The sequence below is a fragment of the Oncorhynchus clarkii genome, chromosome 4 (genome assembly GCF_045791955.1).
Source record: "Oncorhynchus clarkii lewisi isolate Uvic-CL-2024 chromosome 4, UVic_Ocla_1.0, whole genome shotgun sequence".
Taxonomy (NCBI): Eukaryota; Metazoa; Chordata; class Actinopteri; order Salmoniformes; family Salmonidae; genus Oncorhynchus; species Oncorhynchus clarkii.
In genome coordinates, this window is record NC_092150.1 from 36,267,110 (window position 1) to 36,389,005 (window position 121,896).

At 42.5% G+C, this 121,896-nt stretch overlaps 3 protein-coding genes across 16 annotated transcripts; 1 reads left to right on the forward strand and 2 right to left on the reverse strand.

Moving 5' to 3' along the window:
* The first annotated feature begins 6,039 nt into the window (after positions 1-6,039).
* Positions 6,040-91,343, forward strand: LOC139406763 (exocyst complex component 2-like). 11 transcript variants are annotated; one of them, XM_071149773.1, is made up of 30 exons: positions 6,043-6,091; positions 8,055-8,121; positions 22,422-22,597; positions 30,344-30,520; positions 30,823-30,949; positions 36,244-36,357; positions 38,610-38,734; positions 38,956-38,985; positions 51,584-51,664; positions 52,718-52,863; positions 53,605-53,686; positions 53,790-53,892; positions 55,592-55,710; positions 62,539-62,658; positions 62,863-62,987; positions 63,077-63,145; positions 63,319-63,476; positions 65,454-65,575; positions 66,152-66,213; positions 69,222-69,302; positions 69,861-69,914; positions 70,721-70,782; positions 70,868-70,934; positions 78,645-78,761; positions 79,261-79,402; positions 83,995-84,050; positions 84,625-84,747; positions 90,035-90,096; positions 90,519-90,578; positions 90,771-91,343. In XM_071149773.1, exons 3-30 carry the CDS (start codon positions 22,480-22,482, stop codon positions 90,862-90,864), a joined length of 2,796 nt encoding a protein of 931 aa, XP_071005874.1. In that variant the 5' UTR covers positions 6,043-6,091; positions 8,055-8,121; positions 22,422-22,479; the 3' UTR covers positions 90,865-91,343. The 11 variants fall into 11 exon arrangements, with proteins under 11 accessions (XP_071005871.1, XP_071005877.1, XP_071005874.1 ...); XM_071149772.1 differs by having other exon boundaries at positions 6,046-6,124; XM_071149770.1 differs by lacking the exon at positions 8,055-8,121 and having other exon boundaries at positions 6,040-6,124.
* Positions 91,344-93,124: 1,781 nt separating this feature from the next.
* LOC139406760 (interferon regulatory factor 4 like) lies at positions 93,125-98,605 on the reverse strand. Of its 4 annotated transcripts, none has more exons than XM_071149767.1 (9): positions 98,517-98,605; positions 97,995-98,197; positions 96,942-97,128; positions 96,341-96,423; positions 95,858-96,002; positions 95,484-95,585; positions 94,897-95,277; positions 94,292-94,401; positions 93,125-94,008 (listed from the first exon to the last, which is right to left on the reverse strand). In XM_071149767.1, exons 2-9 carry the CDS (start codon positions 98,193-98,195, stop codon positions 93,826-93,828), a joined length of 1,392 nt encoding a protein of 463 aa, XP_071005868.1. In that variant the 5' UTR covers positions 98,196-98,197; positions 98,517-98,605; the 3' UTR covers positions 93,125-93,825. The 4 variants fall into 4 exon arrangements, with proteins under 4 accessions (XP_071005868.1, XP_071005866.1, XP_071005867.1 ...); XM_071149765.1 differs by having other exon boundaries at positions 96,341-96,438; XM_071149766.1 differs by having other exon boundaries at positions 96,341-96,438; positions 98,445-98,569.
* A 343-nt stretch (positions 98,606-98,948) lies between these two features.
* LOC139406762 (dual specificity protein phosphatase 22-B-like) lies at positions 98,949-108,455 on the reverse strand. The gene is made up of 7 exons (XM_071149769.1): positions 108,018-108,455; positions 107,767-107,800; positions 105,968-106,050; positions 100,642-100,691; positions 100,386-100,460; positions 100,128-100,299; positions 98,949-99,861 (listed from the first exon to the last, which is right to left on the reverse strand). The coding sequence occupies exons 1-7, from the start codon at positions 108,036-108,038 to the stop codon at positions 99,709-99,711; spliced, it is 588 nt and encodes a 195-aa protein (XP_071005870.1). The 5' UTR covers positions 108,039-108,455; the 3' UTR covers positions 98,949-99,708.
* Positions 108,456-121,896: the final 13,441 nt, after the last annotated feature.

Sequence of the window (121,896 nt, forward strand, 5' to 3'; positions counted from 1 at the left end):
TAGTCTAAAGAAGGCCAGTTTTATTTTCTTAAATCATAAACAACAGTTTTCCGCTCTGCTAACAAAATTGCTAAATGATTTCTAATGACCAATTAGCCTTTTAAAATTATAAACTTGGATTAGCTAACACAACGTGCCATTGGAACACAGGAGTAATGGTTGCTGATAATGGGCCCCTGTACACCTATGTAGATATTCCATTTAAAAATCTGCCGTTTCCAGCTACAATAGTCATTTACAACATTAACAATGTTGTAACACTGTATTTCTGATCAATTTGATGTTATTTTAATTGTCAAAAAAACTTGCTTTTCTTTCAAAAACAAGGACATTTCTAAGTGACCCCAAACTTTTGAATGGTAGTGTATGTACATATATACAGTGCCTTGCGAAAGTATTCGGCCCCCTTGAACTTTGCGACCTTTTGCCACATTTCAGGCTTCAAACATAAAGATATAAAACTGTATTTTTTTGTGAAGAATCAACAACAAGTGGGACACAATCATGAAGTGGAACAACATTTATTGGATATTTCAAACTTTTTTAACAAATCAAAAACTGAAAAATTGGGCGTGCAAAATTATTCAGCCCCCTTAAGTTAATACTTTGTAGCGCCACCTTTTGCTGCGATTACAGCTGTAAGTCGCTTGGGGTATGTCTCTATCAGTTTTGCACATCGAGAGACTGACATTTTTTCCCATTCCTCCTTGCAAAACAGCTCGAGCTCAGTAAGGTTGGATGGAGAGCATTTGTGAACAGCAGTTTTCAGTTCTTTCCACAGATTCTCGATTGGATTCAGGTCTGGACTTTGACTTGGCCATTCTAACACCTGCATATGCTTATTTTTGAACCATTCCATTGTAGATTTTGCTTTATGTTTTGGATCATTGTCTTGTTGGAAGACAAATCTCCGTCCCAGTCTCAGGTCTTTTGCAGACTCCATCAGGTTTTCTTCCAGAATGGTCCTGTATTTGGCTCCATCCATCTTCCCATCAATTTTAACCATCTTCCCTGTCCCTGCTGAAGAAAAGCAGGCCCAAACCATGATGCTGCCACCACCATGTTTGACAGTGGGGATGGTGTGTTCAGCTGTGTTGCTTTTACGCCAAACATAACGTTTTGCATTGTTGCCAAAAAGTTCAATTTTGGTTTCATCTGACCAGAGCACCTTCTTCCACATGTTTGGTGTGTCTCCCAGGTGGCTTGTGGCAAACTTTAAACAACACTTTTTATGGATATCTTTAAGAAATGGCTTTCTTCTTGCCACTCTTCCATAAAGGCCAGATTTGTGCTATATACGACTGATTGTTGTCCTATGGACAGAGTCTCCCACCTCAGCTGTAGATCTCTGCAGTTCATCCAGAGTGATCATGGGCCTCTTGGCTGCATCTCTGATCAGTCTTCTCCTTGTATGAGCTGAAAGTTTAGAGGGACGGCCAGGTCTTGGTAGATTTACAGTGGTCTGATACTCCTTCCATTTCAATATTATCGCTTGCACAGTGCTCCTTGGGATGTTTAAAGCTTGGGAAATCTTTTTGTATCCAAATCTGGCTTTAAACTTCTTCACAACAGTATCTTGGACCTGCCTGGTGTGTTCCTTGTTCTTCATGATGCTCTCTGCGCTTTTAACGGACCTCTGAGACTATCACAGTGCAGGTGCATTAATACGGAGACTTGATTACACACAGGTGGATTGTATTTATCATCATTAGTCATTTAGGTCAACATTGGATCATTCAGAGATCCTCACTGAACTTCTGGAGAGAGTTTGCTGCACTGAAAGTAAAGGGGCTGAATAATTTTGCACGCCCAATTTTTCAGTTTTTGATTTGTTAAAAAAGTTTTAAATATCCAATAAATGTCGTTCCACTTCATGATTGTTTCCCACTTGTTGTTGATTCTTCACAAAAAAATACAGTTTTATATCTTTATGTTTGAAGCCTGAAATGTGGCAAAAGGTTGCAAAGTTCAAGGGGGCCGAATACTTTCGCAAGGCACTGTACACACACACATAGTACCAGTCAAACTTGGATTTGGACACACCTACTCATAGCAGTGTTTTCTTTATTTTTTACTATTTTCTACATTGTAGAATAATAGTGAAGGCATAATGAATATGAAATCATGTAATAACCAAAAAAGTGTTAAACAAATCAAAATATATTTTATATTTATGATTCTTCAAAGTAGCCACCATTTGCCTTGATGACACTCTTGGCATTCTCTCAACCAACTTCATGAGGAATGCTTTTCCAATAGTCTTGAAGGTGATTAAATCTAACCTTTAATTAAAGTAAAATAATTGAAAGAAAAAATAAATCATAAAACTAATATTCTTCTCAATATATGTGTGCCACAATTATTGCCACCCCTTCATTCAATACTTTGTGCAACCTCCCTTTGCCAAGAGTCTTCTCATATAATGTGTAATGAGTTTGGAGAACACATGGCAAGGAATCTGAGACCACTCCTCCATACAGAATCTCTCCAGATCCTTCAGATACCGAGCTCGGCTCATCCCACATGTTTTCTATGGGGTTTAGGTCAGGGGACTAGGTAAAACCTTCTGATTCTGTGGTCAGTGAACTATTTTTGTGTTGATTTTGAGGTGTGCTTGGATCATTGTCCTGCTGGAAGATCAAAACACGGCCCAGCTTAAGCTTCCTAGCAGAGGCAGTCAGGTTTTGATTTAATATCTGCTGATATTTGATGGAGTCCATGATACCATATATCCTAACAAGTTGTCCCGGGCCTTTTGAAGAAAAACGGCCCCACAACATCAAAGATCCACCTCCATACTTCACCGTGGGGATGAGTTACTTTTCTGCATGGCTATCTTTCTGTTTACGCCAAACCCAACTCTGGTGGGCACTTGAGTTTGTTATTTGATGACAACAAATACTTTTTTATGGCAACCCTGCAAAACAACTTGTGGTTATGTAGGTGGCGTCTGATTGTAGATTTGGAGACTTTCTGACACCAAGACCCAACTATCGTCTGCAATTCTCCAGCTGTGATCCTTTTCGGCCACTCTAACCATCCTCCTCACTGTGCATGGGGTCAATATAGACACACGTTAACAATCAGCCCGCAAGAGGACATCTCCAGTGGAAAATTTGCATTTTCAACGGTTGAGCTATTTTCTTATGGTCATTTCCTGATTTGTACAGCTCAACAACCTTTTGTCACACATCCTCACTGTAGTCTCAGGTCTTTCCCATAGTGATGGATGACTATGGAAACTTGGCCTGTGTGTCACCTCATATTTATACCCCAGTGAAACAGGAAGTCATGGCTTAACACTTAAGTGTTCCTAATCACTCAGGTGAACTTAAAGATGTGAAAAATGAATGGGAATTTACTTCAGTTAGATTTTATTCATAAGAATGCCAATAATTGGGTGCCAATAATTGTGGCACAGATTTTTCGGGGAAAAATATTTATTTAAAATGTATTTCTTTCAATCATTTTGCTTCATTTAAAAGGTCAGATTTTTGTGAATATTTTGAATGAAAGATGAAGAGGATAAATAGCAAATAAATTTTTTCACAACCTGTTTTGCTCATATTTACCAATGGTGCCAATATTAGCGAAGGACAATGTAGACAGGCGTGTGCCTTTCAAAATCATGTCCGAACAATTGAATGTACCACAGGTGGACTCCAATAAAATTGTAGAAACATCTCAATGATGATCAATGGAAACAGGATGCACCTGAGCTCAATTTTGAGTCTCATAGCAAAGGGTCTGAATAGTTATGTAAATAAGGTATTTCTGTTTTTAATACATTTGAAATAAATTCTAAAAACCTGTTTTGGCTTTGTCATTCTGGGGTATTGTGTGTAGATTGCTGAGGAAAATGTTTTATTTAATCAATTTTAGAATAAGGCTGTAACGTAACAAAATGTGGAAAAATTCAAGGGGTCTGAATACTTTTCCGAAAGCACTTTAGATATATTATTTATTTGAAAATGTATTAAATGTTTTTTTCCCCCTCATCAATCTACACACAATACCCCATAATGACAAAGCTAAAACAGTTTAGATGTTTATCCTAATAAAAAAAAAGAAATATCACATTTACAAAAGTATTCACACCCTTTACTCAGTACATTGTTGAAGGACCTTTGGCAGTGATTACAGACAAGTCTTTTTAGGTATGACGCTACAAGCTCGGCACATCTGTATTTGGGGAGTTTCTCCCATTCTTCTCTGCAGATCCTTCCAAGCTCTGTCAGGTTGGATGGGGAGCGTCGCTGCACAGATAACTTCAGGTCTCTCCAGAGATGTTCGATCGGGTTCAAGTCTGAGCTCTGGTTGGGCCACTCAAGGACATTCAGAGACTTGTCCTGAAGCCACTCCTGCGTTGTCTTGGTTGTGTGCTTAGGGTCGTTGTCCTGTTGGAAGGTGAACCTTCGCCCCCAGTCTGAGGTCCCAAGCGCTCTGGAGAATGTTTTCATCAAGGATCTCTCTGTACTTTGCCTCGATCCTGACCATTCTCCCAGTCTCTGTTGCTAACATCCCCACAGCATGATCCTGCCACCACCATGATTCACCATAGGGATGGTGCCAGGTTTCTTCCAGATGTGACGCTTGGCATTCAGGCCAAAGAGTTCAAACTTGGTTTCATCTGACCAGAGAATCTAATTTCTCATGTCTCAGAGTCTTTAGGTGCCTTTTGGCAAACTCCAAGCAGGCTGTCATGTGCCTTTTACTGAGGAGTGGCATCCGTCGGGATATTCTGCCATAAAGGTCTGATTGGTGGAGTGTTGCAGAGATGGTTGTCCTTCTGGAAGTTTCTCCCATCTCCACAGAGGAACTCTAGAGGTTTGTCAGAGTTACCATCGGGTTCTTGGTCACCTCCCTGACCTAGGCCCTTCTCCACGGATTGCTCAGTTCGGTGGTTCCAAACTTCTTCCATTTAATAATGATGAAGGCCACTGTGTTTTTGGAGGACCTTCAATGTTGCAGACATTTTTGAGTACCCTTCCCCAGATCTGTGCCTCGACACAATCCTGTCTCAGAGCTATATGGACAATTGCTTCGACCTCATGGCTTGGTTTTTCCTCTGACGTTCACTGTCAACTGTAGGACCTTATGTAGACAGGTGTGTGCCTTTCCAAATCATGTCCAATCAATTGAATTTACCACAGGTGGACTCAACATCTGAAGGATGATCGATGGAAACAGGATGCACCTGAACTCAATTTCAAATGGGGTGCATTGTGTGTAGATAGATTTAATCCAATTTAGAATAAGGCTTTAACATAACAAAATATGGAAAAAGTTAGGTCTGAACACTTTCCAAATGCACTAAATATTAGTACCAGTCAAAAGTTTGGACACACCTTCTCATTCAAGTGTTTTTCTTCATTTTATACATTGTAGAATAACAGTGAAGACATCAAAACTATAAAAAAAAACATATGGAATCATGTAGAAACCAAAACAAGTGTTAAAAAAATCTACTAATATTGATTTGCACCCCCTTTTTCCTGCAGAACAGCCTCAATTTGTCAGGGAATTGTTGTACAACGTGTCAAAAGATTTCCACAGGGATGCACAGTTGTGTTAAGTTCTTGATACACATGGGAAACTGTTGAGCGTGAAAAACCCAGCAGCGTTGCAGATCTTGACACACTCAAACCGGTGCGCCTGGCACCTTGTACCATCCATCCCCTGTTCAAAGACACAAATATTTTTGTCTTGCCCATTCACCCTCTGGATGGCACACATACACAATCCATGTATCAAGGCTTAAAAATCCTCTTTAACCTGTCTTCTCCCGTTCATCTACTCTGATTGAAGTTGAATTAACAGGTGACATCAATTAGGGATCATAGCATTCACCTGGTCAGTCTACATCATGGATAGAGCAGGTGTTTCTAATGTTTTGTACGCTCAGCAGTGCAATGCATTTTAGCTACAGTGTTTTGAATAACAATCCACACCATACCAAATTGTACTCAACTCAACCCAGCTCCTGCGCTGATGGCTCTGATGCTCCGAGGGGGATGAAGGTGAGTGCGTGATGACATCATCACCGACTGGGCGTTGCAGGAAGTGGCAAACAAAGTTGATATCTGAAAAGGTTAGCTGGAATATTTCATTCAACTGCTGCATTGTAAGTTACCCTATTATCTATTTTACAAAATATTGTGACACATATGAAAGCTTTATTTTACCATTGGATTGGATTCACGGTCTTAGTTCGTCTCATTTTGCAGAATTCTCCGATGATTGTTTACATTTCCGTTATCAAAGCTAGCCTGCTGGCTTGCATGCTACTAACGTTAGTCAGCTAACAGTTTCCAACTTCCAATTTACTGTTCATATCGTTACTATGTATGTTTGTCTGATGGTCTAAGTATGTGTATAAGTAATTATATTGGTCTGGCAGCGAACGCACTTGAGAAATGTTTTAACTATTAGTTGCGCTAGCTAACTACTGCTAGCGCTGTCTGTGTCAGCTGACATGTCCCCAAAAAACAACCTCGCTTGCTCACCTTTCTTGACATGCGCACAGGTATCGCATCAAGGGGTCATTGACCACACAGAATCTACATTCCTACCTGGGATGGTCTTGCCAAAGAGAATGACACATTTATGAACGATGTGGTCTTGCTTACTGCTTTCCTTGGTTTATTCGGTACTACTGTACTGTAGCGCAGGGCTAGGCCTGTGTAAGGCCAGTCTCATGAAATATATCCGGTGTTTATATGTGTAAATTTGACTACGCAGAGGCAGATGTAGAGGAGTTCTGTAGGATATAATGGAAACCATGGCCTGTCAAACTAATAGCCTTTGCCTCTTGTTTTGTTTGATTGATGGTAGCCGACTAAACTCAACTCCACAATGGGCAGTGGTGTAGTGCTATTTTTGTAGGTGAGGGATCGTAATAATAATTTAAAAAAAAGGTAATCAAAGTTTGTACCAACATATTTAGCCAATTGAATAGCCAGCCTATCCTTATAGAATATGCATAAAATGCATCCACCAATTGCGATGTCTGCCTATGCCATATTGTCTAAAGAAAAGGTTACTTTTCTAATACCCTCAACACCAATTTATTTCAAAATAGGCCATCATCACTGTCAGTTGTGAATGATAATTCTTCACGTTTTACCGGTGAAACGTTCAAACTGTATCTCCATGTCAATCACTTGATTTATCTCAATCAGTTTCATGGTAATATGCATTTAGATCTTTTTGAATAAGCGCAGATGCTGTTAACAAACTATTAGCATTAATTGTATATTGTTTTAATCAACGCATTAATCCTGCCTGGTTGTGCGCTCTGAGTTTTGGCGCATCATAATTTTTGGGGGAATATTCAGCTTCAGCTAGCCATCCTAAAATCTCATTTAGAAATGAGGTGTTTTTGGTGTCACAGTAAACTTATAGGCCTATTATGCTAATATTTGGTTATGTTTTGAGGAATGCAAATGAATGATGTGTTCTTCCGAGACGTTGATTCAGCGTTGATATAACTTTACTAAATTTGTTTTTGTAACATTTTCTGTGGAAATTGTTTAAATTTGTCCTTGTTCATACAGTTTTATGGTTTGTTAAACTTTTAAGTCAATGGTTTTTGTTTGGCTTACATTTTAAAGTGAACTGAGTCTAAGCATCATTTTGTTACCATGGAATTGCACTACAGCAGCATATTGCTGATATAAGGTCAGTGCCTTGAAACTATGCAGATGATTGTTACCTTAGTGCTTTAGTCCCCTTGGATACATTTTTTCCCATTGCTTTATCAAACTTTTGATCTAAATGAGACTTTGCAATAGCCTACATTTTGTGTAAGCTTCTTGTATGATTTGTAATCTTTGACATCACCAAAATGATGTAGGCCTAAGTGTTGCAGATAAGCAAGCGCTGTCTTTAATTTATATTTTTTTGTGTGTCAGGTCAGTGTTGAGGGGGTCATGTTATTGGTAGAGAAACATTACCCCCTACTGTGTTACCCTCAGAGGTGAAAGGTCAGAGCATAGATGTTGACGTGTGTGTGTGTGCATCCTCAAATACTGCACACTGATGTGCTGTTTCAGGTGGAGCAGTGGGCAAGGAGAGCGAGACTGAACAGGCAGCTTTGAACCTTCTTCTCTACGGCTTAAGGTATCACAGGCTTAATGAAACGTAAGCCCTCTGCTATTATCACACCTAGGAATAAAGTATGTTAAACAACAACTGGAAAATGAAGACTAACAGTAATATAGGTACTTCTCAGTGTTTCCCCCTCTCTGTGCTTTTATTAAAGGATCTGTTATTCTTGCATTTTGTGTATGCCCTTATGGATTGATCACATGATTGTCAACCAACGCAGAGTAAATAGCCTACTATGCGACACGACTCTGCGTGGCTGGCTATGTGAAACACGCAAAAGGAAATAAACGAATGTGTCCGAAAACAATAATTAGGCTAAGTTGTGGATTTCGACTCATCGTTACCACTTAGGCCTACATTAAATTCACAAGCATCATGCTCTCTCCCTCTGTGTAAAAAAAATAAAAAATACAAATAAAACAGCGACGAGAGATCTGTATATAATGACGAAATGCTAATGTCTCTGTCCTAACAAAGGGAGTCGTTGTCCCAAAGGCGGGAAGGCAGTTGACAGGTTTAAATCCAAAGTAAGCACATAGAAACGCATTAGGCTTATTTTGGATTTTTGCTGTTATTCGCTCACTGTCATCACTCACTTTGACTGACAGGTGCCTATTCCATCAATGGATCACTAGAAGATGCATATGATTCATTCTAGCAGGAGAAGGCTTGACGGACTAGCAATTTGAAACTTTTTAAAGGAAAAGTAGTAGAAAGTAGAAAATGTAGCTGACTTAAAATGAGTCAGTAACCTTCTGATTAGCCGACAGCCGGCCTTATTGGAAAACACTGACTATGACTGTAAATTGTTGTTTTTTTTACATGTTTTATCAACCTTGGTTGATTGCACTGACTAAGTTGCTAAGGACATGAGTGCCTACTAAATGACCAACATTTCTATGTAAATGTGAAAAATGAAAACTTGCAAAGAACACTGGGTAATATGCCGCAGCATGGGTAATTCCAGTAATGTACTATAAATTAGGTTACCGTAACATTTTTGGCACTGTAAAATGGATTACAATACATTTCAGTAACATTCTGGCCAATTGCTGCCAGTAAATTGCTGTACGTTTTACTGGAAATATTTTAGTGTGGGTGTGCAAGCCTATATCAATAAGGCCTACTGTATTATTTTGAGGGATTCTTTAAATTACTAAATATTTTTTTAAATTACATTTTCTGCAACTTTTTCCACCATGTGTGTATGTATGCTGTGTATTAATCAGACAATGATATCACAGGAAATGAGTGCTAAGCTGTCGCTGAGCCTCTCTCTGGTTGGAGCCTTGAAGACCCCTTTCCTCACCCCTGACTTCCACCCATCTCCCTGCAGGGGACACGGGGCTGTTTCCTGCCCTCTCTCTGGCTCTAATTGAAAATGTTGGGTGGCCCAGCCAGCCTCTGCTTGTTTGTTTTGGTGGAATGCAGTGGCGGGTTATATTTTTGTGGCACTTTCTCATCAGTGGTTTCTGCTTTAAGGAAGGGTTTCCCAAACTCTGTCCTTTTGTCCTAGCACTACACAGCTGATTACAATAACCAACTCATCATCAAGCTTGGATTATTTGAATCAGCTGTGTAGTGCTAGGGCAAAAACCAAAATGTGCACCCAGGGGGAGCCCCCAGGGCTGACATTGGGAGACCCTGCTATAGGGTTAGGCTAGGGTGGATTGAACCAGAGCGGTCACAGCAGGGGTGAAAGGTTGATGCGGCAGTGTTTTTGGAGTGGCACTTCTCTCTCACCCCTGTCGTCCCGCCTTTCCCACAGTGAGTACTTACTAAAGAGTCCTTAAGTAAACTGTAGAATACTATACTACACACTGCCCGAGGGGCGCAGTGGTCTAAGGCACTGTGACTACAGTTCCTGATTCGAATCCAGGCTGTGTCACACCCGGCCGTGATTGGGAGTCCCATAGGGCGGCGCACAATTGGCCCCGTGTCTTCCGGGTTTGGCCGGGGTAGGCAGTCATTGTAAATAAGAATTTGTTCTTAACTGACTTGCCTAGTTAAATAAGGTTAAATTAAACATGTGCATATACCCTGCCCATTTTCATAGATGCATAGATAATAAACAGTGAGTAGTAGCAGTGTGAAAACAAAAGGGTGGGGTGGTGTCAATGTAAATAGTCCGGATGGCCATTTGATCAGTTGTTCAACAGTCTTATGGCTTGGTGGTAGAAGCTGTTAAGGAGCCTTTTGGACCTAGACTTGGTGCTCTGGTACCGCTTGCCACTATGGTACCGCTTGCGCTAGCAGAGAGAACAGTCTATGACTTTGGTCACTGGAGTCTTTGACAATTTTTTGGGCCTTCCTCTGACACTGCCGGGTATAGAGGTCCTGGATGGCAGGAAGCTTGGCCCACGTGATATACTGGGCCGTACGCACTACCCTCTGTAGTGCCTTGCGGTCGGAGGCCGAGCAGTTGCCATACCAGGCAGTGATGCAACCAGTCAGGATGCTCTCGATGGTGCAGCTGTATAACTTTTTGAGGACCTGAATTGGAGTGGGTCTAGGGTTTCTGGGATGATGGTGTTGATGTGAGCCATGACCAGCTTTTCAAAGCATTTCATGGTGGCTACCGACGGTAGTCAGTTAGGCAGGTTACCTTCACTTTCTTGGACACAGGGACTATGGTGGTCTGATTGAAACATGTAGGTATTACAGACTCGGTTTGGGAGAAAATTAAAATGTAATTGAAGACACTTGCCAGTTGTTCCACGCATGCTCTGAGTAAACGTCCTGGTAATCGGTCCCTAGTCCATGTTCCCAGTTCTCACGCTCATCATGAGCCATGTTTTTGTATGTAAATATTAGTTACTGTACTTGTGACACGGCATTACCAAGGTTTAAACCCTGACTCCCCGTGGAATCTCATTCTATGGCTGTCTGTCTCCACATCCTAAGCCCTCTATAAACATCAGCCTGCATTCATGCGCCCACATTTCAAATTCGGTTTATTTAGCCAGGATTCTGAGAGGAGAAGTTCGATCTTAAAAGTCCAATTTGAGACCAACAAACAGAGAACTGGCCAAAGGACAAGAAACGGGAGAAGGGAGTGAGACAGAGGGGATAGAGAGAACTAAACCCGGATGCCGGACCCCTTATTGCTCCATTCTGGTCCTCTCCTAGATCTTTTCACTGTACTGCGTTGGGATTGGTTACTCTCTTACTGTCCTGTATTACAGTTGGCTGAGAAGTGCTGACTGGCCAACGAATTTGACAACGAATAATGTCTGTCTGCTCAAAAATATGAATACCACTGCTATTTTTTAAATTCTTATTTACAATGATGGCCTAGGAACAGTGGGTTAACTGCCTTGTTCAGGGGCAGAACAACTTTTTACCTTGTCAGCTCAGGGATTCGATCTGGGAATACATATATAGGTATCTGTTGGTGACCGATACTTTAAAAATGGGTAGGGGCGTGGATCAGAAAACCAGTCAGTATCTGGTGTGACCACCATTTGACTCTTGTAGCGCGACACTTCTCCTTCGCATACAGTTGATCATGCTGTTGTTTGTGGCCTATGGAATGTTGTCCCAATCCTCGTCAATGGCTGTGCGGCGGTACTGGATATTGGCGGGAACTGGAACACGCTGTCATACACGTCGATCCAGAGCATCCCAAACATGTTCAATAGGTGACAGCAGGCCATGGAAGAACTGGGACATTTTCAGCTTCCAGGAATTGTGTACAGATCCTTGTGACATGGGGCCATGCAATATCATGTTGAAAAATGAAGTGATGGCATGACAATGGGCTTCTGGATCTCTTCATGATATATCTGTGCATTGAAATGCAATCCATAAAATGCAATTGTGTTCATTATCTGTAGCTTATGCCTACCTTTTTTAGGGTTGCACATTTTGGGGAATATTCAGAGGTGGAACATTTCCATGGGAATATATGCAAATGAATATTAATACCATTTTAAATGTATATTTTTTTTTGCATTGGATATATATCTACCATAGCATATGGAGAGTGAAACATAAGGTAAAATATTTATCATAAATAGACATAATTTCAAATGATTAAATCCTTCCAATAGAAATAAAAAAAATATTTAGTTACATTGAACTTTTAATTAAATGATTTGACTCTTCACATGGGATGATTTCACTGAACAACAAAATAAAGGGAATATTAAATGATCCCCAATGATCCATCGTATCTCCCAAAAACATTTTCAGCAAACATCTGTAAAATGGTAGTCTGGAAGCTAAAGCTTTTGTTGTCTTCCTCTCAGGCTTCCATGTCTTCTCTGTGGACCTATTTAATGTCCACCTCAGACTGAGGCCTTATCTTCACTGTCACTTTCCAACCTTGTTGAGGATGGCTCGTTGTATGGCTCAAAAAGCCAAAAATTTTCCCGGATGGCCACCAATGTTTGTATTGATCAGCCTGTTGCATGCTTTGGTGTGTGTGTTCCCAAACAAGAACCAGTTACGCTCTGAGACGGCTGATGTTGGTGCGATTTGGAGGATGATGGAGGCAACAGGGGAAAGAGCCTCAGATCCACAAAGTCCCTTCTACCAGGTGGCTGATGAGATATATTGGTACGACTTTGCATCTCCGTCCCAAAGCCCTTGCTTGGAAGTGTACTTTGCCAGGCTGCCAAGAACCTTGCCCTCATCCAGGCCAAGGTGGCAAGACACGGTGGTGATGACAACATAGGCCTTGTTGATCCCTGCACCAGACAGGATGCTCTTGCCAGCATACTTGGGGTCCAACATGTACACTGCGGCGTGTATGAGCTTAAGGCAGAAGTCCTCACGCTTTTTGATGTATTTCAGAACTGCAGTCCTCTGATTGGAGCAATAGTGAAGTGGGCAGGGCAGTACAGATTTATTTTCTTACATCTGCAAGCAAAGTCTGAACATCAGACAGGATGACATTGTCTCCCTCAATCCGTGCAATGGCTACTGCTATAGGTTTCAGGAGTTTCAGGCTGCTTACCACTCTCTCCCAAAATACATCATCCAGAAGGATCCTCTTGATGGGGCTGTCCATATTGGCAGACTGTGACATGGCCATTTCTTGGAGAGACTCCTACCCCTCCAGGAGACTGTCAAACATGATGACACACCACCCCAACGGGTGTTGCTGGGCAGCTTCAATGTGGTGCTCTTCTTCTTCTCACTTTGCTTGGTGAGGTAGATTGCTGCTATAACTTGATGACCCTTCACATACCTAACCAATTCCTTGGCTTTCTTATAGAGTATATCCATTGTTTTCAGTGCCATGATGTCCTTGAGGAGCAGATTCAATGCATGAGCAGCACAGCCAATGGGTGTGATGTGAGGGTAGGACTCCTGAAATTGTGTTTTTTTACATTGGATAAAAGTAGAGACTCAGAGATAGAAAATGGTATATCATACACTACAGTTGAGGAACAATGGGAAAGTAATATCGGTATTGAAATTTGATTAACTTGTTAACGCTCTTTTTTTAAAAATGGCCCTTGAATGTTTTGGTATACCTACTGGAGAGCTCTTCTTTGTCTACATCCATTCAGCATCCTTCACCACCTCTTAAGCCTTAGCCCCACCCATCTCTTTAAGGGTTCACATGTGAGGCCAGGTGTTAAACAAAGTGAGTACGGTATTGTACTGAACAACCAAAGAGTTCAAGACTAAAGCCTGATGTATACTACGTCTATCGACATGTCTGTAGACAGTTTTCGCAGTCACATCATGAACATTCTTTATCCGACATCAAACTTGTCGTTGCGAAAATGTATAAACTCAAAAACGACAGGCTACATGACATCAGCAGCCTGGTGCCCCAGAATAGCATAACGGTGTATTTTAACACCCAATAAACCCACCCTTTTAAAAATGTATTTAGTATATGTCAATCCAGAAAACCAGGCAACTAAAAGTTACTTTTCTAAATAATGTTTTGGTTTGTTTCTAGCTTGTTAGATAGCTAGCTGACTACCCGTTTCAAATAATGACCATGTCATAAGCTGACACCTGTCTGAACTTTAGCTAATTTGCATTCATTATTACAGAAAAATAAACTTACAATATTATTATTTACAAGTTAATGGTGAGCTAATTACAGAAAATAGCTTATGGTTGTGTGTGATGAAAGCAGGGCACTCTACCGCAGAATTTTAGAAATTGGATACTGTCTCATAGGCCTAATGTTATATCCTAATATGACTTTGGCGCAGGTCATGTTGTTCTTCACATTACCGTCTCTGGTAAATACACACTATATCAAATCAAAGTTTGTCAAATGCACAGGATACAGAAGGTGTAAACGGTACAGTGAAATGGTTACTTGCATAGCGGAGTCTTTTGTTTAGACATGTAGCTAGCTAGCTAAACAATGAACCATAATCCCAACTCATAATGTTACTACCATGCATTAATCTGCTGGTAGCTAAAACTAACCAACTAGGTTCAATGTTGCTAGCTAGCACAGGATACAGCCAGCTAGCTAGCAAGCATTAGGCTATAACTAGCAATGCAAATAGCTCTGAGATATGAATAATATTCCTACACAGATCATACACGTAACTTTAGCTAGCTAGCTAACAGTACGCTTTAACTTGCAATAAAATTGACTTTCTGACAAAATTAGATATGTATAATATCTGAAAATGTAGCTAGCTAGAATCTCTTACCCGAATACATAGATTAACACTTCTTCCTCTCTGTCATGGATGCCATGGTTGACCTTAGTTTGAAGATGTAACCCAGATACAGCTGTTTTATGCAACAGCTTTTTGTGTGGTCTCTTTTCGACTCCCTCTGCATATTTGCAATCAAACGGCAGAATTTTCTCCTTAGCTGTCATACTCTACTTCCACCAGACATTCCACTGATTTCGAAACTCCAAAAAGTGGAGAGCATCTTTAAAAAAAAAACACGTTAGAAATTATTGCCTACAGAGACTGAGCAGCTTATGTTGTAGACAGAAGTGTGCTACATGGCAGACCAATCCAAACTCCTCTCTCAGCATGTCCAGCCCATCCATTATATCAGCCAATCATGGATAGCGGTTCCTTCTTATTTCCGTGGCTAAACTAACTAGGCTCGTAATTTAAAAATTTGTATTTACAGATGGCATACAAGTTTGTTTATTAAGGCACCTGAAAGTTCACATGTTCCAGATGGCATTTCTGCCCCCAAAAAACATTAAAATGCCTCTCCTGTGAAGTAGTGACGTGCGACATAGGCCTAGTTTCCTGAAACGAGTCACAAATGTGCCAATGTATTAGCCTAGTTCAGTCTTCTGAACTTTAATTGATCACATTCCTTTTCCTTTAATGCACAAATCCGACAGAGTGTAGCCTAACTGATGCTCTCTGTTAAACTATTGGCAGCATTCTCTCTGTCCCCTGCCAGTCTGCAACTGAGAGTCAGTTCAAAACAGTCTGTATGAGTTCTGGTGTGAGTTTGGAGTGAGGAATGGTTTCTTAAATTGCTGGTCTGTCAGATCAGAGATCAGGGCCAGTCATACCAGGGCCATGATGTTTGGCCAGCTCTGTGTATTCAGACTGAGGGTGCTCTTTGATGGAATCTGGTGTTTGTTTAATGTTGGGGGCTGACTGGAGTGTTAGCGTGGGGTACTGGGAGAGGCTTAGTGGTAGCAGCACTGATGGGGTGACAGTGTGGGGGGCAGGCGGATATGTCTGAAAGGGTCCCTTTGTGCCCCTAGCCCAGACCATAACACATAACACACACACACACTCAACCTAACCCCCTCTCACCTGTCAATCACTCCCACATGGGGAGCTGAGAAGAAGAGAACAAGCATAGAGCTCAGACCAGAGCAAAGGCGACCTCTACACTACCCAGTATTTGGCTCAGAATGAGCAGGACAGTTGTGTGTAACGTGAGCGAGTATCAGGATTTGTTTGTGAAGAGCCCAGTACTGTCTCCAGCAGGGATATCCCCCTGATAGCCAAGGGGATGCCTCTCTGACCCTCCTCCACCCTCTCTAACCGCCCTCTACGCCACAGGTCCTTCTCACAGTGACTCATTCCTTCTGTAGCAGGAGGGGGGACTCATGCTGGAAGTTGTAAGTCCGAAAGTTTAGGAACAGATGACCTAAATAAACAACTTTAGGGCTACATTTGGGAGCAGTAAGTACAGTCACCCCCTTTTCGTGTGAATACCCGCCCCCCTCTATCCAGTGCATTAGCCTAAACAGCAGGGGAAAATCAGCCAAACCCGTAAAACCCACACTGCACCCTGCAGGCTCTCAGAGGGTGCTAATATGACAGACTGATTATCAGTCACACTGCCTTGGAAGTTGTGGGAACATACGTTTTTGGTGTTCCTTTGGTTCTGGGAATGAAGCCATAAGTTTCCTGACCGGTAAAACTGAATGTTCTTTAAACGTTATGACAACGGAAATGAAAATTTGCCTGTTCTGGAAGCCTACATTTTTTTGGTTGTAGGGAGGTTCTGAGAACGTTTTACTGGGATTCCCTGAAAGTTTTCCAGGGAGGCATTATTAACATTTTGAGAACGGAATCAAGCAATCATTAAGATCAAGTGTGGCAAATTAGTGGGTGCGGCCAACACACCTGAACACACTTAAAGATGGAAGATAGATGGAGTTTTGTTGACGCTGAGAATGGAATGTATGTTTTTTTTAAATAACATTCTTAGAATGTCCTTTGAACATTACTCATTTTTTTCCTTGTGGTTTTTATGGAAAGTTTTCTTAATGTTCTAAAAACATGACTTTAAATAGATATTCCCACAGAAGAATGCTGTTTCTTAACGTTCTCAGAACAATTTGAGAACATTACTTTAAATAGAACCTTGAGGAAACCTGTAGGAAATGTTATGCTGAAATTCAAATAAAGAAACATATGGTTCTCAGAACATTGTGCTGTCTGTGTAGCTTCCATATGCCTCTTTCTGAAACAGAACAGTGTCCTGGCATTGTGAGTGTGGGGTATATATTGTTTAAAGTGTGCTGTAGTAAATGTCCTAGGGCCTAGGCTTATATGATTTTCATCTGTTATAGTATAAATATACAGTATACTTCCTATGAAGCAAGCCATTCCTCATATTCAGCCCATTCTACAGCTGTGTTTAAAATGGCACCCAACTCCCTATAGGCTAGTGCACAACTATAGGGCTCTGGTCAAAATATATTAGGAATAGGGTGCCATTTGGAACGCAAGGCTACAGTCTTGCCTAGCCAGAGAGCTCCTTTCTCCCTGAGCTTGTTAGCTCTGGTCCTATTGCTCAGTCCTAGGCTCTGGGGTGACAGAGTTACCAAATAGAGGAGGGGCAGTCACTTTGTTTATAAGTCCCTCTCCATGTAAAATAAACCTGCCATTTTAGCCCAATTAGAACGTAAGCAGGAAGGGAGGAAGCGAGGGAGAAAGGGAGGGAGAGAATGCTTAAGCACTAGTCATGTGGCCAATGAGTAGGCAGATGTTTGATAAACAACACAGGATTTAACAACAAGAATGATCAGAAGAAACTGACCGAGAGTGCCATTTACAGTACCAGGCAAAAGTTTGGACACACCTACTCATTTAAGGGTTTTTCTTTATTTTTACCATTGTCTACATTGTAGAATAATAGTGAAGACATCAACACTTTGAAATAACACATATAGAATCATGTAGTAACCCAAAAAATGTTAAACAAAGCCATGCTGGTTAAGTGTGCCTTGAATTCTAAATAAATCACAGACTGTGTCAACAGCTAAGCACCCCCACACCATCACAACACCACCTCCATGCTTCACGGTGGGAACCACACATGCGGAGATCATCCGTTCACCTACTCTGCGTCTCACAAAGACTCGGCGGTTGAAACCAAAAATCTCACATTTGGATTTATTAGACTGACTGACATATTTCCACTGGTCTAATGTCCATTGCTCGTGTGTCTAGGTCCAAGCAAGCCTCTTCTTCTTATCGGTGTCCTTTTAGTAGTAGTTTATTTGCAGCAATTCGACCATGAAGGCCTGATTTCATGCGGTCTCTTCTGAGCAGTTGATGTTGAGATGTGTCTGTTACTTGACGTTTTTGAAGCATTTATTTGGGCTGCAGTCTGAAGTGCAGTGAACTCTAATGAACGTATCCTCTGCAGCAGAGGTAACTCTGGGTCTTCCTTTCCTGTGGCGGTCCTCATGAGAGCCAGTTTCATCATAGCTCTTGATGGTTTTTGCGACTGCACTTGAAGAAACTTTCAATTTTCTTGAAATGTTCCGCGTTGACCTTCATGTCTTAAAGTAATGATGGACTGTCGTTTCTCTTTGCTTATTTGAGCTGTTCTTGCCAAAATATGGACTTGGTATCTTACTAAATAGGGCTATCTTCTGTATACCACCCCTACCTTGTCACAAAACAACTGATTGGCTCAAACGCGTTAAGAAGGAAAGAAATTCCACAAATTAACTTTTAACAAGGCACACCTGTTAATTTAAATGCATTCCAGGTGACTACCTCGTGAATCTGGTTGAGAGAATGCCAAGTGTGCAAAGCTGTTTATAAAGGCAAACTGTGGCTACTTTGAAGAATCTCAAATATAAAATATATTTTGATTTGTTTAACACTTTTGGTTACTATGTTATTCCATATGTGTTATTTCATAGTTTTGATGTCTTCACTATTATTTTGCAATGTAGAAAATAGTAAAAAAAATAAAGAAACTGTTGCATGAGTAGGTGTGTCCAAACATTTGACTGGTACTGTATATGACTTTAAGTGAACTGTTAAAACTGTGCTGTGTACTTGGGAAGCCTACCTTGGCTTCTAGGTGATTCTCATTGTAGGCTGCTGCCACAAGTCAAAATAGGGTCCTGTAATGCCCCCTAGAGCATTTTTGTCAAATAAATAAACAGTCATGTAAATTCTAATTATATATACAAAAGTATGTCACCCCTTCAAATTAGTGGATTCAGCTATTTCAGCCACACTCGTTGCTGACACGTGTATAAAATTGAGCACACAGCCATGCAATTTCATTAGACAAGCATTGGCAGTAGAAAGGCCTTACTGAAGAGCTCAGTGACTTTCAAGTTGGCGTCATCATAGGATGTCACCTTTCCAGCAAGTCAGTTCGTCAAATTTCTTCCCTGCTAGAGCTGCACCGGTCAACTGTAAGTGCTGCTATTGTGAAGTGGAAACGTCTAGGAGCAACAATGTCTCAGCTGCGAAATGGTATGCCATTCAAGCTCACAGAACGGGACTGCCCAGTGCTCAAGCCCGTAGCATGTAGAAGTCGTCTATTCTCGTTTGCAACACTCACTACCGAGTTCCGAACTGCCTCTGGAAGCAACGTCAGCACAAGAACTGTTTGTCTGTAGCTTCAGAAAATGGGTTTCCATGGCCGAGCTGCCGCACACAAGCCTAAAATCACCATGTGCAATGCCAAGCGTCTGCTGGAGTGGTGTAAATCTCGCCGCCATTGGATTCTGAAGCAGTGGAAACACGTTCTCTGGAGTGATGAATCGCGCTTCACCATCTGGCAGTCCGACGGACAAATCTGGATTTGGCAGATGCCAGGAGAACACTTCCTGCCCCAATACAAAGTGCCGTATGTAAAGTTTGGTGGAGGAATAATGGTCTGGGGACGTTTTTCATGGTTCGGACTCAGACCCCTTACTTCCAGTGACGGGTGTGTGTGTGTATTACAGAGCGGAGGGGTTTGGGCTGTGTTCCCATGTCCATGCATGGCCCCCAGAGTAAAGTAAACACAGCAGCTCTTTTCTCATCCCAGCCGTCAACAGGCTCTCCCCAGGCCCGAGCCAGAGACCACACACCCAGACCACACATATGTATATATATACACACACACACACACACACACTACCCAGACCTCTCCGCAGCACATATCCCTCCACATGCTCTCTCGCATACACACAGACCACACAGCGCCAGCTCGGCCCCTCGCACGCAACCGAGCAGAGCTGTCATTCTGCCCAGCCTCGTGTGTGTGTGTGTGTGTGTCTTCGCATGTATTCCCAAGACAGGGATAGAATCACTCCTGTTGAGGTAACACAACAGTCGTAGACATGTTATGCAGAAGAAGACACACATTCCCCCTCCACTCTGACTCCCACCCTAAACATATGGGCTAGATGAATGACAGATAAGGGGCTTGTTTAAGGCTTGTTAACCTCTTATCTTCTCCATGTCAGATGCCCTTGCTCCTAGATTTCCTCTGACAAGCACAAGACAGCAGGGGTTATGCTACTTAAGTTACATCCCCTTTGAGTCAAGGGTGTGTGCCTAGTCCCCTCCTGGACTCAGTGTTCACCCATGACTGCGTGGCCGCGCATGACTCCCAACACCCTCATCAAGTTTGCTGACGACACTGACGACCTACGGTGGTAGGTCTGATCACGGACTACGATGAGGCTGCCTATAGCAAGGTCAGAGACCTGGCAGTGTGGATCAGGGCAACAGCATCTCCTTCAATGTCAGCAAGACAAAGGAGATGATTGTGGACTACATTGATGGGGCCGTAGTTGACTGGGTTGACAGAGCTTGAATAAAAACATTTTTTTTACAATCCAGGTGTGCAAAGCTCTTAGACTTAACCAGAAAGACTAGCAGCTGCCAAAGGTGATTCTAGCGTGTATTGACTCAGGGGTGTGAGTACTTATGTACTGTACAATAAATTAGATATTTCTGTACTTCCTTTTCAATAAATTTGCTACAATTTCTAAAAATGTGTTTGCACTAAGTCGTTATGGCAGGGTTTCCAAACTCGGTCCTCTGGACCACAAGGGGTGCACATTTTTTAAAACGTTTTTTTTAATGCCCTATCACTACACCGATGATTCAAATAATCAACTAATCATCAGGGTTTGATCATTTGAATTATCTGTGTAGTGTTAGGGCAAAAACGTAAATGTGCACCTCTTGGGGCCCCGAAGATCGAGTTTGGGAAACAATGCATTATGGGGTAACGTGTGTAGATGGGTGAGAGAAAAAAATTCAGGCTTTAAAACAGCAACATGTGGAATAAGTCAAGGAAAGACGCTGCTTTTTAGAGTATTGCTCTGTCTTCGCTCCCTCCCTAACCTCAACCTCGTCGGTCAATAATCAATTAAATGCTCCGAAGGATTGGCTACTTAGATTTATGCTATTTTTTTGTACCCAAAAAGCTTTAACATGGGGACACGGATATGTGATCCACTACATTAACTTTCTGAAGGCACTTCAATTACCTCGTACCCCTGCACATTGACTTGGTACTGGTACTTCCTGTATACAGCCATGTTATTCTTACTCATTATTGTTATTCGTATTCACTGTGTATTTATTCCTTGTCACTATTTATATAAATGTTTTCCGTATTTGTTTTTCATCTTCAACTCTGCATTGTTGGAAAAGTACACGTAAGCATTTCACTATTTGTCTACACCTGTTTTTTACGAAGCATGTGACAAATATTCCTATTCTTTATTTGAGTTAACAGACCCCCATCTCTTTACGCAACAAGCTCTTAACTAAACGTGTATAAAGTGTATAGAAAGATTTGTTCAACAAGCCTACACGTATGCTCTGAGATGATGTTGCCTCGAATCTGCTGCGTCACCCCTGGTTGCTTGTCTGCTCTGTTCCGTGTCAATTCCTGCCTTGTTTGTGGGGAACGTGTTTTGGATTTAGTGTTTGCAAAGCAGTTAGGTTTTCAACCGGACCTGGCAGCAATTTATTGCCACACGTGTTAGCGAAAAATATAAAAAACCCTCATACTGGCTTTTTTTTTTTTAGATATTCTCACATCCATTCATAACACATCTATCCTGTTTTCCTCCTTTTTGATAGGCTTAGGCTAATAGTTGCACATTTCTTCCAGAATTTTAACTGGCCTGTGTCATTTCTCTTCCACATTGGCATATCATCTACGCAGGTGATTGGTGTTTTACTGTCTATGTTCTCCCCCATTATTACATACACATTACACGTACCTCCTCTAGGTATTAGGCTAGGCCTAGCTATACAGTCTCATACACACATTGAGTAGGTTATGTGGAATCGATGAGGGCGAGCACGTTTATTTATTCTTCTCTCCGAGGTTTACATTTTTCCTTTCCTCCCCCTTTTTTCTCCCTCTGTCTGGTCTCAGACTCGGAGCTCCTACCAGCACCTTCATGTCCTCCTGTGTGTGTAGAAGTTGTAGCCTTCCTACTTAAACTCTTAGACACCTTTTTTAAGATGTATTAAATGTCTTATAATAATACATTTTATAAAGACATGAAAAAGTAATAATGCATTGTAACTGTACATTACAACTGTCTCTCTCTCCTCATCTCCGTGTTAATAGCCATTATTGTCCTCTCCTTCCGCTGCCCCTTGGCATGTTCACAGGTTGCTGACTGATTCTTCCTGTGTTCCTGCACACGCGTGACGATCAGCGTGACCTGCCATGTCTCGTGTCCGCCAGCCCCCGCTGGTCACGGGCATCTCGCCCAACGAGGGCACCTCATGGACCAAGGTCACCATCCGAGGAGAGAACCTGGGCACGGGTCCCGCTGACCTCGTTGGTACGACACACACATGTATACATGAAAGCACAAACTTGCACAGGCACTTAGTGTGTCTATCAAGCTGTATATGTTTCCTCCTTTTTCCAAATATCTTTTGATGTGCCACAATCAGCAAATCCGCTATATGCGCAGGGGCTAGGTGCGGATAGGAGAAAATCTTTGAAGGTCATTTCATTGAAGAATGGAGGGGGTGGGGTGAGAAGTGAGGACCAGGTGGAACTATAGTTAGTATCTATATTCTATAGGGTGGGTGTGTCCACTGCACTTCACCTCTGGCCTTAATATTGCTCCAGTAGATTGGAGGAGTGAGGTGAAAATGTTTTGGCTCTCGTAGCAAAAACAAAAAGTAACATCCTATCTTTGGGTACATTTTGGTTTCAAATTTAACGACGATGGAGAACCAGATGACTTGGACTAACATGTTTGCAGACACCAATAAATGTCTCAAAATACAACACTGCCCCTTTAAGACAAAAATAAAAACCCTCTTTACCTGACTCGCTTTTCAAGGAAATGTGCATGTTTTGTGCTCTTGTAGGAAGCAATCAATCCCCTATTGCTGACTACAAATGATCTATAACTGGGCTAATAACTCACTAAATAGCAAAGAACATGAACAAAATGTGCCCACGTGGCTACATGCAGCTCTTGCTTTGATCTCAAAACAAGCGCATCTACTCACGACCACAGCTGTAAACACAGTCCAGTTCAAAGTAAATGGCACATATCCATATATGTCAATGATCTATTTGAATATAAGCCTACTGCAGCTCTGATTGGTTATGCCACACCAGTCTGTGTTGAGTCTTGTGCAATAGAATCCTACTCCGATGCGTTCTGCCTACAACAAAATCTCTTGCATAGTTTGTTTTTGTTTCTGTATGTTGCATTGAAAGTGGCTAATATTGCGTTGATTCAATCACAATTGCCACAATAAAGGGTAACATTGATAGTGTTAACTAACAGGTACGCTGCATGGCAGTCTCGGGCTACTGCGCGCAGCTTAGAGGGAACATTGGTCAAATTTTAGATATGAGTCTTTACATGTGCCTGACAGTGAAACCCGCTGATAAGAAACAACCTACATGCCGGAATCCCACACAGCCAACAACCTGGCCAAAGCCCTAAGTTCGGGATGGCTAGACTGGGCCCTTGATGAAAATAAACTGTTGTATCACCGCAGACAACGGGACAACATTGTGGCTGCAGTGAGGCAACTAAACTGTCTCTGGCTAAATTGCTTTGGCCACAATCTCCATCTCATCGTCACCAAAGGCGTGAACAGCAAAAGCGCACACACAGGCAGGGCTCGAGGCCTATGTGGAACCCTGGTGGGCACTTTTTTGCAGATCTGGCAAAAAAAAGAGGGCCCTACTGAAGGCTGAGACGGAGCTGAAACTCCCAAATCACAGCCTCATTCTGGTGAGAAATTAGCCTATTCGATGTTTGAAGAATAAGATATGCCAGGGATGGGCAACTGGCTGGTCCCACTTTTGAAGGCCCTAGGAAAACATACAAAATATATATTTATTATTATTGTTATTTTTATTTTTATTTTTTATTTTTTTATGTCTGAAGTTCACATACACCTTAGCCAATTACATTTAAACTCAGTTTTTCACAATTCCTGACATTTAATTATAGTAAAAATTCCCTGTCTTAGGTCAGTTAGGATCACCACTTTATTTTAAGAATGTGAAATGTCAGAATAATAGTAGAGAGTGATTTATTTAAGCTTTTATTTATTTTATCACATTCCCAGTGGGTCAGAAGTTTACATACACTCATTTGGTAGCATTGCCTTTAAATTGTTTAACTTGGGTCAAACGTTTCAGGTAGCCTTCCATAAGCTTCCCACAATAAGTTGGGTGAATTTTGGCCCATTCCTCCTGACAGAGCTGGTGTAACTGAGTCAGGTTTGTAGGCCTCCTTGCTCGCACACACTTTTTCATTTCTGCCCACATTTTCTATAGAATTGAGGTCAGGGCTTTGTGATGGCCACTCCAATACCTTGACGTTGTTGTCCTTAAGCCATTTTGTCACAACTTTTTTATGGCGGTTTTTGAGCAGTGGCTTCTTCCTTGCTGAGCGGCCTTTCAGGTTATTTTGATATAGGACTTGTTTTACTGTGGATATAGATACTTTTGTACCTGTTTCCTCCAGCATCTTCACAAGGTCCTTTGCTGCTGTTCTGGGATTGATTTGCACTTTTTGCTCCACAGTACGTTAACTTCTAGGAGACAGAACGCACGTTATCAACGCGCGATTCTGAGCGTTATGATGGCTGCGTGGTCCCATGGTGTTTAGACTTGCGTTCTATTGTTTGTACAGATGAACGTGGTACCTTAAGACATTTGGAAGTTGCTCCCAAGGATGAACCTGACTTGTGGAGGTCTACAAATGTTTTTCTGAGGTCTTGGCTGATTTCTTTTGATTTTCTCATGATGTCAAGCAAAGAGGCACCGAGTTTGAATGTAGGCCTTGAAATATATCCACAGGTACACCTCCAATAGGCTAATTGACATCATTTGAATCAATCAGAAGCTTCTAAAGCCATGACATTTTCTGGAATTTTCCAAGCTGCTTAAAGGCACATTCAAGTTAGCATATGTAAACTTCTGACCCACTGGAATTGTGATAAGTGAAATAATCTGTCTGTAAACAATTGTTGGAAAAAGGACTTGTGTCACGCACAAAGTAGATGTCCTAACCGACTTTCCAAAACTATAGTTTGTTAACAAGAAATGTGTGGACTGGTTGAAAAACTAGTTTTAATGACTCCAACCTAAGTGTATGTAAACTTCCGACTTAAATTTTGTGTGTATATATATCTATATATTATTTTTTCACCTTTATTTAGCCAGGTAGGCCAGTTGAGAACAATTTCTCATTTACAACTGCGACCTGGCCAAGATAAAGCAAAGCAGTGCGACACAAACAACATCACAGAGTTACACATTGAATAAACAAACGTACAGTCAATATCACAAAATAAAAATGTCTATGTACAGTGTGTGCAAATGGCGTGAGGAGGTAAGGCAATAAATAGGCCATAGTAGCGAAGTAATTCCAATTTAGCAAATTAAGACGAGTGATAGATGTGCAGATGATGATGTGCAAGTTTATTTGTTTTATTTTACCTTTATTTAACCAGGCGAATCAGTTAAGAACAAATTCTTATTTTCAATGACGGCCTAGGAACAGTGGGTTAACTGCGTGGACATACTGGTGTGCAAAAGAGCAAAAAAGTAAATAAAAACAATATGGAAATGAGGTAGGTAGATTGGATGGGCTATTTTCAGATGGGCTGTGTACAGCTGCAGCGATCGGTTAGTTGCTCAAATAGCTGATGTTTTAAGTTAGTGATGGAGATACAAGTCGATTTTTTGCAATTCATTCCAGTCATTGGCAGCAGAGAATGTATTGTATTTTTGAGTGACTTATATTTGAGTGACTTATCTATTTCAGTGATTTATATATATTTGAGTGACTTAATTGTTTATTCTTTTTTAAATGTTTTACTCAGTCTGGGTCTGAACTTACTGTTCCAAGTAAGAATATTAGAATACACAAGGTGCCATTTGGAAATATGGTCATGAATGAGCAATTTTTCTCTTACGTCAGTCACTGATTGAATTTTTTATATATAATTTTTAATTGAACCTTTATTTAACTAGGCAAGTCAGTTAAGAACACATTTTTATTTACAATGACGGCCTACACCGGCCAAACCCGGACAACCTGGGACAATTGTGCGACGCCCTATGGGACTCTCAATCACGGTCGGTTGTGATACAGCCTGGATTCGAACCAGGCACTGAGATGCAGTGCCTTAGACCGCTGCGCCACTCGGGAGCCACTGATAGCCACTCAATTAACCCAGCCTGGTGCCCCTGTTGATATTTTTAGTCAGTCTCACTCATATATTAAAATCTGCAACCAGCAAATTCTCCTCTCCTTTCAATGGCAAAACGAGTAGAATTGCATGAAATTAGATATAAAATTGCAAAATTTTCTCTCCGCCCCATGGCAAAATGTATAGAATTGCAGCAAACCTGCTTTAAACTGCTTTAAACTACATATTTTTTTAATTTCTCTGCGCTGTCAAGAAGGGGGCTGCTAAAATGTTTTGTTCGCAATGTGATGGGGGTTGCCATGTGAGTACGCAGACACACGAGCATGAATTCAGATTTTGTGTGGTAGAGCGTGGTAGAGCGGGTTTTGGAGGAAGTACCAGCCATTGAACGAGTCCTGGTCTCGGATCGTAAACATAATCACCTCATCCTAAAATGGCAGGATAAAGACCTCTTGCCATCTGTCCAAGCAGCACTGAAACCTGTGGCTGACTTCACTGATGTCCTCTCGGTTGAGAGTTACGTCCCGTCTCATCAGTGGAGCCTGTGTTCCAGTTACTGGGGGGAGATCTGCTCATGCCGACCTCTCCAACGACACCGGCCTGACACAAAGCCTCAATAGGGAGATGTCCAGAAGATGTTCTCGAGGACAAGTACAGCCTACCGGAAATAAAATGGCTTTTATCCTTGTCTTCCCTCCTCGACCCAAGATACAAAGGGGATGATTTGAAAGAGATGACAGATGCACTCTTCAAAGAGATTGTGGAAGCAGGGGCTGCCGGAGCCGGGGTGTCGGTGCAATTGCTGCTATTGCAACTGAGGGAGATGATGACTCGAATGATGGTGCGAGTGCGCCACCGTCTGCCAAGAAAAGGAATTTAGGGGATCTCCTCCAGAAGCGAAGGGTTCAAAACACTGCCCCTGTTCCCCTCCGAGTCCGTGCAGACACCGAACCTACTAACTACCTGCAGAACAGCCTGACCCAACAAATAATCCCCTGACCTGGTGGTGAGACAACCAGACTCGCTATCCATTGATGTCGAAGCTGGCACGCAGATGCATGTGTATTTGAGCCAAGGAACACCGCATCAGAGCGAATGTTCAGCACTGTGGGGATGCATTTGTTAACCCTGTCCGCTTGTGCCTCAAGCCGGACAAAGTCAATATGCATAGTTTGCATTTTACAAGCTGTCGCCGTTTGCTATAAAATAGCAAAACATTTTTTTCTATTTTTATTTAATTATTTTTGTTTTATTATGGCCCTATAGATATACTGTTAATATTTGCTCTTACCTATTTATGTTGCTGTTGTTAGTGGTAATTTATCGTATAAGCGCTAGCCTATGGCACTTTAGTAGACAAAGTTTGTGTAGACTTTCTATAATAAGTTTGTGTAGACTTTCTATTATTGATTTATGTTAAATAAATGTCTGTTAAAAAAGAAGGTTGGGTGTCTGTGTGTCTGACAATTAATGAATTATTCAACAGCAAGAGCAAGACAGTTAGGCCCATATCCGCTAGTGTTGTGCTAATAACTGTGCACATATGACACGCCGACCATGACACCTGAAATTCCATGACCATCACAGCACCAACACACACACACACACACACACACACTGTTATTTAGATTTGACTTCCAACAGTCCAATCACTTCCTAGAATGTTTTGTCTCCCACTTTCCTGTAATGGTAATCTCAAAATGAGCCAGTGTGTGAATTCATTGGTGCGGTTGTTTTTGATGCATTCAATTATTCTGTTTGTGATATGAATGTTTTCACTGGCACTGATGATATTTGTTTGTGTGTGTGTGTGTGAGAGAGAGAGAGTGTGTTAGACTGTGTACAGTAGAGTTCATGCCGTTATGACCCGTCCGCAGTTGGACTCCGTAACTAATTTACCCAGAGCCAGGCTAGAGCCTTACTAGCCTACAGTCTACCACAGAACTCTCTGGACCAGTCAGCGATGGTCAGGCTCTGCTTACATTACACGGACTGTTTGTTGCTGTTGATCAAATTGAATGGGTTTTCATGACTTTATGAAGTGGAAAACACATTTTTATGAATCTAGATTAGATGAAATAACTCTTGTTTCGTTTAACCGAATGCATTTAAAACACCCAAGATAACGAGTTTTAATCAACATTGGTTAAGTGAAAAAATAAATACTATAACATTTTAGAATGTCATTTAACTAACTGATTTTATATGCTGAAGAAAATTATTGGATATCTGAATCATATTGAATTGGATGCCTTTGGCAGAGATTTTTCTGCCATTGTAATCCTTGGGCAGGCCGCCTAAGCATGTAAAAAAATAGAATAATATTGTTTTAAATACATTTTCGGCATGGAAAAACTTCAACACCTGAAACCAGATATAAACTATGTATGAAAGATAATAGACCTATATATTTCTTTAGTCTTTGAGAACTAACAATCACCAAAATAAAAGCTAGGGAGTATTAAATTCCAAAAGCAATGAATTTAGCAGTATTGATTTTGTTATGTTTGTGCGTAAGAACACAGATTTAGCCATGGAAAAATGCATAGAGTTGCATAAAATGAGCCTTAAAACTGCAAAATGTTGTCTCAGCTCTATGGTAAAATGTGTAGAATTGCAGGAAATGAGCTTTAAAATGAAAAATGGATCTCAGCTCCATGGAGAACATGTTTGAATTGAAAGAAAAAATGCAAAAAGAAAAAGCTGTACACCACCAAGATGGGGGGGCCTTTCAGATGTTCTACAAAAAATTGGAATATAAGTGAACATGATTTGTTTAATAGATATTTTTAAGTAGAACAGATTGTTGGTTAAAATACTTATCATGTTAATAATTTTATCTAAATACTGCATGTTTTGTTTAAATGTAATCTGAATTGAATTGCCAAAAAGATGTAAGATATTTTATAGTTAGTGAATTTGTTTCACAGAATTTTTTTTATTGAATTTTTTAAACAGAACTTTAAAAACGGAACACATTTTTTAAAAAGCTAAGCATCTGTGGCCACAATGTTTTTACTTTGAAAAAGAGTAGCGCTAGTGAAACAAAAATAAACTCCACTACCCCTTTCTTTTTGCTGCATTTTATGAGCAACTTTTTTTATATTGTCAAAATGTCACCAATTAGAATATACCTAGAATTTCAGTGTGTTATTTTCAAGAATTAAAATCAAGACGCCCGCGAATGAAAGACATGGCCTCACACATACTGCTGTGGACTTGGGAGGCGGAGTCCTGGCCAATCATTTGGATCTATTTCTGACCACTAATGTCCCCAAAATTTAGCCTTTTTAATGTATATGTTAGATAGCAAAAAAATAGTGTTTTTGCATATGACCAGTACAGAGGCAGGAAATGTGCTTTAATTTAATGGCCATATTATTATTCACAGTTTGTTTCAAGGGTTATTTTTGTATCATCTCTCACAGGCTTCAATGGTGTTTGATTACACATGTCTGACACTGTCGAGTTCCATCTAGTCAGATAAATCAGAGGAAGGGGTTTTGCTCTCTCTTTATTCCAGTGTTCACACTGACAAGGAGAAGAAGGGTCAGAGTGTAAAAGTACAGTAAATAGATATTTATTGAGCCACTTAGCATTGAAGTGACAGCACTCTGTGTGGACAGAATGATGAAGCTGTGAGAGACTCGTGTCAGGGCCACCCACAGGACTGACTGGACCTGGCCTGAACTTTGACCCCTAATGACGAGTTTATTAAACTGCTGTTTGTGTCAATGTGTCATGCCTTTTCTCTCAGTGTTTCTCTCATGTTATTACTTGGTTGTTTATCCTGTTGCTGTTAGCTCGCCTATATATTTGATTAGCCTCACTTCTTTCTCTCTCTCCTCTCCTCTTGATCTCCTCTCCTCTCTCTCTCTCTCTCTCAGGTCTGTCCATATGTGGTCACAACTGCTTGCTGACGGCTGAGTGGATGTCAGCCAGTAAGATAGTGTGTCGTGTGGGCCCAGCCAAAGACGATAAGGGAGAGATCATCGTCAGCACCAAGTCAGGAGGCCACGGCACCTCCACCGTCTCCTTCAAACTGCTCAAGGCTGAGAAGATCGGTAAGATACTCCTTCTGCCCTCGGCGACCACGGCAGTTCTAATATAAATCTACAAACACATCTCTCTTTGTCAATCATCAGAGGAACTCTAGAATGACTACTCCGTTGCACAAGAACAGACAATCTTTCTCAGTTTTTCCAAGCTCAGGCAACTAGGAAATAGAGTATGGAAACACACCACAAACCCATACTCTATTGTCCTGTGTTGCTTTACAAACTGTATAGTAGCTCTGTCAGGTACTATAATTGAGTGTGTGTGATCTGGGCTGTCCTCTCAGCGATGATGTGTGTCTGTGCTGTAGGTATTCTGGACCAGTCTGCTGTGTGGGTGGATGAGATGAACTATTACGACATGAGAACCGACCGCTACAAAGGCATCTCCCCCCTCTCCCTACGGCCCAGCAATCCGCTAGGCATCGACTTTGACAAGTAGGGACACACACACACACACACACACACACACAGGCTTAAGTCATTGAGTCTAACAAACAAACAATCCCCATGTGGAGATGTTTGAAATGTTATGCCAACACAGCAATGGCTACAACTGGCTTTTTCTGCTGCAAAAAGGCACTGGAAACACCATAATTGTGTTTAAAGGAGAGGGAAAGAAAGAAGAGCGGATTGAGTTGGAAAGAAACATTGCAACCCACTACACATGGCCTGAAAGGAAGGAGAAAGAAGAGAGGAAAAAGTGGAATAGAAAGATTGCAAGCCACCACACATGGCCATAGCAAGCAGGTCGTATGGTGTGGCTTCTGCTTCCCACGCGACTGGCAGGGAATGTACAGTCTGTAATGTAATGTTTAGTTCTGGTATATCTGTGCTCTAGGCCTTCTGATGTTTGTTTGGTTTAGAGAGGCCAGGGGATCCAGGGGGCAAGTGATCGCTCGTGGACAGCAAACCCTCCATGTCCAGGGTCACTTTCCTGGGCCTACTGGTAGGCTACTACAACCCTTACATCACAGTCAGTTAGCTCTAACTAAGAAACCGTACGGCGCTTCTCTTCATGTTATAACCACATAGTACAGTCAACACACTCGAAAAGGGTCACACGCACACATACACAGTGCACAATACACAAACGCATCACATTAATGAATGTAGACAATTCTGTTCACTATAGAGACGATGGCTAGCTGTTCAAACTAGAAATAGCTGACCAGAAGAATTGAAGCGGATGAAGTCGGACAACCTTTTTAGTTATAGTAATTAAATACGTTTAAACCCATCATGATTATAATTATGTCTTGAACTGATTTAAACAGGTTTGTCTGGTGGTGATGTCACTGGTTGGTTATACTAACAGAGAGGTCAAACAAGAAGTCATCTTGTTGTGGTACACTTAAATGATTGCTGTAGAGCATTAGTTTTTTTTTTTTTAACTTTAGCCATTATTTCTGTTTTTTTTTCTCACTTTATTTTTATATCTTGAGTATTCTGAAAATATTTTTAACAAGGGGGGCATTGAGTTTTCAATGTTAGTCAGGTACAGTACCAGTACACCTACTCGTTCAAGTGTTTTTCTTTATTTTTTACTATTTTCTACATTGTAGAATAACAGTGAATACATACAACTATTAAATAATACATTTGGGATCATGTAGTAACCAAAAAACTGTTCAACATATATTGTTGTTCAACATATATTTTATATTTGAGATTCGTCAAAGTAGCCACCCTAGTTTCTCAAACTAGACACTCTAATGTACTTGTCCTCTTGCTCAGTTGTGAATCGGGGCCTCCCACTCCTCTTTCTATTCTGGTTAGAGCCAGTTTGCGCTGTTCTGTGAAGGGAGTAGGACACAGCGTTGTATGAGATCTTCAGTTTCTTGACAATTTCTTGCATGGAATGGCCTTCGTTTCTCAGAACAAGAAATAGAAATAATGTCTTCGTTTCTGGCCATTTTGAGCTTGTAATCAAACCCACAAATGCTGATTCTCCAGATACTCAAGGCATAAAACTCAAGGCATAGAAACTGTAAATGGCTTGGTAATCGGAAATACCATCATTTCTATTACAAAATAAAAAAGCCATTTTGGACTGACTAATTTTCAGATACATGCAAATTAAAAGTTTTATATCACAATGTTGATTTTAAATCTTAGACATCAGAGCAATGTTGAGGGAATCCTATTTGAGTCAGAAAAGGGTATAACTATGATAAGTAAGATATACAAAACCTTGCAGAGAGCCTATCCAACTGACAATTTCTAAGAAAAAAATATTAACTATTGGAACCAAAACTTAAAAATAACTAGCACATGGAGGGTGTGCTGGAACATAACTAAGAAAATTACAGTTAACTAAAATGTACGCTTAATCCATTATAAACAAATGTATGTATTTGTCTGTATTTATTATACAAGAGACAAAATTCACAAATTTTGAGTCGTGTTAAGTGTGATAGAGTCGTGTTAAGTGTGATTCAATTATTCATGCCTTCTGGGAGTGCTATAAAGTCAATGTTTATGGATGGACTTTTTACAATGTAAATGAACTTTTAGTCTGTCTATCTGCATACTTCAACACATGGCATATGAGGGTGTGTTGAGATACCAAATGGGTTGGACCATACTTTTCTTGTCAATCATTTTGAAAAATGTTTACTTAACTGGAAATCAAATTATCCTCCATCGTTAAGACGGTGGAAGAATCAAATGCATTATTATTTCAATATTGAAAAGGTGTGGGTGTCTGTTTTCTTTATCTATATGATTATATTGTTTGAAAAAGTCTATTTTTAAAGGAAGTCCTCTTGTTGGTCTGCGAAACACTTCCTGGTGATGTCATCATCAACGTGTTCCTTTTTATTTTGGTCCGCATGCTACAGAGTAACAAACCCCGTCCTAGCACCGTCCAAGCCGCGATGCTCGAGTGATCATTTCCGGAGTCAGGACTGTAACTGCTTATTTTGAGTTAGCCTACTGAACTTGGGCAGGGTTTCTCACAGCGTATACGTATGTGCTTCCTGTCCGTCTGTGTAGAGCAGAGCAGCAGAGCCGATACATATTAAAGCAGGCTTTGATACTTTGCCAGGTTTGGAGGTGAGGGAATAACTGAACAGACTGCGAAAGTTCTCTTTTACTCTCTCTCAATCTCCCTCTCTTTTTCTCTCTCGCTCTCTTTCGAGATACATATGTACAGTTGAAGTCGAAAGTTTATACACCTTAGCCAAAAAAATGTAACCTCAGTTTTTCACAATTCCTGACATTTAATCCTAGTAAAAATTCCCTGTCTTAGGTCAGTTAGGATCACCACTTTATTTTAAGAATGTGAAATGTCAGAATAATAGTAGTGATTTATTTCAGCTTTTATTTCTTTCATCACATCCCCAGTGGGTCAGAAGTTTATATACACTCAATTAGTATTTGGTAGCATTGCCTTAAACAATTTAAACTTGGGTCAAACGTTTCAGATAGCTTCCCACATAAGTTGGGTGAATTTGGCCCATTCCTCCTGCCAGAGCTGGTGTAACTGAGTCAGGTTTGTAGGCCTCCTTGCTCGCACATGCTTTTTCAGTTCTGCCCACAAATTTTCTATTGGATTGAGGCCAGGGCTTTGTGATGGCCACTCCAATACCTTGACTTTGTTGTCCTTAAGCCATTTTGCCCTAACTTTGGAAGTATGCTTGTGGTCATTGTCCATTTTGAAGACTCATTTGCAACTAAGCTTTAACTTCCTGACTGATGTCTTGAGATGTTGCTTCAATATATCCACATAATTTTCCACCCTCATTATGCCATCTATTTTGTGAAGTGCACTAGTCCCTCCTGCAGCAAAGCACCCCCACAACATGATGCTGCCACCCCTGTGCTTCACGGTTGGGATGGTGTTCTTCTTTGCAAGCCTCCCCCTTTTCCCTCCAAACATAACAATGGTCATTATGGCCAAATAGTTATATTTTTGTTTCATCAGAACAGAGGACATTTTCTACAAAAAAGTATGATCTTTGTCCCCATGTGCACTTGCTTTTTTAGTCTGTCTTTTTTATGGTGGTTTTGAAGCAGTGGCTTCTTCCTTGCTGAGCGGCCTTTCAGGTTATGTCAATATAGGACTTGTTTTACTGTGGATATAGATACTTTTGTACCTGTTTCCTCCAGCATCTTCACAAGGTCCTTTGCTGTTGTTCTGTGATTGATTTGCACTTTTCACACCACAGTACGTTCATCTTTAGGAGACACAACTCATCTCCTTCCTGAGCGTTATGATGGCTGCGTGGTCCCATGGTGTTTATACTTGCGTACTATTGTTTGTACAGATGAACGTTTGGAAATTGCTCCCAAGGATGAACCAGACTTGTGGAGGTCTACACATTTCTTTCTGAGGTCTTTGCTGATTTCTTTTGGTTTTACCATGATGTCAAGCAAAGAGGCACCGAGTTTGAAGGTAGGCCTTGAAATACATCCACAGGTGCACCTCCAATTCACCCAAATTATGTCAATTAGCCTATCAGAAGCTTCTAAAGCCATGACATAATTTTCTGGAATTTTCCAAGCTGTTTAAAGGCACAGTCAACTTAGTGTATGTTAACTTCTGACCCACTGGAATTGTGATACAGTGAATTATAAGTTAAATAATCTGTTTGTAAACAATTGTTGGAAAAATGACTTGTGTCATACACAAAGTAGATGTCCTAACCGACTTGCCAAAACTATAGTTTGTTAACAATATATTTGTGGAGTGGTTGAAAAACGAGTTTTAATGATTCCAACCTAAATGTATGTAAACTTCCGACTTCAACTGTATAAATGTAATATGCCACTTAGGCGCTTTACAAAGCGTCTACTAGCAGTGCGGTGAGTACATTTTTATTGTGTGTACATGGTCTAGGAATTCAGTCTGCAACCTGTACATTGCTAGCGAAACACTCGTACCAACTGAGCCACACCGTTACAAGAAGCAGCACTAGCACTTTGAGACGAAAGAGCTTTGAGAGGTTAATTGACGTTAAACTTTCATGGTGATCAAACTTGCAGTTTCACCCTCCCTCTCTTTCTCCCAATTCTTTCCCATGACTACCCATCTTTACCGATCGGTACTGAGATAATTCTGCTGTGTGTGTGTGTATTTATCCCCTCGGGGCTCAGTGTGTTCCAGTACAGTAGAGGCTGGGTGGGTGGTGGGTTTCATTTTAGAGTTTAGTTTGTGTAGCCCACGGGTCATTACCACAGATCAAACGTTCCTAACAACTTCTGGGTCCTCCAGTGGCGTCACACACTGCTCTTCCCATGCCCGGGCCTTCCTCTTTGGGCACGGCCTGGCCTCACGCTGACCCCGCTGGAGGACTTTATACCATCACGTCAACTTACCTTTCACATTATGGAATGAAGTTCTTGTTATTTTGTATATATGTAACTGGTAAATGTTCTTTCTTATTTGAGTAACTATGTACAGTTGTAAGCATTCCCTCTATTTCAGTGTTGGTGTAGATTTCATGCTCCAACTTTATTGTCAAAGAGGGAAATGGGTTTTGCAGCATAATAATATATGCCTTTTAGTACACACTTAACTGAAAGTGACTTGCAGTCATGCATGCATCCATTTTACATATTGGTGGCCCCAGGATTCAAACCCCACAATCCTGGCATTGCAAGCACCATGCTCTACCAACTGAACCATACAGGGACCACAGCATGATCATAACATAGGAGACATAAAACATACATATTTAATAGGGTTTCCTTGGTAATCTCTTGTATGTGTGTGTTTTCTCCCCCAGGGGTAAGGTCCCTCTGAAAGATCTGGAGGCATTGTTTCCAGGTGTGAGTGGAGAGTTCACCAGCGAGAACTTCTCAGCTACTTGGTACCTTATCGAGAACCACTCTGTCACCAGGTAGGTCAGACCAACCAATTTGTATTTTTATTTTTTACGGCCTCTGGGTCTGAGACGCAGCCAATCACAACCATCTTTCTCCTATACCAGCCAATCAGACAGCACTCCTTCCCAACTACAGTGCCTTCAGAAATTATTCACACCCCTTGACTTTTGTGTTACAAATTTGGTTAGAAGTGGATTGAATTGTCTTTTTTTTAATCGATCTACACTAAATACTCATGTCAAGTGTAAATTATAAGATTAACGACAACAAACTAATATCTTGATTAGATACATTAAGTTTTCAACACCCTGAATCAATAATCACCTTTGGGTAAATCTCTTAAGAGTTTTGCACACCTGGATTGTAATATATTTGCCCATTTATTATTTTTTAAACTCCTTGCTCTGTCAAGTTGGTTGTTGATCATTGCTAGACAGCCATTTTCAAGTCTTGCCATAGATTTCCAAACTGATTTAAGTCAAACTGCAAGTAGACCACTCCGTCGTCTTGGTTTACAACTGTGAGTTATTTGGCTGTGAGTTTTTTAGGTTATTGTCCTGCTGAAAGGTGAATTTGTCTCCCAGTGTCTGTTGGAAAGCAGATTGAACCAAGTCCAAGTTCTAGGATTTTGCCTGTGCTTAATTCTGTTCTGTTTCTTTTTACCCTAAAAAAAACCTCTCTAATCCTTGGCTGATGACGAGCATTTCCATAACATGAAGAGTGGTAGTCTGTGATGTGTCGTGTTGGATTTGCCCCAAACATAATGCTTTGTATTCAGGACAGGAAGTTAATTTATTTGGCATATTTTTTGGAGTATTACTTTAGTGCCTTATTGCAAAGTTATTGCATGTTTTGGAATTATTTTTATTCTGTACAGACTTCCATCTTTGGACTCTGTCATTTAGGTTAGTATTGTGGAGTAGCGACAATGTTTTTGATTCAGCCTCAGTTTTCTCCCATCACAGCCATTAAACTCTGGAACGGTTTTAAAATCACCATTGCTCGGAACGGTTTTACTCCTCTCTGGCAACTGAGTTAGGAAGGACGACTGGGTGTATTGATACACCAACTAAAGCGTAATTAATAACTTCACCATGCTCAAAGGGATATTCAGTGTCTGCTTTTTATTTTGTTTACCCATCAACCAATAGGTGCCCTTCTTTGCGAGGCATTGGAAAACCTCCCTTATCTTTGTGGTTGAATTTGTTCTTGAAATTCACTACTCGACTGAGGACCCTTACAATTATCTGTATGTGTGGGGTACAGAGATGATGTAGTCATTCAAAAATGTTAACCACTAATATTGCACATTAGGTCCATGCAACTTATTATGTGACTTGTTAAGCAAGTCTTTACTCCTGAATATATTCAGGCTTGCCATAAGAAAGGGGTTGAATAATTATTGACTCAAGACATTTCGGCTTTAAATGTTTTATCATTTGTAAACATTTCTAAAATCAAAATTCCACTTTGACTTTGTGGGGTATTCTGTGTCCACCAGGGACACATGTAAATGTAATTACAGCCTGTAACACAACACACTGTGAAAAAAGTCCAGGGGTGTGAATACTTTCTGAAGGCACTGTAACGTCTTCATGAACGTCAGCCCAAACAACCAAACTACTAGTCACAAACATACACATGAATCCTAGATGTTTTCTTTGTCGGAAGCGTAGTTCAACTTTTGAAACTATTGCTGTGACTTGAGACGAGAACCTTTTTAATGTTGTCTTTTACATGGTTCTCAGACCTTCCAATCTATCCACTAACCCAGAGACCGGTTTAGTCTGTAAACAAATACAATCTACCTCCATTCCTACTTGATTTTTGACCTAACAAGAAAACGTTGGACATGTGAAGGAAGTGTCCTTTCTCTTGTTGACCTCTAACCCCTGGTCTTTGTCATACTAGGACAGTGTTTGTCAGCCTGTCTGTCAGGTTATTATTAGTCTCCCCTGGTTTCCTTTCCGTCATCTGTCATGGTTCCCCTCCAACTAACCCCCCCAGTCTAACGGTTGGATCCTGCCGAGTGCTGACTAGTTACTGCAGAACTTCAGGGTCCATTGGGTCGGGTTGTTTTTGGTTGACAGGGCATGTGTTTCTTCCTCCAGAGGAAACCTCCATTCACTCCCAGGGGACACACACACACCCTCCTGCGGACACGCAAGCTCACACTCACTCAGGCATGGCGCACATGCACTCTGTTACACACACAAAAGAATACGCACACACAACTCCTCTGACTGATGGCACTCCCCTCTCTCAGTTTCGACCAGTTGCGTATGGCAGCCAGTAACCTGAAGAAGCAGGCCACTAAGAAGAATGAGGGCAGTCTGGCCTATGTGAAGGGAGGCCTCAGCACCTTCTTCGAGGCTCAGGATGCTCTCGCAGGTAAGATACAGTACACCAATACTACACAGAGAGTGTGTGGTACACAGTACGCCAATACTACACAGAGAGTGTGTGGTACACAGTACGCCACTACTACACAGAGAGTGTGTGGTACACAGTACGCCAATACCACACAGAGAGTGTGTGGTACACATTTTACGTGTGTTATTACACCGAGAGATGTTAACACTGTTAAGACATTGAATGTAAAATTGTTACAGGGTTGATGGAACTTGGCTCTCATGATGCAGGTAAGAGTTTGTCGGGCTCGGGGTGTGTGTAAGACTAAGCCAAGCATGATTTGGGATAAGGTTAAGTAGTCTTTTGCAGTGGACATCTAATCTAATGACTTTTGAGGTAACACCCGACAATTTCTCAGAACTCTGGTGTGTGTGTGTGTGTGTGTTTGTGTGTGTGTGTGTGTGTGTGTGTGTGTGTGTGTGCGGACATGCATGGGTCTGTGTGTGTGTATCATCACGCGGCTGTGCGGTGTGGTCTAACAGTGGTTGATTACAGTGGAGTGGTGCTCTGTGCTTTAGTGTACTGCAGTACGGCTAGCCAACCACAACACGCCTAATTCACTTTCATTAAAACCACGTCAGCTCTCAACTGTCAATCACACTACTTGCACGGTAGCAGGCACACGCAGGGCCATGAGGCAATCTGCACTGCTGCTCTGCTGCTCTGCTGTGTCCTTATAGACAGCAGGTAACCTAGTGGTTAGAGCGTTGGGCCAGTAAACCGAAGGCTGACGAGGTAAAATTCTGTCGTTCTGCCCCTGAACAAGGCAGTTAACCCACTGTTCCTAGGCTGTCATAGTAAATAAGAACTTGCTTGCCTAGTTAAATAAAGGTTAAAATAATACATGTAAAAAAATAACCTTAGAGTGGAGTGTGCTGATTTGCATTACACAAATTATAATTGTGATTATACATACACACTTACATTTGCCTCTCGCTATACACACAAACACACGTACGGAACATCCACATACTGGACAGACACGTTTGCTAATTCACACATATACTGACCCCCCCCCCCCCACACACACACACACACACAGCCTTTATGATCCACTCTCTAAAGCCTCTGAGGTAACATTGTGACTACTGTCGCTCTGCCAGTTAGTTCAGTGAAATCAATTGTTCAACTCTATCATTCATATTTTTGTCTGTTTACTCTTATTTCCCCTCATAACCACTCAGTTACTTCCCCTTACTATTTATATGCCTCTGTCATTATTATTATTGCTTTCCTAATGTAATGTTTGTGCCCTGTAGGAGCGGGGGGGGGAGGGGGGGGGGCAATGTTTTCATTGTTAGCAACTGAATCTAAATAAATGGAGCAGGGCCACACAATGCAGGCAAGAGTAACGGCCCTAACATGACCGAGGGGAACAATACAGGCCCTTTCTCACGTTCACTATACTAATCATGCCCAATATGAACCCAATGGGAGGCACAAGTCCTCAGTGACCCAGGAAGTAGTGCTCGTTGATGGACTCCAATGACCTGTGAGTCAGGAAGCAATGGACTGTAAGGTGAAAGTCCAATTGACCTTTGACATTAGGATGCACTTCACTTTACAGGTTTTGAGAGTATATTCTGACTCATTACAGTATTTAGTCCTCTGATTATGACCTGTTTTTAGAATGATGCTTCTCAGAGGCCCTGTTTTGGTTGGTTATAAAGAATGTCTGAGTGCTAGCCCAGCATATGGTAAGGGTAAGCTTTAGTAACGTGCCAGACGGCTCTAGGCGGCTCCAGCAGTCGCTCATTGCCATGCCCAGTTAGCACAGCCGTCTGTGAAACTGTGAATCCTTTCTTTGTCTCTCTCTGTCTCTCTGTCTCTCTCTGTGTTTGGCAGGTCGTCAGTTGGAGTCATTCCAAATTAGCTACACCTCAGGTGTTGCTGTACAAATTGAAAGGAAATGTAATAACGACGTGTGTGTGTGTTTGCATGCGTCCGAGTGTGCTTGTGCGATCGCGCACGTGCATGTCGGTGTGCTCTGTGGTCAGAATGTATTGCATTAAAAGTGGCACGGTACTAATTGATGTTTAGCCTGTGGTGCCTCCAGCTCACTCAATTACCGATTAATGCCTTTACTTTTTGTCTCCTCTTCAGTTTATTTTCTCTTCTGCATGTATGTGAGAATTTTATTGATGGCTATTGTAAAAGCCCAATGTTTTATTAATAAGAGCGAGTAGGGGACTGGGGATCGCAGTGTGTAAATAAGGAAGGAATGTCTCTGCGTAGGCCAAATCATCTGGAAAATTAAATGAGTTCTGTTCAACAACAAAATGCTTCAAACAAGTGGTGTGTTTTTGAGAATCCATGGGTTTCTTCTCTTTCTCCTGTTCTCTTTCTTGGCTTTTTCTCTTTTGTCCCGCCCTCTCCGATCCTCTCCGTACCCTTATTACACTGTTAGACTGACGCTTGTACTTGCAGGGTACATGTCTGCATTGAGGGATTACATGAGGTCGCAGAGGTCAAATTACCTTGATGTCTGGGGTCACCCATCCAGTGGGCCAGGAGCTGGGTAAAAAAAGAAAGTGAAGGAACCGTTCTCTAAACTTTTTGTGATCCAGACAGCTTGGTGAAAGGCATTGGGGTTCATATTCATGCTAGGGGGCTGTTTGGTTAGGCTGATCCCCTGACAAATTGAACCATGTTTCACAGGGATCTTCTGAGACCTGGCTGACTGACTACCTGGCTAACAGACTGATAGAGGCAGGGTTTTTTTTTGGGGGGGGCTCTGAAAAATGTACACATTTCAAGTTTTTTTATTGTTGTGTGAAAAGGAAGTGGCCCTGCAATACAGGAAACAGACCACCGCTACCGTGTTCCAAAATCCAAGATTTCCCAGGGCCGTATTCCCAAAGCTCCGAACCTCCGACTCCTCTACAGCAGTCGGGAGACAAAACATCTCCAGCTTTAGAATCAGTGGGTTCCAGGAAGCTGAGTGGGGCTGCCTGCGTCTCTTCCTCCGCTGCTCTGTGTGTGTGTGTGTGTGTGTGTGTGTGTTTGTTTTATCCGGAGCCTGACGGGGTGTTTAGGTTAGCCGTGACGTCATAGCCACGGCAGCGAGAGTGCGTGGCAGACTGCGAGGACACACAGCTGGCAAGGAGGCACAGGGTTCTCTGAGGAGACAAGAACCAGAACCCCTCAGACTGTGTGTGTGTGCAATGCATGTGCGTACTCACACACCAGTCCTGTCCCCCTATAGATATGTCTACAGAATCAGGCCAATGCTTTTATAACTGGGTTGTTTAGACAGTACAAAGACTTATTGTAGACTTCTCTCTTCTCTACCCTATCCTTTTCAGAGCAGAGGCAGATGGCGTTCTTCTTCCATAAAACCTCTGGTCTCCCTGTTTCTGCTTATAGGCTAAAGTCTATGGTTCCTGCCCTGGTTCTCTGAGTGTCCTCTACCAAACCATGGGGCTGGTGTTCTAGCCATTTATGCTTGCTGTGGTGGTCCAGTGATGGTTGTGCCGATTAGGCAGCCATGATATGATGGCGTGTTTTGGTATAGTGCATTCGGGAAGTATTCAGACCCCTTGACATTTTTTTGTTATTTTACAGCCTTATTCTAAAATGTATTAAATTGTATTTTTTTCCTTCATCAATCTATACACAATACCTCATAATAACAAAGCAAAAACAGTTTTTTAGGAATTTGTGCATATATATATATATATATATATTTATTTATTTATTTATTTATTTTAAATATTCAGACCCTTTACTCAGTATTTTGTTGAATCACCTTTGGGAGCGATTACAGCCTCGAGTCTTCTTGAGTATGACGCTACAAGCTTGGCACACCTGTATTTGGGGACTTTCTCCCATTCTTCAGGCCGTCGTCCTGTTGGAAGGTGAACTTTTGCCCCATTCTGAGGAGCAGGTTTTCATCAAGGATCTCTGTACGGCCGCTGAAAAACATTCCCACAGCGTGATTCTGCCACCACCATGCTTCACGGTAGGGATTGTGCCAGGTTTCCTCCAGAAATGACGTTTGGCATTCAGACCAAAGAGTTCGATCTTGGTTTCATCAAACCAGAGAATCTTGTTTCTCATGGTCATAGTCCTTTAACTTGTTATGGCTGGGGGCAGTATTGAGTAGCTTGGATGAATAAGGTGCCCCGCGTAAACTGTCTAATATATGCATATTATTAGTAGATTTGGATAGAAAACACTCTGAAGTTTCTAAAACTGTTTGAATGATGTCTGTGAGTATAACAGAACTCATGTGGCAGGCAAAAACCTGAGAAAAAATCCAACCAGGAAGTGGGAAATCTGAGGTTTGTAGTTTTTCAACTCATTCCCTATTGAATACACAGTGTCTATGGGGTCATGTTGCACTTCCTAAGGCTTCCACTAGATGTCAACAGTGTTTAGAACCCTGTTTGATGCTTCTACTGTGAAGTGGGGGCGAATGACTCAGAGGTCTGCCAGAGAGCCGCGAGCTGGCCACGCTCATTCACGTGATAGTTAGCTTGAGTTCCATTGCAATTCTACAGACAAATGAATTGTCCGGTTGAAACATTATTGAATATTTATGTTAACTTCATAAAGATTGATTCTATACATCGTTTGACATGTTTCTACGGACTGTAATGGAACTTTTTGACTTCGTCTGCACCTAGTGATCGTGTGTCATGAATTTGGATTACTGGGCTAAACACGCAAACAAAAAGGAGGTATTTGGACATAAATTATGGAAATTATCGAACAAAACAAACATTTATTGTGGAACTGGGATTCCTGGGAGTGCATTCTGATGAAGATCATCAAAGTGAATATTTATAATGCTATTTATTTTTATTTTATTTATTATTATTGAATTTTACCCCTTTTTCTCCCCAATGTTGTGGTATCCAATTGTTAGTAGCTACTATCTTGTCTCATCGCTACAGCTCCCGTACGGGCTCGGGAGAGACAAAGGTTGAAAGTCATGCGTTCCCTGATACACAACCCAACCAAGCTGCACTGCTTCTTAACACAGCGCGCATCCAACCCGGAAGCCAGCCGCACCAATGTGTTGGAAGAAACACCCGGCAACTTTTGTTAGCGCGCACTGCGCCCGGCCCGCCACAGGAGTCGCTGGTGCGCAATGAGACAAGGATATCCCTAACCCGGACGGCGCTAGGCCAATTGTGCGTCGCCCCACGGACCTCCCGGTCGCAGCCGGTTACGACAGAGCCTGGGCGCGAACCCAGAGTCTCTGGTGGTCTCTCGCTAGGCCCTATAATGCTATTTCTGACTTCTGTTGACTACACAACATGGCGGATATCTGTTTGGCTTGTTTTGGTCTCTGATCACTGTACTCAGATTATTGCATGGTGTGCTTTTTCGGTAAAGCTTTTTTGAAATCTGACACAGCGGTTGTATTAAGGAGAAGTTTATCTAAAGTTCCATGTATAATAGTTGTATCTTTTATCAATGTTTATTATGTGTATTTCTGTAAATTGATGTGGCTCTCTGCAAAATCACCGGATATTTTGGAACGACTGAACGTAACCCGCCAATGTAAACAGATTTTTTAAATATAAATATGAACTTTATCGAACAAAACATACATGAAGTCCTACGAGTGTCATTTGATGAAGATCATCAAAGGTTAGTGATTAATTTATCTCCATTTCTGCTTTTTGTGACTCCTCTCTTTGGCTGGAAAAAATGTTTTTTTCTGTGACTTGGCTCTGACCTAACATAATCGTTTGGATTGCTTTCATTGTAAAGCCTTTTTGAAATTGGACACTGGTGGGATTAACAAGAAGTGTATCTTTAAAATATGTGTAAAATACTTTTTATGTTTGAGGAATTTTAATTGTGGGATTTCTGTTTTGAATTTTGCGCCCTGCACATTCACTGACTGTCATATCGATCCCGTTAGCAGGATCTCAGCCCAAAGAGGTTAAGTGCATTTTGGCAAACTTCAAACGGGCTGTCATTTGCCATTTACTGAGGAGTGGCTTCCGTCCGGCCACTCTACCATAAAGGCCTGATTTGGTGGAGTGTTGCTGAGAGATGGTTGTTTTTCTGGAAGGTTCTCCCATGTCCTCAGAGTAACTCTAGAGCTCTGTCAGAGTGAACATCAGGTTCTTGGTCAACTCCCTGACCAAGGCCCTTCACCCGCCCCCATTTCTCATTTTGGCCGGGAGGCTAGCTTTAGGAAGAGTCTTTGTCACACCTGCTCCCACTCCCCCTCTCAGGCGTGTGGGCCCATAATTACGCACACCTGTCACCATTGTCACACACATCAGCGCTTCATTGGACTCACCTGGACTCTATTACCTTATTGATTGTCTCCCCTATATCTGTCACTTCCTCAGTTTCTTCCCCGTGTCTACATTAATGTTGTTTTGTTCCCATTGTTCCGACGCTGTCCTTGTTTTGTTTCATGTCCATTTATTTTAAATATTCACTCCCTGTACTTGCTTCTCTTCTCCCAGTGTCTGTCCTCACAGAATGCAAACTCCAATATTGGAAGCATCGGGGAGTTTTTTTTATTTTTTCTTTTTTTTTCGTTGGGGTTGGTGACGTCGGGTCCGGGTGCCGCTGCCGAAGGAACCGGGGGTGCCTCAGCTGGCTCGTCGGGCTTCCATGCCTTAGCTGGCTCGAGAGGTTTTCTTGCTTCGGTTGGCTCGGCAGGCTCCCATCCCACGGTCATGCCTCAGCCGGCTTCCCCGTGTCTGCGTTAATGTCGTTCTTTTCCCCTTGTCCAGACGCTGTCCTTGTTTTGTTTCATTTCCGTTATTTATTAAATATTCACTCCCTGTACCTGCTTCTCGTCTCCCAGCGTCTGTTCTCAGTCTTGGTGGTTCCATACTTCTTCCATTTAAGAATAATGGAGGCCACTATGTTCTTGGGGACCTTTGATGCTGCAGACATTTTTTGGTACCATTCCCCAGATCTGAGCCACGATACCAATCCTGTCTCAGAGCTTTTTTGCTCTGACATGCACTGTCAACTGTGGGACCTTATATAGACAGGTGTGTGTGTGTGCCTTTCCAAATCATTACCAGAGGTGGACTCCAATCAAATTTAGACGCATCTTAAGGATGATCAATAAAAACAGGATGCACCTGAGCTTAATTTTGAGTCTCATAACAAAGGGTCTGAATACTTATGTAAATCATGTATTTCTGTTTTTTATTTGTAATACATTTGCAAACCTGTTTTTGCTTTGTCATTATGGGGTATTGTATGTAGATTGATGATGGGCAAAAATGTATTTAATACATTTTAGAATAAGACTGTAATGTTACAAAATGTGGAAAAGGTAAAGGGGTCTGAATACTTTCCAAAGGCACTATAAGTGAAGTTCCTCCAGCCTCCCATCTGTCAGAAGGAACATACCCACATTTATTTACAGAACTGTCTCCCCTCCTTCTCTTTTTCCTTCCCTCTTTCCTTCCCCCCTCCTTCTCTTACCCTTGTCAATTTCTCTCATCTCGTCCGCTCGCCCTCCCCCTTTCGACCCTCTCTCCCCCTCTTCTGTCCTCTGTCCCTCCTCTCCCCCTCTGTTCTATCAATAAACCCACACTGCCCCTCTCAGCACCCAGCTGCCTAACTACAGCCACAATTTATTTGTTCATGTGAGCAGCCCTGACGCGCGCGCTCTCTCTCTCCCCCAAACTTATTTCTCTCCCCCTCACTTATTTCTCTCTCTGCCTACCCTACTCTCTCCCTCTCTGACATGAATCTCTTTCTGGTCCACATGTTCAGATCTATTCTGACCTCTCCTCTATTTCCGTTTCCTCTCGTCCTCTCACCTTTTTACATCCTCTGCCTTTCTTCCACTTCTCCTTGCCTTACCTCACCAGCACTATGTCCTACTCAGTGTTGATATTGGAATGTGCACCCTACAGATCTTTCTTTCTTCATTAGTCTTGTATAGTCAACCTGACACTAGCAGCATCCCTCTCGGCAGTAGAAATAGTGCTCTCCAGTCTTTCAGCTCTCCTCACCCAAATATTATTCCTCCAACTGATATAACATTAGAATTTGCACATTTCCTCCTGACTCTGTCTTTAGGTGCAGAGTGTGTACTGTCTATGCTCCATTTGGAACCCCTAGAATAGAGTAGTTTCCAGTTGGGGTCCCCAAAACAGCTTTGATAGTAGGGAAAATACTCATTTGGAGTGGATTTTGGGTGGTACTGCTGATTTGGTCAAGCCAGGTCAGGTGTATTGATGCGGTACGGTTCTTGTGGTGACCGGGTCAGGTCAGTGGTTGGCGTGGGAAAGCTTGAGAGGGAGGTGTGGTCAGAGTCTGACAGAAGTGTCTGTAGATGGAGGGTCATGCAGGTTACCTCTCATCTACCACTGGGGCAGAGAGGCTGTTTATTGTTTTACCTTTGGTTCCTTAAATTGAAAATGTTCCAGAATCTCAGAATTAAGCATGTTAGATTGAGCAGCAGAGGCACTCGGTCTGATTTGTCATTATAGAACACACAGAGATCTTAAAATAACTCTTTCTCTGTATTTCTGTCTTTTTCTTGTTGCTTATTTCTCTATCCCCGATTATGTGCCTCTTCTTAATTCAGCTATTTTTCAGTGTTCATTTTTTTTTAAATGTCTTTTTTAATTTAACCTTAGTTTCGAGTGGGAGTCATGCTGATACAAAGGTCTCTTTCTCAGATGAACCCTGCATACACATCAAAACCAGGCCTGTCAAAGTGAACATTTTTAAGCCGTTATTCGCACCCCTGTTTCTTCACCACACAGACCCTTTGAAGCGCAACCTACAACACGCTCTTTGCAGTGTGCACTCAGTCTTGGTGGCGCTGTCTGACTCTATTGTGGTGCTTAAACTTCCACTATGCACTCAGCTTTGACCAACAATTTTGAAGGAAAACTTACAGAAAGTTCAACCATAAACACATTCCTAGGCGTTTTCTATAGATAACAGAAAAAAACTGAATAGGCACAGCATTAGCTAGCTAGTTATGCTAATGTTAGCTAGCTAGCTAACCAAAATAATGTTTACAATGTCATGGCTGAATTAGTCTTCATTCAACTAACTTAATCAACAAACGACATCATACCTAAAAACACTTTCATTCTAAATGTAAAAATGTTAGCATGAACAATGTTAGCATGACTGTCACATGGAATGCAAGTCACGATTATCAGCCAAAGAGCCGATCCCAACGGACTTTCTTCAATTAGCTAACTAACCCTACTTTTAAGATGCCAAAAAGCTGTTGTATACCTTTTTGTTTCAACAATGGTATGAGAAAAGACCACCAAATTTAGTTTCATCAGCTGCCCAAGTACCAGGTTCGGCGGACCTCATTGTTTCATGCTTGATGACGATGTAAAGCGGTGGGCTCCGGTTACGCTATACATGTATGTGTGTTCAAACACTTAATCCGCGGTAAATCGCTTTGTATAAAGCTTGCTAGTTATCTTGTAGTAATGACGAGTGAGCTGTATCTGTCCAAATAACAGCTATAATATTCTTCTGCATTTGGATATTTATGCAAACCTGGAGATTCCACCAACTGGGTGTAGATCTCATCATAGGCTACTTTGCTTTGGTCCATTTGGTAGGGTTGTGTCCCCAGTTAGTCTCTGGAAAGTCGAAAGGACATATAGGCCAAATAACTCAAGACCGTTCAAGAGTAGGAAATGACAGGAAGTAGCTACGCGACACGACACGACATCTCAGACAAATTAATCTCAATCTAATTTGCTTATCTCGCTAACATCAGCTAACCGGCGAAAAAGCTATGGGGAAACAAACAGTGACGGCAGAATAAGTGTTAGCAGATCGGGTAATAAATGAATGGCAGAATAAGTATCATGCAAGTCATTTGTTGTTGTGACAGCCAAGTATTTTAATAACGACAAGTGATGCTGCTGAAAAAGTGTCAGTAGTTTGTTTAGGATGACGCCAAAGTTAGGCTAATTACATGGGAGTAACGGAAGTACCCTACTTGGGTGTGTGGTCACGTTAAGCCACGCCTCGCCGTATGTATCTTTTCTTAATTGACATTGTGTGAGTAGTGCATGTTGAAGAACATGGAGAAGTAGCCTAGGCTCGATCTAATAGCTGTATGATATTTACATGAACTCAGACCTGGCTAATCTGTGGAATTCATGACATTGTTGGACAGGTTTAAAAGCTGTTTGTTCTTTGTAGCCATAGAGACAGTTCTTTTTTTTCCCGTATAGTCGACCCTCCAATTAGAAAATGGGAGAACACTTAAGTGTGTGTGTGTGTGTGTGTGTGTTTTATGACTTTGTTGCAATGGTAAATTCTATCAGCATATCAATTGTGCTACCAGGGCTGGTAAAAACCGTGGATCATTGTTATTCTAACTTCCGCAACGCATATAAGGCCCTCCCCCGCTCTCCTTTCAGAAAAGCTGACCACACCTTCATTTTGTTGCTCCCTGCCTATAGGCCGAGACTAAAACAGGAAGCTCCCGTGCTCAGGTCTGTTCAACGCTGGTCCGAACAATCTGATTCCACGCTTCAAGATTGCTTCGATCACGTGGATTGGGATATGTTCCGCATTGCGTCAAACAACAACATTGACGAATACGGTGATTCGGTGAGCGAGTTTATTAGCAAGTGCATTGGCGATGTTATACCCACAGCAACTATTAAAACATTCCCAAACCAGAAACCGTGGATTGATGGCAGCATTCACGCGAAACTGAAAGAGCAAACCACTGCTTTTAACAAGGGCAAGGTGACCGGAAACATGACAGAAATACAAACAGTGTAGCTATTCCTTCCGCAAGGAAATCAAACAAGCTAGGCGTCAGTATAGAGACAAAGTAGAGTCGCAATTCAACGCCTCAAACACGAGGTATGTGACAGGATCTACAGTCAATCACGGATTACAAAAAGAAAACCAGCCCCGTCGCGGACCAGGATGTCCTGCTCCCAGACAGACTAAACAATGTCTTTACTCGCTTTGAGGACAATACAGTGCCACTGACACAGCCCGCTACCAAAACCTGCGGACTCCCTTTCACTGCAGCTGACGTGAGGGAAACATTTAAACATGTTAACCCTCGCAAGGCTGCAGGCCCAGGCGGCATCCCCAGCCGCATCCTCAGAGCATGCGCAGACCAGCTGGCTGGTGTGTTTACGGACACATTCAATCAATCCTTATCCCAGTCTGCTGTTCCCACATACTTCAAGAGGGCCACCATTGTTCCTGTTCTCAAGAAAGCTAAGGTAACTGAGCTAAATGACTACCGCCCCGTAGCACTCACTTCCGTCATCATGAAGTGCTTTGAGAGTCAAGGACCATATCACCTCCATCCTACCTGACACCCTAGACCCACTCCATTTTGCTTACTGCCCCAATAGGTCCACAGACGACGCAATCGCAACCACACTGCACACTGCCCTAACCCATCTGGACAAGAGGAATACCTATGTGAGAATGCTGTTCGACTACAGCTCTGCATTTAACACCATAGTACCCTCCAAACTCGTTCGTCATCACGCTCGAGATCCTGGGTCTCGACCCCGCCCTGTGCAACTGGGTACTGGACTTCCTGACGGGCCGCCCCCAGGTGGTGAGGGTAGGTAACAACATCTCCACCCCGCTGATTCTCAAGACTGGGGCCCCACAAGGGTGCGTTCTAAGCCCTCTCCTGTACTCCCTGTTCACCCGCGACTGCGTGGCCATGCACGCCTCCAACTCAGTCATAAAGTTTGCAGACGACACTGCAGTGGTAGGCTTGATTACCAACAACAACAAGACTGCCTACAGGGAGGAGGTGAGGGCCCTCGGAGTGTGGTGTCAGGAAAATAACCTCACACTCAATGTCAACAAAGCAAAGGAGATGATCGTGGACTTCAGGAAACAGCAGAGGGAGCACTCCCCTATCCACATCGACGGGACAGTATTGGAGAGGGTAGTAAGTTTTTTTTTTTTTATTTATTTTTTTTAATATATTTTTTTAAGTTCCTCAGTGTACACATCACGGACAAACTGAAATGGTCCACCCCCATAGACAGCGTGGTGAAGAAGGCGCAGCAGTGCCTCTTCAACCTCAGGAGGCTGAAGAAATTCAGCTTGTCACCAAAAGCACTCACAAACTTCTACAGATGCACAATCGAGAGCATCCTGTCGGGCTCTATCACCGCCTGGTACGGTAACTGCTCCGCCCACAACCGTAAGGCTCTCCAGAGGGTAGTGAGGTCTGCACAACGCATCACCGGGGGCAAACTACCTGCCCTGCCCTGAAAAACAGCTTCAAGCTCAAGGCCATCAGACTGTTAAACAGCCATCACTAACATTGAGTGGCTGCTGCCAACATACTGACTCAACTCCAGCCACTTTAATAATGGAAAAATGGATGTAAAAAATGTATCACAAACCACTTTAAACAATGCCACTTAATATAATGTTTACATACCCTACATTACTCATCCCTTATGTATATACTGTACTCGATACCATCTACTGCATCTTGCCTATGCCGTTCTGTAACCATCACTCATTCATATATTGTGTGTATAAGATAACATTTGATTTATATGTGTGTCTGGCCCAACGCTCTTATCCGCTAGGCTACCCTGCCACCCCTATTCCACATGTAATATGCAAAGAAATGAAAAGCAGATTTACCTTACTCAGAGATCTCCAGAGTTAGCCATCCCTGAGACCGGGTCTGGTATCTCCTATAAGTTAACAATGAAGTAAGGTACGTTGGAAGTTAATGCATGCAGGGCTTTATAAAAAAAAAAAGAAGAGTGCATTGTAACGATTTATGAGATTTCTAAGAGGGCCAGCCTACTTTGATTGAACTGAGCTGTTATCATCACAATCTTTCACATAATTGAATTAAACTGTATTGTTCTGTTGCAGCTATACACCAGAGGTTGGAGTCAGACGGGACAGAGAGGGTGGAAGGCTCCATGACACAACGCCTGGAGAATGTTCTCAACAGTAAGCATCTTTCATCCATCTATACAGCTATCTGTTCATCCATCCATCCATCCTTCTATCCATGTACGAATGATCATCTATCAACCCATCCATCTGCATTTCTCCATCTTTCTACTTCTTGCTATTATCATGTAGTGTGAGCTGAGCACAGTCATCCCAGGTGCCATTGGTTAATATCCTCTTTCCACTTCTGTCTTTATTGGAAGTTCAATTACTAGGACGTTTTTTTACAAGCTCTCACACACACTCTCATACACACACCACGCCGCGTGTGTTTGTTCTTCCCTGTCTGGAGAGTAGATCTTCCAGCCGGATCCTCTGTCTGCCCCTCTCATCTCCTACATGATAATGCATTTCCTATCATGGAGGGTCAGTAAACGAAAAGGTCCTTTCCTCAGGGTTGAAGGTTAATAAACCTCCCAGCTGGACGCTGCTTTCATCCCTTCAGCGCCTCGACCCAAGACCCCTGTCTTCTTCCCATACACCCCCTTAACCTCCACCCCACCCGCCCATCAAACCCTCAACCCATCAGCTAATCACAAACAGCCCCTCGAAATATCAAACACATGACATCTCGTCAGTCAGAGCATGGAGTCGGGAGCAAAGTGTTTTTAAATCTCAATCTTTTTCCTTTCGAGATTTGGGGTTGGCGGGAGCAGGTGAGTCTTTTTTTTTTCTGATTTAAATTCATTTTAGCGAGTCTTTGTTTTTTTTGTTTTTCGCCTCCACTTCCGAGGCCACCCAAGAAGCCGGAGAGAACTAATGGCCCAGAGAGAAAAAGAGGGACTAGAGTAAGAGAGAGCTGTCACACTCCTTGACTCCTTTTCCACCCCTCTAAGTTCAGATAATATAACACACATGCCATCACCACAGAGGAAAACCAGGTTCTTAATGTCTGAGAGAGATGTATTAATAGTGAAATAATAATAAAAATGTAACCTTTTAACTTTTTCTGTAGTACGCACCCTCACTCTTTCTATCTCTCTCTCTCTATCCTTTCCCCTCTTCTCTCTATCTTCTCCCCCTTTCCCCTCCCCACTCCCTCCACCCCAGGAGCCAGTGATACAGCAGACACTCTGTTCCAGGAGGTGTTGGGGCGGAAGGATAAAGCTGACTCGACGCGGAACGCCCTCAACGTCCTGCAGCGCTTCAAGTTCCTCTTCAACCTGCCGCTCAACATCGAACGCAACATACAGAAGGTATACACTGAGTTTCCAAAACATGAAGACCACTTTCCTAAGGTTGAGTTGCACCCTCCCTTTTGCCCTCAGAACAGTCTCAATTCATCAGGGCATGGACTCTACAATGTGTCGAAAGCGTTCCACAGGGATGCTGGCCCATGTTGACTCCGATGCTTCCCTCAGTTTTGTCAAGTTGGCTGGATGTCCTTTGGTGGTGGACCATTCTTGATACACAGGAAACTGTTGAGCGTGAAAAAAACCGCTGCAGCGTTGCAGTTCTTGACCCACTCAAACCAGTGCGCCTGGCACCTACTACCATACCCCGTTCAAAGGCACCCTCTGAATGGCGCACACACCCAATCCACGTCTCAATTGTCTCAAGGCTTAAAAATCTGTTTCCTGTTTCTTTAAAATCTTTAACCTGTTTCCTCCCCTTCATCTATACTGATGGAAGTGGATTTAACAAGTGAGATCAATAAGGGACCATGGCTTTCACCTGCATTCACCTGGTCAGTGTACGTCATGGAACACACGCACAGCATGCACACCTCAACCTGTTGCTCAAACTCCAGCCCGGCATCCAGAAGGTGGTGCTAGAGAAGCTAGAATGTCAAAGTGTCATGTTCATATCCAGTGCACTCTACACACAAGTGTCTCCATGTATGAAATAAACCCCTGTCAAATAAAATATCTATATATTTTTTTAAATGAAGCATTGTGATATTGCTGTCTTGAGGAATTGTATGTGTTCTCCTTCAGGGAGATTATGACGTGGTGATCAATGACTATGAGAAAGCCAAGTCTCTGTTCAGCAACACGGAGGTCTCGGTCTTTAAAAAAGGTAGGGTGAACTGAGCTTCTTGGAAGGGGGGGGGGGGATGTCCAGTTTACTGTGCTGGAAACAAGAGTAATGACGATGGTCTCTCCTGTCTGTCTGTGTGTAGTGTATGCCGAGGTGGAGACGAGGATCGGGGCTCTGAAGATTCTGCTCCTGGACAAGCTACTGGAGACACCTTCAACCCTGCATGACCAGAAGAGATACATAAGGTCTCACTATGCATACACATACTGCACTGTAGAGGGTTAGATGTCACGCAGTGCAAAATTTAGTCATGTCTTTATGGTTTTAGTGTATTACATTTCCCATATTCGTTCTGTTCGCTCTTCTTACTTTCTGGCTCGTTGTTTGCCTCATCTTTAGGGCTGGCACGTTCATTTTATAATCGTGTAACGGGACCGTGTTACCATGGATACGGACTCAACCTCGGCTGCAGCCATCTTCAGTGAGCTGTTTGTTCCACAAAACTCTAAAACTGCGTCCTCTCTAGACAGTTTTAGAATTCTGTGTTGTGGAGCAAACAGTGGACTGAAGACGGCTGCTGCCGACGTGCGGTTGAGTCCGTTTCCGTGGTAACATGGACTCTTTACAACGCAATGAAACATGGTTGCTTATTGGTTTGCAACAACCCCTTGCTGAAACAGTCTTCATTTTAGTTATGTTTTTTTTCTTTTTCGTTATGACGGTTATTTTATTTTCCTGACGGTCTTCCCCCCCGTAACTCTACGGTGACCGCGGTCATTTGGCTGAAAATGTACTTTTAAAATAAATCTTTCTTCATGTCTTGTTCTTTCTCCTCTCTCTCTCATTTTCTCTTTCTCGCTCACGTCCCTGTTTCTCTCTATCCTTGTTCCTCTTTTCCCCTCGTTTTCATTCTCTCCCTCTTTCGCCCCCTTTCCCGACATCCTGCATAGTTGTGGTCTTGGCTGGTTTATTATTGCTCAGACTGACTCGTCAGAACGAGAGAGCGCAGCCCTAGACCACAGCAGCCATCTTTCATCCTCCTACATTACATTACATGATAGCTAGCTAGCTTTACACGCCCACCATACCCCCAGTTTACCTTACACACATTAAGGGGACTTGCAGGCTGTGTTGGGGGTGAACTAGCTGGTTAGCTGGCTGGGGAGCTGTGGTGGGGGCTGTGGAGGGGGCTGTGGGGGGTTGGCTAAACCAGACCTGGGTTCTACATAACGTTTACATTTGAGTAATTTAGCTGTGGCGTTACCGGTGACGCGCTTCCAGTTTCTGACTCGTCCTCTCTGTCCCAACTGACACGGGAACTTCTACAGACGTGTCAAGCCTGGCGCATTGGTACAATGTCTACAGAGACGAACCACATGTCACAGTAAAATGGTTCAATGTATGTTCTTTTAAATACTGTGCTTGATTGAACTTGCCTGGTCAAATTTAACCAATAGAATATTCCCCAAAGTGCATACCAAAACCTGCCCGTCTGGTACTCTAGGCAATGAAATGTCCAAAGTATTTGGGAAATACTGCTTGAACCCAGGTCTTGTGGGGTCATACTGTAGAGGCTGGCTGGCTAGGGGTTCAGAGGGATCTCCTGTAATGAGGAACAAATTAGTCTGGTCTGCCTGCTATGTGATGAAGCCAGCCCAGAGCCACAGTCAGTGACTCAGACTCTTTTGTGATGATCCAACAGAGTACCGAGTGCAGCTGTACAGGGAATGTACTGGGGAAGAGGACTGTGGGTATGGGATGATGATTTTTGGGAGGAAGTTAGGTTAAGGCAAAGGCTGAGGGAGATCGAGGGCACAGGGTTTAGATTTTAACGGGTGTCTTATTGAAGTGCTGTTTACACCCATTTCTCACCTGAATGTGTCAGTATCACCTGTGAAGTGCTGCGCCCACATTTTCACCCTTACCTGTGTGTGTTCCTTCCAGGTACCTGTCTGACCTGCATGCATCAGGGGACCCTGCCTGGCAGTGTATCTCCGCCCAGCACAAGTGGATCCTCGGACTCATGCAGAACTGCAAGGAGGAGTTTATCAATTACCAGAGAGGTGAGTTAAACACACACACACGTTATATCTATGTATACATGCACACACACACACACACAGATTCACACACACACACGGAAGATATAAAGAAAAGTCCCCCGTTTTGCAATTTCAGTCAGACTGGTTAGGTTGCCATATGTCAACACGCTCCCTCCTGTCATCTCTCTCTTGGCGTTGGACTTGGGTTTCAGGGCCCGACATGTTACAGCACACACACACACACACACACACACACACACACACACACACACACACACACACACACACACACACACACACACACACACACACACACACACAGAGAGACACTAGGCTGCACAGATGGATTGGAACAATTAACCCCAATGAAGCTGTCTCTCTGTTAAATCAGTACCAGGAATAATGTGAAACCATCTGCTCAGGATGAACAGTACAGACCCATGCTCACACATATGCACAGACACGCACACACAAATGTACATATTGCTAGCCACCCCTGTTATTAAGAACACCTGCTCATTCCATGACAGACTGACCAGTTGAATCCAGGTGAAAGCTAGGATCCCTAAGTGATGTCACTTGTTAAATCCACTTCCAAATCCAATGTAGATGAAAGGGAGGAGACAGGTTAAAGAAGGACATGATTGTGTTTGTGTGCCATTCAGAGGGTGAATGGGCAAGACACAATATTTAAGTTCCTTTTGAATGGGGTATGGTAGCAGGTGCCAGACACACCGGTTTGTGTCAAGAACTGCAATGCTGCTGGGTTTTTCACCCTCAAAAGTTTTGTGTATCAAGAATGGTCCAGCACCCAAATGACATCCAGCCAACTTGGCACAACTGTGGGAAGCATTGGAGTCAACATGGGGCAGCAACTCAATATTAGGAAGGTGTTCTTAATGTTTTGTACACTCAGTGTCTATATACGGGTGTGCATAGACAATATGGACATTATTGTTCTAGTTATATAGGATGAGCCATGACTAGAATACAGTATATACAGTATATAAAGTGGGTAAAAGGGTGTGTAAACATTTTAAAAGTGACAAGTGTTCAATGACTGTATGTACATAGGGCAGCAGTCTCTAAGGTTCAGGACAGGGTCAGAGGCCGGCTAGTGATGACTGTTTTAACAGTTTGATGGAGGGATATGGAAGCTGTTTTTCAGTCTCTCGATCACAGCTATGATGTACAGCACCTTCAGAAAGTATTCACACCTCTTGACTTTTTCCACATTTTGTTGTGTTACAGCCTGAATTTAAAATTGATTTGAATTGAGATTTTGTGTCACTGATCTACAGACATGAAAAGCTGAAATGTCTTGAGTCAGTAAGTGTTCAACCATTTTGTTATGGCAAGCCTAAATAAGTTTAGAAGTAAACAGTTGCTTAACAAGTCACATAATAAGTTGCATGGACTCGCTCTGTGTGCAACAATAGTGTTGAACATGATTTTTAAATGACTGCCTCATCTCTGTACCCCACACGTACACTCAGCTTTAGTCCCTCAGTCGAGCAGTAAATTTCAAGCACAGATTCAACCACTAAGACCAGGGAGGTTTTCCAATGCCTTACAAATAAGGACACATATTGGTAGATATTTGTTTAATTTTTTTATAAAAGCTGACATTAAATATCCCTCTGAACATGGTGCAGTTATAAATTACACTTTGGATGGTGTATCAATACACCCAGTCACTACAGAGATACAGGCGCCCTTCTTAACTCAGTTGCCGGAGAGGAAGGAAAACGCTCAGGGATTTTACCATGAGACCAATGGTGATCTTAAAACAGTTAAAGTAATACTGCATCAAATATGGCAAAGAAATTAACTTTTGTCCTGAATACAACAAAACACTTCACTGAGTACCACATATTTTCAAGCATGGTGGTGGCTGCATCATGTTATGGGTATGCTTGTCATCGGCTAAGGACCACAAGAGTTTTTTTTAGGATAATAGGAAACAGAATAGAATTAAGCACAGGCAAAATCCTAGAGGAAAACCTGGTTCAGTCTGCTTTCCAACAGACACTGGGAGACGAATTCACCTTTCAGCAGGATAGTTGCCTAAAACACAAGGCCAAGTATACACTGGGTGGCCTAGTTACGGTTTTAACTTAAATCAGCTTGGAAATCTATGGCAAGACTTGCAAATGGCTGTCTAGCAATGATCAACAACCAACTTGACATAGCTTAAAGAATAAAAAAATGAATAATGGGCAAAGTTTGTACAAAGCTCTTTGAGACTTACCCAGAAAGACTCACAGCTGTAATCACTGCCACAGGTGATTCTAACATGTATTGACTCAAGGAGTTGAATACTTCTGAATATTAACATTACATGGGGCATTTTGTGTATAAAAGTATGCGGACACCTGCTCGTCAAACATCTCATAAAAAAATCATGGCCATTCATATGGAGTTGGTGCCCCTTTTGCTGCTATAACAGCCTCCACTCTTCTGGGAAGGCTTTCCACTAGATGTTGGTGGACCATTTCTGTAGGGACTTGCTTCCATTCAGCCACGAGCATTAGTGAGGTCGAGCACTGATGGGCGATTAGGCCTGGCTCGCAGTCAGTTCCAATTCATCCAAAGGTGTTTGGTGGGGTTGAGGTCAGGGCTCTGTGCAGGCCAGTTAAGTTCTTCCACACTGATCTCGACAAACCATTTCTGTATGGACCTCGCTTTGTGCACAGGGGCATTGTCATCCTGAAACTATTGCCACAAAGTTGGAAGCACAGAATTGTTTAGAATGTCATTGTATGGTGTAGCGTTAAGATTTCCCTTCACTGTAACTAAGGGGCCTAGCTCGAACCATGAAAAACAGCTGAAGACCTTTATTCCTCCTTAACCAAACTTTACAGTTAGCATTATGCATTGGGGCAGGTAACGTTCTCCCGGCATCCGCCAAACCCAGATTCGTCAGTCGGACTGCCAGATGGTGAAGTGTGAATCATCACTCCAGAGTCCAATGGCAGCGAGCTTTACATCACTCTGGCCGACGCTTGACATTGCTCATGGTGATCTTAGGCTTGCAGACAGAACACTGCGTGGGTGGTGGCTGTCGTATATAGTGGAGTCAGAGTATAAACAGGGCTAATGCTAAGGGTAACAGTGGTTTCCGGGGCTCCGTGAGTATGGGGTGGGGGGGTTATTGTGCGCTCTCTAATGCTCTTCACCTTGAGCTACAGAGCTGCATCACTCATCTCTGGGATCGAGTTAGTTACACATTGCTACAGACATGGACACTTGGACACAGCTGTCAGACAGCTGTTAGCCTATACGGAGACAGGAAGTCAAGTGTCTGTCTGTGAATTTAGTTTGGGCTCGTAGTGCATAGGCCTACTGTATGTAAGGTGAGTCTGTAATTCAGTACATGGATGTCACTCAGATACACTTGTAGCATTATTTAAAGGAATCATTGAATATCAAATGCACACACATGCACACACTCAGCAGCAGCTGTCTCCTGCCCCCTGTCTTGTGAGCTCAGCCACTCTACGCACCTGGCAGCCATTTACACTCCTAGACCACATCCCCGCTTCCCTCAGCCCCCCCCCACACACACCAAACCCAAAACCAGTGCTTACCAAAATCATCCCTCAACAGCAGCACCCACTGCCCCAACCCCACCAAGACCACATCCACCTAGCTACACCTGAGGCCAGTATCTCTCAAACCTTTCCTCCACCAGCCCCACTCTCTCTCCTCACATCAATCATCGTCATTAAATAAAGGTTCAATATTTTTATTTAACTTTTTTGTTTTTATCATCAAATGTGCGCACACACACTAATTATTATCCAGTGTTGTAGCTAGCAGAATGGACCTTGAGACCTATTGTCAGTAACGTGTGACAGGGCAAGCCTATAGCTCTTCGATTTATTGGTAGCTGTTGTAATTTTCCTCTCATGTCTGGAATGTTCCAGAACGTGAAGGTTCGGAAGCTCATTCTAGTGTTTTGTTTTGACTCTTAATAATTACCTGTGAAAATACCCTAAAATGTATTTTCCTTTTGTTTGAAACCCAATTAATCGCGAGCAGGGCAGCGCTAGCAGTCAGTTGCTTCTGTATGTCTAAAAGCTCCCATTTTATTTGTCTGTTATCTCAATCGATCTCTGCCCAATTCAATTACAAACTGTGTTGCTTTTAGTTCCTGAACAATACACACCCCGCCAAGGAGAAATACAATTAGCAGCAATTGTGTTTGTAGGAAAATAACGTTGTCAGTCGGGTGAATGATTAGAAGGCCAGGACACACTGACTGGTGCAGATCTTCACTGTGCAGTCTTAGGGTATTTATTAGGCAGTGTTAGGGTATTAAGAAAAACTTGAAGGGGCAATTTCAAACTCGGCTGAATCTCTGTATTCATATCAACAGCCTGGTAATTCTGTCATTTGAACAGCTCAATGTAAATAACAGATAGGAAAACATGGACAAGAATGAGAGGGAGAAAGCAGCTCCATATACTAAAAGTATGTGGACACCTGCTCGTCGAACATCTCATTCTAAAATCATGGGCATTAATATGGAGTTGGTCTCCCTTTGCTGCTATAACAGCCTCCACTCTTCTGGGATGGCTTTCCACTAGATGTTGGACCATTGCTGCTGGGACTTGCTTCCATTTAGCCACAAGCATTAGTGAGGTCGGGCACTGATGTTGGACGATTAGGCCTGGCTCGCAGTCATCGTTTCAATTCATCCCAAAGGTGTTCGATGGGGTTGAGGTCAGGGCTCTGTGCAGGCCAGTCAAGTTCTTCCACACCGATCTGAAGCGTGATTCATCACTCCAGAGAATGCATTTCCACTGCTCCAGAGACCAATGGCAGCAAGCTTTACACCATTCCAACGTCATTTGGCACTTGGCACTTGGAGTTTAGAACTCGGTAGTGAGTGGCAACCGAGGACAGATGATTTTTACGCGCCACATGCTTCAGCACTCGGCGGTCCCATTCAGTGAGCTTGTGTGGCATACCACTTCGCAGCCGAGCCGTTGTTGCTCCTCAACTTTTCCACCTCACAATAACAGCACTTACAGTTGACCGGGACAGCTCTAGCAGGGCAGAAATTTGACAAACTGACTTGTTGGAATGTGGCATCCTATGACGGTGCCACTTTGAAAGTCAATGAGCTCTTCAGTGAGGCCATTCTTCTTCCAATGTTTGTCTATGGAGATTGCATGGCTGTGTGCTCTATTTTATAAACCTGTCAGCAACGGGCTGAAATCCACTAATTTGAAGGGGTGTCCACATACTTTTGTGTGTACATATAGTGTATGTAGAATGTGTTTGTCCCTTACAGGATCACTGGATATGTATCTTCTGCACGTGTATGTGTGTGGGAGAGAGTGAGTGCAATAGAGACAGGGGGAGTGTGTGTATGGTGTTTAGACAGAAAGCAGTGTGTGTGTGTGTGGTCGGGGTTGCGACCCCGTGGGGAACAGGAAGTCGTGCGACCTGCAGGGTAGAGAAGGAAGTGAGCTGCACCGCGCTGACAGAAGACACACAGGGTCTTCAACACACACACACAGACATGCATATACACACTCACAGAAGGAATTAACTTTCTAATCTTACACACTAAACACACAAGAAACTTTGTAACACACTCTCAATCAGTGTATGGCCATACCCGATAAACACACATAATGGGCATACAGACACACACTGCACATATGGAGCTGCTTTCTCTCTCTCATTCTTGTCCATGTTTTCCTATCTTTCTTTTTATAGAGAGAGGGATGAGAGCTGCTGCTGTTGATCCAGGTGTCGGGTGAACCCTTTCCCATGGTGTCGTGTGTGTGTGTGTGTGTGTGTGTGCGCGGTTGTGTGTATGCCTAAATATGAACTTCCAAACATATGTGTTTCTACTTACTGTGCGTCTATATATTCATGTGTTTGAAAAACCGTTTCTGGTCTGTCTGACTCACCTTGTAGACTTTTCTCACATTTGGAGATGGACGGGTTTGATCTGCTGTACTGTAAGCCTGCTGCCCAAGCAGTCTGGGGTTTTCTCCAAAGCTCATAGACCGCAACATACACAAGAGAACGAGTTTGTGACTCACTGTGTTCTGGAAATAAGCCCTGTTATTTTTCTCAATGCGTTTACAATAAGGATCTGTGGGCGTGCTATTTAAGCTCTAGTAGTGTTGTTGTACTAGTGCTTTACCCTGAGTTTCTATCATAGTCTTTTATCAGTGCAGGTTTCACTTTCATGTCAAAGACCAAAGGTCACGGGGCTTACCTTTCACCCCGTCCAGGTTTTCTTTACCAAACCTCTCCCAGTGACCCACAGGAGTGCACTAAGCCAAGTGCACTGGAAGCAAGGGTGCAAAATAACCGTGCCATCAGCATAAGAGTGCCAGTCAGCCAGTCACCCCCTGGCTGCAGTACCACTGTAGCTCTCTATCACCATCTTGTGGAGAGCAGTGAGCGGCCTGATCAGGCCAGAGTAATCTGACCCAGATCCGCACAGACATCACTGTGCCCAGTGTGGCCCAGCTAAACCCAGTTCGCCTCTGCCCCGTACAAACAGTGGGGTTGCACTCTTTTCAGCTCCCCTTTGCTCGCTTCTCCTCTCCTCATCCTCCCCCTTTTACTTTTCTCTCTCACCCTGAAACAACAGGGCATTCTATCTGTTACTGGCCAGGGGAGAGGTGGACGAGAAGACAAATAAAGAACGGAGGAGAGGAGCGAGTGAGGGATTGTTTGGTGTGAAAGCCTGCTGAGATTATTGAGGAATGGGGAGTTATTATGAAAAAGGTTTATTTAATCTCTCAAGTATGTGTTCCTGTGGGTTTATTTCTCTCTTTTTCTCTCTCCCCCTCTCCTTCTATCTCTCCATCTCAGTGGGCTTGGGGGCCATAGCCCTGGATCTAGAGGGGGACCCTCGCCCATCGGCTTTCAGTAGGATCAGGGACACAGCTCCTCTGAATAAGGGGGGCATCTTGCATACCCCACGCCACAGCAGTGAGTAACCCTACTATATTATAGTACAGTATAACAATACACACACTCTACCAGACCTTTTCAACCTGGGAGTTTTGAAAGGGTTGTGGACATGTTTCCCCAAAAAACATCACCACTGTGTACATTTGTCAAGTTTAATTGTGAACTATTCTGTATTTTTATTTACACTATAACCGGTCTGTCTCCTGTCTTTGTGTGTTGCAGCCTGGCATTATGAGACACCCCAGCAGGTGCAGTTTGTGGAGAAGCTGTCGGACGTGGTGATTGGCCAGCTCCCCAACTTCTGGAAGCTCTGGATCTCCTACGTCAACGGCAGCCTCTTCAGCGAGGTATGCAAAACAGACAGTGATTGGGCGTCATGAATGTAATGATCCAACACAGCATATTTTCACTGTTGTCAAACGTGTGCTTTTATCAGACTGGAGAGAAATCTGGCCAGGTTGAAAAGTCAAAGAAGAATGCCAGGCAGAGACAGAACGACTTTAAGGTGAGTTGTGTTGGATATAGTTTTAGATACACTTTTTATAACCATAAGAATGCCCTCTCATCAGTGTCTACAGTTTTCAGAGCTAAAGCAAAATGGGCAGTGCCTTGTAATGGTCCAAAGTGGTATTGTTGTATTGTTATAGGACTCAAGTCTGTTTCTGTGTGTCTGTATAGAAAATGATAGAGGAGGTGACTCATCGCTTGGTGAAGCTGGTGAGAGGTGCTCTGCTCCCCTCCACCCTGACAGAGCTGGAGCTGAGATTGTACGGTGGCTGGGAGAATAAGACTGAGCTCACTGGACCCTGGCTCACTCAGGTCATACACATCGTTAGGTATGGACATGTCACTGTAGTGCAGAGTTCCCCAACTGGTGGCCCACGCACTGAATTTGGCTCGTGGGTGGTTTTATTTGGCCCCCTAAATTCGCTGACAATTATTATTATCTTTATTGTTGGACATAAGACTCTAAAAACACAAGGAAATGAGCTCCAAGTGATTTTAATTTTGGAAATCTGTTCCGAAGTATTCCCACGCATAATAGAGAAACACAGTTGAAGTCGGAAGTTTACATACACCTTAACCAAATACATTTAAACTCAGTTCTTCACAATTCCTGACATTTAATCCAGTTAGGATCACCACTTTATTTTAAGAATGTGAAATGTCAGAATAATAGTAGAGCAAATTATTTATTTCAGCTTTTGTTTCTTTCATCACATTCCCAGTGGGTCAGAAGTTTACATGCACTCAATTAGTATTTGGTAGCATTGCCTTTAAATTGTTTAACTTGGGTCAAATGTTTCGGGTAGCCTTCCACAAGCTTCCCACAATAAGTTGGGTGAATTTTGGCCCATTCCTCCTGCCAGAGCTGGTGTAACTGAGTCAGGTTTGTAGGCCTTCTTGCTCGCACATTCTTTTCCAGTTCTGCCCACAAATGTTCTATAGGATTGAGGTCAGGGCTTTGTGATGGCCACTCCAATACCTTGACTTTGTTGTCCTTAAGTCATTTTGCCACAACTTTGGAAGTATGCTTGGGGTCATTGTCCATTTGGAAGACCCATTTGCGACTAAGCTTTAACTTCCTGACTGATGTCTTGAGATGTTGCTTCAATATATCCACATAATTTTCTTTCCTCATGATGCCATCTATTTTGGTTTGTGCACCAGTCCCTCGTGCAGCAAAGCACCCCCACAACATGATGCTGCCACCCCTGTGCTTCACGGTTGGGATGGTGTTCTTCGGCTTGCAAGCCTCCCCCTTTTTCCTCCAAACATAGCGATGGTCATTATGGCCAAACAGTTCAATTTTTGTTTCATCCGACCAGAGGACATTTCTCCAAAAAGTACGATCTTTGTCCCCATGTGTAGGCATGCTTTTTTATGGCGGTTTTGGAGCAGTGGCTTCTTCCTTGCTGAGCAGCCTTTCAGGTTATGTCGATATAGAACTTGTTTTACTGTGGCTATAGATACTTTTGTACCTGTTTCCTCCAGCATCTTCACAAGCTCCTTTGCTGTTGTTCTGGGATTGATTTGCTCTTTTCGCACCAAAGTACGTTCATCTTTAGGAGGCAGAACGCGTCTCCTTCCAGAGCGGTATGACGGCTGCGTGGTTCCATGGTGTTTATACTTGCGTACTATTGTTTGTACAGATGAACGTGGTACCTTCAGGTGTTTGGAAATTGCTCCCAAGGATGAACCAGACTTGTGGAGGTCTACAATTTATTTTCTGAGGTCTTGGCTGATTTCTTTTGATTTTCCCATGATGTCAAGCAAAGAGTTGTTGGAAAAATTCCTTGTCATGCATGAAGTAGATGTCCTAACCAACTTGCCAAAACTATAGTTTGTTAACAAGAAATTTGTGGAGTGGTTGAAAAATGTGTTTTAATGACTCCAACCTACGTGTATGTAAACTTCCAACTTCAACTGTTTGTACAAATGTAAGCCAGGTTTGAATTGATTATGTTTTAGTCAAATATTATATCTGTTTTGCATTCTTGCGGTCAATTTGCAGTTTGTAGTCTACAAATGATTTGTAATTATGTTTCAGCCCCCCGACCATCCGCTCAAGATAAATCTGAATCTAATTGATGATCACTGATTGTGTGTGTGTGTGTGTGTGTGTGTGTGTGTGTGTGTGTGTGTGTGTGTGTGTGTGTGTGTGTGTGTGTGTGTGTGTGTGTGTGTGTGTGTGTGTGTGTGTGTGTGTGTACCCCATATTCCTGACCCCCAATCCCACCTCCACTGTCTCACCGTCTTTCCTGCCTTCTATTTCTCCCTCATTTCTATCTCTTTTTCTCCCACGTCTTCAGAATAATTTTTGAGGCTCTGGTAGCTCTCGAGATCCCCAATGATCTACTGCAGGTGATCCAGGATCTATTGTTAGAGCTGAGACACCACTGTCTACTGGTCACCCTGCACCACACCGCAGAGGGTGAGAAAAGGGAGGATGGAGATATGGGAGGGGGGGGGATCTACTGTTGGAGCTGAGACACCACTGTTGACTGGTCACCCTGCACCACACCACAGAGTGGAAGGGAGGGAGGGAGGGATCTACTGTAGGAGCTGAGACATCAACTGGTCATCCTGCCCTCTGCACCCTGGAGAGAGGGGGAGCTGGAAGGATAGCGAGGTTGGGGGATAGGGGAGAGGAGAAATGGAAGGGGTGAGTTATGAGGTTAGAGAAAGTGTTAGTTTTCAGTGAAAGGTGGTTTGTGGTTAACATGTTTTGTTATTCTGACAGTGGTCCTAGTTCTATAGAACATCTGGGTTGATAGTACCAACTAAAGGTGGTTTTGAAGGTAGTTATACACTAGTTTAGAGGGTCATTTCACTTTCTACTGCAGTCTTCCTCCAAACAACTCTCACAGTCCTATTTAAAATGTAATGTGAACTGGTCATGACCATTCAGTTGTTAGCCATCTTCTACCTAGTAGATCAAAAATCATGTAAAGAGTGCACACATTTGTAGCCTCTACAATCATTAATGTTTTTGTATGTGCTTTGTCAGATGTCAAAAGGGTTGCAGAGAAAGAGGACTGGGTCGTAGACAATGAAGGAATCACCAGCCTGGTAAAGCTATAGTTACTATAATATACACTCCACTTAGTGAAATATCATGATTTATTATGGTAAGATACAGTATGATATAAAATATGTCATGGTGTAATCACAGTGCATTCGGAAAGTATTCAGACCCCTTGACTTTTTCCACATTTTGTTACGTTACAACCTTATTCTAAAATATATACACTACCGTTCAAAAGTTTGGGTTCACTTAGAAATGTCCTTGTTTTTGAAAGAAAGGCAAATTTTTTGGTCCATTAAAAGAACAACAAATTGATCAGAAATACAATGTAGACATCGCTAATGTTGTAAATGACTATTGTAGCTCGAAATAGCTGAGATCTACATAGTCATACAGAGGCCCATTATCAGCAACCATCTCTCCTGTGTTCCAATGGCACGTTGTGTTAGCTAATCAAAGTTTATAATTTAAAAGGCAAATTGGTCATTAGAAAACCCTTTTACAATTAGGTTAGCACAGCTGAGAAATGTTGTTCTGATTAAAGAAGCAATAAAACTAGCCTTCTTTAGACTAGTTGAGTATCTGGAGCATCAGCATTTGTGGGTTCGATTACAGGCTCAAAATGACCAGAAACAAATAACTTTCTTCTGAAACTCATCAGTCTATTCTTGTTCTGAGAAATGAAGGCTATTCCATGTGAGAAATTGCCAAGAAACTGAAGATCTTGTACAACGCTGTGTACTACTCCCTTCACTGAACAGTGAAATGGACGCCTTACAAGTCCTCAACTGGCAGCTTCATTAAATGGTACCCGCAAAACACCGGTCTCAACGTCAACAGTAAAGAGGTGACTTCGGGATGCTGGCCTTCTAGGCAGAGTTGCGAAGAAAAAGCCAAGTCTCAGACTGGCCAATAAAAATAAAATATTAAGATGGGCAAAATAACACAGACACTGGACAGAGGAAGATTGGAAAAAAAGTGTTATGTACAGGCAAATCTAAAGTTTGAGGTGTTCAAATCACAAAGAAGTACATTCGTGAGATGCAGGAAAAAACTAAATATGCTGGAGGAGTGCTTGACGCCATCTGTCAAGCATGGTGGAGGCAATGCGATGGTCTGGGAGTGCTTTGGTGGTGTTAAAGTGAGAGATTTGTACAGGGTAGAAGGGATCTTGAAGAAGGAAGGCTGTCACTCCATTTTGCAATGCCATGCCATACCCTGTGGACAGTGCTTAATTGGAGCCAATTTCCTCTTACAACAGGACAATGACCCAAAGCACAACTCCAAACTATGCAAGAACTATTTAGGGAAGAGGCAGTCAGCTGGTATTCTGTCTATAATGGAGTGGCCAGCACAGTCACCAGATCTCAACCCTATTGAGCTGTTGTGGGAGCAGCTTGGCCGTATGGTACGTAAGAAGTGCCCATCAAGCCAATCCAACTTGTGGGAGGTGCTTCAGGAAGCATGCGGTGAAATCTCTTCAGATTACCTCAATAAATTGACAACTAGAATGCCAAAGGTCTGCAGGGCTGTAATTGCTGCAAATGGAGTATTCTTTGACGAAAGCTAAGTTTGAAGGACACAATTATTATTTCAATTAAGAATCATTATTTATAACCTTCATTCATTTTGCAACTCATTTCATGTATGTTTTCATGAAAAACATTTCTAAGTGAACCCAAACTTTTGAACGGTAGTGTAGGTGTGTGTATGTATATATATTTTTCTCATCAATCTGCACTCAAAACCCCATAATGACAAAGCATCTCATTTTTTCAAAATCTTTGCAAATGTTTTATAGATAATCTAAGTATTCAGACTCTTTACTCAGTACATTGTTGAAACACCTTTGGCAGCGATTACAGCCTTACAGCCTTTGCTCAGTTCATCATTCCCTTTATCCTGACTAGTCTCCCAGTCCTTGTCACTGAAAAACATCCCCACTGCGTGATGCTGTCACCACCATGCTTCACCGTAGGGATGGTGCTAGGTGTCTTCCAGACGTGACGCTTGGCATTCAGGTCTAAGAGTTCAATCTTGGTTTCATCAGATCACAGAATCTTGTTTCTCATGGTCTGATAGTCTTTAGGTGCGTTTTAGCAAACTCCAAGCGGACTGTTGTCTTTTACTGAGGAGTGGCTTCCGTCTGGCCACTCTACCATAAAGGTCTGATTGGTGGAGTGCTGCAGAGATGGTTGTCCTTCTGAAAGGTTCTCCCATCTCCACAGAGGAACTCTGGAGCTCTGTCAGAGTGACCATCGGGTTCTTGGTCACCTCCCTGACCAAGACCCTTCTCCCCCAGTTGCTCAGTTTGGCCAGGCAGCCTGCTCTTGGAAGAGTCTTGGTGGTTCCAAACTTATTCCATTTAAGAATGATGGAGGCCACTGTGTTCTTGGGGACCTTCAATGCTGCGAAAATGTTTTGGTACCCTTCCCCAGATCTGTGCCTCTACAGACAATTTATTTGACCTCATGGCTTGGTTTTTGCTCCGAAAGGGAAAGGGGTTACCTAATCAGTTGTACAACTGAATGCTTTCAACTGAAATGGGTCTTCCGCATTTAACCCAACCCCTCTGAACCAGAGAGGTGCTGGGGGCTGCCTTAATCGACATCCACGTCTTCGGTGCCCGGGGAACAGTGGGTTAACTGATATGCACTGTCCAGTGTGGGACCTTAGATAGACAGGTGTGTTCCTTTCCAAATTATGTCTAATCAATTGAATTTACCACAGCCTCCATTTACGTTGTAGCAACATCTCAAGGATCATCAATGGAAACAGGATGCACCTGAGTTCAATTTCGAGTCTCATAGCAAAGGGTCTGAATACTTATGTAAATAAGGTTTTTGTTCTTTATTTTTAATACGTTTGCAAACATTTCTAAAAAACAGTTTTGCTTTGTCATTATGGGGTATTGTGTGTAGATTGATGAGAAAAAAATATAATTGTATCAGTTTTAGAATAAGGCTGTAACGTAACAAAATGTGGAAAATGTGAAGTGGTCTGAATACTTTCTGAATACACTGTATGTATTCGATCTGTGCGTTGTGAGCAGCCGGCCCAGTTTGAGCAGTGCATGGTGCAGATGCTGCAGTCACTCAAAGAACCCATGGAGACCAAACCTGGGGAGGTCAATGTAAGAAACACACACATATTACACTATCACAGAATCTCATTCATCTATGTGAACTACAGGTAACTGCCAAAATTAGGGAAACACCAACATAAAGTGTCTCAATGGGGTGTTGGTCCAACGCGAGCCAACAGATCAGCTTCACTGCACCTTGGCATAGATTCTCAGGCTTCGGTCCATAATCTCCTTTAAGTGTTCAATTCGGGTTGAGATTTGGTGAATGAGACACACACACACCCTTTAAACCCCCTATGCTCCTTTGAGACCCCTCTTTCAGAGTCCCTGAGATTTCTTCTAGCCATGGTAGCCAAAATGATGGGCAACTGGACATTTGTATACATGACCCCTAAGCATGATGGGATATTAATTGCTTAATTGACAAACCACACCTGTGTGGATGCACCTGCTTTCAATATATGTTGTGTCCCTCATTTACTCAAGTGTTTCCTTTATTTTGGTAGTTACCTGGATATGTTGTTGTATTGGACCACGTTACAGTGTGATAGTTGTTTTATGCGGCTGAGTGTCCTGTCTCACCTTGCTCTCCTCTCCTGTCTTCAGATCCTCCAGTTGGATCAGGACCAGGCCTCAGAGCTCTGTGTGGACATCATAAAGGTACTGTACAGTCACTGCAGACTAGGTTTACAGTATATTTTACCACAATAATACGGAGTAGAGATTCATATTACAGTATAGTTCAACATAGGAATCCCTTCAATTTACTGGTAGTTTAGCAATGAAGGTATGGTGTGAATGTCACTAGAGAATAAGTTTACTCTATATTTCACTCTGTCTACACTGAAGGGACTCCTACAGGTCACAGGTTGTCTATAAGCTACAATGCAGAAGTCCGGTAGGCATTTAGGGACAGTTTCCAGGACACATTAAAACTAGTCCTGGACTTTCAATGGAGAATCTCCACTGAGATTAGTCTATCTATGTCCGTTGAACTGGCCCTTAGATTATTGTAGACTTTTTAACTTTGTAGCATGAAGGGGCCAGGAAGCTCTGTGGGAGGATCATGAAGGTACGGTACAAAGTAGAGTCAAGGATTACGTCATATTTCACCATAGGAATACTTACAGAAACCAGTCGTTTACTGTAGGTCTTCAGTGCACAAATTCAGTTCAAATTCAGTAGACATGTAGATGATGTTACTTTCCGAGCAGGTTCGAGAGCAAGTGGAAAAGCTCTGGAAGGACATCAATAAGGTATGGTACAGAGTAGATAAGAGACTAGGATTACACTCCTATTACACCAAAGGAATCACTACAGATTCTAGGTAGTTTTACTGTAGGTTTACAGTGCAATCCATTCACCCCATTCAGTAGACATTTAGAATATAGTACACTGTTACTGTTGTCTAGGTGTGTCTGAGTAACTGATCTGTATATGTGACTGACCTGTAACACCTATTCCAGGTGTTCATCAACTGCCTGGAGCAGCTGAGCACTAAAACAGACAGAGACATCGACACCTCACGGTGAGTACAGGCAGGGACTTTACTTCCAGTGTTCTTTTGTATGTCTGCATTAGTGTTTTTTAAACTCTTCGGTGTGTGTTCTCAGTATGTCCGTGGACCTGGCCTCTCCAAACTTGTTCAGTGGCATTCAGGAGGACTTCTGTCCAACACTGGTACGAAAATCTTATTTTTCTCATTCTGAGACTATTGGCCTCAATTTCACTCTACAGGATTACCGATGTCAGTAAGCGTTCTCAATGAGGGTTCTTTCTCGCGCTCTATCTCTCTTACAATCTCACCCCACTACACACACACACACACACCAAACAAACACACACATGTATCTCTTTCACTGGCAAACCAAACCACTCTGTGTTATGATGCTGTTTCCTGGTTGTGGACAGGAAGCAGGCACAACCTTATTTCCTGTAAATACTATATGTTGAGATGAGAGTGAATGGCATGGGTGTCATGTGGGGGGGTGGGGGGGTGGGGGGGGGGGTGACAGAGGAGTGTGTGTGTGTAGGGTTTTTCTGGTAAAGGGAAATAGAGCAGGGGGCAGACGGGGTTTCCCCTAGTCTCTAGCAGGGGTGAGATGGTGAGACTGACAGCCAGGCAATATTCAGAGCAGATGCCCAGAGTTTATTTATGAGCACCAACGCTTGATAAATAGTGCATAAACCATTGTAAAGCATTAATTGCATGAAGAAATATTCATAGTAAGATACTTTTTTATTTTCATTTTATTGAACCTTTATTTAACTAGGCAAGTCAGTTAAAAACAAATTCTTATTTACAATGACGGGTCATGGGGAACAGTAGGTTAACTGCCTTGTTCAGCTCGGGGATTCGATCCAGCAACCTTTCAATTACTGACCCAACGCTATAACCGCTAGGCTACCTGCCAAGCAAAACAAAACAAAAATCTAAACGCAAAATGCAACAATTTTACTGAGTTACAGTTCATATAAGTGAATCAGTCACTTGAAATTAATTTATTAGCCCCGATTCTATTGATTTCACATGACTAAGCAGGAGCACAGCCATTGGTGTGCCTAGGAGTGAATAGGCCCACCCACTGGGGAGCCAGGCCCAGCCAATCAGAATGGGTTTTTCCCCTCAAAAGGGCTTTATTACAGTCCAAAATACTCCTCAGAAACCGGATGTGGGGGTCTTGAGCCGGCCGTAGTTACACGTGGTTGTGAGGCCGGTTGGACGTACTGCCAAATTTTCTAAAATGATGTTGGAGGCAGCTTATGATAGAGAAATTAACCAACTCTGATGGGCATTCCTACAGTCAGCATGCCAATTCCACTCTGTGGCATTGTGTTGTGTGACAAACCTGCACATGTTAGAGTGGCCTTTTATATTCCACAGACACTGGACAGAGGAACCTAGAACGCTAGCATCTCGGAGTCGCCTCTTCACTTTTGCTTTGCTCACACAAAGACCCGGAAATAAATTGGTGGCACTGCACACAGTTTTCACGAGCCTTGTTTTATGAGCACCTGCCACAGGTGTTGCATAATCTCTGGGAAGAGGTTGCGTGGGATGGTCTCTCTGAAAAAGTCCACACCATACCTATCAGACCAAAATAACTCCACATCCATGCTCTTACCGCCGTATGCCCCACAGACATACAAGAGTGCCATAAATGCTTTGAGTTCATCCATAGACATGTCCCACATACTGTTTATTTTTCTGTGCGCATGAGCAACAGTACAATCTTTGATGTGCTACAACATCTGCATGCCACATAAACTCGTCACTCTTTTCTACCCAAACCGTGCCGTCCCTCCCAGACTCCTGTCTCATGGTGGCAGTTGGGCTCACCGCCTCAGTTGGCTCTGTTCTGGTTTTTCCGCGGCAAGACTCCGGCATCGGAGACGGAGGCTCGAAGTCAGCATCAGAATCAGATGAAGACTCTTCATCAGCAATGTCGATTTTCAAGCTCCATATTCGTTACTCCAATTCATCTAGTCTGTCTGTGCGTCCATTCGTTTGGTTCGGTTTGCCATTCTGAACTACACTCAGTGTCTGATTTGACTCTCCGATGGGAAATTATATACAATTTTCAGCCTTTCATAATACAATAATTAGACAGCCCACAATTCATCATCATTACACTATTGTTCTAAATTCAATCATCCTCTTCACCCCCATTATTCAGATAAATCTAGTTGAATCACCCTCCTCATCATTCAGCTCATTGAAGTCACATGCACCATTATCAGTTTCTATTTGGTTTCTATCGCCCATTCATCCATTGATAACAGAATAGCATATTTAAATGTTATTAGGTTACTAGTATTTGCTTAGTAGCCACCGCAATGCTGCCACTCGAGTGGTCATGTGCTGAATGCATGGACAGCACGGATATTCTTGGAAAAAGTGACATTGGTAAATAGAGATGCACCTCTTGAATTTGAGAGTTATTTGACAAAGGTACGTGTCATAGAAGCTGCAGAATATGCTCTTTCTGATACTATATAGAAATCAAAATGTTTTACCTGCATGTGACTCTGATGGAGGATTTGACAAATTGATACTCCTTTCCCTCTATCTGTCAATTGCAAGATGCGCCCATCTCATCATGTACAAACTGATAGGCCTAATATTGTCACTCGTCAGATTATTGTAAATGTTATCTTGTCTATAGGCTAACTCTTATGTGTGAAATGAATTTCGGTGTCGTTTCAATGGGCCGGCTGTGCAGGCATTGTTTGTTTCCCGCTCATCAACTTGGATAGAGTCAAGGAAATGTTTTGCGGTGGACTTCCGCTCGGGCGATGTACGAAGACGTTTTTGAGATAGGTCCCTAATTAAAACTTTAATTTTTACGTTTTTAGACACCGCTGTTAGTTTTTCTGTTGCTGTATAGGTTGGTTATATTCTTTTAATCACTTATTATGGTACCATGAGCTAGACCAAACCGAAGAGAACTGCTACAACCAACACATCGTCGAAGGCCGAACCAACTACTCGAACACTGAAAATGGCTGCCACGGCCAGCCCTGATGCAGAGTCGGAGGCCTTGTCTATGACCACGCTTGTAGCTGAGCTAGCTAAACAAATAAGTAGCCTAAAAGAGGATATGGCTTCTGTCATCAGCCCTTCGCTGGCACCTCTCCAAACTATCGTTGATGCCTTTTGGGAAATAGTCAACACTTTTGGGCAACGCCTCACTACACGAGAAGGTTTCTCCACTAACAACGCCAAGCATATTGCCGAGCTAGTAGAGGCAGCTGCCTCGCATATGGGTAGATTCGTTGGAGAATTAAACCAGAAGGGAAAATATCTGGATCGTTGAGACTAGTCAACCCTGTGAAATTTGTCTCTGACATGCTGGTAGTAGTGATGGGAAATGGTGTCTCGCCCGAACACACAGATCCCTCGCCCCCAATCCCAGCTCAGGGGAGCAGCCTAGGGCAATCATAGCCCACTTTCATCATTACCAAGATTAGGAACGTGCAACGTGCTGGGCGAGGGAGCAAAATTCCGTGGCCAAGATATATGATTCTACCTGGACCTGTGTGCCAACCTCGAAGCTGAATTCAAGGAAATCAAAACCTGTCTCTACAAGAAGGGGTCAAGTTTCAGCTCCTCAACTTTTCGTGTCTTTTACGAGGGAGAGGACCCTTATTTTTGACACACTTGCATTCAAAATGCAATGTTAAGTCAAGGGGAACAGCAATACTTACTCAAAGAAAGTACAATTTACCTCTCCTGACATAATCTCGGATCCACAGGGGCGTTTTGTTATGGTATCTGGTTCTCTCTTTCACACCTTTTTTTGTTTTGCTTGTAAATGTTTATGCTCCCAATTGGGATGATGTAGATTTTTTTTAACAAACTTATTTCTTTGCTGCCCAATCTCAACTCTCACACTATTTCATTTTTGGAGGTGACTTGAATTGTGATCCAATTCAAGGCGTTCAAACCCTCTCCCTCAAACCCTCTCCCTCAAAAATGTCCAGCGCTTTGTCTACATTCATGAGACTGGCAGGATGTGTAGATCCATGGAGATTCCTTTTTTCCAATAACAAGGAATTGTCTTTATTTTTTTGTAGATAAAGCCCTTCTCCCATCTGTAAAGAAAGTAGAATACTCTGCAGTTGTTGTTAGTGACCATGCTCCTCTGTCACTCGACCTCTCATTCTCATTGAACTATACCCCCCCCCCATGGAGACTCATCTCATCTTTACTTTCAAACAATTCCTTCTGCCCAATTCTATCGAATGCAATTGATGTCTTTATTGAGACAAATAAAACAGATTCGATCTCTGTCTACACTTTGGGAAACACTTAAAAGTGTTTATCCTCTCAGAACAAATGTCCTATTCCTCTCCTCAATAAACCACGGAAAATTAAACAACAGCAGCTGATCGACGCCATTCTGGAATTAGACCAACAATACTCCACATTTCCATCACCAGAACATCATAAAGAAAGGCTGAGTCTTCAAACTCAGTACAATTTACTATCCACTGATAAGGCTGAGTAGCAGCTACTTCACGCACGCAGGTTTTGTTTACCAGCATGGAGAAAGGGCTGGTCGACTTCTAGCTTCTCAACTCGAGTTCAAATCTGCCTCACAGCTGATCCCTCAAATTCCTCAGGTGTTTTATCAGTTAGTCCCACTGAAATCAATAATACTTTCAAAACCATTTTATTCAGACCTTTAAACATCAGAATCACCTGAAGACAATTCAATTATGAATGATTTTCTTGACCATTCGGAAACTCCTACCAGAGTAGTACAGAGAAGAGAGGGGAAATTGATCAACTTCTTTGCAATTCGAGGAGATTTTTCATTCAATTACAGCAATGCAAAGTGGGAAATCCCCTGGCCCAGATGGCTACCCAATCAAATTCTACAGGTTTTCTGCCAACCTGGCGCTTCTCCTGCTGGAAATGTTAGAAAACACCCAGGACCATGGTGTTTTACCCCAAACCCTGACAGAGGCGTCGATCACACTGTTGTTAAAACACGGCAAAGGTGCGTCTGAATGTGGTTCATACAGACCGATCCCACTTTTAAATGCAGATGTTAAAATATTTGCGAAATTGCTCGCCTCTCGAATAGAGTCCACTATGACAGACGACATATCAACGGATCAGACAGGGTTTATTAACGGTTGCCATCCCTTTTCTAACAGTCAACATCGGCTTAATGTGATACGTTCCTGCATCTTCGGATGTTCCTGAAGTAATTATGTCTTTAGATGCGGAGAAGGCATTTGACAGGGTAGAATGGCAATATTTATTCTCTGTACTGAGGAGAATTTGGCTTTGGTGCGAACCTCATTTCTTGGGTCCAACTGTTGTACTCATCATCCAAGGCATCAGTACCTACAAACAAACTTTGTTCACAGTATTTCCCATTATCAAGGGTCACACGCCAAGGATATCCATTGTCCCCTCTGTTACTAGAACCCCCTTCTATTATGCTAAAGGACACACCCTTAATACATGGTATCTACAGATGTGGACTGGAACACAAAGTTTCCTTGTATTCAGATGACTTGTTTTTATATCTCTCAGACCCCGAAGAGTGTGTCCCTGATACAGTGGACCTACTGTGTAGGTTTGTTGTATTTTCAGGTCAGAAATTGAATTTTTTTCAAAAAAATGTATGTTTTCCTATTAATGAATTAGCTTTACACATTCCACGAGACACTATTCCATTTCGTTTGTCCAAGTCTGGCTTTAAATATTTAGGCATCAATATCACCCGTACCTCGTCTTCCCTCCACGATGAGAACTTTATCCCCCTGATTAGCACACTTAAACTGGGCTTTCAGAGATGGAGTATTCTCCATTTTACTTTAGCTGGTAAAGTGAATTGTATTAAGAGGAATGTAATTGCCCAAATTTCAGTATTTGTTCCAACGTCTCCCTCTCTTCACAAGTCTTTTTTTTCATATTTTTTTTTTAAACGGGGCAGTCGGATTTCAAGAATACGTAAAGCATTCCTCCAGAGAGATATTACACATGGAGGACTAGCCCTTCCTAACTTCATGTATTATTACTAGGCCGTGAAATATACTAAAGATTGTTTACTTGGCTTCGCACCCCAGAAACTGACTGGTGTCAAACAGAAGCCAACTACTGTTTCTCTTCCTCTTTGTCAGCTTTCGTCACCTCCAATCTTCCTCTGTTAGCTTTGCGCTACACAGCCAATCCAATTGTCGTCAATACTCAAATCTTTTACTCAATTCCATAAATGTTTTACATTCTGTGATTTTTCTATTCATGGTCATATATGTAATAATCAACTCTTCTTTCCAGGCAAATTCAGCTTTTACGCTGTGGCAGAGGAATGGCTTTACTAAGTTTAATTACCTTTTATATTGATGGCACCTTTGCCAATTTCGATGACCTTTCTATCAAATTGAATCTACCCCATTCAAGTTTATTTGAGTATTTCCAAATCCGCCAGTTTATTTGCAATCAAAGCCCCCCCCCCCCCCCCCCCCGCCTTTCCAATTCTATCACCCGGATCGAGTTTGAATGCCCTTTTGAAAACACCTTTTCAACTAAAGGGACTCATCTCCCATATTTTTTAGATAATCGTTCATGTCCCTTGATAATCCGTCACTTAATCAAATCTGATCTGAGTGGGGTAAAGGACTTGGCGGAGAGATCTGACAAAGTCTGGAATAGTTCCTTACTTAGGGTAAATGGAAGCTCCTCTTAATCAGCCTTGTACAGTTTAAGGTACTTCACTGTATCCATATCAGTAAGGCCAGATTGTCCAAATTCTACCCAAACGTTGAAGGTACATTTGACCAATGTAAAAGCTCCTTGGTGGACTTGACTCACATGTTCTGGTCCTGTCCCCATCTGATAGGCTATTGGTCCACTATATTTAAAACCCTTTCTGAAGCATTTGGTATAGAGTTGCAGCCTAGTACAGAAATAGTTATTTTTGGAGCACCAAACAACAATCCTTCCCTGACCAATAGACAGCTAAGATGCCTTTGCCTCTCTGTTGACCCGCAGAAGGAGTTTATTGGATTGTAAAAATCTGTAAATCCACCCGTAGCTTCTCTTTGGCTCAAAGATTTGATGCTGTTCCTAAAATTAGAATAAATTTAAGTATACCATTCGAGGGTCAACCAACTCATTTTACTCCACCTGGGACCCGACGATATCCTATTTTGACTCCAAACACTTCCCCCAGATTAGTTCTCTTGGCCTCACCCTCACTCCTTGAGGTTATTGTCAAATTATTGGTTGCTGATTAAATAGGCATTACACAAACTCATCATTACACTATTGTCTTTCCTTATCATTCAGTTAGGCCTCATTTAAATTCAATTGTGAAGTAAGGTGCACAATTATCGCCCATTCACCTATTTGACATTCATTCAGTGAGGAGAGAGAGACTCATTAGCTTGGGACTGGGTACCAACATCCAACAGCACATTGTCTTGGCGGGTTAAGTTGGGAATAGGTGTGGAAACAAATGGTACAAAGGCTCAATACTTTTCTGTTTGTGATTTCAAAATTTTGACAAATGAGCAGTGTAAAATACAAACATTTAGGAAAAGTCAGGGAAGGAGCAGGACATTAAAAAATAATAATAATAATTTAATTGACAAAATCAAAGGTCAGTGGCTGTTGGCCTGTGACGGTTTTTGTGTTAAGAGTGAACCCTACCTGTTACACTAATCATGTCAGTGAGGTAGCTGTTCTCATTTAACTTGTATCAGAGGGAAACCCGGAGTGTGTGGTATGCAGTAAAACAGGGTTGGAGTCAAAGATGAGATTACTGGCAGATAATGTTCAGAGACCACTCAATATGACAAATCCAATGTTCTGACCTTTAAAATTCTGTGTGTTTGTGTGTGTACTTGCACGCACGCGCGTGTGTGTAGGAGCAGCGTCTGCTGATCATCCTCAGTAACTGTCAGTACCTGGAGAAACACACCTTCCTTAATCTGGCTGAACACTTTGAGCGACACGGATTCACCGGGACTGAGAAGATCACACGGGTGAGTAGAGAGGACACACACACACACGCACAACCTTGGGAAGCTGCAACTTTAGAAACAACAAACCGTTAACTGGCCCCTTAGATATTTTGGTGTTTAGTTTTTGCTGTTCTGTGAAGAAGAATGTTTGTCACCGAAGATATGATGAGAAAGAAGTTTGTTTCAGGGCAGAGCAATTACACTCACTTTCTCTTTAAACACTTAAATGTCAGATCTCTGAGTCAGTCTCGTTCTCTCTCTCACATATTGGTTGGACCTTCCCGTAAAGACAGCTGAGCGCCTGTAGCAGTTGGTTCAAAGCCACTCAGGGCAGTTTATTGGGTTTTTGCCTAGGGAACAATATTGTGACTATAAGACCACCAATAAAGTTACTGTAAAAGCACTTTGCGACAACTGCTGATGTTGGAAGGGATTTCTAAATAAAAGACATTGAAATCTGCTCCCAGGTTAGTGTTTGTGTAGTTGTGTTATTTAGGTTTGTCTCTACCTCTGTTTCCAGGTGACTGTACATGCTGTGAAGGAGCTAGATGAGAGTTTGTTTGATGCCTACATCGAGAGGAAGTCTGATCCCATCGTAGGATCCCTGGAACCAGGCATCTATGCTGGACACTTCGACTGGAGAGACTGCGGAACACCCACAGGTATACACACACACAGGTCTATGCTGTCTACTTCAATTGGAGGGACTGCACACCTTAATCGCAGGACATTATGCGCTATGGCCAGGATTCAAACAAACACAGATTAACGACCTCTGCACTGTTGATAGACTTTTAAAATGCAATTTCCCAAATGTTTTCAGAGATTGCCTTCGCAATGTTGAGTTTCTGAGCCAAGCCACATGTGTAACAGAGAGAGGGGGGTTTACCCATAATAACCCCTGACCTATAGTGCCTTCGGAAAATATTCAGACCCCTTGACCTTTTCCACATTTTGTTACATTACAGCCTTATTCTAAAATTGATAAAATACATTTTTTTAAATCCTCAGCAAGCTACACAGAATACCCCATAACGACAAAGTGAAAACATTATTTTTTTTTGCAAATGTATTAAAAAACAAAAACCTTATTTACATAAGTATTCAGACCCTTTGCTATGAGACTTGAACTTGAGTTCAGGTGGATCCTGTTTCCATTGATCATCGTTGAGATGTTTCTCCATCTTGATTGGAGTCCACCAGTGGACCAGTGTGCCAAGCTTGTACCGTCATACCCAAGAAGACTCAGTGGTAATCGCTGCCAAAGGTGCTTCAGCAAAGTACTAAGGAAAGGGTCTGAATACTTATGTAAATTGGAAATTATGGGGAATTCTGTGTAGATTTGAGGGGAAAAAATGATTTTATCAAGGGGTCTGAATACTTTTCGAAGGCACTGTATGTAGTCTTTTGGCTTACCTCGAAATATACTAAACCTGACCACTGTCAGGGGAATTCAGGGGACTGTCTGAGCAGCCCTGTGTGTTTTGTGGTTTATGTGTATGTCATATGTGGAGTACATACTGTAATGTCTCTGTGTGTCTGTTTTGAAGTGTTACTGTAAACAGTGCTTGGATGCACTTAGCCAGGGGTTCAAAAATGAGTTTTCTCTATGGGCTTGATGTCTACCCTTTGTATATTTTTCCTCTCTCTCTTTCATTTTCTCTCTATATTCTCTCTTAAGAAGTTGTTTGTTTTTTTGTGGGTGGGGGAGCTCCTTGTGTGTGTCATCTGCACAGTGCAGGAAATGTCAAACATGAATTCTCAGTGAATCTTCGTTCTGTACACACACACAATCTAAATTGATCTGATATAAGTAGTGACATGGACAATATATCATTATGGTCTGTGGTTTTGGGTGTGTGTGCAAAAGTCCATGCACACACACGTGCACACGGATGTGCAGTGAGACCAGGTGAAACTTGGTGGTTTTACGTACCTTACGGGAACAGGAAGTTAATTGGTGTGTGTGTTTGACATAACCCCACTCCCCCACCTCCAAAATGCTCCAAGGAGTGAAAGTGTGTGTGTGTGTGTTCTGCTAATAGTGAAACAGGAACATTTGGACTTAATAACCACAACTATAAGGAATAGGATATGATACTTTCACTGGCTTCGCGTGTGTAGGCCTAGCCTATATGTGTGTGTGTGATTTAGTATGGGCATGCTGCAAACCATTACCCGCGGAAAAAGCAAGACAACTTTCACTGGTTTTGGTCTTTTTTTTTCTCGTGGTATTACTCTCACAGCGCCCCTTGGAAGTATTAACCTAACGTACCAGACACCAGTATACAACTCTTCTATTGTCTTTTCAACATGGCTTGTTAGTGGTGGCTATATTTCTACATCCACCATTCCCCAGAGTGAATGTGGGTCTATAAACCACTTTCTCATTAGAAAGACCAAGACCAGGGGCATTTTTCGGACCGATCTAACAAAATGTTAAATCTACGTTCTGACGGTAGCGCAATAGGTTCAGGGCTGTGTCAGAACTATTTTTGCTATTTTCACATCCAGAATTATGGCCGCCGTTGCTGGCTGTGGCGCCAAAGGGCTGGGTTTTGATGAATAAACCAGTTGTGGGTGTGTCGAGACTTGGCCCCTCACTGGCCAATGAGAATGCGCTCCATAGCTAAATACGTGGTTGCTTCAAGTTGTGTGTTTTTATGTATTGCATTGTCATCAACTCCAATTCCAATGTTAGTCCGTTATAGTTTGTTAAATAGCTTACAGAAACAACATAACAACATGTAGACCTATCCCATCTTTGCGAAATACGTTAACTTGAACCTGTTTGCTGTCCACATTGTTCTAAGTAATTGCATGGCTTCAATAAGGAAATATACATTGAGTGTACAAAACATTATGCTCTTTCCATGACTGACCAGTTGAATCCAGGTGAAAGCTATGATCCCTTAATGATGTCACTTGTTTAGGGCTGTCCCCGACAAAAAAAAAAAAATCTTGGTCGGCCAAAAGTGTTATTTCGACTAATCAATTGGTAAAAATGTTTAAATGTGTATTTTTCCATATATAGACAAACCCTATGTTTTTTTTTTTTAAATAAAATCAACTACAGTTGAAGTCAGGATGTTTACATACACTTAGGTTGGGGTCATTAAAACTTGTTTTTCAACCACTCCACATATTTCTTGTTAACAAACTATAGTTTTGGCAAGTCGGTTAGGATATCTACTTTGTGCATGACACAAGTAATTTTTCCAACAATTGTTTACAGACAGATTATTTCACTTATAATTCACTGTACCACAATTCCAGTGGATCAGAAGTTTACATACAGTAAGTTAACTGTGCCTGCCTTTAAACAGCTTGGAAATTCCAGAAAAATTATGTCATGGCTTTAGAAGCTTCTGATAGGCTAATTGACATCATTTGAGTCAATTGGAGGTGTACCTGTGGTTGTATTTCAAGGCCTACCTTCAAACTCAGTACCTCTTTGCTTGACATCATGGGAAAATCAAAAGAAATCAGCCAAGACCTCAGGAAAAAAAATGTAGACCTCCACAAGCCTGGTTCATCCTTGTGAGCAATTTCCAAATGCCTGAAGGTACCACATTCATCTGTACAAACAATAGTACGCAAGTATAAACACCATGGGACCACGCAGCCTTCATACCGCTCGGGAAGGAGACGCGTTCTGTCTCCTAGAAACATACTTTGGTGCGAAAAGTGCAAATCAATCCCAGAACAACAGCAAAGGACCTTGTGAAGATGCTGGAGGAATAAGGTACAAAATTATCTATATCCACAGTAAAACAAGTCCTATATCGACACAACCTGACAGGCCAATCAGCCAGGAAGACCAGACTATGGTTTGCAACTGATGGTCTGATGAAACAAAAATAGAACTGTTTGGCCATATTGACCATCGTTATGTTTGGAGAAAAAAGGGGGGGGGCTTGCAAGCCGAAGAACCCCATGCCAACCGTGAAGCACGGGGGTGGCAGTGTCATGTTGTGGGGTGCTTTGCTGCAGGAGGGACTGGTGCACTTCACAAAATATATGGCATAGTTGTTGAAAAACGAGTTTTAATGACTCCAACCTAAGTGTATGTAAGCTTCCGACTTCAACTCCTATATATTTTTTTGTACTTTTACCCCTTTTTTGTGATTTCCAATTGGTAGTTAGTCTTGTCCCATCACTGTAACTCCCCTTCAGACTCGGGAGGGGCGAAGGTCTGAAGCCATGCCAAGCCCTACTGCTTCTTGACACACTGCTCGCTTAACCCGGAAGCCAGCCGCACCAATGTGTCGGAAGAAACACCTTCGACTTCATCGAAGTCACATTGCAGGCACCTGGCCCACCACAAGGAGTCGCTAGAGCTCAATGGGGCAAGGAAATCCCCGGCCGGCCAAACCCTTCCCTAACCCGGACGACACTGGATCAATTGTGTGCCGTCTCATGGGTCTCCCAGTCACGGCCAGCTGGGATTGATCCAGGGTCTGTAGTGACGCCTCAAACGGGAGGCCCCGAGAGCGAATAATTCTAATCAAATTCTAAACGATTGAAACCATTTGTTTCAAATAGGCTCTCTCTAAATACACTAACAGGCACCATCATTTCTCACTGTGTGCATATAATATTAAAACAATGCAGACTGTGGAGGGTGTTACACACATCCAAACCTTTCACAGTCGCTGCACAAAGAGCCAATATAAAGAATAAAGGAGAATGCCCACTCACCGTTATACTGCTGCCAAATATAATTTAATAAACATAATCATAACCATCTAACAGATCAGATGACATTCACACTTCTCCAGAAGTTGCATTGCATGCACACCATGGACGATCTCACAATAAAGCCAGGACACTGAATCATTCGAATAAGTTAGCATTTTTTATTTTTTTTATTTACCAATCTGTTTTGTTTTTAAACAACAACAATAAATACATGTACATTTTAATGATATCATAAAATTGCCAGGATAAAAAAGTCACAACGCTGGTTTAAGACCGGTAAATTGCCAATCCTTGCTCAACAGAAAGTAGCAGAATGCTGGCTTTAATAGGTCGAAATTGCAAATGAATGTGTGTTTGACACTAGTGCCGCCTTAATGCCAGACAAAAATAGAACTCCAAGCTTGACACAACTTTTGTTCCACACCCACTCCATTTTAGTCTGGTCTTATTGTAAAAGAAAGCGTGTCAGTGTTTGGTCTGGGATCATTTTCATTTGATCAGGTTTTGGTGTTGGACTGGGTTTTGATGTCATTGCAAAACTACTCTCCTACAGGTGTGAGGAACTACCTGAAAGAAGCCTTGGTGAACATCATCACTGTCCATGCAGAGGTAAATCTTGTACTCAAAGACATGCATGACTAAAAATGGCTTTCTTTTTTTTGTGTATTTGACTTTTTCTCCCCATATTTCGTTCTTGTCTCGTCACTGCAACTCCCCAACGGGCTCGGGAGAGGCGAAAGTGGAGTTGTGTCCTCTGAAACATGACCCGCCTAACTGCGCTCCTTAACACCCGCCAGCTTAACCCGGAAGCCAGCCGCACCAATGTGTCGGAGGAAACACAGTTCAACCGGCGACCAGGGTCAGCCTGCAGACACCTAGCCCGCCACAAGGAGTCGCTAGGGAGAGATGAGCCAAGTAAAACCAAACCCTCCCCTAAGCTGGCCGACGCTGGGCCAATTATGCACTGTCCTATGGGACTCCCGGCCACGGCTAGTTGTGGCACAGCCCGGGAATGAACTCGGGTCTGTAGTAACGCCTCTAGCCCTACGATGCAGTACCTTAGACCACTGCTTTTCTGTACAATGACTAGAACCTCTCACCGTTACTTACATTAAATCAGTAGACTTACATAATTCATTGAATCAGTGGACACCTCCAATCTAACCCTCTCTCTCTCATTTAGGTCTTTACAGTGTCTAAGGACCTAGTTCCCAGGGTTTTGAGTAGAATCATTGAGGGTGTGGCGGAAGAGATGAGTCGCCTGATGCAGTGTGTCTCCTCCTTCAGCAAGAACGGAGCCATACAGGTACACACACACTTTCAGTTTGCCACTCTCTCGGGTAAGTCAAATGGGCCAATTGTGCGGGGATTTACCCTCTTTTACTGACCACAGTAACCCCCAACTACCTCTTCCAAACCAGCTGTACTACCTACTGGTCCACTCTGATCTGTTTCACCTGTCTTGTGCTTGTCTCCACCCCCCACCAGGTGTCTCCTAATTTTTGTTCCCCATTATCCCCTGTGTATTCATACCTGCGTTTTATGTTTGTCTGTTGCCAGTATGTCTTGTCTTGTCAGGTCTTACCAGTGTGTTTTCTTCCCGGATCTGACCTTTCTGCCTGTCTTGACCCTGAGCCTGCCTGCCGTTCTGCGCCTGTTTGACCTTGCCTTGAATTACGAACTGCCTGCCCTCGACCGGCCCTTTACCTGCCCCTTAGTACGATATGCAGAATATTTATTATACAATCTGCCTCCTGTCTCTGCAGCTGGGTCATATCCTGAGTTGTGGTAGTACGAACTGGCCATGACTGACCCAGCAGACTCGGATCAGCTCTGCAACGCTGTTTTCTCCGAAGGAGCTACCATTGGAAGACATGAGGAGTTCCTTCATAGGCTTATGGAAAGACTCCAGACCATGGCAGAACACCATGACCATGCTTTCAATGCATTACTGGAGCTATTCCACAGATTATCTACCAGGCAGCAAGCCACTACGGTAACCTCCCAGACTCTCCGTAACCCCGCTACCAGCGCCGTTTCTCCCTAGCCTATCCCGGCTTACCTCCTCCGAAGCGCTATGCTGGTGATCCCAGAAGCTGCCGGGTGTTTCTCTCCCAGCGCTCCCTCATTTTCAGGCTGCAGCCCTCTACATTTCTGTCTGACCATTCTAAGATAACATATCTTATAACGCTGATGTCCGGGAGGGCACTCGCCTGGGCTACGGCGGTGTTGGAGCAACAATCCACTGTTTGCCTTAGGCTGGAGGATTTAATGGCAGATGTAAGGAAGGTGTTCGACTCTCTGTTGTCTGAGAGAGAAGTGGCTCGTAAAGCTACTTCAACTGTGTCAAGACCCCTGTAGTGTGGCAGACTACGCAGTAGACTTTCGCACTTTAGCCACTGAGTGTGCCTGTACCCCAGAATCCCTGTTCGACATGTTCCTTCATGGATTATCAGTGTGAATTAAGGATGACCTCGTAGCCCGGGAGCTGCACTTGGACCTCGACTCTCTCATAGCCTTGACCATAAGGATCGTTGGGCGACTACTGGAACGCAGTAGAGAAAGGTCTGATCCCGGGCACACGCACCCGTCCACGATATTCCCCTCGCCTCCGAAGAACCCCGGAAATCCGTGATGCTTGCATTCCCAAGAGAATCCAATATCACCAAAGTTCCCTCAGAAATCATTGAGGACTGTCGACTCGCCTCCTACGGCGCCCATGCTAGATTGTTCCTTGAGGAATGTTTACACAGACTGAGCTCTAAAAGCTGTATGTATTGTGGAATTTCAGGACATTACATTACTGTCCAGTAAAAAGCCCAGGCTCATCAGTAGGTACGAATACGCTGGTGGGTCATACGGGGAGTTTCCCAGCTCCCATTACTCATACTCCTCTCCATGCTATCCTGTTGTGGGGTGACCGGTTTAAATCTCTCCAGGTACTCGTGGACTCTGGGGCCGATGAGAGCTTTATAGACACTACCCTGGTGTCGGAGCTGGGTATCTCCACACAACTCCTCTCCGTTCCCATGGACGCCAGAGCGTTGGATGGACGCTCTATTGGCAGGGTTACCCACAGTACTATTCCTATTAACCTGCGAGTGTCAGGGAATCACAGTGAGTCCATGCGGTTCCTGCTCATTGAATGTCCTCGTGCAGCCGTGGTTTTGGGTTTTGTCGTGGCTCCAGAGGCACAACCCCCTGATCGACTGGGCAACGGGCTCTATCCTGGGTTGGAACCCGTTCTGCCATGCGCATTGCCTCAGGGCAGCTCAGCCCGCCCCTGGACATCCTCCTTCGGCTTGGGGAAAGCCTTGGATCTCTCCGCAGTTCCCGTGGAGTATCAGGACCTCTGGGAGGTTTTCAACAAGGCACGCGCCACATCTCTTCCCCCGTATCAACTGTTTGACTGCGCCATTGACCTCCTCCCTGGCACTACACCGCCTTGGGGTGGCTTTATTACCGGTCTTGCCCGTAGACCAGGACCATGGAAGGGTACATTGAGAACTCTCTGGGAGCAGGGTTAATTCATTCTTCTTCCTCCCCTGCCAGCGCAGGGTTCTTCTTTGTGGAGAAGGACAAAACCCTGCGCCCGTGTGTCGACTACTGGGGCCTTAACCTTTTTGGGATAGGGGGAAGCATTTTCACTTTTGGATGAATAGCGTGCCCAGAGTGAACTGCCTCCTACTCTGTCCCAGATGCTAATATATGCATATTATTATTAGGATGTTTGAATGATGTCTGTGAGTATAACAGAACTCATATGGCAGGTGAAAACCTGAGAAAAATCCAACCAGGAAGTGGGAAATCTGAGGTTTGTAGTTTTTCAAAGCTTGGCCTACCAAATACACAGTGTCTATGGGGTCAAGTTGCACTTCCAAAGGCTTCCACTAGATGTCAACCGTCTTTAGAAACTTGTTTCAGGCTTCTGCTATAAAGGAGGGGGGGATGGGAGCTGAATGAGTCATGGGTCTGGCAGTGTCTCGGGCTCGTGATGTGCGTTCCCGACAGAGTTAGCTCTCGTTCCAGTGCTTTTCTACAGACAATGGAATTCTCCGGTTGGAACCTTATTGCTGATTTATGTTAAACATCCTAAAGATTGATTCCATACATTGTTTGACTTGTTTCTATGACCTGTAACATAACTTTTAAAGTTTTTGTCTGGACGTGGTGCTCACGCCTCATGAAGATGGATTACTGGACTGAACACGCTAACAACAAGTGGCTATTTGGACATAAATTATGGACTTTATGGAACAAATCAGTCATTTTTTGTCAAACTGGGATTCCTGGGAATATTTATAATGTTATTTCTAACTTCTGTTGACTCCAACATGGCAGATATTTATTTGGCTGGATTGGGCTCTGAGCGCCGTACTCAGATTATGCTTTTTCCGTAAAGTTTTTTTTAAATCTCACACAGCGGTTGCATTAAGGAGAAGTCTATCTTTAATTATGTGAATAACACTTGTATCTTTTATCAATGTTTATTATGAGTATTTCTGCAAAATCACCTGATGTTTTGGAATCAAAAAATTACTGCACGTAACGCGCCAATGTAAACTGAGATTTTTGGATATAAATATACACATTATCGAATTGTATTGTGTAACATGATGTCCTATGAGTGTCATCTGATGAAGATCATCAAAGGTTATAATCTCCACCCGGCACAGCCAGAAGAGGACTGGCCACCCCACATAGCCTGGTTCCTCTCTAGGTTTCTTCCTAGGTTTTGGCCTTTCTAGGGAGTTTTTCCTAGCCACCGTGCTTCTACACCTGCATTGCTTGCTGTTTGGGGTTTTAGGCTGGGTTTCTGTACAGCACTTTGAGATCAGCTGATGTACGAAGGGCTATATAAATACATTTGATTTGATTTTGATTTGAAAGGTTAGTGATTAATTTAATCTTTGGCTGGAAAAATGGCTGTGTTTTTTTGACTTGGCTATGACCTAATCATATGTTGTGCTTTCGCTGTAAAGCCTTTTTGAAATCGGACACGATGGTTAGATTAACGAGAAGCATCTTTCATTTGCTGTATTGGACTTGTTAATGTGTGAAAGTTAAATATTTTAGAATTTTGCGCGCTGCCTTTTCAGTGGAATATTGTCGAGGGGTTCCGCTAGCGGATCACCTGCCCTAGTTAATGACATCTCGGTAAAGAACCGTTACCTGCTACCACTCCTCGGCTTTCGAGCGTCTCCAGGGGAGACCGTATTCTCGAAGTTGGACCTTCGGAACGTCTACCATCTGGTTCGGATACGGGAAGGAGACGAATAGAAGACAGACTTTAACACAGCTAATGGGCACTACGAGTGTCTGGTTGTGCCATTCGGACTGACCAACACTTCCACAGTGTTCCAGGCTCTGGTCAATGATGTGCTCTGTGACATGTTGAACTGGTTCGTGTTTGTCTACCTTGACAAAATCGCTGTCTATTCCCATTCGGTTCAGGAGTGTGTTCTCCACATCCGACAAGTCCTCCAGCACCTCCTGAAGAACTAGAAGTGTGAATTTCATCGCTCCACCATCTCCTTTATTGGGATACGTCATCGCTGCCGGGAACATTTAGATTGATCCGGACAAGGTGAGAGCGGTGGTGGAGTGGCCCCACATCCAGAGTGAAGCTGCAGCTTCTTAATCCATCCGGACCCGTCCTGTCAGTTCGTAGTGGAGGTTGACACCTCGGACGTTGGACCTGTCCTGTCCCAGCGTTCTTCTCGGATCGTAGTCTCGGATCGTGGTCTTCAGTTCTCGTCACGATTCTGGAAGGCTTTCTGCAACCTCATTGGGTCGTCAGCCAGCCAGTCCTCCTGGTTTCATCCTCAATCTAGCGGCCAGTCGGAGCTTGCCAATCAGGACCTGGTGACGACTCTTCGGTGCATCATCTCAGCCAACCCCACCCACCTGGAGCCAATAACTTGTGTGGGTGGAATACGCTCAGAACATCCTTCCCTGCTCGACCATTGGTCTCTCGCCCTCCGAGTGCTCCGTGGGTTATCAGCCCCGGCTCTTCCCTGAGCAAGAGGAAGAGGTCAACACCCTCGGCTCCAGATGTTTGTCCACCGCTGTCGGTATAGCTGGTAGCCGGGACCCGGTGGCGGTCCGCTATCGTCTCGGGCAGAGGGTATGGCTCTGTACTCCGGGTGAGCCCTTTCCCCATCTCCCTTAGCCCCATCGCTGTTCGTCTTCTGTTGCCCCGCACCCTCTGTATACATTCCACTTTCCATGTGTCTAGGATTAAACCTCTGTCTCACTGCCCTGTGTCTCCTGTTCCCGTTTCTCTTGCTCTCAAGTTTTGTTTTTCTAGTCTTCCCAGATCTGACCTTTCTGCCTGTCCTGACCCTGAGCCTGGCTGCCATTCTGTCCCTGTTGACCCGGCCTTGAATTACGAACCACTGCCTGCCCTCGACCTGCCCTTTGCTTGCCCCTTTGTATAATAAATATTCTGAGTATCGAACTATTCACCTCCTGTGTCTGCATCTGGGTCATATGATGTTGATACAGATATACTTAGGGTACTTAAAGTATGTGCTTTTATCTGTTCCTTTCTTTCTCTTTATCCTCTTTCATCCCTCTTTCTCTCTCTGCAGGCCCGTTTGGAGATAGATTCTCTGAGAGATGCTGTAGCCTCCTACCTGTCATCTGAGAGCCAGTAAGGCCCATAGAACCCCCACTGACACTGTACACCACTACACACCTGTTTACCACACGTACACATACACTACACTTCCATACACTGTGCATACTATACAAATGTACATGAATTACAGAGATTATACATTACTCTCACTTTCATTCCTGTAAATCACATTCATCTTCCCCACACCTCTAGTCGTCATCACCTGGTGGTATATGGAAAAGGAAGCGAAAGCAGAACTTTACCAGCAATCCAACTGGTTTAATCAGGTTCTGTGACTTAAGCAGAACTTTACCAGCAATCCAACTAGTTTAATCAGGTTCTGTGACTTAATATAAGTCTGTCTTTGTGTTATGGTATGTCTCTCTCTCCTTCTGTGTGTAGTATAATTTGTTGGTATGTGTGGTGTTGTGTTAACTGTGTATATCTTGTTTAAGCGCCAGCTTCAAGCAGGCTCTGGAGGTCCTTCCCCAGCTACACAACGGAGCAGACAAAAAGTAAGTAATTCGTCAAGGTCATATTTGGAGCAGACAAAAAGTAAGTAATTCATTAAGGTTCAAGCTGCCACTAGAACAAGATTCATGATGAAAAATGCCAACCTGCACAGTACAGTGGGGATGATTCTACCTCTTATTTTCACTCTGTCTGTCTCTTGTCTTCTCTCTCCCTCCCTCTCTCTCTCTTTCTAGGTTACTGGAGGAGCTGCTGAATAAGTTTAAGAGCAGTATGCAGCTCCAGCTCACCTGTTTCCAGCCCTCTAATGTCCAGCCTGTCAAGAGATGAGTCTGTACAATGTCTCTTCAACATTAATATAATGGCACTATAGTATCTCTATCAAATATGTGCAATGCCTATTTATTTGCACCGATAAACTCTCGTAGCTTTTTGTTAAATTGTTATAAGATCTAGAATGGAAATTAGCACACTAGTCTTTTTCACGCTAATCTATTTTTTAATCTTAGATATGTACATTCATTTTCTGAGTTAATCTCATAGTTAATCTGGGCAGCCCCTCTACTGTGGAATCATGCTAATTATGCTATTGTTAGATGGCCACTCATCTAGAAATCAGCATCCCAGTCCCTTGTAGGCAAGCTAGGTCATGCTAGCCTGGTGTTTGAGACAAGACTGTCTCTCTTCTACTGAGAAACCAGTCAACATATGTGGTCCCTGATTTCTGTATGTTCATAAAGAAACTGCACATTATGCTCTGTCCTCTTATTACTGTCTCAATTGCCAAATAAAGACACATTTATATTATTTATGTTCTTGTAACCAGCCACATTTGTGACAGTGAAAGAGAGAGCATATAGTCATCTCTGTCCCGTAGACGGTAAGGCCTCAGCCGTGCAACAGTACGTTAATAGCCAAAACAGTCACCTCTGGCGGTTGTTGTACTGACAGCTCACGCAATGTCTGGCACAATAGAGTCTGGGGTAGGGCCGGTTAGGGTATTGGTAGGGCGGGGTGGGGAGTGGTCTATGTTAACTCCTTAGTTACTGGCTATAAACCAAAATGTTGCACAGAGATTCGGTTGTAGGTGTGAGGAGTTAGCAATTACTGAACTGGGATGGATGGTTGCGGTTTTGAAGTGTGTGTGGTCGTATGTCAGATGTAGTAGTAGTAGACGAAGGCTGCCACACCCATGAGTCGTGGGATTATCAAAGGGCGTGTCCCTAGAACCGGCACTGTGGGATTTTATCACAAAATATTGTAACATTTTACACGCGTACATGACTGATTATGAAAACATCACTCATTACGAGACAACTCAACACAAAACATGATGGGGACTTGAATAACCTACCAGAAATCAACTAGCTCTAACCAAAAAATTCTAATAAAAGATCATGAGATTGAAATGTCTTACAACAATATGTAAGTTTTAGTTTTTTATTATTATTATTAGACAATAATTTGCCATATTAGTCTTGTTACTGTATATTGTTTTTTTTTTGGGGGGGGGGGGGGGGTCGGTTTTGGGGACATTTGAAAAAGAGATTTCGTCCTGCTTAAAATGTTGAATAAGTAAATGTTCTTATCGACGAAACAAACCCAAAAACGTGGCAATGTTCTTATTGCCACTATCGACTGTTTCAGACAAGTCAAACCTCAAATTTCTTAATGTAGGCTACATTATCAGCAGCAGCAGCCCATTTTTTTCTAAGGCCAGGCAGGGGGAAAAGTCATTTAGACAGGGTGTTTTGATTGTCTGTTCTAAACTTAGCTCTGTCTCTGTCCACCCACGGATTCATTCACAACAGCAGTAGGTTCAAAGCCCTCAGGTCTCATCCTTCTTCCACCGGTAGACTGTTTACAGCAATAGAGAGGTGAGGAGGGGAGTTTTACACCACACTTCTGTTCCATCCAGCCGCAGGTCGAGAGGACCAGGCCTATCAATCAAAACATGTTTACATTGATCTCATTCTCTGAAATAGGTGATATTGACACTGGCAGTAGGTAGAGGGATTTTTGTATGTAGATGGTGGAGTGGAAAGTGTCAGGCAAACCAGTTGGTTATCATCAAAAATCTGTTATTTTGCCATTGTATGTTTTCTCATTTATTTAAGTTGGCTGCATGTGTGCACATTTTTCTGTGTGATTACATTGACAGCCATTTCTCCTCCATAAGGTATTACAATGTGGTATCAAGTGGCGTCATCAGCCTTGTTTACCTTATCAGACCGTGGAGAAGTAACCACACAGATGTGTCACTCATTCTGGGGTTTTCACTATTCTTCCATGGAAGTTAAAATGTTGTTTGGCATGTCAAAGGCACCCCAGGAAACAGTTCTAAACCCTCTTCAGTTCTAATGCCTCTCTGGGGCGGAAAGAGTGGCCGACCTCTTCCTCCTCCCCTGGTGATGTCATCACCCATTGTTTATGACCGCGTTCTCCTGCGAGTGTGTTTGATTAACCAGCATCATCCTGCATCTGAACCAGGCTTCCTGTACACACACAAAGGATGTCACTTCTCACAAATCCCTTATCTAACACGAGCCCTCTTTCTATTCATTTGATGTGTGTCTCAAAACATGCAAAGTTTTTTTGCTTAAAACATTTTAATTATTCCATTACAAAACATTCCCCAATGTATGACACAGTGGGCCAATCCAAAGGTTCGGCATGCTAGTACGTGTTTCAGTGTGATCGAATCTCAGTGGTAGTCTTTGGTCATCTCTGAACTGCAGTATTTATGATTGAGGAAATGTGATGCTATACACTAGAAGTAACAGGGCAAATGTATTTACAGAAGAAAGCATGTCAACATCAGCATGGCCATACTACACACGATCATACAATAAAATGCAGATACAAAAACACACACACAAACGACTCTAGAGCATGTCGATACAATCACTACAGCTGTCAGTTCTGTTGTCACAAAGTGGACCTTGCAAAACGGCGGTCAAGTTTGAGTCTTTAAGGCCAAAGGATGGCTCCCTGAGAGTAGGTGAAATACAGTTTGATCCATAAGAATTTGGGGTGTTGACTCCCTTACAACACACATGTACAGCATACAACTATCTGTTAGTCTCTTCAGTGGTCCCAGTGTACGTTCCCCCATGGCCTGGTTAAGTTCAGTTTGGCTTGGATGGGCATAGTTCTGCTTCAGCTTTGATGGAAATGTGTGATCCAGAGTACAGTGTGACAACTCTTTCCTCGGCTCCCCAGGCTCTCCCTCTCTTCTCCTCTCCCCATGTCCTGCACCGCAGTCTGACTGATCAGAGATGGTCAGATTAGTCAGTCCTGCAGGGTGTTGCTATGGTGATGTGTGATGACCCTCTGGTAGTCCTCGGTTATGGAAGGGGTCATGCTTTGTTCCGTGACCCCAGGGAGAGGGAGGTCGTAGCTGCGGTAGTAGTGTCCGCTGGACTGCTGATGCTGGGTGTAGTACAGCAGCTGCCTGGCAAACATGGGTTCCACCTGCAGGAGTGGATGGGAACAGCAGGGATTACTACTGGTGTCACAGAGGTGGTGGTGGTGGTGGTGGTAAGCGGGTTAGGTGGTGAGATAGAAGGGGGACTGTACTGTAAGTGCTATGTATGAGTGTGGGTGTTACAAGGAATCAAACTGATATTTTGTGAGAGACAGATGGAGGTTACGGGGCATATAGAGGGTCAGGATTAGTTGATGGGGTGTGAGTAAAGTAGAGAGGGGCATTGAAGACCGGTAGAGGTCATGTTGATGTTAGGGGATGATTCTATACCTGTACAGTGAGGGTCCTCTGTCTCTGGGGATCCAGACACTCGTCTCCGAAGCTCAGCAGCACCTGGAGACGTGGAGGGGGCCGACAGTGGAGGGCATAGCCCTGCAACTCTGGTAGACAGAGAAATAAAGGTTAATAGGGTCTAGATGGTTAGGTACAGAGGAGCGGCATGGAGAGGGGCGACTGGAGGGAATAACCCTGCAGGTCTGAGATAGCGGAGGGGGGGAGGAGAGAGAGAGGGGTGGTAGAGAAAATTTGACATTTGACCAATGTGAATTCCTATGAACTGGTGTGGTGGTTACTTTAGAGGTCATGTGACTGGGTGGAAAGTCCTGTGTCTATATGCAAATTAACCCAATCAGGCTGAACACATCTGTGGTAGGGCAAGGTGGGCGGGGATGAGGTCACATGACTGTATAATGTCCTATTCTTAAAAGTGTGTGGTGGGGAGTATGGAGGCAAGCTCAACATAATATTTACAGGAAAGGAGGACGTGTCTGCTTCCTGTCCACGACAAGGAAACAGCATGACAACAGTGCGGTTTAGTTTGCCAGTGAATGAGATGTGTGTGCGTGTGCGACTGCCTGCAGTTTACGTTAACTTACCTGTGAGGTAGTCCTGTGTGTGCAGTAGTTTACAGGTGTGTTCTCTCTCCAGCTTGTTGGGTTTGTCTACATAGGATGATAACCCTCCCTCCCAGAACACTCTCTCCTGGCACAGCCGCCGGGCGTAGAGGCCATCTGGGGCCATCCACAGTAGCACGCCCCTCTCCAGGGGACAACTAGGGGGGCTAGGAGGACACTCCTCCCCCCTCCCCAGGGCTGGGAGGCTGTCCAGGGGTAGGGGCACCAGGTCTGGACCCACAGTGGGGGAATAAAGCTTTTCGTCTGGGGAGCAGGGAGCGATGCGACAGCCCTCTGGACTGGAGGTGGTCACCTCCCTCCACAGAGAGTCCCGGTAAAACACTGACACATGTAACCGCATATCTGGGGTGGAGGAAGGAGTACAGGTAAGAGAAACAGCATAAAAATTAGAGTATTTAGCTAACTCTTGGAATACAGTATAAATTTGCCTTAAGTATAATGCGCAATTACGTGGACTAAAATCTAAATTATAATTTGTCAACATTGAAGTAAATAAGCGTGTGTGTGTGTGTGTGTGTGTGTGTGTGTGTGTGTGTGTGTGTGTGTACCTGAGAGTGCCTCTGCTGATCTCATGCTGGTGTCCAGTGTGAAGGGGGAGGGCTGGGCGTCAGTAGCGCTGTAGGTGTAGAAGGACCCTGTGATCTGGTACCCTGCAAACACAGAGAGACAGGACCTGAATAAAGGCACGTATTCCAACACACCAGAAAAGCATACACGCAAACATCATGAGCCTGAATTGACGATCAAACATTGAGGTCAATGGAAGACTTACGCAAAAAAAGTGAGTTATTTGAGCAGATGTCAAGTTAGGGTTTAGGCCCATGAGAGCCCTTTGCATAACTACAGATACATAACAGCTGCATAGCCTACATTAGATTCTAACACACAAGTAAAAATATATATGCTGTGGTATTAGGCCTACCGTTGTCCATGCTGGGCCCCTGGGCCCAGGATAGGCTGCGTGAGGGGTAGGGGCACTGGGCATAGGGCAGCTCAGGAAGAGAGGCCTGCTCTGGAAGATAGTCCTTCATCCAACCTCTCTCTGTACTGGGCATGTACCCAGGCATCTATAGAGAAAGAGATACCTGTCAGTCAAACAATCACCTCTACACACGGGACCAACTATGATTCAGAATATGAATGGAAGAGGAAGTATCACTAAGACCGGGCTCATGTGATATTGTGCGCTAATCACTCAATGTGCGTACTAGTGTGTCTGTGTGAGTTCATGCCTGAAAGGGTGGGTTCTGAGTCCCTCGTCATGTGATGTTGATGACACACTCGCCAATCCATGCAGCTGTTCCCTTCACTCTCTCACTCACCAACACACATATAGACACACACGTAAACACACGCCACAAACAAAACCTCTAAGAGGTGAGAGTTTACAGACTACCATAATTACCTGTGTCTGCAGGGCGGGGTATGAGGGTAGCATGGGGTAACTCAGAGGACTCAGGGGGCTGCCACCATCCTCCTGTTTGGATCCTGATAGCAAGAAATCTGTTACATAGGAGTAATAATTTAAACACACGCCACATGAGTAATCACACAGACATTCAACTGCACTCTTAAATTATGAGAGGGTAGATAGTAGTTTGTAATTACACATGAATAATCAAGACTTTATCATAAAAGTTCATAATGAATATGAAATATCAGAGAAAGCAAATGGATGCCAAAGTCAGGCTGCCAAAGTCTTGCGGTTTGGCAGCCTGATTTTCCAGTATACTGAAATGTTTCTATTGTTTCTATTATTTGCACATAAGTCACTGGCCCCTATCAAAACCTGCTGGGGCATTCAGTGCATGGGTGCCATCTGTGTTTCCTTCTGATAGTAGTGCATATAATAAAAACATACATATATGGAAGCTGATTCAATAACTTTTTCTATAGGTTTTTCCACAAATTTCATCATTTGAATTCATTATAAACTGCAACGTAAAATTACAGCATGAATCCTAGGCCACTATATTTAAAGTAAATGCAAAATAAATTGAACTGACGCTTCTTGGCGCACTCCGGGATGATCCGGTAGACTTTGTATGGGTCTGAGATGTCCAGCTGACTTCGCTGCACGAGCTCCTCGAAGTCGTTACTTTTGTTGAGCGCGCACCGCAGGCGCGTCTTCCACGTTGGCGGGTCCAGTTTGTCGATGCCCTCCCGAAACTTGCCTTTAAACAGCGCCCAAGCCTGCAGAAAAGTCGCATAAAACGGAGTCGTCAGACACGGGTAATGAATCACCGGTGCAGTTGTGCATAAATTGGTAAATCCTATGCGTAATGGATTTGGCACCTCAACCTAACCAAAGCTTAGTTGAAGTTAGTAGTTGTAGCAGTAGCTTTTATTAGTGGAAGGCCTAGTAGTTGTAAAACAAATGTTTATGGTGTTAATTAAAGTTTTTTATTATTATTATTATTTCATTGGTATTATTACAAGACAGTAGTTGCTATATTATTCTTGTTACTAAGTATTTAAAATATATATTTATATTTGGACACTTGAAAACGAGATGCTACCGCTACAGCTAAGTCTGTTATCTAACCTTTTACCTAGTCACTTTACCCCTACCCTTTGTACATCGCTACCTCAATTACCCCGTACCTCTGCACATCGCCTCGGTACTGGTACTTCCTGTATATAGGCATGTTATTTTTACTCGTTATTGTTATTCACTGTGCATTTTTTTTTTTTTTTAATCTTTATTTTTAACTCGTGTTGTTGGGAAATGACCCATAAGTAAGCATTTCACTGTTAATCTACACCTGTTGTTTACGAAGCATGTTACAAATAACATTTGATTTGATTCAAGTTATTTTATCCTGCACAAATTTCAAATAAATAAAAAGCACCTACTTAACTCATCACTAGTCTAATTGTACTGTGTGTAGCTCCTTGTGTGGCTCAAATGTATGAACTCAGTACTGTAAGTAGCTCTGAAGAAGAGTGTCTGCTAAAATATTAAAATGTAATAGCCTACACATCTCTCGCACATGCAGTGCTTAAATGCAGAATGTTGGAGACATTCATTTGAGGCCCGGTACCATACAGTAGCCTACCTTGAAGAGAGCGGCATCCTCGTCCCGGTTGTAGTCCTGCTTGCCCGCGTGCTTCCATGGTATCCTGAAGATGCTCTTTTCTTCGTTCTCCCAGACCAGGCCCTGGTACTTCCCGGTATCCACCTGCTCGATTAGCCACGAGCGGAGCTTTCCGTTCCCACAGCTCACCGTAGACATCCCGTAGTCCGACTCAGGGTTCATCTCTAGCCAAGAGACAGGTGAATGGTCAGGACAGTATAGGCAATATTGGTAAATATTATAGGGACTAAGATATTTAGACTACAAATTATCCATAACACATGAATTTGCCTAAAAATATCTGCGAAAATTTTATTGCTGGAGTTTTTTTGTGACAAATTGCTTGCGTATACTAAAACTGCATACCAATTATGTAAATTGTATTCAAATAATTTAAGAATAGGCTACATTCACTTTTGAACACTTACTTACATGTAAACGTATTTTTTTGCTGCAGGTAGCCTATAGATTTGAGCGGGAGCAGAGCAAATGTCCTTGACTTACCGCTGAAACTCGAAACCCCTTTGAGTTTTGAAATCAATCAGTCTTGAAAGATCATAATGCAGCGTGACATCTCAACTTAAATCAGTTGTAGATGGGGGCGGGGCGAAATGAAGTCGAGCGTGGATGCTGGGCTGTTCGCGTCTGTTAACCTTCATGCTGCGCATGCCTCCCGTAAACGGCAGGGGAAACCCTCGCGAACGTCAGTCGCAGAAAAAGACACCCGCAGCGCTGGAAAGTGGAGCAATCTGTTCACCAGTCGAGAGCAAAGCAATTCTTTGAAATTATATAAACCAATTATATAGGCTAATTCTACATCCTGTCACGGAAAGCCTAAACCTATATTATTTTCATGATAAAATCTGTTTCCAGTAGGCTATAGATGTAGGCTATAAATCGAATTCCAACTTTCAAATAAAGACCCAACAAACTTAATCAGAGACCAATTTTTTAATAAGTAACCTATGTAATCATTATAATTCCTAAAGTCATAGGCTAATTATCATTGTGATAAAGAAGATTGCCTAGTGGGGATAACATGAACATGTGGCTGTGCTTGGTGATATTGCCTAACTTTAACCACCTCTATATGCATGGAAACAGTAGACACATTTTAAGTACTTTTTTATATGCCATGGTCAAGAATAATCAATCAAAATCTCTGTCGGTCTACAAAGATACAGTGCTGCGTTTCACATAACTTTTAGGCCTATGAATATACAGAGATGTATTCCTCGTAATAGGCTAAACACAAAGCACACACACACACAAACCCACACACGCCACACTCAGAGGGGGGGGCAGGAGTGTGTATGGACAGGAGTGGGGGAGATGATAGAAGTTAGAGGTTTACTCTCTCTCTCTCACTCTCTCTCTCTGTGTGTGTGTGTGTGTAATGTAGGCTTGTAATGTATCTTTCCTGAGCGTTCAGATTGACTGCTCTTGCATGTTGCTGTGACTGTTAAGGGAGAGCAAGAACCCTGTCGCACACAGGGACCACTGAGAAATCCCCCTCATGACAACCTGTACATTTTTTTGTAATCAACATTTTCCAGTTGGTCTAACCTACAATTGGTTGAACTGAATAAGAAACTCAGTCCCACCTATATATATTGAAGTCAGAAACGGTGATTGGCTGGGCATTGGGTGAGTGACAGCTGTCTGGCGTGGGCTGAGCAGGCAGGAGACCATGGGGTCATGTGTTGCTGGTGGCTAGCTGAGCCGCCGTTGCCGTGGCCGTTGCTATGGACTCACTGATGGCCTGAGACTTCTGCCACAGAAGGGCTCTGATCTCCTCTTCATCATTAAAATGGTTCTCCTTATACCTGTCCTTAAACCATTCCCTATACTGAGGACAGAGAAGGAGACCGGAGAGAGTGTCAGAAGAGTGGGAGAGTTGAGAGGAGGAGAGAGTCAAGAGAGGGAAAGATGAGAGGGAGCAGAAAAAGAGATTGATTGAGAGAAGACCCAGGAGAGAGTAGAGAACTTGTGTGATAGCGATTGTGAGAGAAAGATAAATAGATAAGAGGAGGAGAGAGAGAGAAAGAGAGAGCGAGAGAGAGGCAATACTCAGTGGGTTAAGAAGAGAGAGAGCGAAAGAAGACTGTCACTGACCTGTGCCAACTCTAGATTCTCAAAGTCCTCTAGCTGCCTTAAGAACCCCACGTTAGGTCCAGCACACGGCCGTACCACCCTCACCGCAGCTAACGACTCCACCCAGCCCCGCCCAGTAACTGTCATGATGTACACCACCACCAACGTAACGCTACGAGACACACCTGCAACACTGGGAACACATCAGTCAATCAATTACAAAAATTAGAATGTCATCGATACATTCAATCAAATATCAGTACATAAAAAAATTCTCACCAGTGGACCAGGCAGCCTTTCCCTTTGAGTCTGGACTCGTGGATGAAAATGATGCTGTCCTTAAAAAACGGGGTCCTGAAGACAGATATAAAGCTTGGACTAGGGCTGCAGTTTGAGCTAATTAACGAACATTTAGGGGATATAAAGTCACGTGACGTTCCTCATTTGTTAATTAACCACGCACATGCGCGCACACACACCAGCGCACCTGGCGCGTACACACACATCGCACGTGCACGCAAACACAGACACTTACAGGTTTTGTTTGGAGGCATCCGCAGCAGGGATGCAGAGGTATTTCATCTCCTGTGGAAGAGGACAACTGGAGCTGAACAACAAGTCAACAACATGTAAAATATTGACATACCCAATTGGGCATTTGACATGATGCATTTGGGTCTATAAACACTGTGTCGTAATGCAGTATGCCAACATACTATATCTAGTGATGAGGCTCTTTTATCACTTCAGTTTGAACTCTGTGGTGTTGGGGTCTTCTGCTCTCTTCCTCTTTCAGGTCCTAACAAGGGACAAACCCCATGCAGTAGCGCATCATGACAATACAGGTTTACTCTCTCTCTCTCTCTATGTGTGTGTGTGTTTGTGTGTGTGTGTGTGTGTGGTGAATGTGCACCTGACAGCTGATGGTGAACCATGGCCTCAGCGGGCAGAAACGAACCGTCACGTTATGACTGCGCCTCGGCAAGAAAAGAACCTCTGCGATATAGAGAGCCACGGTAGTCCTCCAACTGGACAGGTCAGACAGACAGCCGCCCGATAGACAGTAGAACACAGGTGGGAGCAGTCCCAAAACTCATTTCGACTTGATATTTTCTAATAAACTCATCTCAACTGGTCACCCAAACAATGAGTCATCACAATCAGCATAGCTACCCACAACACAACACTGTCAAGATCAATAATCATCATAGCAATTAGTCATGACCACAATTTACCACACAACTCAAACCAAAACTGTGTGCAACGAATTAGATTTAGAAAAATACACCGCAATTAATACATAGAATACTAATCCTGAGAAGCATTACCAATTTCTGCTAAAATTGCCCATGTCAACTTCACCAGGTTGTTAACTAACCTCTTCCCTCTCCAAAACTACAGAGCTATCTTTGCAGAAATCAATCAGTATAACCATACAAGTTGACTGTTGGGTATGCAAATTGACCCTCCATCTGGCTTGCCATTAGTCTGCAAAGAGCTGAGTCATAGAGGCTTGCTAAACAGTTGATCAGCTGACTTACAGGTAGAATGATAACGCATTCTCTAGTAGTGTGACGACTCGCCGATGCGTTTCAGCTGCATGGCCTTCGACAGGGAGTACTCCCTGGTCTCCCTGAAACTTTGTTTCCATTGAACATGCCATACGAATAAAGGCATTTTAGTTAGTTATATGAAGAGTGCCTTGGTCGTCCTTTCTTTTTGATAACCAATTCACCCCTTTTATCAAAGAGCACCTTCTGTCTACCAAAATCTACTATTGTGTATCTTAATACTGTTTTAGAAGTTGCCATTCTCTCTCCAGCATAATAATAGTGAAAGCACACTACTGTACGCACAACCACTAACTGAGATGCTGTCACAGACTGATAAAGTGTAAAGAGATTGATACATGGTTTCCAGGCTGGCTTTCAATGAGAAAATATTAAAGTTCAGAGACAATAGTTGTGTTTGTACACATATGGTGTATTTGGTATTTTATTGCTTTTCAGTGCAACTGAAACAGCTGCAGTCAACAGCACTGAAGGAAAACTAGTTGCTAACCGCACAGCTCATTTTAGCATTCTCAGTTTGAGATTTGTCCTCTCCCCATCTGTACTTATCTCACACAAACACACCTTTCCCACTCTCTCATATAGAAACATATTTGAACATCTGAATGAAGCTCTATCTGAAAACCCAGATAAACATTTAATACAGTCGTGAAGAGGGCACGACAAAGCCTATTCCCCTTCAGGAAACTAAAAAGATTTGGCACGGGTCCTCAGATCCTCAAAAGAGCAGCAACATTGAGAGCATCCCTGCCTGGTACGGCAACTGCTCGGCCTCTGACCGAAAGGCACTACAGAGAGTAGTGCGTACCGCACAGTACATCACTGGGGCTAAGCTGCCTGCCATCCAGGACCTCTACACCAGGCGGAATCAGAAGAAGGCCCTAAAAATTGTCAAAGACCCCAGCCACCCCAGTCATAGACTGTTCTCTCTACTACCACATGGCGAGCGGTACCGGAGTGCCAAGTCTAGGACCAAAAGGCTTCTCAACAGTTTTTATCCCCAAGCCATGTTGGTAAGTATACTAAGCCATAAGACTCTTGAAGAGGTAATCAAATGGCTATCCAGACTATTTGCATTGTCCCCCCCCCAACCCCTCTTTTACGCTGCTGCTACTCTCTGTTTATCATATATGCATAGTCACTTTAACTATACATTCATGCACATACTTCCTCAATTAGCCCGACTAAGCTAGCACATTGGCTACCCGGACTATCTGCATTGTGTCCCACCACCCAACCCCTCTTTTACTCTACTGCTACTCTCGATTTATCATATATGCAGTCACTTTAACTATACCTACATGTACATACTACCTCAACTAGCCTGACTAACCAGTGCCTGTATATAGCCTCACTACTGTTATTTTTCACTGCCTTTTTACTGTTGTTTTTATTTCTTTACTTATCTATTGTTCACCTAATACCTTTTTTTTACTTAAAAATTGCACTGTTGTTTAGATCCTGCATTTCACTGCAAGGTACCTGTTGTATTCGTTGGACGTGACAAATAAAGTTTGATTTGATTTGATAGAGTTGCACTTTCATGTAATTATGAATATGCAGGCAGGTCACCCGTGATACAAGTCAGTATTCAACATCCATCCATGTTCCAGGAAGTCGGGAGATTATGTGAAAACTGGCCACTAGGGGCAACAGTGAGCACTGTCACCTTCAAGTAGGTTTTGGTTTTGCTAGGGAGTTGTGCATGGGCGTACGTAGTGTTGTTACGTTTGATACCGGAGCTCCGAGGCATGCGTCGAAATTGCTAAGCAGCTAACTTGGAAGCAGTATGCCATTGCGTGTATCAGTTTATCAGAAGTACGTCGTCAATGACGTCCGAAGCATCGTTTGATCACATACTTTTTCAAATCATTTGTTGCAAAATGCGAGCTCCCACAGATTTTGCTGTGTTTCCAGTGATTTTTTTATTATTATTCCAAGCTGCTTTCAAACATCGACCTCTAGTGGACACCGTACTTACAAATATAGTTCGGGTTTTGTACAAAACATTTCACCTAACCGGTAGTTTAGCAGGTACATAGAGGAGGGAACTAAGGAATATTCGTGAAGGTATGAGTTTGAATCCTGTTAAAGGCACACTATTTTGAAAATTGGTCTTTCTGCACTGTTGTTCAAATTATTTGTTTTATTTAGTGTAGTATAAGCTTCTGTCGTAAGCATCCTAAATCATGCCTTCGATTCAGTTTTTTTAAATAGTGAACTTGAAAGCAAAAAAAGTGTGGTAACTTTACAAGGATTATCCACATGCGTTTCAATGTTTCCTTGCCTTTACTTGCAAACTACAAAATAAAGGGGTACAGCCATGTAACAAAGGTTGAAAACAGGAGAGCGATACACCCAACTCAACATGAGGTAGTGTCCCGTTAATACTGTGCCAACTCTGTGTGATGACATCACAGGAGGGTAAAGGTCATGGTCAACACCAACGTCCATGAATAGTAATAATACTATACTGCAGTTAAGTCCACCACCTATTCAGTAGGAATTATTTATATAGTGTCCACTCTATAGCAAAAAGGAAGCATGGTGTAAGATGCAAACCTGGTATTCCAACTGATTATAGGCTACTAAATCTAACAATTTACTGCTCCACCAAGGTGTTTTAAAGAACACAACAGAGAAAAAATACCTCTATCTGATAATCACATGATACTATTTATAGCTAACCAGCAGATGTCACTAATGTGCATTACTACCAGATAAAGAAGCTTTGAATAATTTACCGTTTTTAGGCACAATTTGGTTTCCCATCACTAGGTGTTAGCGTCTTCCTCTGATTTTAAGGTTGCATGTTCCAGTACAGCGAGAGAAAGTTGTTTTTGATATTTTTGTTTTAAGCCTATCCCAAACCTTAACCCTTACATGTACCATTCGAAGTTAATGACGAACCTTAAGAATTATGAGTTTATGCCTAAACTTAACCTTAAACACTTCGAAATTTGACATTTGGAACAACTTCGAAATCTGACGTTTCCGAAACACGGTCGTCTCATTCTGACGTGAGACTGTTAAAGCTTGTAGGAATAGAAGGTTTCAATAATGTCATCAGAAAAGGCAGAAATCTAGCTGCAAAATGATGCATGCATGCCTACGTTTTGATAAAAAAATGATGCATGCATGCCTACGTTTTGATAAAAAAATGATGCATGCATGCCTACGTTTTGATAAAAAAATGATGCATGCATGCCTACGTTTTGATAAAAAAATGATGCATGCATGCCTACGTTTTGATAAAAAAATGATGCATGCATGCCTACGTTTTGATAAAAAAAAGTGTAGAATAATTTAAACTCACCAACAACTCCACCTTGAGTTGCATAACATGAGGTACACTCTTTAAAAAAAAGATGCTATCTAGAACCTAAAAGGGTTCTTTGGCTGTCCCCATAGGATAACCCTTTGAAGAACCCTTTTTGTTTCCAGGTAGAACACTTTCCACATGGTTCTACATGGAACCCAAAAGGGTTCTACATGGAACCCAAAAGGCTTCTCCTATGGGGACAGCCGAAGAACCCTTTTGGAACTTTTTTTTCTGAGTGAAGAACCCCATTGTCTTGTGAGTGATACCAGAAGTCTAATACTTTCCATATAACAATTGAAAATGGGGATAGGAAAGTTCGACTTTCAATACAACTTCAGTTTTCTATTTCAGGAGTCGTAACAGAGAAGTGTGAATTGGTGACATAATGAACATTGTATGAGTATTTGACTCAGTACACAGCAACAATTACTTATGGGTATTTCTTTCATCCACAACTATCTGAGAACCATTATTATACAGGCATTGAGGCGTAGAACCTTTGACTAGAATACACTGTTTACAAAACACACAGCCGAATATAGAAAGAACAGAACACTTTCCAACTGTCACAATGTAATGATTATATCAAGTTCAGCCCTTGTATTGCTATTGGCGATATGACTGTGATCTTGTGGGATTAAGTGGGTGTTAGTTATTCAAGATCAAGCATAGCCTCCCAAGGTTATAATATAAGTAGAGTAGGATCAAAAATGATCTATACTTATCGTTCCATTCAACTACTGCAACCAGATATCATTCCATGCTAATATAACAAGGCAGGCAGTAGACTGATTGGTCAGGTTATACTGCTGATTCCAATATCACACAGGTCGTAACTCAAAGGGCTGGTTCCCTGGACACAGATAAAGCATAGTCCCGGACTAATATACAATTTCAATGGAGAATCTCCATCTCCAATCCAGGACTAGGCTTAGTCTGTGTCAGGGGTGGGCAAGGCATAGTCTCACCTCTAAAATGGGGGCAGCGGTGTCATGGATGGAAAGGATGTAGGTGATATTGTGCTTCGCCAACAGCTCCTTGTCCCGCGCATCTGAGAATAGAAAACATAATAATAAAACATAATATGTCATTTAGGATATGCTTTTATCCAAACCGATTTACAGTACAGCGAGTGCTAACATTTTAAGTTTACTGTATGTACATGATCTCTGCAGGAATCGAACCCACAACCCTGGAGTTGCTAGTGCCACACACTTACCAGCTGATAAAAATCACGTAGGCCCTGTCCTCAAATTACAAAGACCCTAGGCGCCCCTGTCCTAAATAAAGAGTTTTCTGCTCAACAACAACAACCAACTCCCCAAGGATCTCCAAGCAAATAAGCTCTCACAAACAGGTTTTTCTTCATTTGAACTGAAAGAAAAACCGGAAAACCAGTGTTTCTAAAAGAGCACAAAAGCAAGAAACAGTAAATCTTCTAATCAAATTCAGTCTTTAAAAGGAAGCTAAAGGTTCTCTACTTAGGTCAGATGTGCCAAGGGCATGTTTTCTCACACTGGGTTGGTTTACTGAATGGTGAGGTGATATACATATGGACTAGAAAGGACTGAGGAAATTAGGCCCAAGCCTGATTATGAAATGACGTCCAACCCAAACCATGCACAGTGAATTGATATTGGCTGGTGTAATCTATTATATAATAACAATAATCAAATAAATTATTTAGAGCAATATAGCACACACACACACACACACATACAGTGGGGTCCGAAATTATTGACACAATTGATAAAAATGAGCAATAATGAATATGTAAAATATTCAAATACTGAGCTGTATTGTATGTATTCTGTTATTTTATACTAATACAATTGCTTATAGAAAGAGATTTTGTTTAACAAGTAATACTTTTTTTCAAAAAGGTAGGGGTAAAAAGTATTGACACCCCATAAAGATTCTAATAAATAATGTAGTCAAATGTTAAGTATTTGGTCCCATATTCATAGCACACAATGACAACATCAAGCGTGTAAATCTCCAAACTTATTGGATGCATTTGTGATTCAGATAGGTTGTGTTTCAGATGGTTTTGTTCCCAATAGAAATGAATGGTAAATAATGTATTGTGTCATTTTGGAGTCACTTTCATTCTAGATAAGAATATCCTTTGTTTCTACATTACACTTTTACACATACTTCTACATTAATGTGGATGCTACCACGGTTACGGATAATCCTCAATGAACCGTGAATAATACGGAGTGAGAGAGTTACAGAGGGTTAAAGATCATAGCCCCAAGACATGCTATAACCTCTCCCTCTCGCCATTACCAATAACAGGGGAGGTTCGCATGTCTTGGGTGTATGATCTTTGACCCTCTCTCACTCATCATTATTAACGATTAATTCAGGATTATCTGTAATCATGGTAGCATCCACATTCACGTAGAAGTGTTCAGGAACATATTCTATTCCTATTTACAATAAAAGTGACTGAACATTTCACAATACATGATTTACCATTTCTTTCTATTAAAAAAAATCATCTAAAACACAAACAAAATGAACTGCAAATGCCTCTTTTTCATCTTTATCAAGGGTGTCAACAATTCCGGACCCCACTGTATATGCTTAATACACAAGCATACAGTCTTATTAAATAAAGACACTCTCATAACTGTGCTTGAACGGATCTTTGTAGGGACCTGGAGAACTGAACAGCAGGTGTGGGACACCCACTGCTACACACACACACACACACACACACACACACACACACACACACACTGTGAGGGAACGACTTTACCTTTGAAGTTTCCCAGATAGAGATCAGGCAGCACCTACATGGTGAAATGCATGTTTATTCACAAATGATTCTGTATAGCGTATAATAATAAAGAGCCGGCTAATTGTGGCCTATGTACTGCAGTCTTTGAGCCATTGTATTTAACTGAATTTCTATAGCTTATCCTTTCTCACAATCAAAAGCAGATGATGGCGTTCCGAGACAGCGTCGGGACACACACGTGCTCCATTTGACATAATTATTACCCCTACCTTGTTTATTCCATTCCCCATGTCCTGGGAAGAAAGTATCCCTCTGACAGACGCTTCAACCTAATGCTTAAATGTCTTATTCAAAATAGATAGCATAGTAGTCTGAACAGCCTGTTTGAAAAGTAGCCAAAGTTTTCGGGATAATTTATCTCCCAGAAGCAGGTAGCTGGTGCCAAGCCCTCTCAACAGGCAGATAGTAGTCTTTCCTTTCGTGTAGTTTTCAGGCCATTCAATCTTCTCCTGTTCCTAACTCGTCATCTATTTAATGAGACCTTGGAAGTTCTCATAGAGTGTGCGTGGCACCGGGTTTGCCCGTTGTGGTTATGGCTGCAGACAGTCGATTAATCTAACTGTTGGTCATTAATAATGACGCAATGTGACCTTAACCCTGCTATGTGACTGTTTTGGTATGTGGCCATCCCGTGGCCACTGCTCTCTGGGGCTAAATATATGTCTCAGTGGAGTGGAGTTAAGATAGACAGAGATCCAGGGGGCAGAAGAGGCAAGCCCATAGCCCATACCTACAATAGCCTACATAACCCACAGAGCTCCAACAGAGCCCCAATAATCCATCTCTCAGTTGATCTGAACTTTTAACCGTCTACTCACCACAAAGCAAATTCTCCAGTGCTAAATCAACACTGACCATTTTCAATTTGACACTTGGCCAGTGTCTATACAAGTCCACACTTCTGAGTGTTAATATTTGTGTTGTGGAGAAAATTACCAGGCTGATACAGGAGTACAGTTTGGTTTAGAAAAAAACCTCTCGTGCTGTACAGCCCACCCCAATTGTGTGCATGTGCCTTACCGATTAGGTGTCGTAACATAACACTGTCGTAATACATTACCGCTAAGTAACAGCATAGTAACTAATATAAACAGATATACACTACCGGTCAAAAGTTTTAGAACCCCTACTCATTCAAGGGAGGCCATGTAGTGTAGATCACCGATACTACAGTGAGTATTTCTCCTTTGGCAAGATAATCCATCCATCTGACAGGTGTGACATATCAAAAAGCTGATTTAACATCATGATCATTACACAGGTGTATCTTGTACTGGGGACAATAAAAGGCCACTCTAAAATGTGCAGTTGGCATGCTGGGAGCAAGCAATTGGCATGCTGATTGCAAGAATGTCCGCCAAAACTGTTGCCAGAGAATGTAATGTTAATTTCTCTACCATAAGCCACCTCCAATGTCATTTTAAGACCACGTGTAACCACGTCAGCCCAGGACTTCCACATCTGCATGATCGTCATCCTCACATAATAGTATTTTCTTACAAGTCTTTATTGACACATGCTTCTATGTCACATTTACAAAGACATCTGAAGTGGTAACCAATATGTTCAAACATTGATTAACATCAACCTAGACCAATTAAACTGGTATAACACTTTCACTCACTGGTGGCCAAAAATAACTAATTCAAAGCCATGCCTCCAATATCATTTCCCAGTGTGACTTGCCTTTTTGAGTAATTTGTAGCGTTACCACCCATGACTGCATTTGTTCATGACAGAGACAAATTTATTATTCAATTTTTTTTTATTTGTAACTGTAATGCCCTGGTTGTAGTGGAGGAAGAAGTCAGGCGCAGGAAACAGAGAGTTCAGGGTAGTGATACTTTTAATTCACCGCACAGGTGAAACCGATGCCAACCCAAACAAATGCCCCAAAACACGGGGAACTAAACAGTCCAGACAATACACATACACTCGGACAACCGTGACCTACAGTCGTGCACAAATGTACACAGAGAATAATCCCGCACACCCAGTAGACGGGCAGGCTGGATAATAAAGCCCCACCAATAAACCTAATTAAACACAGGTGTAACTTGTAAACAGACAAGGGGAAAAAAGGATCAGTGGCAGCTAGTAGGCCGGTGACAACGACGCTGTGCGCCACCCGAACAGGAAGGGGAGCCACCTTCGGTAGGAGTCGTGACAGTAACATGCACTGAATATAACAGGTGTAGACCTTAATGTGAAATTCTTACTTATAAGCCCTTAACCAACAATGCAGTTTAAAGAAAAATAAGAGTTGAGAAAATATTTACTAAATGAACTAAAGTAAAACAATTACTGAGTAACAATAACATAACAATAACGAGGATATATACAGGGGGTACCAGTACCGAGTCAATGTGCAGGGATACAGGTTAGTCAAGGTAATTGAGGTAATACATAGATAGGGGTAAAATGACTATGCACTTTGTTGAATTTGTTCATTTTCTGTCCTGTGGACTTCACCACATTAGTTCTTACTGTTGTTGAATGTTCTCAGTACAAGTAAAGTGATTATGACAATACATTACATATATAATGAGGCTTTACTTTGATGTCCAAGATTAACCCTAACACAGTGGAGTTAGGAACCTTCTGGGTTACATGCCGCATAAGGCCAGCAAGTCTGATTATGTTGGCTTACAACATGTGTAATTCCTATTGGAATCCAGCCAAAGTTAAGACATCCAACAGTTCTAATTTTCATACACCCTCAACCTGCATTCTGAATGTCTATCATTAGGAACTGTAAGGGGTGCGTAACTGGTGGCAGGGAAGTCAGACGCAGGAGAGCAGAACTAGGTAATAGACGGAGCAGTTTAATACAAAACCAACGGCATCAAGAAAATAACAACTTGGGTACAAAAGCCGACTCGCACCAGTCAACATGTGCACAAGCACTTACAAACAAACAATACCACACAAAGATATGGGGGTAACAGAGAGTTAAATACACAACACGTAATGACCCGGTGTGTGGGAAAACAAGACAAAACAAATGGAAAGGCAATACCGGCCGTTGACCGCAGAACACTGCCCAAAGAAGGAGAGGAACTGACTTCGGTCGGTAGAAGTCGTGACAGGGACATTGATAAAGAAGACTACCTAAACCATTTAAACTAGAACAACCATTTCAGTAACAGGTGCAATAAATCTAACTAACTGATTGAATTAGTTTAGAAAAATGTATGTTATTTATCTTTGTGTAACATAAGATCAATCAATGTACATGCAAAAACACAAATATTAAAAACAATCCTAAAAAATCTAGCTGCAGTAGAGCATGCTGGGAATTATGATAATGATGGTGAAAAGATGTGATTTTCATGGTCCACAGAGTAAAACTGACCCAATCACACCCTCACACTCAACACTGATTATTAACATTAACACTGGGGTAATTTTACACAACTGTTGTTCATTTCACTGTTAGATAGTTAATTTAAATCCTGAATCAACACGGACACAAACAAATCTACACTAGGTAACACAGGCCAATTTGCTGTGCAGATACATGCATTTGCAGTAGGTGTACAGCCGCACTAGGTCTATAAATTGAAGAAAGAAAAACATTTTTGGACATCCAGTAGGCCCCGTGGTTTGGGCACAATTCTATTTCTCACAAAAAATGGACTATAAAGTATTAATTCATTATATTCTGTTCTAATTCAATATTCTTTTGCTGCTGTTGTCATTGTGGTAGGTTATTCTATTAAATGCTTTTATTCATGTCAATTACAGTAACCTTTGACGTTAACATTGTTTCACCTCCACTGTTCTGTGATTCATTTTTAGCAGAGCTTTGGATCTAGCGTGTTCATGTGTGTGGTTTGTGTGTACAGCAGGAGATGGCACGCAGCTGAGAGGAGAGGCGTTCACAATAAAAGAGAAGTTTCATGAAGAGAAACATTCATAGAGATATGACGGATGTGTGGGTGTATGGTACAATGGTACTTGGGGGTGAAGAACTCATGCACAGTGCAGAAGTATGTATACCTACACTGGTGAAAGTAAGGGGGGTGGAGAGGGGGTTGGACACAGTAATGAGGGAGGTCATGTTCGAATCAACCTAAAAGAAAATGACTTCAACTGGTTACAAGTAAATGAGTTAGGTTCTCTCAATTGAACAAAAACTAAATTTGTTGATACCAAATATAGGAGTCAATGCCAAATGTTATTTGATTATTTAGAAACCTATATTTCACTTTGCAACCTATTTCGTTCAACTCTCAACTTACTTTTCCTCTTTGGTTAAATCTAATAAATTACAGAAACAAACTAATATTTCATTTATAATCAACTAATCTTATTTTAAGTTCACTTTTTACTATGGGATGTTCTATCTACATTTCCTCAATTCAGTAAGAAGCAATTATAAACACTAACGGTCAAAAGTCTTAGAACACCCAAGGGTTCAAGGGTTTTTCTTTTTTTTTTTTTTTTTTACAATTTTCTACATTGTAGAATTATAGTGAAGACATAAAAACTATGAAATAACACATTTGGAATCATGCAGTAACCAAAAAAGTGTTAAACAAATTCAAATATATTTTAGATTCTTCAAAGTAGCCACCCTTTGCCTTGATGACAGCTTTGCACACGCTTGGCATTCTCTCAACCAGCTTCACCTGGAATGCTTTTCCAACAGTCTTGAAGGAGTTCCCACATATGCTGAGCACTTGTTGGCTGCTTTTCCTTCACTCTGCTGTCCGACTCATCCCAAACCATCTCAATTTGGTTGAGGTTGGGGGATTGTGGAGGCCAGGTCATCTGATGCAGCACTCCAACACTGTCCTCCTTTGTAAAATAGCCATTACACAGCCTGGAGGTGTGTTGGGTCATTGTCTTGTTGAAAAACAAATGATAGTCCCACTAAGCCCAAAACAGATGGGATGGCGTATCGCTGCAGAATGTGGTAGCCATGCTGGCTAAGCGTGCCTTGAATTCTAAATAAATCCCAGACAGTGTCACTAGCAAAGCCCAACCACACCATCACACCTCCTCCTCCATGCTTAACGGTGGGAAATACACATGTGGAGATTATCCGTTCACCCACACCATGTCTCACAAAGACACAACGGTTGGAACCAAGAAATCTCAAAATTGGACTCCAGACTAAAGGACAGATTTCCTTTAGTAGTGGATTCTTTGCACCAATTCGACCATGAAGGCCTGATTCACACAGTCTGCTCTGAACAGTTGATGTTGAGATGTGTCTGTTACTTGATCTCTGTGAATCATTTATTTGGGCTGCAATTTCTGAGGCTGGTAACTCTAATGAACATATAATCTGCAGCAGAGGTAACTCTGGGTCTTCCATTCCTGTGGCGGTCCTCATGAGAACCAGTTTCATCATAGCACTTGAAGAAACGTTCAGTTTTTGAAATGTCTGTATTGACTGACCCTCATGTCTTAACATAATGATGGACTGTTGTTTCTCTTTGCTTATTTGAGCTGTTCTTGCCATAATATGGACTTAGCCCTATTTGGTAAAAGACCATCTTCTCCATACCCCCCCACCGTGTCACAACACAACTGATTGGCTCAAACACATTAAGAAGGAAAGAAATTCCACAAATTAACTTTTAAGAAGGCACACCTGTTAATTGAAATGCATTCCAGGTGACTACATTGTGAAGCTGGTTGAGAGAATGCCAAGAGTATGCAAAGCTGTCATCAAGGCAAAGGGTGGCTATTTGAAGAATTTCAAATATAAAATATATTTCAATTTGTTTTTAACACTTTTTTGGTTACTACATGATTCCATATATCTTATTTCATATTTTTGATGTCTTCACTATTATTCTACAATGTAGAATTTTTTTTAAATAAAGAAACTCTTGAATGAGTGAGTGTTCTAAAACTTTTGACCAGTATTGTACATTCCTTGCACAATGCAAGTACCTTTTGTCCAATGTGAAATAATGTTTCCAAACTTACTCTTCACCTTTACAGTAAGCAACCATAACTCCATAAATAAGTAATGACTATCTTAACACAGAAACCCTATCAGGGTCATTATCTTCACATGCAATTATGCAAGTATTACAATATATGGTAAAGTGTAAAGATGTCAGTGAATAACAAATACAACAGACCACATTAACTAGAATGACATTAGTTTTCACGGGTGGGCAAAAAAAAATTGGGAGGCCAGGCTCCCAATAAGCCACACCTCCAACTATTCTGATAGACTGCCCCTGCTACATTGCCCCCACCTCTGTCCAATGCACTTGTGCATGAGGTGTTGAAAGCAATTTAGAAGCTTTCATTACATTTTTTTATCAAATTGATAATGCAGATTCCTTATTTAATTTCAGACAAATTTAATAGAATAGGTTCAACAAACCGAAGAACAATATTCCATTTTCCATTTCAGTAAAAAGCACTTCAGATGAACAACAGCACCATCCCACATTGTACAGTGTGAGGAGGCAGAAGAGGGTAGTAGGTTTATAAGATTTGAGGAAATGATTCTGAAACAAGGAAGAGGGGGGATTTTCTCTAAGAGTTGGAGGTAAATGGAGAACAGAGGTAAATTTCCCACCTAGGAGTGTGTTTCAATAAATAAAGCTTAAAATAAATGTAGGCTACAGAAAGGCATGTGAGAAAGGACTGTACAACAGGCCTATAAGCTACTCGTATGGAAGATCAAACCTGCCATAATTCAAAATTAATTAATAAATAAATGCACACTTAAATAAGTCAATGAGCAAGGAAATACAAAACTACTGACCTACATACAGTATATATTTGTATTAAATGATTGATCTACTATCATCAAATGTCTGTGGGTGGTATCTAACACACCATTGGTTGGTTTGTCCTAAAAAGTAAACAATTGAACTACACACACAAATCAAATCAAATGTATTTATATAGCCCTTTTTACATCAGCAGATGTTACAATACTTTAGGAGATCACTGTAGCTACAGTAGCCCAGTTCTTCTGGCAGGTTGTACGGCTGCAAGTGATAACAGAGTGTCCTGGTGCAGCATACCATAGATAATAACCCTTTGGGCAATCATAATCACACTGTTTTCAACTGGTCGTTCAGTACAGTACCGTTTCCATTTAATTAAACATTGAACACCGTTCTGTCCTACTGAACGCACCCCAGGCAAATCCAAATTGAGCAGAGCGCCGTGACATTGATCAAGCAATTGTCTGTTAGATATCACCCACATACGTTTTCTTGACAACCCCTCATTGTCATTTTGGATGAAGCAAAGTAAATATAAATAAATTAAGAAATAATATACATTTAAAAAATAATTACTCTATATGTGCATTTATTTATTTATTCATGTATTTATCTATTTATGTGTGCATTTATATATTCATTTATTTGTAATTATGGCAGGTTTGATCCTCCATAGTATGAAGGCCAGGTATTGAAGATGCATTTGACAAAGATTTGTGGAGCTTTGACTAACATTTACCAGTAATTCAAAACTATTTGATTTTTCATGTATTTATTTCTATTGAATCTTTTACATATTTTCATGTTATTTCAAAATAATTTTTCTAAATCAATTGTTATTTTATTAACATAGTTTATTTGCTCAATTGCAGTAGAATTCAATTATATTGTAATTACATGTTAGGCTAATTTGAGCAAGTGAAAGATTCCCCTCCGTACTTTAGCCAAAACGCACACTTGTGTCAAAGGTGTCGGCAGGAACTTCAAGCTATTGATTCAACAAAACAAACTTTACTTTATACGTTAACCTGATGATAATTTTGAGTCAAGTGTAAACCGTTCAAAGTGATTTAGAAACGTTTTTGAAAATTGCTTGTTATTGTGGGGGAGAGGACTTTGCAATACAGTTAACAAAAAGGCTGTGCAAGGTCCAGCTCTACTGGTAATTAAAATGAAGTGTTAGTGTCAGTAAATATGATGTCCATTCTACAGTAGCTAGCTAGCTAACTCTTTGCAAATATTGCAGTGTTCTATGTTTGTGGTTAGCAGTTCACTGCACCAACACAGCTGTCATGCTTGTTGTCTGGCTTTCAGTGCAGTTTCATTTAGGGACAGGAGATGGTGCTGTTCACTCAGCTCAGGCTTCAGTTGCGTTGTATGACAAGTAATAACAATTTGATTTGTGATATGTCATATATTTCCACTTAAAATACATACGAATTGTCAGTATTATTCATCAAGTAGATATCTGTCTAATTGTTTTTTGTTTTTTTCCCCCACAGTACCTCAGCGGTATCAGGCAGACCGTGTGTGAATGGAGTGGATCTATTCTACCAGCAGGCTGGAATACGAAAGCATGCTGTTTTACTACTTCCTGGAGCTCTGGGTAGGTAACAACACTAGTAACATGGTCCCCAGGCTATAAGTGTCTGGTGCACAACACTCTGACCTGTCACTTCATCCAAACTTGTCCATTAACTGTCTAAAGTTGTAGATGATGAGCTCTTTCAAATGTAAAGTAGCCTAAATCATGAATGTCACACTACTGATTAAGGCGTCTGCCCATCAGAGCATCAACACTAATTATAGTGACTTTGATGTTGAGAGGTGACTGATGTTGAGAGGACCTCAAACCTATTAGCCTACAGTTTAACAACTTCATAAATACCGTTTTTTGGGCCCTCAACAGTAGAATAGAAACCTTTCATGTTTGTTACCGGTGTTGTGCGGGTTAAATCTTCGGTGAAGCTGTGTGTGTTCTTATCACAGGAAGTGCTCAGACTTACTTTGGGCCGCAGCTGAAGACTGTTACAGTTTTTATTGATTGCTTAGGCACTGTCTTTGAAGCTATAGGCTATTTTTGCAAAACTCTACACACAAACCAGAAAACCTTACACCAAACAGCAAAACATTATACATATCTTGCAAAAGCAAACAATTCTTGCAAAACTTTTCAAACTCTTTAAGAAAATTGTGTTTTTGCATCAATACAGTACACACAAACCATTTGAATAAGCACACAAAGCACCAACTACGCATTGATAGTATAAATGAAAAACACTTGTGGCTTTTTCTTTTTCTGTGTGCAGGGTATAGCAGTTTGCAAGTTTTGTCATACATGTAGTAAACACACATACACACAGGTATCCAAATGTGCAAAGTACGGATGTGTATTCCGAACATAACACACTATCAATACAAATAAGGGGAAAAAGTTTTTTTTTCCCAAAATGTTCTAACCCTCCTCAAACAACAAAAGCACAGTAGAAGAAAACAAAAACATTTGTGCTAGAAAGAAAATAACAGAATAGAATGAGGCTACATCTCGCCTTCTTTGTGTGTTTGGCCATAAGACTTCATCACATGCGATGTTGTCTTGAGCTAGTCAGCGTGGAAAGTATTGCCTGGAGTGCCTTATCCAGGCCTGGCATGACCCCTGACCGATGTCTCCACAAGCCTCCTCTATTGCCTGTAGAAAGAGTATGTGTTGGTGGGGCTGGAGATCATACACCTTCCAATGCCATGCAGAGAAGAATTATTCAATAGGATTCAAGAACGGAGAGTATGGGGGGAGATTGAGTGCAATGAAAAGAGGGAAACCTGTGAACCAATTGCGGACCACAGCAGCCCGGTGGAAACTAACATTGTCCCAGATGATAACGTATCTGATGCTCTGGCCCCTGGTCATTAGGGATTAGTCTGTTGTGGAGGGTGTCCAGAAATGTGATAATGTGTGCAGTGTTGTATGGGTCTAAGATTGCATGATGGTGAAGGACGCCGTTTTGACTAATAGCCACACACATTGTTCTGTTGCCACCACGTTGTCCCAGGACGTTGATGATGGCACGGTGTCCGATGATATTTCTGCCGGGCCTCTTGTTTTTGCAAGGTTGAAACCTGCCTTGTGCACTTATATTCGCTCATGATGCACTTCTAGCTCCATGACTCTCTGAAAGAGACAAAACAATGTAGCACATTACGAAAATACAAGGATCAGTCAATATGATGTAGCACCATACACTTCCAGATCCAGTACCAATGACAGGATAGTATAGCTTACCTGCACATATTCATATCTCAGTTGTATCACACGGTCTGAGTTCCTTTTTCGAAAGGGACTCTGTACAGCTGCTTCATCCTAATTATGTTGTGTTTCAGAAGAGGAGACAGTGCAGAGACTAACTCTGTTAACGTTTTGGAATATGGTGCTATCTGCCATTATGTGGTCCTGCAGTTCTGAGTCTGGTGCAGTTATTTGCAATGACCATATTTACAATGTGGGTCTCCTGCTCTGAGTCGACCTCTTCCACCAGATACTGAGTTTCTTGCAGTTCTGTAAAAACATTTGAATGGTTTTAGTGATTTAGCCTTCTCATTCTGAAAGTACAGTCCATATTACTGTACCAGTAAGACTACAGCACTTACAGTTACTTACCGGTTCTCATTTCAATATATCCGGATGATACCTGCAACAGTATAGCGGCTCAGATTTGGTTGAGCCCGTTGCACAGCCTCCTTCATGCTCATCCCATGGTTGACAACATGGTCAACCACAGTCGCTCTGATTTCATCAGTTATTGTGTTCCTGACTCCCCTTCCTCTACTTCTCCCCTGTCCTCTTCCTCCTCCTCGTCCTCCTTTAGTTCTCACCCCTCTTACTCTCTGTCCAATATTGGCCTCCATTGTTGTCCAAACCAAATGTTTACCTGTGGCCTATTTATAGTGTTCTGATTTGTAAGTGAACTCATTATCTTATAGTGTTTTCACATGTGTCAATGTAGAAAGGCAATTGGCGAAATAGCGTAGCAATGTAGAAGAGCAATGTTTACAGTTTTGCTAGAAATGTGTTATTGAATTGCAAACTGAGTGTAAAGCAGTGAGTTGTGTTTACAGTTTTGTAAAAAGTGTGTTATAAAATTACAAACTGAGTTTAAATCAGAGAAAGTACATTCAGTTTAGCACACTTGGCAAATGCATTGGCTACAAGTGTTAATGTTCTCAGAGATGGTGCTTCAATAATCACTGTTAGTGTTTTAAGCATTCAGAAAAAAAACTGTATTAATGTCAGCTCACCTTGAACCCTTGACGTGTTTGAGTAGATACTGAGGGTGGAAGCTGGGTACCATGGGTTCCTTCTCTCCGTGGATGATGAGGGAGGGACAGCTGATCTGAGGCAGCTCCATACAGATGTTGCCTGAACAACAAAGGACAGACAGAACACAAGTCGAGGATCCTGTGATGATTGTCCTCCATCAATTGATCTCAAGAAATTATGAATAACCAGACACTAATGATGATTTACAGTTGATGAGAAGAACATCTATTTATTGATAATATTGTGGGTTCGAGATTATTGTTGCTGGTCGCCTGTAAAAGATGAGAAATGTGTGTCAAGAGTTTGCGTTGGGAGCACCGTCCATTGGTTTGGCGGCGAAAACTTTTGTTGTGCGACTCCCGATAATATAGGCTCTTTCTGGTAATACATTTACTTATCAAAAGTTACAGTACAAGTACAACGTGATATTGTTTACTAATTAAAAATGCTTTCACTTTGTGACTATTCATATGCTATTCCTCCCAAGATGGCGTAGCAGTGCAGACGTAGCTTGTCGTCCTCTCGTTTACTTTTGGTATTTTTCATATTTTTTGTATATATTTCAATTTATTTTTCAATCTCTTTTGAAATGTTGAAATTAAATATACCTTCCGGTAACCTGCCTCACTCAATGTGACATGTTTTTAGACCTTATAGCCAAAACCTCCATCAGAAGCTAGCCATCAGCAGCTAACCAGCTAATTAGCTACTAGATATTTAGTCATTGTTAGCCACTGCTAGCGGCCTTTACCTTCTGCACAGGCACCAGCCGTTTTTTTAGCCTGTATAATACCTGCCAGCCTCTGACTGTTTTTCTCCTACAATAACGCCGGATTCCTGCCGTAAATCCTGGACCATTACTCCTGATCATCACAGTTAGCTAGCTGCCACCGAGTGACCCAGCCCCGAAGCTAGCCCTGAGCCAAGCCCACCTCCCGGGCTACTCAGCTGATGCATCCCGGACTCTACCCCCAACATGGCTAGAATCCACTACTCCACCGGATACTTGCTCGTAAGCTCTGGACCTTTGCATTGGATCATCGCTGCTAGCTAGCTGCTACTGAGTGGCTATAGTTGCTAACGCCCCTGCCCAGAAGCTAGCACCTGTTAGCCGCAAGCCAGGCGCATCTCCCGGCTAACAAACAAAGTTACTGCAACTACAATACCTCTTTCGCCATCTGGACTGGACCCTTTGTCGACATGGCGCCCCGCCGAACCACCACGACTGGTCCGCAGACGTAATTCCATCCACTGTGCCCTCAACCGGTCTTTGCCTGACGTCGGAGTAGACGCTTCTACTTACCGCGGCCTGCTAACTTTAAACGCCGTGTCTCCCGCGTGCTAGCGTAGTAGCGACTACCCCGCGACATCCCTGTTCCATCTATTGTTGTTCACTGGACCCTATGATCACTTGGCTACATAGCTGATGCCTGCTGGACTGTTCATTTGTCACGGTACTCCACTTTGTTTATTTTTTGTTTATCTGTCGGCCCTAGCCCCGAACTCAGGCCCTGTGTGTAGTTAACCGACCCTCTCTGCCCATTCATCGCCATTTTACCTGCTGATTAGCTGTTATTGTCTTACCCGTTGTTGTCTTAGCTAGCTCTCCCAAACAACACCTGTGATTGCTTTATGCCTCACTTTATGTCTCTCTCAAATGTCAATATACCTTGTATATTGTTGTTTAGGATAGTTATCATTGTTTTAATTTACTATGGAGTCCCTAGTCCCACTCTACATGCCTCAGATACCTCCTTTGTCCTGCCTCCCACACATGCAGTGACATAACCCAGTATAACCAGCGTGTCCAGAGATGCAACCTCTCTTATATCATCACTCAGTGCCTGGGCTTACCTCCACAGTACCCGCACCCCACCATACCCCTGTCTGCACATTATGCCCTGAATCTATTCTACCACGCCCAGAAATCTGCTCCTTTTATTCTCTGTCCCTAACGCACTAGACGACCAGTTTTGATAGCCTTTAGCCGTACCCTCATCCTACTCCTCCTCTGTTCCTCGGGTGATGTGGAGGTTAACCCAGGCCCTGCGTGTCCCCAGGCACTCTCATTTGTTGACTTCCGTAATCGAAAATGCCTTGGTTTCATGCATGTTAACATCAGAAGCCTCCTCCCTAAGTTTGTTTAACTCACTGCTTTAGCAGACTCCGCCAACCCTGATGTCATTGCCATGTCTGAATCCTGGCTTTGGAAGGCCACCAAAAATGATTAGATTTCCATACCCAATTACAACATTTTCCGTCAAGATAGAATTGCCAAAGTGAGAGGAGTTGCAATGTACTGCAGAGATAGCTTGCAAAGTTCTGTTATACTTTCCAGGTCTAAGCCCAAACAGTTCGAGCTTCTAATTTTAAAAATGAATCTCTCCAGAAATAAGTCTCTCACTGTTGCCGCCTGTTATAGACCCCCCTCAGCTCCCAGCTGTGCCCTGGACACCATATGTGAATTGATTGCCCCTCATCTATCTTCAGAGTTCGTTCTGTTAGGTGACCTAAACTGGGATATGCTTAACACCCCAGCAGTCCTACAATCTAAGCTAGATGCCCTCAATCTCACACAAATGATCAAGGAACCCACCAGGTAAACCCTCAATCCGTAAACATGGGCACCCTCATAGATATTATCCTGACCAATTTGCCCTCCAAATACACCTATGCTGTTTTCAATCAAGATCTCAGCGATCACTGCCTCATTTCCTGCATCCGCTATGGGTCCGCGGTCAAACGACCACCCCTCATCACTGTCATCACTGTCTCATCACCCCTCAACGGTCCCTAAAACAATTCTGCGAGCAGGCCTTTCTAATCGACCTGGCCCGGGTATCCTGGAAGGATATTGACCAAATCCTGTCAGTCGAGGTTGCCTGGTTGTTCTTTAAAAGTCATTTCCCCACCATCTTAAATAAGCATGCCCCTTTCAAAAAATGTAGAACTAAGAACAGATATAGCCCTTGGTTCACTCCAGACCTGACTGTCCTTGACCAGCACAAAAACATCATGTGGCGGACTGCAATAGCATCAAATAGTCCCCGCGATATGCAACTG

What these genes read in the sequence shown, in the direction of transcription:
- LOC139406763 (XM_071149770.1), top strand. Translation starts at nt 22,480, where the DNA reads ATGTCTCGTGTCCGCCAGCCCCCGCTGGTCACGGGCATCTCGCCCAAC. An exon ending in CTAGGCATCGACTTTGACAA is followed by an intron (nt 30,950 to 36,243) that starts GTAGGGACACAC and finishes TTTCTCCCCCAG; the next exon opens with GGGTAAGGTCCCTCTGAAAG. An exon ending in ATGAAGGAATCACCAGCCTG is followed by an intron (nt 66,214 to 69,221) that starts GTAAAGCTATAG and finishes CGTTGTGAGCAG; the next exon opens with CCGGCCCAGTTTGAGCAGTG.
- LOC139406760 (XM_071149765.1), bottom strand. Translation starts at nt 98,195, where the DNA reads ATGAACCCTGAGTCGGACTACGGGATGTCTACGGTGAGCTGTGGGAAC. An exon ending in ATCAGCAGAGGCACTCTCAG is followed by an intron (nt 95,278 to 95,483) that starts GTACACACACAC and finishes CCTCCACCCCAG; the next exon opens with ATATGCGGTTACATGTGTCA. An exon ending in CACACAGGACTACCTCACAG is followed by an intron (nt 94,402 to 94,896) that starts GTAAGTTAACGT and finishes TCTGTCTACCAG; the next exon opens with AGTTGCAGGGCTATGCCCTC.
- LOC139406762 (XM_071149769.1), bottom strand. Translation starts at nt 108,038, where the DNA reads ATGGGGAATGGAATAAACAAG. An exon ending in CCGCTGCCCCCATTTTAGAG is followed by an intron (nt 100,692 to 105,967) that starts GTGAGACTATGC and finishes CCTCTTCCACAG; the next exon opens with GAGATGAAATACCTCTGCAT. An exon ending in GATGCCTCCAAACAAAACCT is followed by an intron (nt 100,461 to 100,641) that starts GTAAGTGTCTGT and finishes ATCTGTCTTCAG; the next exon opens with GACCCCGTTTTTTAAGGACA.